General features: G+C 35.1%; 1 pseudogene; it reads left to right on the forward strand.

Annotated features, from left to right (window-relative positions):
• The first annotated feature begins 15,516 nt into the window (after positions 1 to 15,516).
• Positions 15,517 to 74,108, forward strand: LOC100478596 (annotated as a pseudogene).
• The last annotated feature ends 70,071 nt before the right edge of the window (positions 74,109 to 144,179 follow it).

Genomic DNA, 144,179 nt, shown 5'->3' on the forward strand with positions numbered 1-144,179 from the left:
TAGTTTTCTCTCCCCCCACCAAAAAAATCCTCAATAGAGGTCATTAATCTAAAATGGAGGGAAAAATAGGCTGTAACTTCTTTGAATGTATGCCCTAGACAATTCATTCCATTAACAAAAAGGCCATAAAGAGGAAAAGAAAAAAAAAAACTTACACCAAAGAACACTGGTATTCATGTTAATAGTGATCTTATTTTCCATAATATTCTTTTTTTCTAACTATCAAATGAAATTTATTTTAGACAACTGGGGGGGGGAGGAAACTGTACCCCTTTCCACTCTTGTTTCTCTTTTAGAATGAATCTTATAATTCACATAGGTCAACTTCCTAATTTCATAGGCTAGGAAAATGAGGCACACATTTGAAATAATCTTTTATCTACTTGACTTGGTCACCTCTCCTCAAAATAACTGTTGCAAAAAGAAAATTCCTTTGCATATGAAACACACCCATTCTTAATTCCCTAAATTTTATTATTATAGCATATACTGATTTAAGAATCAGGTCACTCTAAAATAGGAAGAAAAAACAGTTTTTTTAACCAACAGGTTCATTTGTGAATATGAAATATTTAAAATCGCTAGCAGCATGGATCAGTGGGTCTCAATTTGCATTCAAGGAGCAGAATCAACAAGACTACGTTGTAAAACAATTTGGAATTCAAACCGAAATCAAGCCATCTTGAGAGTGATATTATGTTTAAGTGATGTCATATTTCTGAAGCATTCCATTTTGTATCTGCAACTCTCCTGATTATTGCACCAGATCTGGCTGAATCTTTACTGAACACAGTCATTTTAAAACTTGAACAATCAAAAAGATTTTGAGTTTCATTTATCTCTCTTCAATAACTCAGTGAGTAAAAATTACAAATTTGTGGACAAGCCTTATTCAGGCCAAAGCTTATGTGTATTTTTCACTGATTTGAACTACAAAAGCCTGAGTACCTGCTACACTAACAACCACTGGTGAGTAATTACCAACAGTGATCAGTCATGACCTGCCCGCACCCTGCCCCGCCCCGACTATAAATGCTGGACTAGAGACTGGCATTAGATTTTTGGGATGATCTATTTAAAAAAAAAAGAGGATTAAACTTTAATAAAAATGTTTGACCCAGTATGATGGTTTTTCAACCAACTGATAGATTCTCTTGGATTAACTGAACTTGAGACATACAGAAGAATTAGCAATCATTAGCAAGGCTTCTCGACCAGCAACAGTGTCTCAAACAAATCCCCCAAAACTTACGAACATAGCCAATAATTTACAAACACCTTTTCTGAATGACACTTACATTATAAATAAGATGATGTGATAAATGCAAATATGGCCATTTTTTCTACCATCTACCAATCAAATTAGCACCACCTTCTCTCTAAAAGGCAAGAAATAAACATAATTAATCTCATTTCCATCTAATGATCACCTGCTCACATGCAATTACAGTGAAAATGCAATTAAATAATTTACTTAGTTCCTTACAAATTACATCTACCAAGAAACTATAACACTGAGAGGACTAAACATTAAGTACAGATATTCAAACTACTATGTCCCAATGAAAAATTCTGAACACAGCAACACACACACACACACACACACACACACACACCTACACCATAATTGGGGGTTACTTGGTGTATAATTTGGGAATTTATTTTTTTAAAGTTTAGTCAGTCTTACTGCACCATGAATTTGATATTCTAATTTATAATGTTACAGAGCATGGGTTTGTAAGCTATGGCTTATGGGATATATCTGGTTCCTGTATGTTTTTATATGACTGGTGGGATTAAAGTATTTTTTTACATTTTTATATGACTACATTTTAAATGATGCTATAAGGACCAACATAATATTTTCAGTGTTGCCCCTTGGCATACAAAGCCTAAAGTATTTATTATCCATCTTTTTACAGAAAATGTTTGTCCTAATATTGAGTATACTGTACCCATTAATAAACTGAAATGATGTTATAATCACTGTCATATTTTGAGCTGACCTCTTCATAGTTCAAAAACCAACTGATCATCACCAAGTTACAGCTTCTCCCTCCCCAGGCAAATTTTTTTTTATAGCTGTGCTCATCTGGTTATATCTTACTTCCTGGCCATCATTCAGAGGGAAGATATGAAGTTGGATAAAAACCTATAAGACTTTATAAAATAGCATCTGTGTATTAATTTAGTCAACCAAATGTATTAGCCACCTCCTCTGTACTTGAATAAATACATTAATTAATGCACTCTAGGTCAACACCCAGTTATTGGCTTGGCCAGGTGTGTGCAGAGCTGGGCACTCATCCAGTGAAAGAATGTTACAAAGACTGTGAGATGAAGTTCCAAGATGAATTAGGGTTCTAAGAAGCTTATGAAGCATGAGGTGGAGATACATGAAAGCAGCTCAAATACAGTGTAGCAACTCAAGAGGAGTATGGCCTGAAAAATAATACTCCAGAACCATAAGCATGTACTTGGAAGTTGAAATATATTTGACATCAACCAAAGAGAGAGGTACAGAGAATGGTAGATTAATACATGGGAATTAGCCACAGCTATGAGACAGCTAAAGAGCTACCAAATCAGTAACAGTATTGGGACAGGTTAAAGAGCTTTGATCTAATTTTGAGAAGGAGGTCATGGTTATCAGTAATGAATAGTTCTGGAGACATCAGTCAATGAAAGGTTTAAAAAAAACCGTCTTCATTAAGAGCAAATTTGTAATCTTAGTGAAAGAAGATAAAGAGAATTGCTTGGAGAAGAAAATAAATTATACTGCATCAAAACAAAAATCGTAGTGGACAAAGTTAAACAGATAAGGAAGACTTTATTCAAGGCTATTGCATTAAGGAAAGAAGGGCCACACTCAGTCCAAGGTCAACTTCCCTGAAATGAAGCACTGAAGAGTTTTAAGAGCTGGGGTAGGGGATCTTAGGCCACCTGTGTTTGCCAAGTGGCTTTGCACAAAGAAAAAAATAAAAGGAAATTTTCTCCTACCTTCAAGTTTTACAACTTGTAGCAAGGACCCTACCAAAGTTAGTTTCCTACTCTTCTGCAGAAATTGATGGACAGGGGCTTTACCATCCTTGATGATTAAATTTCAAAGGGATGGCTCCCAGACAATCCTAGGTTATAAAGTGGGGCTTAAAAAAAAAAGATTTACACCTCAAAGGGAGAGAAAGAATGGACAATTAAAATTTTTCTGCGTAAGTGTTCTAAGAGAAGGGAAGTTAGGGGCCTAGAGTCAGAAAGAAGCCTGTGTGCAGTTTAATCAAGATGAGAGGATCTTTAAGGCTCTCCTGGTCAGCTAATGTGAGGAGTGAATTCAGATGAAAAATCAAAGATAATAAATTACATCTTCAAGAAACTCAGGTGTGAAGAGATGAAGGCTGAGAACTAGAGAGAATGTGGCATTATAGACTATATATTTTTATGATAGAAGAAGAGCATTTTATAATCTAAAAAAAAAGAGGAATAGGATACAGAAATGATGGGGATAACCATGGAAACAGTCTTCTTGCAAGAGTCAGAGTACTAGATTCAGAGTACATTATTAGAGTGGACAACAAGAGATTCTCTTCCACTGGCACCATAAGGACAGAGGAATCAACAAACATTTTTGTAGCACAGCCTACTAGCATAAAAATAAACAAAAGTTCATTGAAATTAATTTCTCCTAGAAAAGAGGCTTGACATCAGTGGGAACCTGCTTTTTTACAGCTTCATACTGAAGTGTTTTAAAGTTTTAATATCATTATCTTGTTAACAACTTACACTCATGATGTTATAATCACTGAAATGATGTTATAATCACTGTCACATTTTGAGCTGACCTCTTCATAGTTCAAAAACCGACTGATCATCTTTACTACATTATTTTGAGACGTTCAAGAAAAAGACCCACAAAGATAACCTTAGAAAATTACATGAACTCTCTTATTGCCCAATAGTGACCCTGCTATTTTTGGAGGAGTGACAAGCCGATAATAATCAATAGCTTGTGTACAGCAAAAGTGGGATTCTAAACTGAAGGTTAAATGCAATCTTCTTTCCAGTCTGCAAGAAAAATGATGCTATAATCTTGAGCTTTTATATGGATGACATAACGCTGGAAAACTTCATATGACCAAATAAAAATACACCTAAATATAAACGGGCTCTGGTAAATAAGCAAACCCCTAAATCATACACAAAATTCTATACACCATCTAGAGTAGTGGCTTTTACATTTTGTGGAGTCATGATACTCTGAGAGGGTTATGAAATCCATGGGCACATAAATTTTCTCTAGTATAGATGGACTTCATTGCCTTGCTCTCAGCTGGAAATGTTATCCTGGGATAAAACAGATAAAAGAGAGAGCACACATCATAACATTTGAGAAGGAATAGAAAAATATTAAAACAGCATATTCCCATAAATCAGAATGGCATTCAGGTAAAAAAAAATATTACTCTGTTCGTTATATTTCAATATCATCTAATTCTTTGGATTTGCTTTGGCAATATATTTCTGTGGAAAAGAGAATACTAAATTTATGCTCTAAGATCTGAAGAAAACTTTTAAAGTATCTTCATATGTGGATCAAATTGTTCTACTTTGACACAAAATGAACCCCAGTGGAAAATATTTGGTACTTCAAATGCTTGTCAGTAAATTAAAAGGTTTACAAACAAAAATTCATTACTAGTGTTAGGAGACATACATATGAAACTCTTTTCCTACAAAAATCACTAGAGAATCATGAACATCATAGCATTAATAAAAGGACATCCTTTAAAGAAATAAGAAAATTATGCTTAGAACTTTACATCTAATGTGAAAACTTAGACTAATTTCAAGTATTGCTTTGATCTTTAAATCAATATAATTAAGAAAAACTGTCATTTGACTTAACAAAAGTTGTTTTACTCTAGATTGTACAGATAAGCGAGGAAAGAAGAAGTACACAGCATTTAGTAGTTTTAAAATAAAATGGAAAGCAGGCTCGGCAATCCTCCAAGAAGACAGAACATTTAAGCCATGTAAGCAAAATGAAATCCAGCTTATTTTAGGAACATTAGCAAGACTTAGGTTATTTCTTATAAATGTCTCTGATAATCACAAGGAAACTTAAGTCATCTTTCCCAAATGGTACAAGATAATCCCTTTTAACCAATACCCTGCTGTTTGGAAACCCCCATTGCAATAACAAATTCCTGTAAAGGTTAAACTTCCTCATTTTCACTTTATAAGCCATCCAGTAACATCATGCCTGAGTTTCATACCAGTTTTGAGTTTGAAGTATCCTGGCTCTTGAATAGATTCTCACTAACTCAATAAAATACTCATATCAAGTAAAGCTCTCTGAATTTTCTTTTTAACAGTAGACAGCTAACAAAAATTCAAGACTCATGTCATTTGTTTTAAAGTTCTCAAGTTGATTCAAGTTTTCAATATGGTATTGGGGAGATGTCTAGAAAATAAGATTTTTCTTTTTTAATGAAGTGATTCAAGGAATATTAAGGCAAGGGGAGTATGGCACACAAAACAAGATGCATGACATCTTAACTTATGCCACATAAAAGGGAGAGTAAATGCTGAGAAGTGTTTCCTTTTATGTAGCAAGGGATAACGAGACTTCAAATCTACCTGTAACTGAAACCAAAGTTTATTGCAAATCAGAAAGTAATTTCAATTCCAGACCAGCTCTCAACCTCAGCAAGTGATGAAATATTGTAATTATTTAATACTCATTTCATTAGACCGCAGTGAATAAGTCTAGTGATTGATCCTCACAAATGAAATCTTTATCTCTAGAGAAGAAAAGAGCTATGGGAACATTGTATGACAATAATTACCACTGTGGTCTCCAGACTAATTATTTCAAACCTAAATAGCAATGTTAATAATCTATCTATTAGCTGCCAACTTATTAATTCACTATAAAAATGTATTTGCTATGGAACATAACCAGTAAATTTAATAGAAATGGATCTCCATTAATTGTTTCACTAAGGTGCACATTACCATCAATTCGCAATCAGCTTTTGTGGACAGCTATAATAATGCTGCCTGCTAGTCCTACTGAAGGATAAGTAGACAAGCAGCAATGCCAGCAATAAAAATCACCCACCATTGATATACTGAGGGGGAAATGACCATTACAGTGCAGCTTTTTGTTGCAATATTGACAATTTTTTGGTTCTTGCTGATGTGAAATGAAAATATACAGCAGCTGTATGCCCCACTAGCTTTAATGTAGTGAAATAAAAGATAGCAATCACACACATGAACGTATGTATAACAGAAAAATATATCTATCTCTATAAATCTGTGTTTTTTATATGTATGAATAAATAGGTATATATAAGGCAATCTCAAAAGTCAGACATATTTATAAGCTATAGATACTCTGAAAGTAAGATCCAAATACTGAAGCAGTATTTTAGGCTACGGGAAAACACTAGCCCTGATGACCAAGTTGTACAGCTGGAATGTGTCCATCCCTTTCTTCTGTCCTCCCCTCTCCCCTTTTTTTCCCTCTCCTTTCCTAACTGCTTTCTTTCAACACTTATCATGCACCATCTTGGTGGATGCACTGTTCAGGATCCTGGGATACATCTCATAAAAGGCACGGGGTGGCTATTGAATTCTACCTTCTAATGACTCCCTTGTAGAGAGGAAAGAGACCCTTGAAAAGTCCAAAATAAAATAAAAAACAATGCCTAAGGTTTAAGAAATATATATGATGCCAGATAAGGATAAGTGTTAGGAGTAAGATAAAGCACAGCAAGAGAACAGAGAGTAAAGTGCATGGGTTAGGAGAGGAAAACTTTAGTTGAATGACAAAGGAAGAGTTGGCCAAAGAGATGGCATTTTAGTAGGGATGTAAATCAAATGAAGAGCAAGTCACGTGATAATCTGGCAGAAAAACATGTCAAGATGAGGACATTCCAACTAAAATCCCTTTCTCAAGTGGGAACAACCTTGTTGTAAACACCTAGACAAAGGCCAGTGTGGCTTACCGGAGTGGTTGATAGCCTCAGGCCAAAAAATGAGTGTGGACAGATGTACACAGGGCTTGGGGGCCATGTACGAAATTTCGATTCTGCCCACTTACTATGGCTATTAGGCAGAGAATCACATGACAGGCAACAGTTGTTGTTATCAAACTGTAAGTTCAGAGACAAGTTTCAAATGGAGATAAAATCCTCATTCCATAAATCACATTTGAATAGAGACTTTAACAAGTATGGTATGCTTAAGTCCTTTTGATTACACATGAACACTATTACTTAACACACATACAGTGCCTTTCGGCCTATAAAATATTTCTATTACATCACCTAATTTCACACTCACAGCCTTTTAAATACACAAAGATATTTTAATCCTCATTTCACATATGAAACAATAAAGGCTTGAAAGTTTAAAACAAATTGACCACAGTCAAAATACTATTAAATTACTATTAAATACTATTAAAAGCAGTCCTGATTTTTCATATCAAAGCATACACAAGTATTTAGAAATGAGTCAACAGTGGTAAAATTTATGTCCACAACAGCCAAACTACGGAAAGAGCAGAGATGTTCATCAACAGATGAATGGATAAAAAAAGAGGTGGTGTGTATGTGTGTGTGTGTGTGTGTGTATAATATTACACAGCCATCAAAAAAAGAAATCTTGCCATTTGCAACAAGGTGGGTGGAAGTAGGGGGTATTATGCTAAGCAAAATAAGCCAATAAGAGGAAGACAATTATCATATGATCTCACTGATATGCAGAATTTACGAAAAAGGCAGAGGATCAGAGGGGAAGAGAGGAAAAATGAAACAAAACGAGGCCAGAGAGGGAGACAAGCCATGAGAGATTCTCAATCTTAGGAAACAAATTGAGGGTTGCTGGAGGGGAGGAGGTTGGAGAGATGGGGTAGCTGGGTGATGGGCACTGGGGAGGGTATATGTTGGGCTGAGCAGTGGGTGCTGTGTAAGACTGATGAATCACAGACCTGTACCCCTGAAACAAACATCATATGTTAATTTAAAAATTAGGGGCACCTGGGTGGCTCAGTCGTTAAGCGTCTGCCTTCAGCTCAGGTCATGATCCCAGCATTCTGGGATCGAGCCCTGCATTGGGCTCCCTGCTCAGCAGGAAGCCTGCTTCTCCCTCTCTCACTCCCCCTGCTTGTGTTCCCTCTCTCGCTGCCTCTCTGTCAAATAAATAAATAAAATCATTTAAAAAATTAATTAAAAAATATGAATAGGACATGGTATATCAAAAATGAGCAAAACAACTTCTTTCAACCCCATCTCAGTTAATATTCTCCATCATTTAACCTGCCTTATTGACTGGGATGCCCACTGGGAAAGCCTTTCTCAGGCAGACCTCTTACCTTTCATCAAAAATCAGAGATTGGGAATATGTGTCAAACTCCCTAGGGGCTTTTCCTCATAGCAGTATCTAACTCCCCTTGGTGAGGCACTAATGTGATTCATTATTGCACTGTTATCTTTTAAAAAGAAAGTAACAATCCCACTCCCTAATTTAGACATATGACAACTGCTAAACTTTAAAAAGAAACTGAGGCTGTTTAATCCCTCCTTGCTTACTTTACTATGACTGGGAGCCAGTGTAAAGATCATTAATATTAGGAAAATCCTATTTTGTGAAAGTATTTTGCAAGCTGCATTTACCTCTCTCTACTTTTACAATACCAGCTCACATGAAGGTTAAAAATATGTCATAGACATATTCTGTTTATTAACTATGAAAGTGCAAAAATTAAAAAGAGGATTCATGCCCAGTCACAACAGTAAGTTAGAATGACCTCGAAGTAATTATATGTGTGTACTATATAGGTACCTTTGGAACAGGTTCAATTCTTGATCTCATCAATAAGTACATTCAGGTTTGTGGGAACAAGTTTTTTGTTCATTTGTTTGTTTGGCTCAATCTCTTACTCTCTCCTTTTTGCATGAGGACACCGGAACTCTCTGTTTATGAGAGGTCTTTCTTTTTCAGTGAAAAGGTTATAATATCCTTTCTCTGGAATATTATGAGAGAGTAGACTTCATCATAAACTGATAGGTGTGCAAGTCTAAAGCACTTATAAAATTTTGTTTTAATGTCTAAAAGATTTTTTAAAAGTTTGAACAAACATCACGTGTTCAACTACTCTTTTTTTTTTAAAGTAGGCTCCAAGCCCAGCGTAGAGCCCAATGCAGGGCTTGAACTCATGGCTCTGAGATCAAGACCTGAGCTGAGATCAAGAGTCATAGGCTTAAAAAACTAAGCTACCCAGGTGTCCCTCTATTTTAGGTATTGGATAATTTTATTAGGTTTCCCCTTAAGCAAAATGAGCCATCAAAAAGGCATGACTATCTTTACAGGTTAGCCAAGGAAAAATACACATGGCATAAAAGCTACACCACCACCCGAAAATCTCCAGACAAAATCCACAGATACTATGTAGAGGTTTCACTGTTCCTGTGGATCACTTTCATTACATTCAAGAGAAAGCTATGGTCCATTGCTTTTGTTTTTATTCCTCTAGAACTCTTAAATTAGGTGCTACGGGTTTTTTCCCCAGCTTTATTAGGTATAATTGACAAATAATTTAGAAGTACAAACATGATGATTTAACATTTGTATACATTTTTAAATGATTACCACAATCAAGCTAATTAACACATCCCTCATCTCACATAGTTACTGTGTGTGTGGTAAGAGTACTCTGCATTTATTCCCTTACCAAACTTCAATTATATAATGCAGTATTAATTATAGTCATCATGCTATACCTAAGATACTCGGAACTAGCTCATCACATAAATGAAAGTTTGTACACTTTGACCAGTATCTCCCCATCTACCCCCCCACCCCAACCCCTGGCAACCTAAATTCTACTTTCTGTTTCTCTGAGTTAGATTTTTTTTTAAATATTTATTTATTTAAGAGAGAGAGAGAGAGAGGGTGAGCAGGGGGAGGGACAGATGGAGAGGGAGACAAGCAGACTCTCCACTGAACGGGCAGCCTGGACTTGGGGCTTGATTCCAGGACCCTGAGATCGTGACCTGAGCCAAACTCAAAAGTCAGACATTTAACTAACTGAACCACCTAGGTGCCCCAAGTTTGACTTTTTTTTTTTTTACATTCCACATAAGTGAGATCATACAGTATTTGTTTTTCTCTATCTGCTTTACTTCACTTAACATAATGGCCTCCAGGTTCATCCATATTGCTGAAAATGGCATGATTTCTTTTTTAAAGACTGAATAATATTAATATATACATTTCATGTATTTCATCCATTCATCCATCAATGAACATTTACATTGTTTTCATATCTTGGGTATTATGAATGATGCTGCAATGAACATGGGAGCACAGATATCTCTTCAGGATAATGATTTCATTTATTTTGGATATATACCCAGAAGTGGGCTTGCTCGATCATATGGTAGTTCCAGGTATAATTTTTGGAGAAAACTCCATTACTCTTTTCCATGACTGCACCAATTTACATTCCCACCAACAGTGCACAATCGTTCCCTTTTCTCCACATCCTTGACAACACTTGTCGTCTCTGGTCTTTTTGATAAATACCAACATAGCAGATGTGAAGTAATCTCACTATAATCTTAATTTGCTTTTATATGATAATTTGTGACAGTTAACACTTTTCATATGCCCATGGGCAGTGTGACTTCTTTGGAAAAATGCCTATTCATGTTCTCTGACTACTTTTTCATTGGATTATTTGTTTTTGCTGCTATTCAGTTACAGGAGTTCCTTATATTTTTTGAATATTAACCACTTCTCAGACACAGGGTTTGCAAATCCTGTCTTCATTCCAGAGGGTGCCTCTTCATTTTGTTCATTGTTGCTTTTCTGTACAGAAGTTTTCAGTTTGATGTACTCCCACTTATTTTCGCTTTTGATGCTTATGTTTTTTGGTGTCCTATCCAAAAAATCATTCCCAAGACAAAAGTCCAGAAGCTTTATTTTTTTTTCCCCTATGAGTTTTATACCTTTAGGTCTTATGTTTAAGTTTTTAATCCAATTCAAGTTCATTTCTGTGAGTGAAGTAAGATGGAGGTCTAATTTCATCCATGTATGAATATCCAATTCTATAAATACCACTTAATCAAGAAACTCTTCTTTCCCCCATTGTGTATTCTTGGTGCACTTATGAAAGATTATTTGAACCATACATGTATGAGTTTATTTCTAAGCTTCCAGTTCTGTTTGGTCTCTATATGTCTGTTTTTCTGCTAGAACCATATTACTTTATTATAATTTTGTAATATAATTTTGAAATCAGTAGCCTGATGCCTCTAGCTTTGTTCTTTCACAAGATTGTTTTGGCTACTCATAGTCTTTTGTGGTTACATACCAATTTTAGGATTGATTTCCTATTTCTGCAAAAAATGCCACTGGAATTTTGATAGTGACTATATTGCTTCTGTAGGTCATTTTGGATACTGTGGACATTTTTATGATATTAATTCTTCTAATCCATGAATGTGAGATAAATTTCCATTTATTTGTGTCTTCTTCAATTTCTTTCATCATTGTATTATAGTTTACAGTGTACAGATATTTTACCTCCTTGTTTAAATTTATTTCTAAGTATTTCATTCTTTTGATGCTATTATAAATGGGATTATTTCTTTTTCAAATAGTCCGCAGTTAGTGTATAGAAATGCAACTGATTTTTGTAGGCTGCAACTTCACCGAATTCATTCATTGGTATGAACAGTTTTTTTCATAGGATCTTAGGGTTTTCTATATATAAGATGTCATCTGGAAACAGAGACAATTTTCCTTCTTCATTTCAGAATTGGATGCTTTTTTTTTTTCCTTTTTGTGGTGTAACTGTTCTGCCTAAGACTTCTGGTATTTCGTTGAATAGAAGTGTTGAGTGTGGGCACCCCTTGTCTTGTTCCTGATCTTAAAGAAAAAGCATGAGTGTGATTATTACCAGTGGTCTTATATCACATATGCTCTTTATTATTTTGAGGTACATTCCTTCTATACCTAATTTGTTGAGAGTTTTATGTTGAATATTGAATTTTGTCAAATGCTTTTCTTGCATCTATTGAAGTGATCATATAATTTCCATCCTTCATTCTCTTAACAGAGTATATCCCTTTCTTGATATATGTATGATGAACCTTGCATTTCAGAAATAAGTACCATTTGATGATGGTGTATTTTCCTTTTAATGTGCCATTTAACTTTGTTAGATTTTTTTTTCCTTAAAATTTTTGCATCTGTGTTTATCCAAGACATTAGCTTGGATTTTTTTTTTTCTTCTTCTTGCAGTGCCCTTACCTGGCTTTGGTATGAGGGTAATCCTGGACTCATAAGATGAATGTGGAGTGTTCCCTCTGGGTTTTTTTGTTTGTTTGTTTTCCTGTGGGTTTTTTTTGTTTGTTTGTTTTTTGTTTTTAAAGAGTCTGAGAAAGATTGGCAATGCTTCTTTAAATGTTTGGTAGAATTTACCTGGTCCTGGACTTGTGTTGGGAGGTTTTTGGTTACTGATTCAATCACCTTACTCTTTATTGGTTTGTTCAGATTTTCTGTTTCTTCATGATTCAGTCTTGGTATGTTTTGGTTTTTTGAAAAAAATTGTGATTTCTTCTTGGTTATACAATTTTTTGGCACATAATCTTTGAAAGTAGTCTCTTAAGATCCTTCGAATTTCTTTAGTATCAGTTGTAACATCTCCTCTTTAATTTATAGTTAAATGTACTTAAGTCTTTTTTCTTAGTCTAGCAAAAGTTTTTAATTTTTAAAAATCATTCAAAAAACCAACTGTTGGTTTTGTTGATATTTTTTCTAACATTTATTTCATTTATCTCTGCAAGAATCTTTCTTATTTCCTTCCTTGTTCTAACTTTGGGCTTAGGTTGTCTTTCTTTTTATAGTTCCTTGAGGTGTAAAGTTAGGTTGAGATTCTTTTTTCTCAATGTGGAAATTTATTACTACAAACCTCCTTCTTAGAACTGCTTTTGTGTGGTATCAGCAAGATGGCTGTATAGAACTTTCAAGCACTCAGTCCCTCCCAGAAATATCATTTGAGTAACTACCCCAAAACAAAAATACCTTCACAGGAGTTAAGGCTTCCAGGCAAGGGTTGACAGTACTTGGGTGAAGAACAGAAATAAAAAAGACACTTTGAAGAGGATAGAAAACATAGTTTCGCATTACCCCGTCACATCTCCCCAAGCCTGGGCAGGCCAGTGTGGAAGGAGGCATTACTTCCCAATGGGGGAGGAAAAATGAAGTGAGCCCCTAAATTCACCACAGACCCCAGCACTGGCCCTCATTTGTACCAGGCTGTCTCCAATGTCCTTGTCTCCTGGCCTACCCCAGTGCTGGTCTAGCCCCCCAAAACCCTGATTACAGAGGCTCTAGCTCTACTCCAGCACCAAACCTACCTCTGTGACCCCAGGCAGACCCCTGGAGACCCAGGCAGCTAGGCGACCCCAACAGCTGACCTCCAAAAACATAGCATCTAGACTGGCTCTCAGGAAACCAGGCTCCTGGCCTGTTCCAGTGACAGACCAGTTCCCATAGACTGAGGCTTCTGGCCTGCCCCAGGACTAGACAAGTCCCTTAAGTCTCTGACTCCAGAAAGGCTCCCACAGACCCAAGCTCCTGTAGCATACCAGCATCAGGCTGGACCCAGAGGGACAATGCCCAGGATGTGAGGACTTAAGCATTTGCTGACCCAGGTACCAGTCCTGTCTGCCCAAGGACTCCCTTAAGTGGCTAGCTTAAAATAGACTGTTATATCTAGAATAGGTATCATATAAGCCTCATGGTAACTACCAGGCAAAAATCTATGATAGATACACAAAATCTAAAGAGGATCAAAGAGTAACCATATGGAGAGTTATCAATTCACCAAAAAAGGCAGCAAGAAAGAAAAAAACAAGGGAACTACAAAACAGCCAAAACTCAACATGAAGGCATTAATAAGTCCTCAGCTATCAATAATGACTTTAAATGTAAATACATTAAATACTCCAATGAAAAGACCCAGCGTGGCTAAATGGATTAAAAAACAAGACTAAACAATATGCTGCCTGCAAGAGACTCACTTTATAGTTAAGGAAACATATACGCTGAAAGTAGAGAGATGGAAAAAGATACTCCACACAAATGGAAACCAGAAGACAGAAGAGGTAACTTTTATTTTTGTATCAGACGAAATAGACTAAGTCAAAAACTGTAAAAAGAGACAAAGAAACTCATTATACAATAACAAAAGGATCAATCCAGGAAAAGAATGTAACAATTGTACATACATATGCACCCACATCAGAGACCTAAATTTATTAAGCAAATACAGATCTGAAAGGAGAAAGAGACAAGAATACAGTAATAGGAGGAGAGTGCAATTCCCACTTACAGCAATGGATAGATAATCCCAACAGAATATCAATATGGAGACACTGAACTTGAACACTTTAGACCAAAGGAACTAACACACACACATATATATAACATTCTATCCAATACCACCAGAATACACATTCTTCTCAAACGCACACAGAACATTATCAAGGATAGATCTATGCTAGATCACAAAGCAAGTCTTAGTAAATTTTAAAAGGTTTAAATTATATCAAGTGTCTTTCTCAACCACAATGATATGAAACAAGAAGCCAATAACAGGAGAAAAACTGTTCTCTGTAGTTAATAGTCTCTTATAGTTTGCCTTCCCCCACCTTCTTTTATCCTTCCACAAGATTTTCTTTAGGCTGTATGTAAAATATTTATGTCACTATTGAGACATTTGGTAAAATAATCATGCTAAATTATTTGTTTCTTTGGAAACTTTTCTAAAAATTTTTGTCAGACAGCATTCAAGAGGGTGACATAAAGACCCATAACTCATTTCTTCCCAGGACATACCAAATCTATACCTACATACAGAGAAATTTCCTCTGAAGAACAACAGTAGCCTGATTAAACAGTTTCTACACAAAAAAGGACAGAGGAACCAAAGAGAGAATAGCAGGTGAGATGGAGACAGGGTAGTAACAGGGACTCCATGCCACAAGCTACAAACAGCAGTAGGGAGGGATATCACTGAGGGACTCAAGTTCAGATTTGCCCACCCTGGGGCATAGAAAACACACACACACACACACACACACACAATGCATGCAGTTTAAAGGTCAAACAGACTATAAGTGAAGGAAATCCATTTACTAAGCCTCGATAATCCAGCAAACAGGATGTAGTAACTTTTGAAACTCTCCCTGGTCAGAGATGCTGGAGAGCACCACTGTGAATGTTCTCTCACCACTGTGATAATGCAAAAGGGTGCTTTAGCCAGCCTGCTACCTCACTGAGCCTGGGGCTCCTTAACCGTACCGATTCCAGCGGTCACAAAATGGCCTTCCACCCTTGCCCATCCAAGCTCCAGATGTCTCACAAAGACAGTATCAGGGCAGTTCACAAGGACACCCCAGTACTGTACCCACCACAGTTCTAGCCATCTCACCAAGAATGTCTGAGCATGAGCCACCCAGGGAGGCCCCAGCCCAAGTCCACCTCAGCTCCAGCCATCCTTCCATGGAGGCCCTGGCACAGAGCACCCCAGAAACCCAGTCCCACATCCATTTCAGTTCCAGTTGTGCTGAAAGTGTACCCTCTGCATGGAGTGCCCCAGGGGCCCTCAGACCACACCTCTTTAGCTCCAGCCATCCCACCAGGGCTGTTGTAGTGTGGAGCACCAAAGAGTGCCTGGGAAGACACATGCTACAGCTCCAACTGTCCAGCCAGGGAGATTCCCATGCTGGCAACCCAGGACCACCCAGAATTTGCCCATCCCAGTTCCAGCAGTCCCACCAGGGTAACGAAAGAGTGCCCCAGAAACCAGCCTATGGCTACTATAGCTTCAGCCAGCCAGCCAAAGTCACTGGGCACATGCAGTATACAGAGGGAACATTCCTGAACAAAGCCATTCTATCAAGCCTGGGGAGGTAGATGTTTTACTGAATTCATAGAAAAAAATACAATCAAATGTAATGAACAGAGTAATAGGCTTCAAACAAAAGAACAAGACAGAACTTCAGAAAAAGAACTAAATGAAATGGAGATAAGCAATTTATGTGACAAAGAGTTCAGAGTAATAGTAAGATGTTCACCAGATTTGAGGGAAGAGTAGATGAATTTGGTTAGAACTTCAGCAAAGATATAGAATACATCTATAAATAAATAATCAAAGTTAAAGAAGACAACAAATGCAATGAAAAATATACAAGAGGGAATCAAAAGCAGATTAGAGGATGCAGAATAATAAGTCAAAAGCTGGAAAACAGGGTAATGGAAAGTACCCAAGCTGAATGGCAAAAAGAGGGGAAAAAATTAGGATAGGTTAAGGGACCTCTGTCACAATTTAAGCATACTAACATTCACATTTCTCTGAAGAAAAAAAATAGAGAGAGGGAACGAAAACTTAAAGAAATAATAGCAAAAACCTCCCTAACCTGAAAGAAGAAATAGACATCCAGGTCCAGGAAGAACAGAAAGCCCCAAACAAAATAAATCCAAGGACACATAATCATTAAAATGACAAAAATTAAAGACAGAATCTGATAATCAGCAAGAGAAAAGCAACTACTTATGCACAATGGAAATTCCTTAAGATGACAAGCTGATTTCTCAGAAGAAATTATGCAGACCAGAAAGGCATGGAATATATTCAAAGTGATGAAAGGAAAACTGTACAACCAGAAATACTCTACCCAGAAACATTATCATTCAGAATTGGAAGCAATGTAAAGAATCTCTCAGACAAAAGTTAAAGGAGTTATCACTGTTAAATTAACCTTACAAGATATGTTAATGGGACTTATTTATGCAGAAAAGTCCATACTAGAAGAAAAGTCCATAACTAGAAGGAAATTATGAAAAAGAAAACATTTCACTGGTAAAGGCAAACATATTACAAAGGCAGTATATCAATTATTATAAAGTTAGCATAAAGGTTAAGACAAAAGTAGTAAGATCAATTATATCTAAAAAATTACTTAAGGTATTCATAAAAAGATATAAAATATGACATCATAAAATACAGAGAACAAATTGATAGTGCCAGAGGGGTGGGGATGGAGAGATGGGCAAAATGGGTGAAGGGGAGTGGGAGATACACAATTCCAGTTATGGAATAAATAAGTCACAAGAATAAAATGCATCACATAGGGAATATAGTCAATGATATTATAATAGCACTGTATGGTGACAGATGGTAACTCTACTTGTCGTGAGCCTAGCATAATGTATAAAGTTGAATCACTATGCTGTATATTGGAAACTAATGCAACATTGTGTGTCAACTACTCTCAAAAAAAAAAATATGACATCATATCTGCAAAATGTGGAGTGGGGAAAAGATACAGTGCTTCCAGAATGTGTTTGAACTTAAATGACCATCTACTTAAGAGAGACTGCTATATAATTAGGATGTTATGTATGAACCTCATGGTAGCCACAAACAAAAACCTATAATAGATACACAAAAAGAGAAAAGAATCCAAGAATACTAAAGAAAATTATTAGTCACAAGAGAAAACAAGAGAAAAAGGAACAGACAACAACAACCAGAAAACAATTAACAAAATGGCAATAAATACATACCTATCAATAATTCCTTTTTGTGTAAATGAACTAATGCTCCAAACAAAAAAATGACACCCACTTTAAGCCTTTAAAAGACTTACTTCAGACCTAAAGACATGTAGACCACATATAAAGAGCTGGAAAAAAAAATTCCCTGAAAATAAAAGAAAAAAATGCTTCAGCACCAATACTTACATTAGACAAAGCAGACTAAGACAAAATAGGTTGTAATAGGGGACAAAGAAGGGCACTACATAATGATAAAGGAATCAATCCAACAAGAAGACAGAACAATTATAAATATCTGTAATATCTATAAACCCAACATGGTTTAAATATATAAAGCAAGTATTAGCAAACAAAGGGAGAAACTGACAATAATACAATAATAGGGGACTTTAACACCCCCACTTGCATCAATGCATAAGTCATCCAGACAGAAACTCAAGAAAACATTGGCTTTGAATGACACATTAGACCAGACTGATTTAACATACTTACAGAACATTCCACCCCCAAAAAAGCAGAATCCCACATTTTTTCTAAGTATACATGGAACATTCTCCAATACAGATTACATGTTGGCCCACGAAAATCAGTCTCAATATATTTAAGATTGAAATCTTATCAAGAATTTTATCCAAACACAGTGGTACAAAATTAGAAATCAATTATAAGGTGAAAAAACCCTAAAAAATACAGACGTTTGAGCACTAAACAGTACACTACTAAAAAAACCAAGGGGTTAAAAAGAAATCAAAAAAGAAAAATTGGAGACAAATGAAAATGGTAGCACAGTTCAAAATCTTTGAAATACAACAAAAGCAGTTCTAAAAGGAAAGTTTATAGTAATATAGGCCTATCTCAAGAAACAAACAAAAAAATCTCAATCAAACCTCATACCTGAAGGAACTAGAAAAAAAGAAAAGAACAAAGTCCAAAGTCAGTGCAAGGATGAAAATAATAAAGATCAGAGCAGAAATAAATGAAATAAAGACAGAAACAAAACTGAAAAGATCAATCTAAAAGATGGTTCCTTGAAAAGAAACAAACTGATAAACCTTTAGCCAGATTCATCATAAAAAGGAGAGGGTTCAGCTACGTAAAATCAGACATGAAAGAAGAGAAGTTACATAGGACATCACAGAACTACAGAGGATTATGAGAAAACTATGAAATAGTGTATGTCAACAAAGCAGGCAAGATAGAAGAAATGGAATAGAAATATACAATATTTAAGACTGAATCAGGAAGAAATAGAAAATGTGAATAGAATGATTACTAATAACAAAATTGTATAGGTAATCAAAAAATTCCCAAATGTAAGTCCAAGACCTGATGGCTTCACAGATTAATTCCACTAAACGTTTAAAGAGTTAATACTTATTATCCTCAGATTATTCCAAAAAAATAGAAAATGAAGTGATGCTACCAAATTCATTCTACAAGGCCAACATTACCCTGATACAAAAACTAGACAAAGACACTATAAAAAGAAGAAAGTTACAGGCCATAATTCCTAATGAACATAGATGCAAAAATCCTCAACAAAATATTAGCAAACTAAACTCAGTAATATATTAAAAGGATAATTCACCATAATCAAGTGGGATTTATTGTAGGGATGCAAGGATGGTTCAATATCCACAAATCAATGTGATAAAGCACATTAACATATTGAAAGATAAAAATCATATAATCATCTTAATAGATATAGAAATTGCATCTGATAAAATTCAATATTTATTCATGATAAAAACTCTCGAGATTTAGAGGGAACATCTCAACATAATAAATGTCATATGTGACAAACCTACAGCTAACATCATACTCAATGGTAAAAAGCTAAAACTTTTCCTCTAAGATCAAGAAAAGACAAAGGTATCTATACTGACCACTTTTATTCAGCACAGTACTACAAGTCCTAGCCATAGCCATCAGACAAGAAAAAGAAATAAAAGACATTCATTTTGGTAAGAAAGAAGTAAAACTGTCACTATTTGCAGAGGGCATGAAAGTATATATAGAAAAACTTAAAGACTTTACCAAAAACATCATTAGCGGTAATAAATGAATTCAGTAAAGTTTCAGGGTATAAGATTAACAGAAATCAGTTGCACTTTCATACACTAACAACAAAGTAGCAAAAAGGGGAATCAGGACAATAAATTCATTTACAATTATTTCAAAAAAAAATACCCAGGAAGAAATTAAAGAAGATGAAGGAACTGTACTCTGAAAACTGTAGGACATTGATGAAAGAAATTGAAGATGCCACAAATAAATGGAAAGATACACCACGCTCACATATTAGAAAAGTTAATATTGTTAAATTTTTAATACCAAGCAAAGTAATCTACAGATTCAAAGCAATCCCTGTCAAAATACCAATGGCAGTTTTCACATAAGTAAAACAATCCTAAAATTTGTTTGAAATCAAATACCCTGAAACAGCTTAAGCAGTCTTGAGGAAAAAAAACTGGAGGTATCACAATCTTAGATTTCAAACTATACTACAAAACTATAGCAATCAGAACAGTATGGCATTTGCAGAAAAATAAATACATAGATAAATGGAACAGAATAGAGCACAGAAATAAATTCATGCTTATAGTCAGTTAATCTATGACAAAGAAGGCAAGAATATGCAATAGAGAAAAGACAGTCTTTTCAACAAATAGTGCTAGGAAAACTGGACAGCTCTATGCAAAAGAGTGAAACTGGATCACATTTTCACACCAGACACAGAATAAATTAAAAATGGGTTAAAGATCTAAATGTTAGACCTGAAACCATAAAATTCCAGAGAGAATACATAGGCAATAATCTCTTGGACATCGGACTTAGCAATATTTTTCTGGATCTGTCTCCTCAGGCAAGAGAAACAAAAGCATAAATAACAACTAAGAGTCATCAAACTAAAAAGCTTTTGCACAGCAAAAGAAGCCACCAACAAAACTAAAAGGTGACCTACTGAATGGGAAAAGATAATTGCACATCATATATTTGATAAAGGCCTTATGTTCAAAATATTTTTAAAAACTCAGTACCAATTCCCCCCCAGATAATCCAATTAAAAATGGAAAGATGACTTGAATAAACATGTTTCCAAAAAAGATATCCAGATGGCTAACACACACAAAAAAGATGCTCAGCATCTCTTATCATCGGGGAAATACAAATCAAAACCACAACGAGATATCGCCTCACACCAGTCAGAATGGTGAGTATCAAAAAGACCAGAAATAACAAATGTTGGCAAGGTTGTGGAAGAAAATAAACTCTTGTCTATTATTGGTGGAAATGCAAATTGGTAGAGTCACTATGGAAAACAGTATGGAAGTTCCTCAAAAAATTAAAAATAGAAATAGACAACCCAGTAATTCCACTTTGGCTATTTACATGAAGAAAATGAAAACACTAATTGTAAAGATACATGCACCCCTATGTTTATTCTAGCATTATTTACAATAGCTAACATATAGAAGTGTCCACTGATAGATAAGTGGATAAAGACAATGTGTACACACATACACAATGGAATATTAGCCACGAAAAAGAATGAAATCTTGCCATGCATGACAACACGGATGTACCTAGAGGGTATTACGCATAGTGAAATTAGACAGTAAAAAACAAGTATTATATGATTTTACTTATATGTATTACCAAAAAAAAAAAAAAGTAAAGAAAAGAAAAGAAAAGAAAGAGCCACAAAGAGACTCATAAAAACAGAAAACTAGCAGGTACCAGAGGGGAGGGATGTGGGAGATGGGTGAAACAGGTGAAGGGACAAGTTACACATTTCCAGCTGTAAAATAAATAAATCGCAGGCATGAAAAGCACACCATAGAGAATAAATTCATTAATATTATAATTACTTTGTACAGTGACATATGGTTACTACACTTATGGTGAGCATTTTGCAATAAAAATAGTGGTTATCACCATATTGTACCCCTGAAACTAATATAGTACTGTATATCATCTATACTTCAAAAAACTGGAAAATAAAAATAAATGTTTGTCATACACACAACACACTTTTAAGGGCAGTAAGAGAAGAATCATTATTTTATATACTGTCACGGGCATGCTTCATAGAAAACAGTACCTATACAAACTCTGTAGTGCACTATTTTGGATCAAAAAAAAAAAAGAAAAAGAAAAATGTTCTAAAGGAGAGATGACTTCAGGCACAGCAAAGAAATGAGGTAGAAGACATTACGAAATTTCCTTTGGGAACTACTGATTCCCTCATGTTCTTCTGAAGTGGCTCATATACAAAGATTTGAGGAGGGCATTGGGCTGAAGCAAAGACTAGTATCAGACCACCAAAGCAGAAATGCCCTGTGAATGCACATGAAATCAGTGGGATGACCCAAAATAATCCTAGAAGAAGATAACATGAACAGATCAAAAAAGGAAAAAACAAAACAAAAAACAGGTATGGAAAAATTAGTTCCAAAAGAACTCCCAGACTAGCTTTTGAGCTCCATACATAGTCAGTTCTGCTATAACACTTGTTTTAGTTAGTCAAATTGTCCAAGACCATAGCACAGCAACAATTTGCATTTGCTTAAATGTGATTCCATCAGCAAGAAACACTGGGCAACAGCAGAAAACTGCACCTAGTTGAACAGAGGTGCATAGGAATACAACACACACCACCACCACCACCTCAGTGTGTATTATGAGCCATGCCCATTCACACATGGTGTTCCAGCTTGCTCTCTTTGTCAGTCAACCTTCCTTCCACCATTTCAAAATAACTCAGAGCTGCGACGTTTCCAGCTCCCATAACACAAGCAAACTTCAGGTCTTTTTAAAAAATGTAAAATGCTACACTGATTGTAGTGTATGTGTCTGTGTGTGTGTGTGTATATATATATACACACACACATATATATGTGTGTGTGTTTAAATATATATGTATATATTTAAACATTTAACATGTGTGAAAGTATGCCTCGGTTTTTTTTTAGGTTCCATTTTTGGCGTGTATGCCACTGACCAAGTCTTTGAGGTTTGTGTTCATATCCCCAGTTTCCCCAAAATCCCTACAGCGCTTGACTACATCATTTTGCCTAGCAGGTGACCATATGACCAGAGCATATGGTCATGTTATATTAGGACTGAACTGAAAAATGGCAAATTCAATGCTACATAAGCCATTCAAGAAAAATTCACTCATCTATACTTATGCAGTACATATTATGTAAGAACATGGTAAGTTAAGCAACCATTTCATCTAGCTAATATAGTCCATATGACCAGCCAATGTGATTTTGATACAAAAATTATCTAGGAGGAAAGCACAGGGTTTTTATTATTTTTACCTAAAGGTGTCTCTTTTGGGTAATGACAAATGTGATTTTTTAAAGCCTATTTTTCAATATACTTTTAAAGTTTTTAAATTGTGTTATATATGGTCAAGTTGAGATTTTTTAAGAACCTCATTTTTAACTTGTATTAAGTTTGTTTTTTGAAAAAGTCAAACTGCAAGCACCTGCCAATAAGGTAATAAAAACACATAATAAAACCACAGATCAAACCAATGACCTGTAAATCTGAATTTCATAATGCTAAACAAAATACCAGCAAATAAAAATTAAATAGAAATTTAATTTCTATTTCATTTATTAAAATTTAAAAGTAAAATAGCTCTTCATCATAGTCATGTCAGATTATTATAGTAATACACTAATATTTTAGCCTTAGGTATCAAGATCATAAGTATAATTATGTGAACAAGAAAATGAAAAGTAAGAGTTTGACTCAAATGCTTTTGATAAAGTCCAATACTATTCCTTATTTAAAAAAAAACTATTAAAGAGAATCATTGTTCAAATCAATCTTACACTTAATTTAAAAATATTAGAAATTCCCTGCTAAAGGTGGGAGCACATTTCACAGTATGAATTAAAAATTCATTCTGCAAGTCCTAAAATACATGAATGATAATGCAAACATAATAATTATTTGTAGAAATTAAGTATATTTCAAAAATATTCAGTTAAAAAGTAAAAGCAGAAAAGAACCAACTAAAAAATATTTATATAATTAGTAAGTTTGCTAAATGCCTGCCTGCTTTCAAGTACCAAAGTAACAGATTATTTAATGGATAAGAAAATCATTAACCACACTATTAACAGTAGTAACCAAAGAAAAGCAAATAATAGCTAGCTTGGAATATGCTTTTAAATAGATAAACCATACATCTTTGTGGAAATGCAAGTAGAAAACCTAATTAAAAAGGGACCAAAAAAATACCCTGTCATTGAATGAGAACAAACTGTAAAAATGTTTATTTTTCTGAAAATAACACTCCGGTAGGGCTGGGGATTTAAAATAAATCCAGTGAAATTATAGAGATGTTCAACCAGAAAAGTTAACATAAATAGCCAAGAATATTCTTTAAGAATTAATGACAAAGGATTTGTATTATCACATTTAAATTTTAAAACTGCAAAATTACAGTAGTGCAGTAGCATGCAAGCATATCAATACAAACAGAAGGCAAGATATAACTTTGAAAGTTTTTAAAAATATAACATGTAATAAACCACCAAGTCAATAAAAAAGTAGGCTGTTTAGTAAACACTGACAGGGAAATAAAAAGTGGTTAGGAAAAGAATCGATTTAGGTATTCAACTCTCACAGCACCCTACAATAAAGTCCAGAAGGATTAAAGTCTAATTTAAATCATAGTTATTAAAAGAATAAAACACTGGGGGGGGAAAAAAGGCTAGAAAGAAGTATCCAAGGAACAGTTATGTGTCTGTTCCTTCAGTAAAAGATAGGTTTTTTTAAGGTACATAAATCACAAAAATTTGCCATATTCAAAAAATTAGCAAAACAGATGACTGAGACATCACTGAGTGATGAAAGGCCATTTAAGCAGATTTTTATAAACAACATTAAGATCACAAAAGATAAATGGATCGGGCATTGACCAGTTTATAAAAAGATAAATATAATGAATACAGAATATACAAAACCTTACTACTAAAGAATGTATACAGAGAGCAAAACAATCAAAACCAGATTTTATTTACTAAATTTGCAAATACTTTTAAATGTTTAATATTGAATACTGGTGATGTTGTAATAAGACATACCCTCTCCTATTCTGCTAAGGGGCACTGCATTATTTTACAACAGCAACCAAAATCAAGTACCACAGCCTGGTGGCTTAAGTTACAGAAATGTATTTTCTCACAGCTTTAGAGACGAGAAATCTGAAATCAAGGTGTGAGTAGGGTTCATTTCTTTTAAGGCCTCTTTCTTTGGCTTATAAAGGCCTTCTTTTTCCTGCACCTTCATATGGTCTTCCCTCTGTGTCTGTGTCCTAATTTCTTTTTCTTATGAAGACACCATATTGGATCAGGACTTCATTTTACTTTACAGTAAAGGCCCTGTCTCCAAATACAGTCACACTATGAGGTACTTGGGGTTAAGACTTCAACACAGGATTTGGGAGCTGGAGGCCCAATTCAGCCCATAAACTTACCAGACTAAACATTATGCTGACCAAGGAAGACTATTCAAGGCTATTACAATGGGGGACAGTGACCAGAGTCCAGCATGAAGTCAACTCCACTGAAACCAAGGACTGAAGAGTTTTAAGACCTGAGGGGGTCCCGGAGAGGTAGGAGGATCTTAGGCCTCCCACGTTTGCTAACTGGCTTTATCAGAAAATATTTACCTTCCCTTATCTTCAAGACAGGAGAGAAGGGCCCCATTTTCCTTGATGATTACATTTCAAAGGTATGGCTCTCAAGTTCTTGAAAAAGACCTCCCTGGGTAATAATAGTGTCAGGAGGACTTTTAAAAAGGTTTACATCTCAAAGGACAGAGAAAGAATGGTTAGTAGTTTTCTAAAGTAAATGCTCGAAGAAAAGGAAATTTAATGGCCTAGAGTGGTGAAGAAGGCCTCTGAAGTTTAATCAACCTGAGGGAAATGTTAGCAATTGATTATGATATTTACGAGAACATATGATCTAACTACTACCAATAAGGTTTGCTAGAAATTTTATCATGTAAAAAATACACACAATTTACTTTTCAAGAAAAAAAATACAAAGTTGTGCAGCATGATCCGATCTGCAAAATATTTTCCGTGTATATATATGTGCACATGCACACACACACAGAATCAGTGATCAGATAGATTTGAAGAAACCTTACTAAAAATATTCACAGTAGGCATCTGCTGGAAAAAATATGGGATTTTTACATTTATTTTTATAAGTTTCTAATTTTAAAATATAACAAATAGGTCAAGAACAAGTAGAAGTAACATGATACATAGATAAATCCAGCTTAATTTAAAGAGCTGCTAGAAGGGCAGACTGACTGACATTACTGAAGAGGAGAATTTGTAACCATAAAATATGCTTCTTTCACATACGGATTATTTTAGGCTGATCATTTTCTTACCTTTTTGTAAGAGAAATTTATAATAAAAACCTCCATTTCTAAAGGTACATCCCTTCTGTACCGGGAAGACAAAGATGACTAAATCTCTACAAACTGACCAATAGAGAGGGTAGTGACTTAAATCTCTGACAATACCTTTGTTGACTACGCTTTGCCTGGTCATCTACCATAACTGGCCCCCAAACCCAACATCATCTTTTGTCTTTAGCTGGACATGGTATTGAAGGTGGTAGTTTGAGCCATGTCAATGGAGTTACTCATTTTCCCAGGGTCTCTCTTATGTATTTGAGAATTATGCATTTTATTAAATTTCTGTTTTTCTCCTCTTAATCTGTCTTTTATTATAGGGGGGGGTCTCAGCCAAGAACCTAGAATAATAGAGGGAAAAATAATTTTCCTTCCCTAATTAGAATTTTATAAGTATTTCTCTGATGGGCCTTTGTAGACTAGATGTCAAAACTGAAAGCAGGTTAATAAAGAGCCAATTACAATTTTTTTAAAGATTTTATTTATTTATTTGACAGAGATAGACAGCCAGCGAAAGAGGGAACACAAGCAGGGGGAGTGGGAGAGGAAGAAGCAGGCTCATAGTGGAGGAGCCTGATGTGGGGCTTGATCCCATAACACCAGGATCATGCCCTGAGCCAAAGGCAGATGCTTAACGACTGTGCCACCCAGGCGCCCCGAGCCAACTACAATTTTATTCTGAGCTTCTAAACCCAAAAAATGAAGGAACGTTGCTAACATTCTAAAATTGAAAGGGAGAATTATTTTTTAAGTCCATTTCCTCTCGGGTCATTTTACTTTCCTTGCTTCATTTCATTCATCTGAAGCATGATAAGGTTTGAGATCTCTGCCCCTCCACACATTTTTTGTCCCTCTCAATTGCCTCACATAGCAGGAAGGGAATGTTTCAGTGGTGTGCTAGAGCTAGCTTGTATCAGCTTTCAAGAGTCAACTGTGCATACCTCTCTCTATATACTACATGTAGTGATGTCAAATTGGTAGTGTGACATGTGCAATGATGGAATTATTTACACTAGGGGCAGTGGCTACAAATCATGAAACTTTTTCTTTTCCCCTTAAGGGCCAGATGTTATACATTTATCAGCACACCCTTGTTTTAGTATGATTATAGATAATAGCAATGCAATGGAAAATGATCAGTAATTAGAAAAAATACATTTGTCTTTTAAATGCTATTAAGACTGAAGAAGCAAGGCAACCGGGACTTGTAGACATAAATTTTAAAAGATAGCTGTATGGAACAGGATTTTCTTGGAGAAACCCAGGGTTGCCATTAAATTAAAGCTTGGTGAGACAGAGGTAGAAAAGAAATAAGAGGAGGAGACCAAGAGGGTCATTTCGAAGTACTTGTGTAAGGAGATTCAGCATTGTTTGGGGGAAAAAAAATGGAGGGCAACAGTAATGAAATGATTGTACAATCCCATAAATCAAGAAAATGGGGAGATCATAGGTCTTCCTCAGAAGACCTCTTATCACTCTCAGAACTGGAACAACCCTAGTGTGGTCTCAAGGAGTCTTATACTTCATAGAGCCTAGCAAGTTACAGTATGTCTAATAGGCACACAATTGATAACTGTAGAACAGAAATGAACAAGACCAAGTTTCTCCTATCTCTATTGTAATATCTGATAAGCCTATACTGACAAAGAGCTACATCGAAAATTGGAAGGAATAAATCCTGCCTAAAAAGAATCCAAACTGGCAAATCAATTTAAACAGCAATAGTTCTAGAGTACAAATCAGTCCACTCACTCCTGTCCCCAGTAAAACTCACTGATGATTTTCCATTGTTGATGAAATGAATTTCAGAATTCTTAGCATAGTTCATTAGGTAATTCATAATCCAATTCTGCCAAATCTCCATGTTTTACAAATGCAGCCTCAAATATCTCTCCTTGACTCCTACATATCCCCCAGTCCTCCCACAACAGGCTATATTCTCTAGCTAGAACATACTAAAAGTTCCCATCCCACAGCCCAAATCATCTTGATTTGTAAATAATAAATCTACATTCTTAAAGAATTAGATCAAAGATAAGACTGTGTTCATTCTATCCAACATCTGCCCCATGCACTGTACATAGATGTGCAGGAAGTATTTTAAATGAGTGGATGAATTATATAAGGATTATTTATAGTCTCCAGGGAAAGAAAAACTAGTGATTACTTACACAGTAAATATAATTTCTATAATACTTATTCTTTACAGGTTATTAAGTTATGTGCCACTAAGCAAATGTCCTAAGAATCTCAGATTGCTGGTGGAGTTTAATTCTAGTTCTTTGCATTTATCTTAAGTACTCTGCCAATTCAAATAAAAATTCCTTTATGCTTTGGTCAGAATGCATTGCTGCCATCTTACAGTAACCTTTTAACCATTCTCTTTTCTTTATTCAAAGAAAATCTGGGCAAAGGATTGTTTTAGTGAAATTTTTACTGAATTAGACCTAATATATACTATTGCTTAGCTCTTTGAGGAAATGTGACTGGGTAAATATGTATACACATGTGGAGAGATGTAGATTCACAATCCAAATGGAAAGCACCATAAAGCAACTAAGAGGGGGAAAAAATTGAGAAAGATAAAAACTTGTGTCATTTTTTTTAGATTAACCCAATCAATTCCCTTCACCATGTGCTCCCCTCCCCCCTACTCCAATCCAAACTACACCATTCTGCCTAGCTTGAACAAGTGATGTTCTCTGCAGAATAAAAATGAAACCTGTGGCTGAATCTATGCCCTTCAATCAAGGCTCATTTTTCTTGAGAATGACTAACATTTAGTTCTCCTTAAATCTGCCTAGCAGGCAGTTCCATCATATAGTTTTTAATAGTGTTAATGTCTATTGCCAGACATCTGTTTGAAACCTATCTTCTTTATTGTGCTTAATCCGTCTAATTACATTATTTTGGTAAACAGAAGAAAGTAATTTAAAATGACGTATATCTGAATCAGTCCCAAACTAATTAGTTTCTTTTCCCTCCCCAAAAGACGTAAAAACAGATGTTTTTGTTACTCTGCCCTGATACTGCATTATCTTTTTATTGTGGAATCAATTTGTTTAATCTTTTCCATTGTCTGCTTTTAACTGATGCTACCGCTTCCAATCTTATACAGAAGTAGTACAACAACATTTACTCTTGAAATTTTTACATTTTAACTACTAATATTAGCTTTCAAATCTGATATCCTTTGACAGGAAAGAAAGAAAGATGCAGAAATGCCTCCCATTGAATCAGCCCAGCATTTGGAGTGGAGGGACTTCACACTAGGCAGTGGAATCCATGAACAAATAACATCTTTGACAAAATTAACCTGTGCCATCAAGTAATTACTCAAAATTCCTTTCCTTTTTTATAAGATGAAGTCATACCAGGTGACATCTCAGTTCTCCAGCATCAAGGATAGAATCCTGGCTTTTACTGTGTGTGTGGGTATGTGTGTTGGGTGGGAGGGAAAGTATTAAAACAAAGTATTAAAAGAAAAGGAACAATTAGAAAAGATGGAGAAAAGCTAAAATGGATCACTGTCATAAAGCCAGGAAAAAAAAAAAGTTAAGTAAAGAAGGTTGTCAATAGTGCAAAGTGGTAATGATAGTAATTCTTCACACTTATATAGTATTTTGTAGTTTCCAATTATTTTCATACATTAAAATTTGTTACCAATGACAATTCCATGATGGAGCCAGGATAAATATTAGTTTTCTTTTTTTATAGATTAAAAAAATCAAGGTTAAAAACATCAATGTTAAAAAAAATCAAGGTTAAGAAAGATAGAGATAAACATAGCATAGGAAAAACTAAATCATAAAATATTTTTGCTCCACAGACATGACTTATTACAAGCATAGTTTATGATCCACATTGCCTGGGTTCAAATCTCAAACCACTGCGTGTTTCTGACCCTTTGACCTTCCTGGGCCTCAGGACACTCATCCATAAAATAAAGATCCTGAAAAAAACTTAACATAAAGACTATTAAGAATTAAAAACTGGATATATGTAGAGCACTGGGACAACTGCTTCATATTCAATAAATGTTAGCTGCTATTATTACAGTCAATAGGTTAACCAGCAGAAGGAAAACACAGCCATAGTATGCCAGCCTCAGTTTACCTTCCTTTTATGGAGCTTTGAAGAATTGAGAAAGCAAAAGGAATGTATCAAGAGAATCTTCAATAAGCAGTGGCCAACCAGCCAACTAAGGAGACAGGATGACAAAGTCGAAGACCCTACTACCTGCCACAAATGCTGAGAGTGGCCTGGGTAGCCGCTTGCAAGGAGGAGATAGCCAGAATTTTTCCATTTACAAGGAATTTATATCACTCTAATAAGGGCTTTTGTTTCAAGACAGTGTTATGGAAAGTCATAACATGTGAATTTAATTCCAGCCTATGAAATTGTACAAGTGTAAACATGTAAGTTAATTACTTTTAATGTTGAAGACAGAATTAACTCACGTAGTAACATCTGGTGGGCCTATTTGCTTTTTCAAATTAGGATAATTAGAACTGACAAACTACCTTCATTCCAATTTCTCTTTCTCATCAGCCCTTAGATTATTTGCCAGTTGCTTTTTGTTGTGGCAGGGGTTTTTTCTTTCATTTTGCTCAGCATCACTCAATTCCTTTTCCATGAGGCTGTAGCAGCTGCCATCATTACCATGCCACCATCCACAATACAAATTTATATTATGTTGAAAGAGTCTTAATAGGAAAGTAGTACATAGAATTTGAATGGTCAGTACTCATCATCATTTTATAGTATTCATGAAACTATACAAGTTGCAAGATAAGTTTCTAAAAGACTTTCCAAAAGGTATGTACTCTAGTCTTCCTAGCTCTTACAACAGGATCTGACCAACAGGAGGCATTCAATCAATACCTGTGGCCTGAAGGACTGAATGAACCAATCAACTATGTGTTATTCTACAGTATTATATATTTGTTAGAACATAATTATTTTGTCTTTTAGAAGTCTTTTTATTGCTATTTTAATTCATGAAACTCTTTGTTACATTAATTCAAGCATACATTTATCTACCTTGGATAGGGTCTCTTTCATCTGTGCATCCAAAAAGTTCTTTCATTGCTGAGAAAAATGCTTGCACATATAAAACTCTATGATCTCATGCTTTATTGCAAGTATAAGGATTATTCATTCTTATAAGTTTACAATTAATTTTTGGGGTATTCTTCATAACCAATATCACATAAAGGGTAGTAGTGTTCACAACAGCTGAGCACCCATTCCAACCCTTTAAAAATTCACTTAATTTCTCTGAGCCTAATCTCATCTATACAATGTCTGTAATTATAAACTCATTTTCCTTAGCTCAGAGAATTGTCCTGAAGACCAAATTATTTCTTAATAAAAAGCCAAATAAAATTAATAAATTTGAAAATACCTTTAAGTGTTTCAGGATTTTATCCTATTTATTAGAGAAAATAGTAAAATATTATAAATATAATACTTTAAAAATATATATTGAGACAAATTTTTTCCTCTAAGTATTGAAATTTTTATGTGGCAAAAATATGATACAATACTTCATTAAAATAAAATTAGAAATGAGAGCATCTGCCTTAAAATCCTATTTTTAAGGTTACCTGAATTTATAAAATATAAACTTAGAAAATCAATAAGACAATATTTCCTTTAATACACAGTCCAATCAATTCATTGTAACAGATATTCTGTAACGCTGCTCATTTTTTCAATCTTTGTCCAAAAGTGAGGTTATATTTTCATTAGAATACTTGTGAATATGTCTGAAATTGCTACATGGAGATTTTAGTACTATTAAATACTAATCTGAGCCCTGTGGCAAATATTAAAGAGAACTTCAATCAAGTTATATTATACCTAAAATGTATTTATCGGATGATGATAACAAAATTTCACAAACTCACTATCAATCACACTTCATGGAACTAAATTTTTTTTCAGATAAATCACCTTTATTTACTTATATTATAATCATATTTTTTATTATGTTAGTCACCATAGTACATCCCTGGTTTTTGATGTAAAGTTTGATGACTCATTAGTTGCATATACCACCCAGTGCACCATGCAATACATGCCCTCCTTACTACCAATCACCAGCCTATCCCATTCCCCCACCCCCCTCCCCTCTGAAGCCCTCAGTTTGTTTCTCAGAGTCCATAGGCTCTCACGCTCGTGAAACTAAATTTTAATACAAAGTTAGATCTTCCTATCTCCTAGTTTCTCTTTAATATTTGTCCATTATATTTATTCTTAGATAATGTAAATTTTGAAAATTTCTGTAAGCATTTAATTCACATTGCATACTAATTCCAAAACGTCTAGCATACAGTAAGATTTTTTAAAAATTAAAATGAATAGAACTAAAAAAGCTTCTAAATTGAGACAACAGTTTCCATGATATCCTAAATATGAGTAAGTGTATTGCAGAGTCTTATTCAAACAGTATAGACCCTCCCAAGTATAAATGCACAAACGACTATAAATGGTACTATTTCAGTGATAATGTTAGTGAGATTATTTAAAGTTAGAATCTACTCAGCCTTAGGTGACCTAACAACTGCAGAGTATAACAAACATCCTCGTTTCCAAGACATTAATGAAGCAATTAGCAAAGAGATGAATGCAAATCGTAAGCAGTTATGGAGAAATGTGAAATTAAAAGTAGGAAAATTAAAGCCACTGAATATATGACTGTTTTCCCTATTGAGTACATTTGAAGATAATCTGGCTCGACCATTAAAAATGAGTGTCTATCAAAACTGTTGTATTTAAGATTCTTTCCCATTTTAAACAGGTGTACCAAATGGTAGAACTCACCATAGACCTTTATCTCCAGTGTACCAATCTTTATACAAAAGCCTCCAACATTTGCAAAGTAGCTTTTATTCTAGGATCCTGAAGGATGTTTCAAGGGAAAAAAAGGTAAGGGAGGGGACTTATTCCTCCTGAGTGTCTTTCAGTCCCATGGAGTAAGTCCAGAGTAACATTAACTATGTATAAGATTAAAAATTAGAGCATACACTCAAAGACAGTCTCAAATCACAAAATGCACTTGGCTTCCCTTGACACCTCACCTATTGTCAAAGAGAAGTTTTACAGAATTTTTTGTTGTTGTTAAGAAGAATAGAGCAGGCCCTAAATGGAGTCACTTGTGTTCAATCCTAAATCAGTAAACCAAGACTTAATACTTAATCTAACTGCAGCCTCAGCCATGAATTGCCGAATAAAGCCAATCTGATCATTAAATGTACTCAGATGAATTTTTGTTATTTAACAGTTGGGTTTATTCTCACTGGCCTATAATGTTAGCTAGGAAAAAAAAATCCTTTCATTCTTGAATGGAATTAAGTCCTACAGTACAAATGCATAATAATTTAAAGCAACTAAATTAAGCAAACTGATTCTATTACAAGAATAGACTCAATGTCTTGATTGTTGAACAATGTCAATGTTTATTCAACATCACTTTTTTTAAATGACTAAAACAAAAAGCAAACTAGCAAGCAAGTAATTTAGAGTCCCAGTTCTGCCAAGTGTTGTGCCACTTTGGGAAAGTCCCTAAATTTTGTGCTTGAATTCCCCAGTCGACAGAATGGGGAAATCAATCATAGAACCTGCCTTATATACTTGTGAGGTTTAAATTAGTTAAAACAAATAAAGAACTTAGAAAAGTATCTGATTCCTGTAAGTACTCAAAACATACTAGCTATTATTATCACAAGTTAAATAATCTAAAAATGTGTAAGGAGAAATAGTTCCCGTTCCCTGCCACATTGAAAACCTTAGCTCTGAGGAAATCACTTTTTATGCGTCATCGTACACCACTATTTATGCTCATACAAATAAATATACACCTAATTTTCCTTTATTAACAAAAAACTGGTCATATTGGATACATTTTACTTGACTTGCCTTTTCACTTAGTAGCATAGCAGATAACACAGCAGATAATTTTTAAAGTATTTATGTTCCTCATTACATTTTTCTTAAACAGAGAAAACAAGGACAAAGGAGCGAAACATGCCCTTGGCTAGTTTAATAAAAAAAGATCCTTAAAAGCAAACTCCAAAGCACAGTGTGAGGTATGTAGAGGTAAATACAACATTTTATGAGAACATAGTCTGGAATGACTATCTCAGGAAGATGGAAAGAAACAGAATTATCTTTATATAATTTCAGCCTTAATTTTTTAGAAAAACAACAACTGCTAAATGTGATCCAGTAAATGAGACATTAAATCTGCTAAGCATTCTAGAGATAATTTAACTCAAAACTGCCATTCATCAAATAATGAAAAAAGATCTGAGGTGGGCTAACTTTCTAGTGCACTATTCCCATTATCATGATCAATGCAACTGAAAATTTGATGACACTGCATTTCAATAAAAAAATAAAAATTTTGCTTCAGTACCTGGTAATGGTAGACTAAGTAATTTAGACAATCTTCCTATTCTGGACAATTATTAATCTGGGAAATACATAAGAATCATCTGCTCAAAGTCAGAGAGATAATAGTGAAAAATTATTAAGCCAAGGTCTGAGAAAGAAGTGAACCCAGTTTCTCTGTGGATTCAGAAGAAGCTGAGCAACTAAGAAGTTTTGATAGTCCTGCTGAGGCTTGGAATAGACATTGGAGTCCAGTGCCCACCTAAGGCTCCCTACTGGAACTCCTTGCTTTGACTGGAACAATAACAAAAAAACAGAGTACAATCCACCTTTGAATCATTTCAATCCCTAAAACTGAAATAATGTGATTTTGAGATTACAAAAATATATACTTAGAAGAATGAAATGTTACTCCTCTTTGAAGAAGGATCATTTTATCTAGGGACTCAAGACATTTGTACAGAAAATTTGGCAAATACAACAAGAAAAAACAAAAACAAAGCAAAAGATAGTCCTATGAAGACATAACATAAACAAAAGAGACCGTAGGCACTCCAAATAATAATGTTATCAGATCTAAGCTTTAAGATAGCTACAATTACCATTTCTATATAATTAAGAAACAATGTTGGGAATTTAGACAGAGAACTATGAAAATATTAACTTAAAAATTGAATAAGAGAGGGGCGACTGGGTGGCACAGCGGTTAAGCATCTGCCTTCGGCTCAGGGCGTGATCCCGGTGTTATGGGATCGAGCCCCACGTCAGGCTCCTCTGCTGTGAGCCTGCTTCTTCCTCTCCCTCTCCCACTGCGTGTGTTCCCTCTCTTGCTGTTTGTCTCTATCTCTGTCGAATAAATAAATAAAATCTTTAAAAAAAATTGAATAAGAGAAAAGCACTTCTGAAATGGCAGAGTGCATGCCTCAAAAAAAAAATCACTTATCCATTGCACCAACAAGTACAGTGACAATGTCAAAATAAAGTTTTTCTGAACTCTGGAATTTAACCAAAGTTTTGGAATAATCTAAAGAATTTTTATTCAAGAAAAGTGGCTGAATCTCATAAAAATCATCAGGTTTTATAGTGATTTAACTTTCCCTTTTGTCCTTGTTTTTTGGAACCCATGAAGAGCCTTGCAACTACAGTAGCTGTGAAAATAAGCAAACAAGTGACCACTGGAATGGCAGAATAGGTTTGGAGCTTTACAAATATCCCATCAGCAGATTATCATTATTTGACCTGCCTGATAGCCACATTCTCAGGGCTTGTCTTTGACCTGATAAAGACTTCACTCTGGGTGAACAGCCCAATCCCTACAGCATTTGTTGAAAACAAACAGGGGCAATTATTTAACATTGCAGCTGACATAGGGGGCAGAGCCCCAACTGGGGCTAAATGAGACTCTGATAAAAAAAAAATTTTTAAGAAAAAACTGGAAAACAACATGCTCATACAGGTCTTTGAAATTCTCTGACATATCCTTGGAAATCCAGAAAACCATACACATATAGAATTCTGGGCATGTCCAAAAAAGACCTGATTAGGTCATAATCTCTCATCTCTGGCTGTCTTTGAGGGTCTATGCAAGCAGGAAGTGAATGTTATGACAGAAATGTAAATTCTCTGATGAAAACCTGAAGAAATGCTCCAATACAAACACAGAACCTCTTGGCCAAATCTGAAAGACTTTGACTCCCTGTATTTAAAAAAAAATCTTTTGCCGGATCATTAGCTGACCATTAAGCTAATGTCACAGACACTTCAGTGGCCAAATATAATGAAGGACACTAACACACTCCTAAGTAATCAATGAGCCAAAAAAATCAAATGGGAAATAATACTTTGAAATGAATGAAAATGAAAACATAACATACCAAATCTTACAGGATGCAGCTAAAGCAGTAGTTAAAGGGAAATGTATAGCTATAAATGCCTATATTAAAAAAGAGGAAACATCTTAAATCGATGTCATAATTTATCCCCTTAGTAAACCAGAAAACAAAGAGAATATTAAACCAATTACAAGCAGAAGAATGGAAACAATCATCAAAGTGGAAATAATTAAAATAGAGAAATTGAAAAACCAACAAAAACAAAAGTTGGTTCTTTGAAAAGATTAACAAATTTCCATTTACCGTAACATCAAAAAGAATAAAAAATGCAGGAATAAACCTCACCCCTCTTCAGAGACACTGTAGCCTATTTTATCAGAACTGTGTAATTCTATTCAAGGAATCTGTCCAACATGAGACACACAAAATGCCTTCTATTATAATAAATGGTACTTATCTACCCAATACTATATTCCTCCACCAGGACACTATTTCTCAAACGGCAATCAGACCTATACCTGCTGACTATACCCTTACTTATCTTGGGTATTTGGAATAATCATTGGAAATTTCCAGATATTACACACTATCATGCCATCAGTAGTCATATTTCCTTCAAAATAATATCTGTAAGTCTCTAAAATAAAATGAACACAAGTATTTAAAAAAAATTAGGAGATAATTGAATGCCTTTTCATGCTTACTCTTCAAACACAATTTTTATATGGAGAATAAAAGAACTAGAGAAGATCATTCAAAACTTCTCTTTAACCTTAGAAAAAAGTAATAGACATCTCTGCTCTGGAACCACCCCCCAAAATTAATCTAAATAAATATACTAGAGTTATCACTGGCAATTGTATAGTACTTAATTTCCTCCTAGTCAATCAAAGGGGAGTTTATACAGCTATAGCTAATACTTTTTGTTACTTCTTTACAAATACTACAGGACAAATAGAACAGTGCAACTAAACAAAACAAAGCTACCTTACTACCTAAAGAGGAACCAAATGGATTCTGGAACGTGTTATCGGTACCCGAGTTTCATAATCTAGCTATTTGACTTCAAAACCTATTTTAAAAAATATTTACTTAGTTATTTATTTACTTATTTATTTTGCTTTTGAGGCAAGCCTGTATTGCTTTAGTTCCTGTTAGGACAGCTTTTGCCACATCTCAAAGATTTTGGACCATCTGTTTTCATTTTTGTCTCCATATTATTTTTTAATTTCCTTTTTGATTTCTTGGCTGACCCATTCATTGTTTAATAGCATGTTATTTAGCCTCCATATATTTGTTTTCTTTCAGATATTTTCTTGTGATTGATTTCACAGATCTTAAATAATTCAAAATTTGTATGGAACCACACTAGACTCTGAATAGCCAAAGCAATTTTGAAAAAAAAGAACAAAGCTAGAGGTATCACAATCCCAGATTTCAAAATATATTACAAAGCTGTAGTTATCACAACAATATAGTACTGGCAGAAAAACAGATGCAAGGATCAATGGAATAGAATAGAGAGCCCAGAAATACACCTAAGCTTTTATGGTCAATTACTCTATTATAAAGGAGTCAAGAATATACAATGGAAAAAGACAATCTCTTCAACTAACAGTTTTGGGAAAACTGGACAGATACATGCAAAATAATGAAACTGAGCCCTTTCTTATATACAAAAATAAACTCAAAATGGATTAAAGACCTAAATGTGTGATGTGAAGCCATAAAAATCTTAGAAGAAAACACAGGCAGTAATTTCTTTGACATCAGCCATAAAAACATTTTTCTAGGGATGTCTTTTCAGGCAGGGGAAACAAAGGCAAAAATAAACTATTAGGAGCATATTAAAATAAAAAGCTTTTACACAGCAAAGGAAACCATCAACAAAACAAAAAGGCAATCTACAGAATGGGAGAAGATATTTGCAAATGACATATCTGGTAAAAGGTTAATATCCAAAATATATAAAGAACTCATAGAACACCAAAAAACCCCCCACAAATAATCTGATTAAAAATGGACAGAGGACCTAAAGAGACAGTTTTACAAAAAAGACATACAGATGAGTAGCAGACACATGAAAAAGATGCTCAACGTCACTAATCATAAGGAAAATGTAAATCAAAACCACAATGAGATATCATTTAAACCTGTTAAAATGGCTAAAATCAAAACCACAAAAAATAACCAGTGTTGGTGAGGATGTAGAAAAAAGTAAACTCTCATGATGTGTGGGTAGGAATGCAAATTGATGGAGCCATGTGGGAAACAGTATGGAGGTTGTTCAAAAAATTAAAAAGAGAATTACCATATGATCCAATAATTCCACTACTGGGTGTTTACCCGAAGTAAATGAAAACGCTAATTTAAAAAGATACATGTAACTCTACTGCAACATTATTTACAATAGCCTGATATGGAAACAACCTGTGTCCATCAACAGATGAATAAATTAAGAAGTGGTATATATATATATATATATATATATATATACACACACACACACACACAATGGACTATTACCCATAAAAAAGAATGAACTTTTGCAATTTGCAACAATAAGGTTGGACCTAGAGGGTATAATGTTAAGTGAAATAAGTGAGACAAAGAAAAATACCATGGGATTTCACTCATATGTGGATTTTAAGAAACAAAGAAAGACAAACAAAAAGACTCTTACACATTGAAAACAAACTGGTGGGTGTTGGGATGGGGGATGCAGGATGGGGGTAGTGAGGAAAATAGAAAGGATTAAGAGTACACTCATCTTGAACACTGAGAAATGTATAGGGCTGTTCATCATTATACTGCACACCTGAAACTATTATAGCACTGTATATTAATTACATTTTAATTTTTGAAAGTCAACAAGGAGAACACAACATAGTAAAGCAGGGGGTGGAGTGCTTTACTCACAAAAGGAAGAGACAAGCAAGATCACCTTCAGTAGTGCGTGCTGGTACCCCCCCCCCAATGCCAGCGGGTCCCTGACAGCAGATGATGCCAGGGCACTAGCCTATTCACACCCATCTTGTGCCACAGAATGAAGGAGCCTGTCTCCTGCAGGAAAAAGATACAGTACCAGAGTTGGCCAGGTGCCACATGACACACACCCCTAGGCAGAACAAAGGAGTAACACTAATTCTGAAACAGAAAAAGATATTCCCACACAAAGCTACAAGCCCAGCACAAGCTGTGAGAGCTCTTTACCTCCTGGAAAGAAAGAGTTTCCAGCCCAAAGCCCACTCTTATGTGGCCAAGTAGAGGCTGGAAGACTGTGTGCGGGAGATGAGAGTGTCAGCTGAAATCTTAAAAAATAGGATAAAATGAGAAAATTTTTTCTAGCATTATAAAGTTACAATTATTCATACAAACAATATTGGGACAGAGATAAACTAACTGACCAATGTGAAATAAAACAGATGTCGGAAAGAGATCCATCCATACAGCTACTTGATTTACAGAACTGCAGAGAAGTCATAATGACAGTTTTCAATAACTGGTGGTGGGTCAATTTAATACACATGCAGAAAAAAAACAGGAAATTTGACTTTATACCATTCACAGAAAAATCTTTTCCATTTGGATTTTAAATCTTAACGTGGAAAGCAAAGCAATTAAGCTTTAAGAACATTTTCATGGTCTCAGGTGTGGGAAAACTTAAATAGGGGAAAACAGAAACACTGACCAAAAAGAAACAATAATCTGAACTACAATGACATTAAAGAAGTCTTTCATCAAAATACATCATTAACAAGTAAAAAGTTAAGAAGACTGGGAAATATACTTGGATATATTTAACACATACAGTTGACCCTTGAACAATCCAGGTATTAGGGGCACGACTTCCACGTACCCAAAAATCCTCATGACTTTCGACACACCAAAAATTTAACTACTGATAATCTACTATTGACTTTAAGCCTTACCGATAAACAGGCCAATTACACTTATTTCATATATGTATTCTATACCATATTCTTCCAATACTGTGAACTAGTGAAAATAAAATGTTAAGAAGATTTTAAGAGAAAATATATTTACAGTACTGTACTGAATTTATTTTTTAAAAATTCAGGTGCAGGTGGACCCATGTATTTCAAACCCATGTTGTTCAAGGGTCAAAAGTAGTAGCAATAAAGTGCCTGATGAGGAAAAGACCCCCAAAGTAGAAAAACAGATGAAATATTTGAAAACCACTTCACAGCAGAGGATATCCAAGTTTTCCACTTTTTAAAAAAAATTTATTTATTTACTTGAGAAAGAGAGAGAGACACACAGAGAAAACGAGTGGTGGGGAGGGGCGGAGGGAGAGGCTAAGTGTTGCATTTGGCTCAGGTCAGGACTCTGGAGTTGGAGATCTAGCCTCCTCAGGGCTCCTTGGTCAGTAGGGAATCTGCTTCTCTCTCCCTGGGTTATGATTTTCAATAAACAGAAGGCTGGTAAACAGGTTTTTTTCATTTCCCTTATCTCTACACAGTATAAAAAGCATGCCCCTCTTAACAGCATGAAAAATATATACATTTATTTTGTTGAAGGAACAAGGGGATTTGATTTTTCTGTCTATTCCTCCCACTGAGATGATTCCAGTTTATTTTACTCTTTATTAACTCCATTTTCCCTCGAACTGAATTTTTTCCTCTTGCATATAAAGTAATAAATACTTATGAGTACTGTTAATGTAAGATTATCAACATGTTTATGTTTGCTTTTAGTTAGAACCAGACCATATTTATTATTTATTTTTATTTTATATTTTAATATATATTTGCTTGTTTTGTATAATTAAAAGCTAATTGCTAGAAACAGTAATTCCAGGTCCTACCTAAATAACTTGACTATTTAATAAAAGCTATGGGAAAAGATCAAAAGTAAAATGTGGTTTGTCCTGGGGCACCTGGGTGGCACAGCGGTTAAGTGTCTGCCTTCGGGTCAGGGCGTGATCCCGGCGTTGTGGGATCCAGCCCCACATCAGGCTCCTCCGCTATGAGCCTGCTTCTTCCTCTCCCACTCCCCCTGCTTGTGTTCCCTCTCTAGCTGGCTGTCTCTATCTCTGTCGAATAAATAAATAAAATCTTTAAAAAAAATGTGGTTTGTCCTGGTTAGACAGATACTCTCAATTTTAATATTCTCTTTTACACCCAACTTTCTAACAGGCTAAGAATTATATAATATTTTGAATAACAGAGACCATCAAAAGTGCCCATTCACAGAATACTTCAGGCTTATACAATGAGTGTATAATGTAACAGTTCTCTCATTTACAGAGTCAATGAATCTGAGCTTCAGAAAGGGAGTAAGCAGGGCAATCAGGAGAATTGTGGCTTTCCAACATTCAGTTCACTGTATTTCCCATTCTGTTCAATGAAACAAAAAGGACCCAGGCACCACTGGAATCTCTTAACCCATCAGTCACCTGTGTGACTCCAGGCCTACACTGCCTAACACAATGGCCACTGAGCACATGAAATTCAGCCACTCTGAAATGAGAGGTGCTGGTAAAGTGCAAAATACACACTGAACTGTGAAGACTGAGAATGGGAAGCAAAAGTAAAAGCTCATTTGTAATTTTAATATTGATTGCATCCTGAAACATTTGGGAGTTATTAGCAAAATGGAATGGTTTATTAAAATTAACTTCACGTGCCTCTTTTTTACTTTTGCTTTAGCTACTAGAAAATTAAAAATTATGTATGTCGCTTGAACATTTGAGACTTGCATTATATTTCAAATTGACAATGCTGCTTTAGAGGGTTCCCATGCACGTTCCTGTTCTTGGCTTACCCTTTCCAAGAGCTACGATAGTCCTGCCTGCAACACTGGCTTCTAAGCACAATTATGGTTCTCCACTTTGCTCCCCTTTCAATATTTCCACCCTATATTTTCCCCAATTGTCCTCTGTTCATGGTGTTGTATCCATAACTAAGTCTGAAACTCCACTAAAACTGGGAATGGGGTTGTGTCTACTCCCCCTTACAGTACTGCAAAATGCAGCATACTCACAGCCTGTGAGGGCATTTCAGATGCCAGCTTGCTCATTATTGCCATCGTTAACTAAACAAATTCTCCGCAGCACCAAGAATTTTACAGTTAAAATAACCAGTTTTGTGCAAGAATGAAGTATCCTCAGATGGTTTTAAAAAGCCACAAGAGTGTTTTTCACCTTATCCAAACTTAGAAATTCACACACTTAAAAGGACACAAAAGCAGCAAATGAAAACTAATTTCCTGGGTCCTTTTAGGAACTGAACATTTTCCTAACTCATTAAAGTCTAGTAAAAATGTACTTTCAGTTTTGTATTTGAAAGCTATCTAAAATGTTTTATTTAGAAACACTAAGTATAAATACTACAGAATTTGTCAGTTGACATGAGAGGTCTTTGGGTTTTCTGGGTTTTTTGTTTTGTTTACTTTCTTTTCTGATTTACAACTGGCTCTTAGGATAACAAGAACCAGGCGTACACAATCACAGGGGAAAACACTACCACCAAAAAAAAAAAAAAGAAAAAGACTTAAAAGACCAGCAGGGTCCTAATAAAATGATTCCGTTCTGTGGCAAAATAAAGTTGTTGTTTTTTTTTAATCCCCATTAGATATAACTAACCCAGGGTCTTTTATGACACCCACTTACAACGGAAGATCACACGTGCAATGCTATTTCTACAATGACAGTGCTCTATCACCCACTCTTTGTGGCCATATGGGGTTATAGCACAAATAAAATGTCTAGTCACTATCTTTTGGACACTGGTAAAAGTAACTGTATATAAATGTATGTATGTATATACATACATTTAATTTTCCCCTTTTGTGTCACATCTCGAATTTTTCACTGGGGTGGTACTGCGCAGAATATACACTTAGTAAATGGTTTGAAGAAAAGAAATAGGTAATCTAAAAATTTTTTAATTTCACTTTATCCAAGGAAACACCTAAAAACAGAATCTTGTGGAAGAAGTTAGCCTATCATATTTTAATGACAACTGCATAATACTTGGGCTATAACTTGCAATTCATTCAAGATTCAGTCACAATTTGGGACGAACGCATATTAATTTATTAATGAGATGACACTGTTTCTCCTGTTTTGATATTCTAGAACTCTCAAAAATATGTAAACCATAATATCACTAATTGTTTTTGAAGAAAAATGAATTTGCATGTGACAGCAAAAGTGTCTTAAGGAAACAGGGTCAACTGATTCCTCAAGGAAGAAAAGATAAAGTGAAGCCCCACAGAAGCTAAGAGACCACAAAGCCAATAAGCAGAAGTTTCACGGTCCCTCATTTCCATGTCTCTTTCAACAACGTGAATGTAAAATAGTAGTAATTTTGAATATGTTTTCTTAAAGATAGTCTTGAAATTATTTTAGCCTCAGGCCCTATGAAATCAAGAACCTAAAACAAAAAAAAAAGAAGAACCACTCCAGATTCTGTTAAATCACTTTTTTTCCCCAAAAAACATAAAGCAATCAAATTCTTATATTTAACTACAGACTAACTTACCAAATTCCTTTCATATCAATGAAAAAGAAAACCATAAAATGCATGATTTGCAACATTTTCATCACCAAAAACCCCGTGGGTTATATTTTCCTTCATAACTTTGCTGTTTAATATACTTTATATAATGCAATTTTACAGAAATAGATGAGATTGGGGTTAAAAAAACTGATTTAAATCATTATTCTGCCTTACACAGCCCTTATAATTTGTGGCAAGTGTTACTTGCTCACTTTTTGTCTATTTTTACATAAATATACAAGATCATTCTAACATCTGTTAACATATAAAGGGAATTTTTGCATTACAAAAATGAGATCATACTATACATAATATTGTAAACATATTTTTTCACTTAGGAAAATACCACATAAACCCCCCCCCAGGCAGAAAATCACATTCACTTTCTGAATAAATGCACAGCAAAAATTTATCATGAATTTGGTCACTATCCCATGATGGGAAAGATGAACAATGTTGCCAGAAACATTTCTACATACAAAGATTTACTGTTTTAGTTGTCACTTGTCTCAAGCATTCAGTATTTTGTGTCCACCTACTTTAACATCTCACATTTGAGGTCTTGGACTACTTCATTCATGCTCATAGAATACTTTCTTATAGCTAGAAGTATTTTTGGACAATTTTTTTTTTTATTTGAGAGGTTATGTTTCTAGAGTTTGGGTTTTTAATTATTCATAGTTATTCACATTGTCAATTTATTGCTTTGACTTTTACTGTGTTTGCATAAATGCCATGCCAATTCTTCTGACCTTAACAGCCATGAAAGACAGCTCTTCCAACACCTTGCACTCTCACCATACTAGAAATTTCCTTTCTACTCCATGTGAAGAATGCTTCCCACTAATATGTGGTTTCAGATCGGGGAACTTGATATATATTTTTTCAGCCCATTTTTCTGTGGTTTGAAACAACGAGTAGTGAGGCTGAGGACAAAGGAGAATCACAAATGCAGTGTCAAATCTTTGTAAGACATTTGAAATCAGTTCTCCATTCAATAGGTTTTATGAAATGTCCTGTCCCAGGACATATTTGAGGGGTTGCCCACGCTCATGGGAGAAACCTCCAAGATTCATACGGTTGATCTCAAGTTCAGAGCGCAGCCTGGGAGACTTCTCTGTTGATTTCTCTAAGCCCATCTGCTTCAAATTCTCCCCAGTGAGGGGCAAGAGGAGGGGTTTTTAAGACAGATGGTTTCGTTACTGCAATATAATTTCCAAAGCTGTTTCTTAACTTTCCTTCATCCTGTAACATATATATTTTTTGGTTCTTTTTTTTAGTTGCAAGAATCAAAACCTATTCCAGCTACTTAGAGGAAAAAGGGAGTTCAGTAAAAGGTTATAGTGACTTTCACAAGATATGAGGTGTAGTGCAACAATGAAGCCCTAAAGAACATAAAGAGTAAGACTAGCTCTGCAGAAGTTTGTGGATCTCCAGTGCTCCTACCATTATTGAGATCTGGCCTAAGGCTTGTCCCTACGTTTCTTGATCCCAAATTTCAAATTCCCAGGAAAGCCTCATGACTGACAAAACTTCAGTTTGGCACCCAGCCTTGAACTCATCAACGTGGCTAGGGAATGGCATCATATCACACTAACATAACAAAGCTACTATATAATTTTGTGGGGCCCAGTACAAAATGGGAATGTGGATTCCTCTGTTCAAAAATTAAGAAAAGAGCCACAGGAGGGTATGAAAACAGAGGTAGAGTCTTATGTAACTGCAAAAATCACATGTCCATAAAGCCAGCCCTGGAAATCATGAATTATGCATACTTACGTGGTAGATAGGGGAGTAGTGGCCAAAAGAAGCTACCGAACAGAGGAGAAAAGGATAAAAGTCCAGGACGCTGCACCTGCCATACCATTATTGGAAAAGAAAGCCAAGGGTACTTCTGATACTTAACCTTTTTGTAGCTTATACTATTCCTGACATTCCAGAGTCCATGCCATCCTCAAATATGTTGTCTGACTTCTCCTTGCACATCATTTTTTCAAGTAGTTGCAGACTAACACATGTATATATAATAAAACAAATTATTTGGAAAAGTAATGAATACCGCAAGCTCCAAATTTCATTAGATTCAAAATACATTTCAATAATATAATAATAAACCTAACAGGATAAGATTTTAAGAAAAAAGGAATTAGTATTTGTTGAAAATATACACATGGGTGATTAATATAGACAATCATCATGACTCTTGCAACTCTTCTTTTTGTTTGGCAATTTTAAATTAAAAAGTGACAAGCAAAATGTAATTCTAGGTACATTCATAGGTACTACATACCTATATCCACGATTTGCACACACACACCATCTACAGAAATATATAATCTTTTTTGCATAACAAATGCCCTTGCGTCTTGTCATTTTTCTAACCTATATTGGATTGATGACAATGCTACTTGTAGGCAATAATGTCTATCTAAAATATTACTACATTTGTTAAATCAAATTCGTAATAGCAATCTCACACAGGTACACTGACAGGAAAGGATGAACAGCTCTTAAAACAATTTCATCAAGCTCAGAATGTTAATTTTACCTTTTTATCCAAAACAGAGTAAGAAACACTATATTTTCAACTAATCTTCTAAATTTTATCAGTAGCCAGTTTCAACAATTTATCCTGTTTACTAAATTTACATCTTTAAATGAGAGCATTCCAAATTTTGTGTGAGTTGCAGTTACAGCTAATCTTGAAATACGACACGTTATACTGTAACTAGAGCACAATGTATTTGTGCCTTCTGCAACCTGGCACTCAAGTCCAGCTACACTCTGAATGGTCTATACCTGGTTCAACCAGGCCAGTCACTAGCAACACATTTGGATAACATGACAATGTCTAATTGCCATAAAAGTTTCTAAACACTCACTCCCAACGTCTGTATTTATCTTACTGTTAATACTAACAGTTTTCTATCAACCACCACTTTAGGAATATTTTCTCAGGGCACCCTTCCTGGTATCCAGCATCTATGCCACAAAATCTTGTACTAAACAGGTGTTCATGTACTAGCTAGTGGCAAACTACGCCAAAAGCAAAGGAGCCGAATAAATGCAGGATGTGGAGCAAAGAATTCCAAAGCAGTACCTAGAGAGAGAGAAAAACCACTGTCAAGACTAGCAATCAAGCTTTTCAAAAAATGACAGATCCTTGGGTAGGAGAGGTAACCTTAATAGTGTTCAGCTTGCTTTTCTAGTTCACTCCAATTCTGTTAGATATTAGACTAATATTAATGTCTGCTATTTTAACATTTGATAATCCTTAACATTTGATAAACCTAGTAGACTACCAAACCACTTTGCACTCAATCCTTCTTTACTTCTTTGCTCTTTGTAGCCAATGCCCAGGTTTCTCCCTAATAACCGTCAGTATTACAGTTCTCTTCTGGTCCTTCTGATTGTCTTAAAGTTATCAAGGTAAAGTAGAATGGAACATGGGAGACACATTTAAAAGAAACAGAGGATTTCTAAACAAAGATATTAAAGGGTTTGTCCACAGAAATGTATTCGTCTACCCTAAGTCCCTCAGGGCAACCTCAGCCCCATACATAGCGCTGAGGCACCTCCGGGATACAAAGAAAAATCCCAGGCTTCAGGGGGTCATTGATAATGCCAGCTGCTCCAGCTTCTGTAGTAATGCAAATTAATATCGCCATTTAATTAGAGTTTAAATTCAAAATGTACTGTAGATATTAAGGTAGAAGGAATACAAGATCTGGAAGTAGGAAGGCAATCTTTGGGGACTAAATTATTAGTTTCCTATTAATTGACATGGTGTTTTACTACCTTCAAAACAGCAACTAATAAAATAAAAACTTGTAATAACAGAGAGCATATTGCAACACTCAAGAAAATCCTTTAAGAGATCTGATACTGAGAATTAATGTGTAATTAATGCATAGTATTGAAATACAAGCTTTAGTATACTGAAAATAATCTGTTCATCAGAACTACTAATGCTCCAATTCTCAAATGTGCCAGAATAGGAAACATAATCCTTTGTGAAGCTAGTTCTCCAAGAGAAGACACTGTCCTCAATTTTTCTCACTTGGGCTGTTGATACCTGTAAATGCTCGGGCATATAATTAATTAGTAGGTCTTGCTATCAGTATCCAGATGAATACCTGGGTTCATTTACATGTTTTTTCTTTCTCTTCTACCCATGCTAGGTTAACCTACTGAGTAATGAGTTATTTTAACTTGCTATTATGTTATGATTAGTATTTTCTATTATAAATTAGAGATATATTTTCCTGGTTTCAAGGAAATACGTGCACATTGTGTGATACTTGGGAAAAAATATAAAAGGAATCTCAAATAATTTAGCTTAGGGACAATGACTCTGCATTTTAGTATACTTTTTTACATAATTTAAATCAATACTGAATTTTGTTTTATCTCCAATTCTAATTTCCACTTCCCCTTTCCAACAAAAGCAGACTATAACATACTTTCTGCACCATACATAATACTACTTATTTTGCTAGATTATATATTCTTTATAAGCAAATTTCCCCCAACAAAACTACAAATCTCCCTTCTCATATTCTTGAAATATAAAAACAAATGTGACCATCTATGTAAGCATATATCTATTTTTACTCATTTGACTTTATTAATTTATTAGAATGTGGTAGGCTCTTTTGAGCTAAAAAATTAGCACTCAAAAACTTTCCCCCCACTAATCTCATTTGCTACTGCTTCTCTTCTGGTTTCTTCAAGAATTCCATGACTCATGTAACTTTTCTTAGATCTCTCATTGTTTTCTTTATGTTGTTTTATTTTTACTTTTGTTATCGGAAAGACTCTGCATTCATAACATTACTCATCCTCAACATTATTGACCAAATTAGAGTAAAACTAATTTGTATTCTAATGTGTTAGCCTTTTCCTATTTATTTGCCAACATGCCTCAGATTATTCATTTCTTTTTAAAAAATTTTTTGATTGTTATTTTGAATTTCAGAAGGAGATACTTGAATGAATCATACTCTACAGTTTATGCCATGCCATGCTATTACTTGATATGAAACCCCTCACATTTTTTCCTCAAACTTCCAGTTTTAGATCTCAATCCCGTCACCATCTACCATAACCACTTTAATGTTTATTATGTATATCTTGATAAATATATGTCTTTGAAAAACATATGTGATTTGATACATATCAGAATTTATTTATTAAAAAAAAAGTATGCCACAATTTCTTACCTATTTTCTTCCCCCCACTCAGAACTGAGTTTCAAAAATCAACTCATAAAACCAGGGTACATCTAGTTCTTTACAACTGCCTCTGCAGTTATTTCTCTCCCTTCTTACATATCCGTCCTTTGGGTGATAGATAGCTATTCTGCCTAACTGTTCCTGATAGCACAAGCAGTGCTATAAATGAATACATTTACACAAGCTCCCTTGTGGGTCTATTAAGCTCTCTGCCCTCTAAACAGAATAACATTGCTGGGTTATAAGATTTTGGCATGCTAAATTTCATGAAATGCTGTCAAATTCCTTTCCAGGGAGCCTATATTAGTTTACATATAACTAAACGTGCATAAAGACTCCCTCCTTCCTAACTAATCTAAGAACTTGATTTTCTAATGTTTAAAAATTTATTCAGCATATAGTATAATATCAGTTGTTTTAAACTGTAATTCTTTCATTAATGATGAGTTTACATTAGTCTATGTTTATATATACGTTTATATATTTTATCACTTTGCTCATTTTTCTCTTGGGTTTCTGCCTTTATCTTTTTGACGCCAATTAGTTCCCTCAGTACCTTTGGACATTTGTATCTTGTCTTTCTCAGCTTCGCCTGCTACAACAAAATACCACAGGCTGGATGGCTTAAACCATAGATGTTTCTTTCTCACAAACAGATTACTTGAATGCTATTAAGCTGATCAAAAACATTTCCAAAATTTCTCCTAATTCCTATAGAAAATAATTTTCAAAAGTATGTTCTTCCTCTAAATGTTCAAACTGACTCAGTCCAAGTTTGTCTATGGTTGATGTTTTCTGTTCATTCTTCATCAAATGAGGATAGCTTTACATAGATGCCCAGTCATTACTAATAAGTAGGGTGTGCGGTCTGACCTTGGTCTTCGTTTTTTTTTTGTTTTGTTTTTTGGGGTTTTTTTTACGTCAAATAACTGTATCCACTTTCCTGGGCCAAATCTCAGTGAACAGAGACCTTGGAAGAAGTCTTTTTTAGCCTCAGATGGGACTGTCATGAGCTTATTCAACTAGCACTTTACTTTTTAACAACATAGGAGATAAATGAAAAACTATAATACTTAATATGAACTGCTACTATTTTACCTCTTTGATCATATTGTATTTATAAATATGGTAGAGCAGTTTAAGTTTCATCCCATTCTCTGCATAATGACGATTGTTTTCTAGAACTTTAATTACAAATGAGTATAAAAGATGATACGGAGACAGGGGCAAAATGAGGACAGTAGCCCTACTGCTGTTTAAAAAAGCAGCACCATAAGGCAACCAAATTGGTAAAGAAGTAAAGCTCATCATTTGCAGATACCATGATACTAAACAGAGAAAATGCTGAGCACTTCACCACGAAACTATTACAAATTTAGTTAAGTTGCAGCATACAAAATTAATATGCAATAATTTGTTATATTTCTATACCCTAACAACAAAGTAGCCAAAATAGAAACTAAGAAAACAATTCCATTTACAATTACACCAAAAAGAATAAAATACCGAAGAATTAACTTAAGAAAATGGAAGACTTGTATGCTGACAACTATAAGACACTAATGAAATAAACTGAAAATGACACAAACAAACGGAAAGATATTCTATACTCATGGATTGGGAGAATATTGTTAAAATGTACATATTACCCAAAACAATCTACAAATTCAATGTAATTCCTATCAAAATACAAATAGCATATTTCGTAGAAGTAGAATAAACCTAAAGTTTGTAAAGAACCACAAAAGACCCTGAATAGACAAAGCAACCTTGAGTTAAATAACAAAGCTACGGGTATCACAATCCCAAATTTCAAGATATACTACAAAACGGTAACAATCAAAACAGTGTAATACTGGGATAAAAACAGACACACAGACACAGAGATCAAGAGAACAAAACAGAGCCCAGAAATAACCCCACGCCCATATGGTCAATTCATCTACAACAAAGGAGTCAAGAAGACACAATGGGGGAAATACAGTCTCTTCGATAAATGGTACTGGGAAAACTGGACAGCCACATGCAAAAGAATGAAAGTGAACCACATTCTTATATCATACACAAAAATAAACTAAAAATGGATAAAAGATCTAAATGTGAGACCTGAAACCATAAAACTCCTAGTAAAATATACAGGCAGCAGTCTGACATTGGCCTTAGCAACATTTTTCTAGATATGTCTTCTCAGGCAAGAGAAACAAAATAAAAAATAAACGATTGCAAATACACCAAAACAAAACAAAACAAAACAAAAACAAAAACTTTTGTGCAGCAAAAGAAACCATAAACAAAATGAAAACACATCCTACTGACTAGGGGAAGATATGATGATGATATCATGATGACGAGGGCATCATGGTGATCATACGCGTCATGACGATGCAAATGATACAACGGATGAGAGTTAATATCCAAAACAAAAAATTCATACAACACCAAAAAAATAATTAAAAAATTATGCCCAGTTAAAAAATGGTCAGAGAGCCTGAAAAGACATGTTTCTAAAGAAAATGTAGAGATGGCCAATGAACACACAAAAACATGCTGCTCTTCCTACATGCAACACCAACACCTAATCATAAGGAAAAAGCAAACAAAACCACAATGAGATATTACCTTAGATCTGTCGGAACGACTAGAATCACAAAAACAGTAACAAGTGCTGGCAAGGATGCAGAGAAAAAGGAACCTCATGCACTATTGGTGGGAATACAAGTTGGTGCAGCCGCTGTAAAAACAGTATCTAGATTCCTCAAAAAATTAAAAATTCAAAATACCATATGGTCCAGTAATTCTACTATTGGGTATTTACCCCCCAAAAAATCCCAAAAACACTAATTTGAAAAGACATACGTACCCCTATGTTTACTGCAGCATTATTTACAATAGCTAAGATATGGAAGCAACCTGAGATTTCATCATTAGATGAATGGATAGAGAAGATGCTCTACACACACACACACACGACATGGAATACCAGTCAGACATAAAACAGAATGAGATCTTACCATTTGCAAAAACATGGATGCATCTAGAAGATATTATGCAAAGTGAAAAAAGTCAGGGAAAGACAAACACCATATAATTTCATTTACATGTGGAATCTAAAAAACAAACAATATAGGCAGAAACAGACCCATGAACAGAGTGAACAAACTGGTGGTTGCCAAATGGAAGGGGAATGGAGAGATGGGCACAATGAGTGCACAGGAGCAAGAGATACAGGCTCCCAGTTATGTAATGAAGACACGAAGATAAAGGTACAGCATAGGGAATGTAGTCAGTGGTACTGTGATAGCGTTGTGTGGTGACAGATGGTGGCTACACTTGTGTTGAGCAGAACATAATGTATACACTTATCAAATCACTCTGGTGTATACCTAAAACTAATGTAACACTGTATGCCAACTACACTTCAATTAAAAAAAAATCACTGAGAAAGTAGACAGATGGTTGTCCATCATTCCCTTCTGTCAAAACTTTCATTTCTGAACTGGGAGTAGGGGATGGAGGAAAGTACATATGATTTTCCTTCACACCAAGACGTATGTTCTATTTCATGCAGCATGGTGTGAGTAGACTTGGCTTATGTTCCAATTTTAGTTAGAATAGCCTTTCAATTAGTGGAAATTTTTCTACACTCTGTTAATAGCTATTTATTTTTCATCCTTTTTCTTTTTCTGTATGTATATTTTTATTTTGAGAGAGAGAGAGCAGGGGGAGCAGCAGCAGAAGAGGGAAAGAGAGAGAGAATCCCAAGCATGTTCCATGCCCAGCACAGAGCCCGATGTGGAGCTCAATCCCATGACCCAGAGATTATCACCTGAGTCAAAATCAGGAGTTGGACACTTAACCAACTGAGCCACCCACGTGCCCCCTCTTTTTCTGTATTTTTATCTTAGGTCTTAAGTGTGAAACTGGAGAAAGCTAAGAAATAACTGATAGTTGTAGCCCCATTTTAATTAATACTTAACAGTTATTATTTTATTTGTTATGGTGCTCTGTGATCAGTGATCTTACATGTTATTACTGTAATTGTTTGGGGGTACCACAAACTGTACCCATATGTAACAATATGCTTAACTGATAACTGTTATGTGTGACCTGCTTGTTCCACCAGCTGACCATTCCCCATATCTCGTCCTCTCCTTGGGCCCCTCTATTCCTTGAGACAACCATATTAAAATGCGGCCAATTAATAACACTACAATGGCATCTAAGTGTTCAAGTAAAAGAGTCATGTGTCTCTCATTTTAAATCAAAGCTAGAAAGGATTAAGCTTAATGAGGAAGGCATGCTGAAAGCTAAGATAGGCCAAAAGCTAGACCTCCTGCACCAGTCCAACTTATGAACACTAAAGTTTTTTTTTTTTAAGATTTTATTTATTTGAGATAGAGTGAGTGAGAGAGCAGAAGTGGGGATGGGGCAAAGGGAGAGGGAGAAGCAGGATCTCGACTGAGCAGGGAGCCTGATGCAGGGCTCGATCCCAGGCCCCTGAGATCATGACCTGAGCCAAAGGAAGATGCTTAACAGACTGAGCCACCCAGGTGCCCCAAAAGAAAAGTTCTTGAAGGAAAAGTGCCACTCCAGTGAACACACTAAGAATAAGAAAACAAAACAGCCTTATTGCTGATATGGAGAAAGTTTCAGTGGTCTGGACAGAAGATCAAACCAGCCACAACAATCTCTTAAGCCAAAGCTTAATCCAGAGCAAAGCCCTAACTCTAATACTGTGAAGGCTGACAGAGGTGAGGAAGCTGAAGGAAGGTTTGAAGCTAGCAGAGGTTGGTTCATGAGGTTTAAGGAAAAAGGCCATCACCATAACATAGAAGTGCAAGGTGAAGCAGCAAGGGCTGATGGAGAAGCTGCAGCAAGTACCTACCAGAAGATGTAGCCAAGATAATAAGCGAAGGTGGCTACACTAAACAACAGCTTTTCCGTGTAGACAAAACAACCTCATATTGGAAGAAGATGCCATTTAGGATTTTCATTGCTGGAAAGCAAAAGTCAATACAAGACTTCAAAGCTTCAAAGGACAGGTTGACTTTCTTTTTAGGGGCTAAGGCAGCTAACTGCGACTTTAAGTTGAAGCCAAGGCTCGCCATTCCAAAAATCTAAGGGCCCATAAGAATTATTCTAGATCTACTCTGCCTGTGTTCTAGAAGCACAACAACAAAGCCTGGATGACAGCACATCTGTTTACAACATGGCTTACTGAGTATTTTAAGTCCAGTGCTGAAAACTACTGCTGAAACAAAAAGATTTCTTTCAAAATATAACCACTCATTGACAATGCACATAGTCACCCAAGAGCTCGGATAGAGATGGACAGTGACAGCAATGTTGTTTTCATGCCCGCTAACACAGTATCTAGTCTGCATCCCATGTCTTGAGGAGTAATTTCAACGTTCAAGTCTTATTATTTAAGAAACACCTCTCATAAGGCTATAGCTGCCACAGACAATCATTCCTCTGATGGATCTGGTCAAGTAAATTGAAAACTTCTGGAAATAATTCACCACTCTAGACATCGTTAAGAACACTTCTGATGCATGGGAAAGTCAAAATATCAACATTTTTTTTAAATATTTTATTTATTTGACAGAGAGAGACAGAGTGAGAGAGGGAACACTAGCAGGGGGAGTGGGAGAGGGAGAAGCAGGCTTCCCGCGGAGCAGGGAGCCCAATGTAGGGCTCGATCCCAGGACCCTGGGATCATGACGTGAGCCGAAGGTAGACGCTTAACAACTGAGCCACCCAGGTGCCCCTCAAAATATCAACATTAACAGGAGTTTGGAAGAGGTGATTCTAATCCTCATGATGACTTTGAGTGGTTTAAGACTTCGGTGGAGGAAATAACCTCAGATGTGGTAGAAATAGCAAGTGAACTAGAAATAGAAGTGAAGCCTGATGATGTGACTAAACTGCTGTAATCTCATGATAAAATGGGAACAGATGAGAAGTTGCTTATTACAGATGAACAAAGAAATTGGGTTCTTTAGATGGAATCTACTTCTGGTGGAGATGCTGTCAGGATGGTTGCAATGACAATAAAGGATTTAGGATATCCCATAAACTTGGTTAATAAAGCAGCAGCAGGTTTGAGAGGACTGACTCCAATTTTGAAAGAAGTTCTACCCTGGGTAAAATGCTATCAAACGTCACTGCCTGCTACAGAAAAACCATGTGTGAAAATGAGAGCCAATTGATAGAGCAAACGTCACTGTTGTCTTTTTTTAAAAAAATTGCCACAGCCACCCCAACCTTTGGCTTCCTCCAGCCTGATTAGTCAGCAAACTTCAACCCTCCACCAGCAAAGGACTAAAATTTGCTGAAAGCTCAGATGATGGTTACATTTTTTAGCAATAAAGTATTTTAAAATTATGGTATGCACATTTTTAGACATAATGATATGGGACTTTTAATGGACAATGGTATAGTGTAAACATAAATTTGATATGCTCTGGGAAACAAAAAATTAATTTGACCCATTTCATTGCATTTTTACTTGATTGTAGTGGTCTGGAACTGAACCCACAATATCTCCCAGGTATGCCTGTATTCCTCAAAGCAATTAGTCTATAGAGCTATACATGTTACAGTCATTTCCAAATTAGGCGAAAACAAAAATTTCTATCTAAAGTATAAGAAATAAGGGAAAGAATTAAAATGAATTCAGAGTACAATTGAAGTTACAGAGCTTGCTTTAACTTCTCAGGCTCTTACAGATAGTGCTGTTTTATTAGACTGAGTTGGTGTGGTTTATAAATGGGGCTATGATTTCTACACCTGTTCTCTTGAAAGCCAGAAAAACCTTATTTTTAATCAAGTATTTATATATTACCTCTTTGAGCAGTTTGGGGTCTAAATGAATGGTTGTCTATTATGATGAAACAAAACTGACTTGCTCTACCAGAAAATGTATAACCGACCAAAGAAAACACTAAAGTACAAAAATTGCACAATGATGGAAAAAAAAAAATGACAGTGGTAAACAAAATATCAACACTAAAAGCTCCCATGCTGTGGTCTCAGAAAAGTTTTATTTCCTAGGAGTTCTTAACTCTGGAGTGAAGATATAATTTTATACGCTTTGGATTATTCGACATGTCCACAAAATCCTTTTGTTGCTAGAAAACACTTCCAAGGCATAGATCACCTGGTCATGGCTCCCACTTTTGTGAAACTCTTTAAATCAACTTACCTTAAAAGGAGATACTTTGAGAAACAAGGCACAAGAGCTATGCAGGAATACCAAAGCTGAGTGCAATCAAAAAATAATCAAGAGTTCTTTATTCAGTCTGAGAAAATTTCTACAGGCACAACCAAAATATGTTACTCCTCTGTCACTGTCAAAGAGTTGGTTTTCCAACTGTCGATGCTTATCATAGCCACGCATGGTTACATAAACTGTAAGGACCAACAACTTTTTTTTTAATCACTATGTAAAATTTCTTCTTTTACACTTAATCTTTTACAAGAGAATGAAGGAATTCAGTTTTTCTGAGTTTCCCAAAAATTCAGCATGTACTACTTTTTTTTCAAGTTGCAACATAGATAATAAATAACATGCGTTTCAGCCTGATTTGCTTCATTGGTAGACCATTAAAAAAAGTAATGAAAATATGTATAGAGCTAATATTAAGGACAAAATGAATGGTATGTCTAATTAAAATAACTTTGGGGGGCGCCTGAGTGGCACAGTGGTTCAGCGTCTGCCTTCGGCTCAGGGCGTGATCCCGGTGTTGTGGGATCAAGCCCCACATCAGGCTCCTCTGCTATGAGCCTGCTTCTTCCTCTCCCACTCCCCCTGCTTGTGCTCCCTCTCTCGCTGGCTGTCTCTCTCTCTGTCAAATAAATAAATAAAATCTTTAAAAAAATCAAATAAAAAAATAAAAAATAAAATAAAATAACTTTGGGTATAATAAATAAGAGAGAGCAAGCAGATGACAGAAGGGAACAGACATTGGTAAAGAAAAAAAACTATCCGCAAAGCATAGTGCAGTGTTTTACTCTAATAATTTTACACTAATAATTCTATAAAGTAATATGTAATTATTCTCATTTTAGAGACAACTATAAAAATATTCAAAGAGGGTAAGGGAGGGGTGCCTGGGTGGCTCAGATGGTTAAGTGTCTGCCTTTGGCACATCAGGCCTCAAGTCCAGCTCCCTGCTCAGCTGGGAGTCTGCTTCTCCCTCTCCCTCTGCCTCTCCCCCTGCTCATGGCTAAATAAAATCATAAAAAAAAATAAAAATCAAAGAGGGTAAGGGAATGGTTTAAGGTCATATGTATTGCCTGGAACTGTCTGCCCTGGAGTCTATACAATTTTCTGTGGAAGACAAATTAATCCTTTATGGCAAGGGAAGCAGCATGCTTATTCAATAAGAGATTAACTACAGAGGGCCTTAAAAATTGAATAAAAATCTGGTATTCATCATAAAAAAATAGAGGTCCAGCAATTTGGAGAAAAGAATATAATGAATCAGTACTTTAAAAAATAAAAATATAGCCAAACACTCAACTGCCATGGTAAAAGAACAAAGGGTAACAAACGAGAAGCTATTTTAGTCATTAGATGGTATACAATAAGAATTAGAATGACAATGAAGGGGAGAATGCCCTTTTTGTAATAAAACAAAGCCTATAAAGATGTGTTCCCTATTTGCTTGCCTAATCATCTCCATTGCCCCAATCATCTTGATAAGAAAAGGGGTGGTGGTCTGCACAGTGCTGGACACTGGAAGAACTGAAGCTGAGTCTTTATCCCCCTTCCCACCGTCGATGCTGGTGGGAGCTGGATAGCTGCCAGTGGAGATGCACAAGCTTCTCTCAGAGTAGCTGGAATATTGCACCCATGGTTACTTTACTTCTACAAACAACAGTCTTAGAGGTGGGAGGGCCTTTAAAACAACCATATACAAATTACCTCTGGGATACATGCTCACTCAGCCTCTTTTTCAGCACTTCCAGCTGTGATTCTCATTATATGGTGGGGTCACTTCCATGGTTACAATAGTCTCTCATAGTTCATGCTCAGATAAATGGCAATGAAAAAAAAGGAAAGGTCATGCCAAGCAAATATACTGTTTGGACCTTGTCTGGATCCAGATTGGAAGAAATCAACTGTAAACAGACATTTCTGAGATGACTGGGGAAAATTATGGATTTAATATTTAAAAATTATTTTATTGTTAATAGTGTGATGGGGCTGTATTTTAAAAATCCCACTGGGATGGATATGTACTAAGGAACCAATATTTATAGGTACAAAAATATAATATCTGAGGTTCTCTTTAAAATACTCACATATGTACAACAAGGTATTGGGAAGAACTATAGACTGCCCTGAACTTTTGATATTTGAAAATACTCAGATGTTTAAAAAAGTGACTTAACAATAGTGTGTATGTGTATAAATACATATTAGTGACACACAGGTGTACACTGATTAATCTCACTTATACAGACAGATCCGAAGTGTTTCAAATTGCGCTGTTTGGATGTGTTTGTCTAAATTTGGAAGGTAGTTCTCCAAAATATTTTCAATGACTATCTGTATGTGCTGGAATTCTAAATGATTTTTAAACTTCATTTCTGACTCTATTTTATCACATTTCAACAATGTGTATGTTTTTATTTTACAATCACAGGATACATAAAAAGAAATGTATTAAAAAATGCATGAAGGGGGCGCCTGGGTGGCACAGCGGTTAAGCGTCTGCCTTCGGCTCAGGGCGTGATCCCGGTGTTATGGGATCGAGCCCCACGTCAGGCTCCTCTGCTATGAGCCTGCTTCTTCCTCTCCCACTCCCCCTGCCTTGTGTTCCCTCTCTCGCTGGCTGTCTCTATCTCTGTCGAATAAATAAATAAAATCTTTAAAAAAAAAAAAATGCATGAAGGAGTCTTTTATTAAACATAGTATTCAAAGTCCTGGTCACAACAATCAGACATGAAATAAAAGGCATCCAGACTGGTAGGGAAGAAGTAAACTGTCACTATTTGCAGATGACATGACATGATATTATAGAAAAATCCTAGAGACTCCACCAAAAAACTACTAAATCTAATAAATTTGAGTAAAGTTCCAGGACACAAAATTAATATACAGAAATATGTTTCATTTCTACACACTAAAAAAGTAGAAAAGTTAAGAAAACAATGTGTTTTACACTGCACGACAAAGAATAAAATACCTAGGAATAAATTTAACCAAGGAAACTCTATGGTCAACTAATCTTTGGCAAAGCAGGAAAGAACATCCAGTGGAAAAAAGTCAGTCTCTTCAACAAATGGTGTTGGGAAAACTGGACAGTCACATGCAGAAGAATGAAATTGGACTGCTTTCTTACAACATACACAAAAATAGATTCAAAATGGGTGAAAGATCTTAATGTGAGACAGGAAACCATCAAAATCCTAGAGGAGAACATAGGCAGCAACCTCTTTGACCTCGACCATGGTAACTTCTTACTAGATGCATCACCACAGGCAATGGAAACAAAAGCAAAAAAGTACCAGGACCACATCAAGATAAAAAAATTTTTGACAGCAAAGGAATCATCAACAAAACCAAAATGCAGCCTATGGAAAGGGAGAAGATATTTGCAAACAACATATCTGATAAAGGGTTAGTATCCAAAATCTACAAAGAACTTACCACACTCAACACCCAAAAAACCAAATAACCCAGTTAAGAAATGTGCAGAAGACATGAATAGACACTTTTCAAAAAAGACATCCAGATGGCTAACAGACACATAAAAGATGCTCAACATCACTCATCAACAGGGAAATACAAATCAAAACCACAAAGAGATACCATCTCACACCTGTCAGGACGGCTAAACTTAACATAAGAAAGCAACAGGTATTGGCAAAAGCAAACTATATAGTCTGAAGAGAAAAGGGAATCCTCTTGCTCTGTTGGTGGGAATACAAACTGATACAGCCACTCTGGAGAACAGTATGGAGGTTCCTCAAAATGTTAAAAATATAACTAAGTGGAACACCTGGGTGGCTTAGATGGTTGAGCCTCCAACTCTTGGTTTCAGCTCAGGTCAAGGTCTCAGGGTCATGGGGTCAGGCCCTGCATTGGGCTCCATGCTCCAAGCTCTGTGCTTAGCAGGGATTCTGCTTCTCTCTCTCTCCCCCTGCTCACATGTGCTCTCTCTAAAATAAATCAATCTTAAAAAACAAACAAACAAAAAACACAAAAAACTACTACCTCAGGATCCAGCAATTGCACTACTAGGTACTTACCCAAAGGATACAAAAATACAAATTTGAGGGGGTACATGCATCCTGATGTTTACAGCAGCATTACCAACAATAGTCAAACAACGCAAAGAGCCCAAATGTTCCACTGACTGATGAATGGACAAAGCAGATGTGAGATATATATATATATCTAGTGGATATATAGATATATATATATAGATATATATTTATAGTGGAAAATTACTCAGCCATCAAAAAGAAAGAAATCTTGCCATTTGTAATGACATGACTGGAGCTAGAGTGTATTACGCTAAGTGAAATAAGTCAGTCAGAGAAAGACAAATACCATATGATCTTACTCATATGTGGAATTTAAGAAAGAAACCAGAAGAATATATGGGAAGGGGGGAAAGACAAAAAGGAGAGAGGGAAATAGGCCATAGAGACTCTTAATGATAGAGAACAAACTGAGGGCTGATGGAGGGAGGGGAGTGGGGGATGGGCTAGATGGGTGATGGGTAATAGGAAGGCACTTGTTATGATGAGCACTGAGTGTTGTATGTAAGTGATAAATCACTGAATTCTACTCCAGAAACCAATATTGCACTGTATGTTAACTACATAAATTTAAATTAAAAAAATTTTAACCAAGGAGATAAAAGGCCATACACTAAAAGCTGTAATATACTGTTGCTGAAGGGGGCTCCTGGGTGGCGCAGTCGTTAAGCATCTGCCTTCGGCTCAGGGCGTGATCCCAGAGTCCTGGGACCAAGCCCCACTTCAAGCTCCCTGCTCAGCAGGACGCCTGCTTCTCCCTCTCCCACTCCCCCTGCTTGTGTTCCCTCTCTCGCTGGCTGTCTCTCTCTCTGTCAAATAAATAAATAAAATCTTTTTTAAAAAAATAATTAAAAAAATAAAATAAACTGAAGACAAAAGCAAATGGAAAGATATTCCATGCTCATGGATTCAAGGAATATCATTAAATGTCCACACTACCCAAAGCAATCTACAGATTGAATGCAATTCCTTTCAAAACATCAATAGTATTTTTCACAAAACTACGATAAATAATCCTAAAAGTTTTATGAAACCACAAAACATCCTGAACAGCCACAGCAATCTTTGAAAAAGAAAAACAAAGATGCAGGTATCACAATTTCAGATTTCAAACTATACTACAAACCTACAGTAATCAAAATAGTACTGTACTAACACAAAAACAAACAGATCACTGGAACAGAACAGAGGCCTAGAAATAAACCTATGCTTATATGGTCAATTAATCTACGACAAAGGAGGCAAGAAGATAAAATGGAAAAAAGTCTCTTCAATAAATAGTGCTGGTGCTTCAATAAATAAACTAGATGGCTACATGCAAAACAATGAAAGTGAACTACTGTCTTACACCATCCACAAAAATAAACTCAATGAATTAAAAGACCTAAATATGAGACCTGAAGCCATACAGTTCCTACAAGAAAACACAAGCATTAATTTCTTATACCTGTACCTTAGCAGCACTGTTGGGGTCTGTCTCCTGGGACAAAGGAAACAAAAGCAAAAAACAAACTACTGGGATTATAGCAAACTAAAAAGTTTTTGCACAGTGAAAGAAACCATCAACAAAACCAAAAGACAATCTACTGAATGGGACAAGATGTTTGCAAATGTTATACCCAATAAAGGGTTAATATCCAAAGTATATAAGAAAGTCCTACAACTCACCATTAAAAAAAATAGTAATAACCTGATTTGAAAATAGACAGAGGACCTGAACAGACATGTTTCCACAGAAAAGAAACAAATGGCCAACAGACACATAAAAAGATGTTCACATCACTAATCATTAGGAAAATGCAAATCAAAACCACAACGAGATATCACCTTAGTCCTGTCAGAATGTCTAGTGTCAGAAAGACAAGAAATAACAAGTGCTGGTGAGGATGTGGAGAAAGGGGAACCCTCAGGCACTGCTGGTGGGAAAGCAAATTGGTGCAGCCACAGTACAAAACAGTATGGAGGTTGTTCAAAACATTAACATCTGAAAAACCGAAAGATCCAGAAATTCCATTGCTGTGTATTTACCCCCCCAAAATAAAAACACTAATCTGAAGAAATATGCAGCCCTGTGTTTACTGCAGCACTTTTTTCAATAGCCAGGATATGAAAGCACCCTAAATGTCCAGTGATAGAGGAATAAAGAACTGGTGTGTGTGTGTGTGTGTGTGTGTGTGTATACATATACATGTGCAATATTACTCATTCATAAAAAAAGAATGAGATTTTTGCCGTTTGCAACATGGAGAGACCTAAAGGGTATTATGCTAAATGAAATAAACCAGAGAAAAAGAAATACCATGTGATTTCACTTACACATGGAATCTAGAAAACAAAATAAAGTCCCATAAATACAGAGAAAAATGCATTAAAAGTTAATTTTTAAGTAATATAATTCTAATTTTGCCATATTTGTCTTGTTGGCTACAGCACATTCATTTTAAAAAAAACTTTAATAATTAACTGCCAATTATTTTTCAATGAGAAAAATTTTTTGGAAAACTCATTTACAACGGAGTTAGGAGGCCAGCGGGGAGAACATTCACCCCCTACCATTCCTAGCCAATTGCAGACCCAAAAGGAAAAGAAGGGCCTTGCATGTGGATACTACTTTACTATTCAAGCTGGAGGAAGAAAGGCTTTCTTGCTCCCCTGGCACCAGCCCAGCCAATGAAAGACAACTCAGCCAATGAAGAGCCATTGTATTTCAAACTCCCGGTTACTTCAGCGGACTTTTTGTGTACAACAGCCTTCCCCACTTCCCCCTTTTCTCTGTGGTCTTGGGTATGGTTTTCCCTTAGCTTACTTATCCCAAATTGAATAAGCAGTCGAGTTTTGTTTTGTCTTTGTTTTTTTACTAGTGAAATAGCCAGTAGTCTTATTTTCAGGTTAACAGAAAAGGCACAGATCCGGAAAGAACTCCCAACTACACCTTTCACACAATCTCATTTGCTACCTGAGTACTGACATTTTCTGGTGATACTTTATTAACGCCTACTGGTATTCAGTTTAGATGCAAAGAGAATGTATGTCATCGCAGTAAACCTAGTTATTTAATCTGTCACAGAAAAATGAGAAATGATACTGTCTTGTATATAAATCAAAAAAAGAACGAAGTTTCCTAAATGATCATTTAGAAGGAATTTCCTTGGAAACATTGTTTGTAGGCATGTTAAAAAAAAAAAAAAAAAAAAAAGCATGGGCTTTTTGGCTTCCAATATTCTTCTGGAGTTCTGCTCTAACTTCACTTACACGATTCTCATTCAGTGTCTGGCCAGAGTGAAGACTTGAATATTTGCAGAGAATTGGTTTTTCTGAAGTGTAAGGCTGAATAACAACGTTTCCCTCTCCCTGATAACAATGTTCTTACAGCCACTCTTCTTGGCTATTTTGTTACTCTTAAGTTTTTTGTCAGTAAAGGAAGAGTAAATGTTTTCCTTTGTTCTCAGTTTTCTTTCAGTAAATTTTACTTTTCTTCTTTTTCTGTTAAAGAAACTGACTTTTTCTTGCCGAAGAGCTATATCCCTGACACCTAGCATGACACTGAGTATATATTAGGGGTTTTATACAGACTGCATGACTAAAGAAATGCACAGTATTACCCTCGTCCACTCACTACATTAAAACAGCAAATGCAGTCCTCAGTTTAAAATATTCAGGAGTCTCTCTGCTAAAATCTTACTCCAGAACCCATTATTATATTCCTAAAGGCATAGAGATTACTTACTTACTAGTTTGCCAGGCAATTTAAGCTACTAATGATCTGAGCCTAACAACATAAACATACTCAGGTCAATCAGTAGTGTAAGACAGGACAATGGGTAATAACTTTGTATGACAAATGAAGCCTACTATCCTCTTTATGGACAAATATGCTACAAATTCATAGTAGGAGAACTGCAAAAATGTGTCTCCCATGAGCTGATGCATTTTTAGTCTCTAGGTTCCCTATATTGTTGAGGGGGCTGACAGGAGGACAGTGAGATGAGGGTGTAATCTTTAGTTCCAGAAAAGTCAAATTACGTGACTACAATGAATCAAGTTGATGAAGCTGAACTCACTGGTCACAAAAGCACCAACTATGAAAACAAACTCACCCAATGCTCTTCATCATTCAAATATTGCTTTTGAGTGTCAAGTACTATTGTGACCTTTATTTTTCTACTTCAAGAGTGCGCCAGCTTATTTTTTTTTTTTGATGACAATGTCATTTAATATTTTATTTCAGTTACCATGTCTATATTTTTTACATAGTAAAGAAAAAGGCATTCTGGGGCAGAACAGATTTGCAAAACTAAATATTTTATTTCAGTAGTGACTCAGGAAAAAGCCATGATACTTATTTCCTTTTTACTTTATTTTTTCCACTTAAAATATTGTGAACCACAGAGCTGCGAGCACTTCTATATTAAAGTAAAGTAAAACATCTGATAATGAACGAAAATGTCAACAAAATGGTAACAAGGCTTCCTCACATTCTTACCATAATCTTTTGTCCCTCAGTGATGAATGCTTATGAACACGTACTGCTTTTAGAGTTGTTCAGACATCACTTAATTATGAGTTATTTGCTTAAGGTATGAATGCTTAAGAAGTCAACTTCCTGAGGACACAAATGAAAAACCTAGAGACATGTAAGGAGCAAAACTCCAGGAAATACTATCAAAGTTTCCACAAATTTTCCACTTTAAAACAACACAATTTTTACTTTATGTTACCCTTGTCACTAACACGTCACAGACTAGAACTCTTCTGGAGACGCTGCAATGAGACAATTACACACCTCAGAGTATGAATTTAGGCTGTAGCAAAAGTAAAACAAATGCAACATAAAGATCCTATTGTACTATACAGTACAGGTCCAAATTTCTACATTAAGGAAAGCTGGTCTTATAATGGATACTTTATAGTCAATTGTGTTATGACTTCTGCCTTGATGTTTTCTTTTGAGAGATTCAAAAGAAGAAAAGTACAGTATCCATTTATTTTATTTTATTGTTTAATTTTTTGAGAGGGAGAAAGAGCATACAAGCTAGGGGGGATGGGCAGAGGGAGAGGGAGAGAGAGAATCTTAAGCAGGCTCCACAGTCAGCACAGAGCCCAACCTGGGGCTTCATCTTACAATCCTTAGATGATGAACTGAACCAAAATCAAGAGTCAGATGCTCAATTGACTAAGCCACCCAGGCGCTTCACAGTATCCTTTCTTTCACAAATACAGTACTCTCACAAGTAAGCATGGCTGACTTTTTGAATTCCCTGAATGCTGTCCACATTTCTGGGAACTGGAACTTGTAGATAAATGATTAACATCAGGTGAAAAATTCTCCTCGATAAACTGTAAAAATAATAATTGATTTTTTCTATCACCAACACAATTCTAATTCCTTACCCAGATTTATAACTAGATATAGCTTAGAATCATTACTCTTCATGAAATTTTCCTAAATAAATGTAGCTGGTTGAAATTTCTTCTTAAAATTATGATTGAACGGTTACTTATTTAAAAACAAAACATTTCTAAGCTTTTCTAAGATGCTTTCTCTGATCTTCCAGATTAATACAATAATTTATTTTGAGGCACACTCAAGAAACACTCAAGTAAATTAAGTTTTTGGGTAGCTTTGGGGGTTTTGGGGGGGTGTTTTTTGTTTTACACAATACAAATAGAAATTAAGCAGTCTGTCTTTCTTTCTTTCTTGCTTAGATTTGGTACAAAATCTTTTCCAGTGTAAAGTACATAGCCAATTCTAACCATGGTTTTAAACGTCATATGTAAATTTCCACTAAAGAAATAACTTTTTTAAATGGAATTTGCAATGGTAACTCCACCACTGACTTTTCATCTAAGTTCTCCTTCACTTTGATTTTTCTTGCTGCATCATTCACACACTTTGCATTAACACATGCTAAAATAAAACAGTAAGCGATCTTCCAATTACTATGCAAGAATAAAATGACTCAAATGTGCTCTAATGGAATATATTATATATTACTTAGTCATTTTAAAAGGCGTCCCCTAATTTAGGTATGTGTCATGATCAGCAAGAAAGAAAACACTTTATTACTTTTAACTTGAGCCAAACGTTCAACCAACACTTGCAAAACAAATAAGCTTCTTACTTCCAACTTGTGATTTTATTTTCTTGACGCCAGTGAGATTTGAGAGTTAGAAAATGAGCAGAAAATATTCAGTCAGGAGCATGTATATCATAAGAAGTTGTCAAACAGTAGTTCATATTTTGGATAAGAGAAAAATAACTCATAATTGATGTCTGAACAACTCTAAAAGCAGTACGAGTTCATAACTTACTCTTTTTAAGAAGATACAACCTATAGAGCGTCTTTCTAAAATCGTGAAAAGGAACAACCCAGAAAGGTTTTTAACTAGACACCAATAAGCATTAAATAAATTAAACTTGTTTCTTGTCCCACCAAACTTCTTAAAAGCTAATAACACAAAACATCAAGAAAATTGTTTCCAGCATCTAAGTTTTACTATATACAATAGTACTAAAATCATGTATTTATAACCTGCCCATAAAACATTTATTTCCTTTCTTGTTTATTTCACCTCTTTTCCTTTTTGCTACAGAAAGATGCCCTCAGGTACTTATTCAAATGAACTAATTTTCAACTGCCATAAGCTAAAATGTGAAAATATTAACATATTTGAAAAACAGCCTTTATTATACATTCTATATAAAAATCATATTCACTATTCCTAAGATATTCACTTATCCTAAGATGGAAATTTTCTATCTATGCAAAACTGGAAGATACATACTGAGAAATGAGAGAAGCATTTGGGCAAATAAGTCTTACAAAGGATATCAAATAAAACTGTGTCAATATAAACTGCACTGAAGTCAGGCTTAGTTCTACAAGAAACCTTTCAAAAGATCTGTGTTTTAATTGTCAAATTTTGCTGACAACTCAAAAGGGAATTCATATTATAAATGTTGTGTTAAAAAACAAAGGATTTAAAGGTTGTAATCGTGCTAATGAACAGTTTAATTTAGAAGAATGATGTGCGTGGGCAGGCAGGAGAGAAGGGAAGGGTAGGGAGGAAGGAGGATGGCTGAGGGTGACTGAGGTCACAGCTTGTCTTCAGTACACACCTCCTACTCAAGGGTAATAAAGGAGAGAAAATGTGTCCTCAGAATTACAGTTTCTCCTCTAGACTTTATTTAATGCTTTATATCTAAATGTTAAAGAGACAAAAAATTAATACAGAGAAATACATGAGAACATTAAAATATATGGGACATACATTTCAATTCAGTTGGTACTCAGAATTTTTAAAAATATGTCAACATGAAAATTGCTGGCAAGGTCATAATTAAACTACTAAATTATCAAATTAAGCTCCTTGTTTCGGTAAGACAGGGTTAGACAAGCAAACAAAAATGAAATTCACACTAGAACAACAAAATGTTTTCAGGGAAAAGTATCTGTGGTTCCTATGATGACTGGCACTGGCTCTAAAATCAATTACTTTAAAAAAAAAATTTAAATTGCATTTTACTATAGTTGAATATGTGAAAAGTTCAAACTACACTTTTTGTTCATAACTTAATTATTAAATTCAACTGCAACTGGATATATTAAGGTCCAATAATCTATACATCAAAAGCTTGTGCAATATATAATTACCATGTTCTATAGCTTATACAATCAGGTCAATACAAAAGAAGTTTAAAAAAAACTTATGTTCAAATTCCTCTTACAATTTAAATACAAACACTATCATCAGTCTAAAATTATCTACCAGGAAAATTTTTTTAATCTAAGTGATGGCTCTAACATTTATCTACATATAATTCTCATTTTAGTTTTTTATTAACTGTATTTCCTAAAATACGAAGGATTTTGGAATGCTTGAAAAATAGGGAAAAATATAGCAGTAGTCCTCATAAACCTTCAAAAATCTAGTCATATTTAATCAATGATTTTCTTATAAGTTTATCCAAGTATAACTATATTCTTTAAGGCCATATTGATTTCAAATCTTCGTTACTTCACTGAGAATTCCAAATTAAGAATGCTAGGACTTAAATCTTTTTCAATATGACAAACTTCCATCTGTATACAATTATCAAAAAAGAAAACAAAACACATACTGCCAAGGAATTTAACCTCAAATTTATTCACAAAGTAATAATTCTGCTTTATTTACCAAAAATGCAGAAAAAGTGACTAGATAGTGTCAGATTTTGAGAATTTAAATTTAAGGAGAATAAATTTGAAAGAAAATAATTATGTCATAGATTCCTCAACTTCTTCACTCCCTTTTTACAGTAATTTATAGGAAATTTAATTACAAAGAACACGGTCTTTGATTAAATTAAGGTATTTACTTCTGTTCCAGATTTGTCACTAACCTTTTGTGTGCTTTTAGGGAAGTCACCACTTTTCTGTGTAATTAGGTAGTAATTAGTATAAATTTATTCTGACCCTCTCAAATGACCTAACAACAGACGGTTAAGGGAAAGTAGTTTAGAAAAATAACAGACATCTCATGTTTTTAGTATATTTTTACCAGTAAATCCAGTAACCAAACAGATAACTGGACAAAACTGGGTTAGCCTACATGGTAATGAAGGTTTATCATATTCTGAGTGTTTGGTATAGGCTAATTCATTCTTTCAGGACACTAGAAATGCTATTTCAAATGATCCCAGAGAACTTCATGTAATTTCAGCTTGATTACAGAATCTACCAACCCACACTAAACAATGTCCAATAAGGCTGTTTCATTCCACATTAACAAAAATCAAGCCAGAAACTTTATTTTCACTTTTAAATAGTAAGGGTTTAGTATTTACTTAGGAAAAAAATGCTTCTTCTAATTGCTAAGTTATACACACACACAAACACACACATACATGTATATACTTGTACAATTTTTACAGCAATGTGGAAACAAACACTAAGCAATACTTATTTATATTTAGCTATTAGATAGTTTAAACTAGATGTTCTATTAACTTTAAAATCTGCCCCCCCCCCTTTTTTGGTAACAGTTAACTAGCAGAAACACAACATCATATTCACTAAAAAATCCCTTTTACCTTGATTTAGGAATGTCAAGATTTTAGTGTGGGTCTCTGAGTGGAGAATATGACATTTGGGAGGGTTCCCTCCCACCAAGAAGAAATGTGAATTATTCTGGATCATAATGATATCATATAGGATTTTGTTTTTTACTCTTTAGGAAAGAACACATAACTAGAAAAAACATAATTAATTAGTGAATTGACATTCTCAAGGGCCTAAAAAGCTAGGCTTATGAAAAACAATGTTGTAAACATCAACAGTAATGGAACTATATTAAAATTTAATGAACTTGAACTGATAGCGGAGGGAAAAAATTATCTAATGCATATTTCTGAAAATTCTTTATCTCCCTTCCATTATTTACTTTGTGCAAATCTATATGACAGATCAAAAGCATCTTTCACAAGTACTTGAAGAGGGGGATGAGAACCTTTATAGTTTTACAGTATGTACAGGAGACCTAAATCTACAGAATCTTAAAATTTACTGGTAAAAATATTAGCAGAGAGGGGCTATCCATAGATATTTCTTCAAGAAAGGCAAATTTACTTTGGTAAACCCACGTTCTCTGTCAAGCACTATATCAGATTCATTCACCCTTAGTAGCTCATTTTCCCTTCTCTATAACCCTGTCAGAAATATTTTTTGGGGACATATTTAAACCTCCAGAAACAGTTTACACCAGCCTTATTTTATCTGTATGGTTAACAAGCTTTCATATCATGATATTTTAAGAAATACAAACAGGTTTGAGAGATTAAGGTGAAAAGCTTTTTGTAGGGAAAAAGCAAAGATTTTAAGTTTTTCCACTCTCTGTAATTTGCTCCCTTAAAAACTTCTTTTTAGGTCTTTTCCTGTCTTAGAGCTCTCCCACTCTCTAGCGGTCCTTCTTTCTTTCCTATTATAAGGCCACCATTTTGAGCTATATTCTGTAATAAATTCCAAACACCAACTAATTTGGGCTCACGGAAAATGATGCATAAAGATGACTGCTAGACCTATTTCTAGCATGGCTATAGCACTCAAGTTTTGTGTTTTGTTTTTTTAAGATTTTTTTTTTTAAATTTATTTTAGAGAGATACAGAGAGAGAGAGGGAGAACAGGAGTGGGGTGAGAGGCAGAGGGAGAAGCAGATTCCCTGCTGAGCAGGAAGTGCAATTTGATCCCAGGACCCTGGGATCATGACCCAAGCCAAAGGCAGATGCTTAACCAACTGAACCATCCAGGCGTTCTAAAAACACTCCCCAGGTTTTTTACAGTGAGCTATACTAAGTGTTAGTATGATGTTCATGGTCTGGTTCAAGATCTCACATTTCCTAAAAACTCCAACAGCCATATGCTGAAAGTTCCCCAAATCTAAAACATAAATAGAGAGGTTACTCTTATATAGTAAATAAAGCTACACCTGTAACAAAATCAACTGGAGAGAGAGATTAAAATATTGACTTGGCTAACCATCAGAATAACTTCATGATTTTTTTTTAAAGGCAAAGGCCTAGAATCTACCCATGCTAATTAAATCACAATCTCTGAGGGAGATGTTTGACTTTTAGTAATTTTTCTAAAATTCTTAAGGCAACTCTGATGTTCAGCCAAGTTTGAGAGCTACCGATACTGAATCAGAAGAGATTACCTACCCTTTAGGAATTTTAGTATTTAAAAACTTACCCTTTAGGACTTTTAATACTTAAAAACTGTATTGAAAATAATCAAGAAAGTATGGAAAGCAAGGGGAAAGATGGTTTAATAAGTGGGAATTTGGAAACTGAGACTGAAAATATAACCAATTTCTTGAGTTTCGAGGTAGTGGTGGTTGGTTAAAAATATAAGAAGAGTTTTTAAAGATAAGAGAGATTTTTAACACACATAAATGCTAATGGGAAAGATCCAAGGAACAGGGAGAGATTGAGGTTATGAAAGACAAATAGGAAAAATCCATTCTTAAGGTCCAAGGCTAAATGAATAGTCGAGATCCACAGGAGAAGAAATGTACACTATAGAAAAGATACCTCCCTTCCTTCCTAGAACAGAAGAAAATAGGAGTCTAAAAGCAAGTGTACAAAACTTAGAAAAAGTGAGGGCAATCCAATAAAATAATTTCTCCTATTCTTCTAAAGTCGGATCTAATACTACCTGTAGGGAAAAAGTAAACCTGCCTTATAAGTAATAAATATTCTCTAGGTATTAACTGACTTAATTCTTAAAACAATTCAATGACATAGGTACTGTCACCCTTAGTTACAGATCAGAAAACAGGCAGACCTCAAAATGTATAAAGTAAAAACAGAACTAAAAGAAGAAACAAACTTATAGTCTCTATGGAAGACTTACACATAGTACTAGCAATTCATGATAATCAGGAGCTGAAAGGATATGGAAAATCATTAAAGATATTGATTACATAAACAGTAGAATGAACATATTTTACATATTAGAATACCACATCCAACAATGAAGATTTACTTTTTTTTTGAAGATTTTATTTATTTACTTGAGACAAAGAGAGAGAGAGAGAGCGTGCACAAGTGAGGTAAGGGGCAGGAGGAGAAGCAGGGAACCCTACTCAATCCCGGGACTCCAGGATCACGACCTGAGCCTAGGGCAGATGTTCAACCAACTGAGCCACCCAGGTGCTCCTGAAGATTTACATTTAAGTGCAAATAAAATATTACTATCATTGGCAATGTCATAATGCAGGCATCAACAAACTTCAAAGAATTTAAATTATTCAGGGTATGTTAACTAACCACAGTGAAAGTTAGGAATTAAAACAGAAAAGGGGAACATGCACATACAGACAAGAAAATTCCTGATTTCCTGGAAATTAAATATTTATCTAAAAGATGCAAGAAACAAAGAAAAATGGAAACATTATAAAATACTTTGAACCCAAATTAAAACATTTCAAAATTTGTGAGGAAAAAAATTTGAGATACTGCTAAAGCAGCATTGAGAAAGAGACTGGTAGCTTTATTTTATTTTTGAGACTTGAGTAAGAATTTGTTGTGCTATTTTGCCACACTTTAATCCTAAAGGCAAATTGTTGTTTAAACAATTTGTTTAAATTAAAAATAAAATAAAATGCATAGTTCATTCATTTCTTCCACCCCAGAACCCTGGCCTGTGCTCTGGCAACCACTAATCTGTTCTACCTATGAGGTTTTTTTTGTTTTTTGGGGTTTTTTTTGTTTGTTTTTTTAAAGACTACATTAAGAGACATCATACAGTATTTGTCTTTCTCTGATTTACTTCATTTAGCATAATGCCCCTGAGGTTCACCCATGTTGACGCACCAAGAAAATAAGAGAGGATTCAATAAATGAAAAGAGAAATGAAATAGGTTTACACTCAATACTACAGAAATACTAAGGACCTTGAGACTACTACAAATAATTCTAAGCCAACAAATTAGACAAGCTAAAAAGAATGGATAAATTCCTAGAGACATACAACCTACCAAGACTGAACCATGATGAAATAGAAAATTTGAACAGACACATTACTAGTAAGGAGACTGAATCAGTAATCAAAAAAAAATCCCAATAAATTAAAGCCCAGGACCAGAAGGCATCACTGGTGAATTTTACCAAACATTTAAAGAATAAATACCAGTCCTTCTCAAACTCTTCCAAAAACCCAGAAGAGGTGGGAACTCATCCAAATTCATTTTATGAGGCCTGCATTAACCCGATACCAACAGTAGACAAGAACAGTAGAAGAAGTGAAAATTACAGGCCAATACTCCTTATAAACATAGATGCAAAAATCCTCAACAAAATATGAGCAAACTGATTTTAACAGTTTATTAAACATATCATGTTTAATAGTAAACATATCATGTTTACCGGATCAGGTAAAATTTATTCCAGAGACGCAAGGATGATTCACCGTTTGCAAATCAGTTAATGTGATACACTGCATTAACAAAATGAAGGACAAAAAACTATAGGACCATCTCTTTTTTTTCCCCAGCTGTGCCAGAAACCCTTAAGAAAAAAAAAAAGAATTCTGCAGAGTTGAAGATCAAGTGTCTGAGAAAGTCTGTCCAACAGGTGCTTCAAAAGGCAAGGAGGAAGCTTATCTATGAAAAAAAGCTAAGCATTACCACAAGGAATATAGGCAGATGTACAGAACTGAGATTTGAACGGCGAGAATGGCAAGAAAAGCTGGCAACTTCTATGTACCTGTGGAACACAAACTGGCATTGGTCATCAGGATCAGAGTTATCAATGGTGTGAGTCCGAAGGTTCGAAAGGTGTTGTAGCTTCTTTGCCTTCACCAGATCTTCAGTGGCACCTTTGTTAAGTTCAACAAGGCTTCAGTTAACATACTAAGGATTGTGGAACCATATATAGCATGGGGTACCTAAACCTGAAATTGGTGAATGAATTGATCTACAAGTGTGGTTGTGGCAAAATCAATAAGAAGCACATTGCCCTGACAGATAACACATTGATTGCTCAATCTCTTGGTAAACACGGCAGCATCTGTATGGAGGATCTGATTCATGAGATCTATACTGTTGGAAAATGTTTCAAAGAAGCCAACAACTTCTTATGGCCTTTCAAATTTTCTACTCCATGAGGGGGAATGAAGAAAAAGACCACCCATTTTGTAGAAGGTGGAGATGCTGGCAATAGGGAAGACAAGACCAATAGGATTATTAGCAGGATGAACTAAGGTATCGACCATGATTATTTCTGTAATCTGGACAGTTAATAAATGACTACTTTCAAACTGAAAAAAAAATTGATATGATCATCTTAATAAAAAAGAATCTGACAAAACTCAACATCCATTTATGATAAAAATCATCAGCCAAATGGGTACAGAGGGTACATATCAACATAATAAAGACCATATATGACAAGCCCACAGCTGACATCATATTCAGCAGTGAAAACCTGAGAAAGCTTTTCCTCTAAGATCAGGAAGACATGTATAACTTTAAATGCCTGTACTGGAAAATAAGAAGCTTGAAAATAAATTATATGTTTTTCTTTCAAGAAGTTGGAAAGAGAAAAGTGAATCAAATCTAAAAATATAAAAGGGAAGAAATAATAAAAAAGAATAAATGAATAAAATATAACACAAAGATTCAAAAGAGGTAAACTTTAAGCTTTTGAAGATATGAATAAAATTGATTAATTCCTAGAAAGACAGAGTAAGGAAAAAAATAGAATAAAACAAACAACAAAATCAGGGATGACAAATGGTAAAATAATAGCATTTATACCATTCCTAGCTACACCAAAAAAGATCATAAGAGATTATAAACAACTTTTTAGCAGTAAATAAGAATATTGAAATGAACTGCAAAAATTCCTCAAAATAAAACTATAGAAAGATAAGAGCACATCAAAAACCTGAATTACTTGGTATCAAGTAAAGAAATTAAATCTGCTACTGAAAACATTCCCACAAAAGTGACCTAGGTCTACATATCTTCATCAGTGAATTCTTTGAAATATTAAAGATATAGAAAATACTAATGTTACACAACACTCTTTCTGATAATAACAAGAGAACATCCCCCAATATATTTTAAGAAGCCAGAGGAATCTTGCTACCAAACATAAGACATAAGAAAAGTAAAATACCAAGGAATCTTGAGAATATAGACAAAAATCCTAAATAAAATATAAAGAAGTCAAATTCAGTGATAAAGAAAAAGAAATGGTACACCATGACACCAGGGACTTATTCCATGAATGAGAGGCTGGTTTAATAATCATATCACTATGAAAGATCATGACAACAGAAAATAAGAAACAAGTATTTTCATAGACACAGTAAAAAAAAATTTCATAAAAGTCACCATCCATTTATGATTTTTAAAAAACCCTCTTGCAAAACTAGAAATAGAAAGGAATTTACTTTACCTTATAAAGAATATCTACAAATTCTAACATGAGTGGCAAAGCAAAATACTGAGGAAGAAGAAATTACACACGGTATGATCCATTTACGTAAACATAAAAGCAGGTAAAAATATGTGGTCTGAAGTCAAGAGATTGATTACACTTCCAAGATGAGGACTTCTGACTTATTGATAATGTTAAGTTTATTGGATAGATGTGTTCTGCTTGCAAAAATTAAGCTGTACATTTCTGATATTCACTTTACTGTATGCATATTATACCTCAATAATCAGAAGATAGGAATGGGACAATGATGTTCATCATCACCACTTCTCTTCAATATTTACCAAAAATTCCAGCCCATGTAATAAGTCAAGAGGAAAAAAATAGCATTAAGGATTGAAAAATAATAAAACTATTATTAATAGATGACATAACTGTGCACTTAGAATACATTAAATAATGTTTAGAAAAAAATTAGTACTAACAAATTAAGAAACTTCACTAGATACAAGACCAATGTACTAAATTGTATTGCTCATAGCAGCAACAGAAATAAAAAATGAGATAATTTATAGCAACATTGGAAGTCAAATATTTAGAAGTAAATCTAACAAAAGATGTGTGAAAATGTCACTAAAATGCATTATTGAGAAGTATTAAAGAAGAGCTAAATAAATGTAGGAATATATTATGTTTTTGGTTATATGACTCAGTAATGTTTGGATAACAATTCTTTCAAAATTTATCTATAGATTTAATGAAACCCTGACTCTATATTGATTTCCAATGATCCTCATCTCTTGATATTAATACCTTTTTTTAATAGCTTCCCACCTTATACCAGGGTTGGTCTGTGTAACCAACAGAATGCTATAGAAATGATTGTATATCACTTCAGAGACTAGTTTATCAAAGATTCTACAGTTTCCATCTTGGTCACTTTCTCCCACCATTCTCTCTCTTGGATCAACTGCTATGAGGAAAGCAATCTACCTACCATGCCTTGAGATCACTCAAGCACCACTGTAGAGAGGCCCAGCTAATAGTGAGGAACTGAGTGAGTCAACAGCGAGTCTTACCAAAGTGGATCATCCAACCTCAGTCAACCTTTCTTATGAATGCAGCCCCAACTGACATCTTGAGTACAACGTCCTGAGAGACACTGTATCAGAACCACCAGATAGCTAAGTGTTGGAGATAATATGTATTGCTTTATGCTGTTTAATTTGGAGGTGATTCATTGTGCAGCACATCAGTGGTATAAATCCCAATCTAAATCTCAGGAATTTTGGTGGAAACAAGATGATCCTAAAATTAATAGAGAAATGTAAAGGGCCAAGAATAGTCAAAGCAATCTTCAAAAGAACAAATCTTGAGTACTAACATTACCAAATATCAAGATTCACTATAAAACTATATTAAGACAATGTGGGATAGGCACAAGGATAGACAGACTTCCCAATGGAAAAAAAATGGGGAGTGTACAAATTTGTCTATACATTCCAGTCACCTAATTTATGACAAAGATAACTCTGCAGTACAATGGGAAAAACTGGTCTGTTCTACAAACGGTATGAGATAAATTGGATGTTCTTATAGTATACATCTACCTGGACCCATCCATCATTTACAAAACACAAATCCAGATTTACTGCCAATCCAAACGCCAAAGTGAATACATATTTTAAAATAAAATATGAAACATCTTTATGAATGTGGGATTGGTAAATATTTTTTAAACAAGGGACAAAAAGGGCTCTTCATTGACTGAAAATTAATTGAACCACATTAAGATCAAATATTTTGTTCATTAAAAGACAACAAGAATAGAAATATAAACTGCGATGATTGATATTTGCATTACACGTACCCAAAGAACTTACATGCATCATATATAAAGAGCTCTTACATATCAACTAAAAACTTGTGCCAAAGACCTGATACCCCACAAAAGAAAGTGTCTTAATGGCCAGAATGCAGGTGAAACAGTGCACAACATATTTTTTTCATAAGGAAATAAAAACCGCAATTCGTTTATCATTAGATCTCTATTACAGAGGCTAAAATAAGGAGGCGCTTGAGTGGCTCAGTCATTAAGCGCCCTTCTTCGGCTTAGGTCATGATCTGATGTCCTGGGATAGAGCCCCATGTTGGGCTCACTGCTCGGCCTGTTCACTGGAAGCCTGCCTCTTCCTCTCCCTCTGCCTCTCTCCCGACTTGTGCACATGCTCTCTCTCTCAAATAAAATCTTTTTAAAAAGGCTAAAATCAATTTTTAAAAAGGTAATACCAAGTATTAAAAAGGATGTGGAATAATGGGAGGTCTCAAAAATTCCTGTTGAGTAAACTGGTGTCACTTTGGAAAATTTGGGCAGCAGCTGCAAAAGCAGAGCATAAGCACACTCTGGGATGCAGTAGTTCTTTAAGTCTATATTCAGTAGAAATGCATGCATGCAATTCCATACAGTAGTGAGAGTTCCTCAACAAACCAGGAAAAAATATGGTGACTCTAACATAACATTGAGCAAAAGAGCTAAACACAAAGACGTGCAGGCAGTGTAAGTCCACTTACATAAAATATGAAAACAGGCTAAACTAATCTATCTTAGAAGACAGAAGAATGGTTACTCTTGCATGATGCGGGCTTCCCAGTTTAAGTTTGAATGAAGGTCATTTTACGAAAGTTAATTGAACTGTTTATGATATATGCAGTTTTCTGTATGTACATTGTACCTCAAGGGCAGTTTGCAAAAGTTAAAAAACTGCATATAATTTCCTTCAGTTCCACTCAAAACCAAAAGAAAAAAATGCACTGGTACTTCTAACTAACTGAAAATATAGACTCATACCTTGTATTATTACCCTAAATGTTTCCACCTTATTTTTAGCCAATTTTATAAAGTTAATATACTTCTTTCTTAATAAAACTAGCTTCTAAACTATACAGAAAATATTCTCAAATTCAAAGAATTTTAAAGTAATCATTTCTTCATTAATTATCCTTTCAGCATCTACAAAAAGGTTAATGATCAGTTTGGAAAAAAGCACAGGTTAGATCTGACAAAAATATAATTAGTGCAACACAAATTATCATGTCTCCTCTTAAAAATTTTCAATAGCTCTTTACTACCTATGGAAAAACCTATTTCAACTTTTTTAAAATAATAGTTCACAAAGTGACCTTCATCTGTGTTTGCAGTATTAATTCCCTCTACTCTTTATTTCATTCATTTGTATGTTAAAAAACTACTGATTGAATGATTATGTTCCAGACACTATTTTAGAAGTTATCTCCACAGAGGTAAACAATGCAGTCAAATCCCTTCATCCAGTGGAATAACAATCTCATAGAAATGATTTATATTAAGGAAAAACTATCCATATGGGTCCACACTCCTCGTCCCCAGACCAAGCACTCACTCACAGCCAGTGGATGAAATTCAGAAAATGCTCTTGTTTCCCACCCACCCCATTATATGCAGCTGAAACGGAGCCAAAGACATAGTAGAAGCTGGATGGGATTCTAATGATTCTGTTGATAGGTACTGAGTCAAAAGCTATGCTAGCTGCCTTTATCCTTACTCTAAACGCACTCCAAGGTATTATGTAAAAAAAAAAAATGTGTACAACCTAATAAATACAAGCAAAAAACTTGAGAAATTAGCAAATGGATTATGGTCTTCATTCACTGAAAATCCACATCAATCTTACTGCAAAGAAAAGTCATCTTGGACCTGAGGTTATCCGATAAGTATCCCTGAAGACTATGCTTCAGGATATATCAACCTATCTTGTACCACATTATTTTGAAGTATGCTATTTACATTTACTGTAGTAGTCATCTTGGGTTGCCATGACAAAATATGGTAGTCTGGGAAGGTTAAACAACAGACATTTATTTTCTCACAGTTCTAGAGACTTGAAGTTCAATATTAGGGTGCAAGTATGGTCAGGTTCTAATGATAGCTCTCTTCCTGACCTGCAAATGGCCACCTTCTCCCTATGCCCTTGCATGAAGGACAAAGATATCCTTCTCTTTCTCTTACAAGGCCACCAGTCCTATAGGTTTAAGATTCCACCATCATGACCTCATTTACTTAACTCCTAAAAACCTTATCTCCAAATACAGTATTAGTAGCATCAGTCACAGTGAGTTAGAACTTTAACATATGAATTTTGGTGGGAACACAGTTTTGTCCCAAAGCAATTATACTTTCTAAGTTTAGAATCTAGAGATAAAGCCATCGTGATAAATGACTGCAGGAGTGTAACTATATTCATATTTTTTATAGACCCAACTGTTCATTAGCTTTGACAACTACTTGGAAATAAAACAGCCTTTAGAAAAAGAACATTAGATAACCTCTGGAAACATGGCCGATTGATCTTGGCTTTAGTTTTGATCAAAACATCGCTCAGCTTGATTAAACTTTAGACAGATTCCTTTGTGATTCTAGCCCTCTAACATCCCTTTTTTCCTTCAGAAAACTAGTTTTCTTACTTTGGAACACTGGAGTAAGTTTTCTTACTTTAGAAAACCTGCTATTGGAAATTCATTCTCTGCCCCTTTGAAATATAAATCTTCCAGCATCTTGCCAGTTTTATAACCCAGGAACGTCTTTCTCAAAGACCTAGGAGCCAAACCCTTTGAAATATAATCATCCAGAAAGACAGTGTTCCAGGTAGTGGGTAGAGCTTAATTTCCATAATCCCCAACTGGCAAACACAGTTAAACTAATCACCTTGACAAACCTCCCTACTAATGCATCCTCCATTCGTTTTTCACTAGCTCACCCCAGAGCTTAAACATTCTCCAGCCTTTTGAGAAGAGTTGAGTTCAGTCTTTCTCTCCAACTGCAATAGTCTTGACCTCTATTTCAATAATCTTGAATAATGTTTTCCTTGCCTGTTCAACTTATCCAGTGCAGTTTCTCTTTGAGAGTTCTAAATAAAGAATAATCTGTAAGATAATAATAATATTCTGTAATAAATATATACACCATACTAAATCCCGTAATTCTTATCTTGCTGAGCAGTAAATTTTATAGCCATTAGAAGTATACAAACCTCTAACTTATTTTTAACTAAGAAGAAAAATGAGGCTAGCACAATGAGAATGGGATAGATGAAAGAAAAGATGCTACTGAGCTGAAGTTTTCTCCTCTGCTGTGAGAAGGAAACTGAGCCAATCAACCAATTATGCTAGAAAGGCTAACTAACTAGGTAACTTTACCCAGGGATCAGAAGAAAGAGCCAGAAGACTATGATAACTGTTTTCTAAGACATGATTCTTTATAGGGTCTATTTATCAAAACCTAACTACACCTATTGTTCTAATTTTAATACTAGATTTTTAAACTGAACTATTTGTAAAAGGAAAATAAGTCCTCTTGTTACATTTTCTATAGAGTATTTATTAATAAAAAAAGACTTCATGCTCTTAATTTTTGTGGTTTTAACCAAAAATTTGTAAGTTCCTTGATCTAGTACTATTATTTGTTCAAAAGAGCTTTGTGGACTGAAAAAAAAAATGACAATTTCTATTATTGTTTTTTTCTCCTGCTCTAAATATTGTCCCAATACCAGAAGTATATATTTACTCATCCAAAAGGGAAAAAATGAAAGTAACAAAACAGAGATAGGCTTAAAATAATAAAATATTACTTTAATCTTATTGTCCCATTATTCACAGCCACATAACAAGAGAGAAACAAGCTTCCAAGTTAAACATAAGAAATACAACAAACCAGTAACTTATGATTCTCTTAAGGGATAGAAATTGCTGGGAAGCTTTTTATATTTCAAAGGAAAACATAAATTTAATATGAGCATGATTTTCTAAATTTTTCCACAAAATATTATTCAGTAAGTAAATTATTCTACACAATCTCACATTTGTCATAAGGTGTGGATATTTCCTTAACCATGTTTAAATGCCATCTCAACAATCTTATTTTCCTAAGTGCCTTTTTTTGGTCAGGTTTCATTTTGGCAGTGAGGTACATCTCCGTTGCTGCTCCATGGAAAACTATATGTTAGCTCGTTCTGTTGATCTAAAAGCATCTTAGGTCAAATGAGTTAATTCATCTGCTGCGCTTTTTTAATTTTTAAATTGTCATTTGGCATAGCTTTCCAATTAAATTATTAAAAATTATAGGCCCCCAAAGTCTCTCAATGTACGTCCCATATAATCAACGCATATTTGAGGAAAACGTTCATTAAGTACAGATTTCTGTATCCTAGAAATTATTTTTAAAGTCCTTCAACTTATTGAAGTTAGGGGCTGACAATATTAAAGATATATACCCTAAAACATTCAAAAATGATTATGACCCTACCTGGAGGAAGGTCTGCTATTGGGACACATCAGTAATCTCGGCACCACATCAGCAGGCAAGGACATGGGAAAGCCACATTTAAGAGGTTAAAAGAAGTCTCTTTATTATTCGTACTTAATGAAGCCATCAGCTATAATCCAGTTGCACACTGCTGCCTTTTTATAAGTTGTCCTCAATTACATAAAGTGGTGTTCCTGAAGTAAAGAGTTTTAAAATGATTCCTTAAAAGGAGACAAAACTGAAGCCAATAGAACTCATTTACTTGGACAGGGATTTTTCAGATTCAGTAAGACTTCAAAGCAGGTTATTTTATACTCTAAGCTGAATTCCATTGGCATATCTTAAAAAGAGACTTAAACAAGCTTTTCCAATTGGTGACATACACAACTACAACAATTCTCTAGTACTATGTGTTCATACATCACAGGACAAGGTTTTGTCTGTATAACTTGAACAATATTATGGAAATGTCTTAGGGTTCACTCTCTTTCACATAAATGTGAAATAGAAAAAAACACCATTAGGCATTGATCTCAGAAATGGGATATGGTCACAACAAGAGAGGCCAGCGCTGTTAAAAATGACCTCTTAGAAGGAACAAGTACAAGTGGTAATTCTGAAGATAATTTACCCATAAAGTTTGTAGCATATCCACTTAGAATAAGCTCGTTAAGTCACAAGGCATTTGAAAATATTGGATAGAAGAGATAAATATTAGTAAGTTGAATATCAAATGAATTTCACAGACATATTCAAACCCCACTCCAGGTCCCGTGAAGCTCAAATTATTCCCCATGCAGGTGAAAATTCACATGAGGCTTATTCTCTAATTCTAGTCACTGACATAGTAGGCAACAGGACAATACCTCCTACCACATCAACTCGATTAGGATCTGTTCTTCCTCTCATCCCAAATGTTCTTTCTTTCCTTGAACATGCCAAGCTATCTACCACAACTTTGGGCGCATGTTAATCCCTCTGCCTGGTGTGGTGGGTTAAATTGCACAGACGTAACTAAGAATTTCAGTGGAGTTCATCCTGGATTCAGGGTTTTCCCACCATGACAGTTTCCTTCCAAGAGAAAGGCAAAGGGAGACTTGTGACACAGAGACACTCAAGAGCAGAAGACAATGTAAAGACAGAGAGAGATGGTCGTAATGGAATTATAATCCAAGGCATATCAGGGATTCCTGGCTGCCACCAGAATCTAGGACAGAGGCATGGATCTGTCATCCCTCAGAGCCTCCAGAAGGAACAACCCTGCTGACACCTGGATTTTTTACTTCTGGCCTCCATAATTGAGAGAAAACACATCTCTGCTGTTTCATGCAACCAAGTCTGTGGTTGTTATGGCAACTTTTAGAAACTAAGACACAGGGACACCTTCTTCTTGGATGGTCTTTGCTTCAGGTCTGCCTCAAGGCCTCCTCCTAAGAGGGGCTTTCCTTGATGATGCCATTAAAATACATCTTTAAATCTACTAATCTCTATCACTGAATCCTATTCATTTTTATAGCACTCACCAAAAGTTATAATTATGTATTTATGTGTTTATTTATTGCCTGACTTCTGCACTAAGCTATAAGCTCCATAAAGGCTCTTTGTTTCTGCAGTAGATTAAACACAGTGTGTCCAGCAAACCGTACATGCTTAGCACACAGTTGGGTTCAAAAGTTAATACATAAATGCCTTATAAATGAGTAATCTACCAATGTAATTGAGCCCTTTAACCAGTTTCTGAAAATAAAATTAAAAAGCATACATAAAACATTCATGAGAACAGAATTTACTAAAGAATAGAAGGTGAGAGAAATGGATTAGATTTCTACTGCACAGTATAAAAATTCCTTCTGGTAATGCCACAACTATTGGTTTCTTTTGGCCTTCCCCATGCAGTGCTCAATCTCACATTTTCTCCCTGACTCATTTTCTTTCTGGCCCCTTCTCCATTATCTCATCTCTCCTCCCTCTTGGAAACAAAAAAGAAACTCCTATCCTATACAGATGGGTTTTATACTCTAAGCTTAACCCTGAACATAAGCTCCCAGTGTGTCACCTCCTAAATCATTTTCCTATGTTTTAAAAACATTTACAGGGTGCTACTTACACAGCAATGACTATTCTGTTAAGGAAAAAAAATGTTCATGACTTAGAAATAAGGCAAAGAGAAAGCAGCAAATCTTTTTAATTTTACATTGGAGCATTGTTTAACAGCCCATCTAAGGACTGTTTCATTACCTGAGACAGCATCTTTGACTTAGTATATATTATTAATTAAAAGCCCAGAGAAGCCAAAGTTACAGGTTAACTTGTAGATTGTTGTCTGATACAAATATAAATGATTCCTGGCTGGTAAAAAAGGTCCCCAAGGTTATACGCCATTGCCCTGTAGAACATTAACTCATTAGGTTCTAACCTAGCCATTCTAGCTCAAAAATCCTTCTCTGACACCAACATAGCTCTCTTTCTATAACCAGGTACGTAGGTATGTGGCATGTGCTCATCCTACAGAACCCTCATATATAGAATATACAGAGCATAGAATATTCTATATATAAGAGTTCTATGATGGACTTCTGAAAATGGGAGTTTAGCAATCCTAAATGTTTCAAAAACATGAACTCACCAATTATTTATCAAGTTTTTTTTAAGGAATAAATTTTTTCCCTTCTAAATGGAGTTGTACTACCAACTTTTAGAATATTAACTTACTAGCACTGCCCTCCCCCCACCCTTAATACATAGCATGAAAGATGCTAGCAGATTAACACAAAAGATAAAATGCTGTACAGGATTCGCCTTTGCTTTCCCTCTGAGTAACAGACCACATTTTTCCCAACATTTTCACCTTTTTTTTTCTGATTAAACTCAAAGTTATTCAAAAAGCAGCCACACAGAAGTTAGAAAACTCTGCTCTCATTGAAACTAATAACATACTTCACAGAGAGATTAGTGTGGCCTGTATTCATCACGACGCTGCTTAACACTTTTACAGCATGCACAACAAAAGCGATCTCTGGGCAACGGGTCTCTGTGGAAATGGCACCAGGTCAGGTACAAAATGCATGGCAGACCATATTCTTTAAATATCCCCCTCCATTCTGAGGAACATCCCTGAAGCATTAAGTCAAAATAATATCAAGTAAAGTCATCATAATTTATGATCATCTGCTTTAATCATCTTGAATATTTACACTAGAATAGTCCTAACTAAAACCTAAGCTCTCAGGTTATATGTATAAGCACACACACACACACTTACACATAAAAACATATATATGTACATGCCTACATTTAAATTACCACAATCATATTGAAGAGGTAACATGTAGTTATATTAACCTACAAAAGACTATCAATTTGACTTTTGTTAGACTTGAAAATTTGACTACAGAAAAGGTACTTTACTAATGTCATTGATTCTTTAAAATTTTTACTGTGAACATCAAAGTGACACACTGAACATCAAAATATCTATGATCCATCACTTATCATTTGTTTTTAAAGGAACATCAAAAAATTTAATCTGATAATGTTAGTATATCAGATAAAAAGCTGACATTATTAACAAGTAAGAATACGTTTATATATGTGTATACACATACTATCTACATCTGCTATGTACAGATTATGAAGGATGAAATTTACAAGTTTTTTATAGGGGTATGTGGGTGGCTCAGTCGGTTGGCCATCTGCCTTCAGCTCAGGTCATGATCTCAGGTCCTTGGATGGAGCCCCACATCGGGCTCCCTGCTCAGCGGGGAGCCTGCTTTTCTCTCTGCTCCTCACCCCACTCGTGCTCTCTCCCTCTCTCTCTCTCTCAAATAAGTAAATAAAATCTATTAAAAATTTTTGTTTATAAAGTATATTTCAGAGTACATTTTTTTTTCCTGTTTCTTGAAACAATGTTTATTTCCCTCTTCCTCTCCATCATTTTCTGCTAATATATTCAATCAAATGTCAGGGCTTGCTCTATGCCATATTTGTTTTGGTGGCATGGCTCAGCAAAAGAGGCTAAGCTCTTCATTGGTCAGAGTGGAGGAAGTCTGTGTTCCATTGTGTGGTTATCTCATGTGTTTTATTATGACTGTGGTTAATCACTGCAATTCCTAATCTTGAGGACTGCTCTAAAGTTGAAGTATTAGGATAATAGGTTAGTGTTAGGATAATGGTTACTAGGGTGATTGATATGAGGTATCTAAGTGGAGATGTCAAGCAATTGAATGCCTAAGTTCCAGGTTTTATTTTCCAGTTTTTAAAAAAATATTTTGAGTTAGAAGATAAATTATCAGATTTAAGCATGTAGGTTGGTATTTACAACCATAGAAGTAGTTAAGAAAAAAGAAGAGAAAGCTCAATGTCCAGAAGATGCTACAATCATAAGAAATATTTAAACAACAAAATTGAATGTTAATCAAGAGGTTATTTAACTCTTAAATTCTGTCTTATAGCAAATGCACCATTCAAATAACAGTCCTATCTAGTGATTCCCACCCCTGCCTACAAGTGGGATCAATGGAGATTAAAAAAAATAATAATAATGCTATTCCTCTGTTTTCTAAAAAGAGGAAAGACTGATGGAGGGAGGCACTTTTCAATTCAATCCACTTTTCAATCCACTTCTGGTTCTTTGACTTCAGATTATTGCAAGGAAAATTAAAGGATCAAAATCATGAGTTATGGGTTTAACAATAACAAAGACAAAACTGCTAACATTTGTTTCTTATTCAAACAAAGATCTTCAAGTGTGAATAGTAAAAATGAACAGTGTTAAGAAAACTGAGTCCCAAGATCATGGCCAGAAATATTACAGAATTAGTAATGACTAGTGATTCTGAATATAGCCTTTAGATGGGTATAGGACAGGGCCCTTAGATACTTTTTAGCTTATACAAGTTATGTAATCTTTCAAAGCTTTTATTTTCTTATTTGTGAAATGCTAGAAATTTTTATTTGATGGGATTAATATAAGGATTAATTAGTTGTGATAATGTCTATAAAATACAGAGATTCATTATAGTCCACAGAATAATTTTCACTTTCTTTAAGCTTTGTTCACAAAAATACCAGGACCAAGAGATGACTCAAGTAACATGACCCAAATCAGGACCATACGTAAGTCCTAATTCTCAGTGATTCTACTAAAATTTCATAATACTCAGCTATTTAGAACAAGACTTTACCTTAATTATCCCTACTATGAAGGAAAAAAGGAGGGTACAAAACTATAATGAACTCGTGGTTACAGAAAATATTTCTTTCACTTAAGGAAAACTGTTTGCTTCAATTTTTATACAAATATATGTCTGTACATGCCACCCTGAAATATCCAGAATTAAGAAACAGAAAAATGGAATTTGAAATTGTAAAATAGTTACATTATTCTGTGTTTCTCCATCCATGAATCTCTTTAAATTGTCTCAGCAATCTTCAGAGACAATCACTATCCTGATACTTCACTTACCTTCGATTTCCTGGCCCCTGAAGTACAAAAGAACTGACTTTTTCAAGATAGATTCTGATTATTTACGTTCCTTTATAGATAAAGCAGGTCAAGATTATCATAACAAGTCTGATACAAAATCTAAAATATATCCACCATCCTTAAGAAATACACTCAACCNTTTAAAAAAAAAAAAAAAAAAAAAAAAAAAGAAATACACTCAACCAAAAATTTCTCAAGGACTCTGAAAATCCCTTATCACACATAACTTCCCAGATAAGATTTCTAGTTGTATCACATAAATCATATTCTCAAAATCAGTGAAGTGACATTTTTATATATTTCATTTTCCAACATGTATTTAAATGATCAAGACATCCAACTAAGATTATGGAATAGGCTGATATATTCAACGTATGAATCCTTTTGCATATTTTTGGGCAAAATACTCTATCATTATGATGGCATGATCTTAGCAATGGAACTGTTGTAGATTTATCAAGAAAATAGATTAAAAAGCAGCTGGAGAAAACTTTAAGGTATTCAAAATCTATACCCTGTTTATCCTAATCCAACAAGTTTCTAGAATTCCTGTTTCTGAAATGTGATCTTGGCTAGTTCAAACAATTATTTGCCATCTTTGATAAAACCCTATGTAAATTGATGACATTACCATCTGGCCTGGTTTCAACAACTCTTACATTACTGGATTTTACCAACAGGATTTCAGAGTGACCAAGTCCACTACACTTCAACAGATCTGATCGGTATGAAAAGGCAACATGCAGCTGAGTTCCATGCTCAGTCACTGTATCAACGTATATACCTCTTATATAGACAGATGGCAGAAATAGGATCCTAAAAGAGAAGCATAAAAACTGTCGTCTCCTGAAAGTACAAAATCACCAATGAATTTCAAAGTCGCTTTTTGTCACTGCTTTTATGGGAGCTACTTGAAAACTATCATTTGCAAAACTTCCACATAACATAACAATTGTAAATGTTCATTGGTAGTACACTGACTCAAACTGAATCAGAAATTCAAATTAAGTCAGATCATCAAAATTGATTCGTATAACAGATTAATTTCAGCATAAGTCAACTGACATTATCCAATTTTAAATTTTGATTTTAGTTTTCTCTAAAAGCTAATATCCTTGAATGCCTCTCATTTGCTGAATATATCTTAGAATAATTAAGAAAAGGGATCCTGGAAAATTTATTCTTCAGATTCCCCTGAAAGAATACAATACAGGAAGAATGTAGAAGAGGGTAGCAGTGATTTCAAGTTTACAACACAAGCCTAGCAAACCAACCAAGTGCTAGCCTACACACTGGATTGTAAGGTGTCTAACCTATTAGAAACATTGCTCTGCTTTGTTCATAATAAAAGAATGACAAATACCAAAGATTTAAAAGATCAATGAAACTCAGTGTTGTTTTTCACCATTGTTTAGAACAATGAAAAATGAAAAAAACCTTAATATCCACCTACCAGAGCATGATTAATCCAGGCAGTGGAAAGCCATGCAACCAGTGAAAATGAAAACGTTGTACTTGAAAGGAACAAAGTAGACTGAAATTCTTAAAATAGCCAACATAATATTGAGTTAAAGAAGACAGAGAACAGGAAATACAGGAGCGCCAGTAGGATCCCATTTAAGTAAAATGTCATCTTTCATAAGAAATCTGGATGGGTATATGCTAAGTTTGTACTAGTGCTCCTCTAGGGAATAATATTTAGGGGGAGATACTTTCACTTTAGAATGTTTACACCTTCACTTGGTTTGATTTGTTACTAGTATGTCATTTTTACATAATAAACATAGACATATTTTAAATTTTTATTTAATTATAATAGATACCCATATTAGTTTCAGGTGTACAACATGACTATACACACACACACATACACATATATACTTGACCCTTGTAAAACACCAGTTGAATTGCACAGATATGTGGATTTTTTTTTATGTATACAGTACTGTATTTTCTCTTCCTTCTGATTCTTTTTTTCTATAGCTTGCTTTATCGTACGAATACACTATATAACACCTATAACAAAAAAAAAGGTTAATGGACACTCTTGATTATTGATAAGGCTTCTAATCAGCAGTAATCTACCAGTAGTTAGGATTGGAGGGGGGGAGTAGTCAAAAGTTGTAGGTGGATTTTCACTGCATAGGGGCAGGGGAGAAGGGTTGGCTCACCTAAGCCCCACATTGTTCAAGGGTCAACTGTGTTGTTAAACGATCACCACAGTAAGTCTGTTTACATCCATCACCATAGAAAGTTCTTTCTTATGATGAGAACTTTTAGGATCTACTCTTAGCAACTTTCAAATATGCAATGCGGTACTGTTAACTATGGTTGCCATGGTATACATCACATCCCCTTAACTTATAACTGGAAGTTTTTACCTTTTCACTATCTTCATGCATTTTGCCCACCTTTCCCAACCAGCGCAGGCAAATACCAGTGTATTCTATTTATCTAGGAGTTTTGATTTTTTTAAGCTTCCGCAAATAAGTGAGATCATATGGTATTTGTCTTTTTCTGATTTATTTCACTTAGCATAATATCCTCAAGGTCCATTGATGTTATCACAAATACCAAGAGCTCATTATTTTTTATACCTGCATAATATTCTATTATACATAGATATCACATTTTCTTCACCCATGCACGCTTTTTCCCTCAGATTTGTTAGAACCCTAATCTGTACAGTGAGTCTCTGAAACTGTTTAATACAAAATTTCCCAAAGTAGATGGATAGGATACTGCAGCTGTGTCTTATAGGGTAGGTAGACTATTTTCCCCCGAATAATCCTTGATTTAAAAAAAATTATTACAGTATGGTTAACAGAGTATTAGTTTCAAGTGTATAATGCAGTGATTCAACAATTCTATGTATTACTCAGTGCTCATCAAGATAAGGATACTTTTAATCCCCTTCATCTATTTCCCCCCTCCCTCTACTTTTTTCCTTATGGTAGCCGCTTCTCTAGAGTTAAAAGTCCGTTTTTTTAAATTTTCCTTTTTTTCCCTTTGTTCATTTGTTTTGTTTCTTAAATTCCACATGAGTGAAAGTACATGTATTTGTCTTTCTCTTACTTATTTCACTTGACATACTCTCTAGCTCCATCCATGTTGTTGTAAATGGCAAGATTTTTTTCTTTCTTATGGCTGAATAATATTCTATTGTATGTATATGTAGGTTTATGTGTACGTTCTTCACTTATCTACTGAAGGACACATGGGCTCCTTCCATAATTTGCTTATTATAAATAATGCAACAAACATATGGGTGCATTTATGCCTTCAAATTAGTGTTTTTGGTAGTGTAATTACTGGGTAAGAGGGTAGTTCTTTTTAATTTTTTGAGGATCCTCCATACTGTTTTTGACAGTGGCTGCACCAGTTTATATTCCCACCCACAGTATAAGAGGGTTACTTTTTCTCCACATCCTTACCAACACTTGTTGCTGTGTTTTGATTTTAGCCATTCTGACAGGTGTGAGGTGGTATCTCACTACAGTTTGGATTTGCATTTCCCTCATGATGAGTGATGTTGAGCATCTTTTCATGCATCTGTTGGCCATCTGGAGGTCTTCTCTGGAAAAATGTTCATGTCTTCTACCCATTTTTAATTGGATTTTGGGGTGTTCAGTTTTAGAAGTTCTTTATATATTTTGAATACTAACCCTTTATCAGATTTATCATTTGCAAATGTCCTCTCTCATTCAGTATGCTTTACAGTTTTGTTCATTGTTTACTATGCAAAAGTTTTTATTTTGATGTAGTCCCAATAGTTTATTTTTGCTTTGGTTTCTCTTGCCTCAGGAGATATATCTAGAAAAATGTTGCCACAGTCTAGGTCAGAGAAATTACTGCCTGTGCTATTTTAGAATTTTCATGGTTTCAGGTCTCACATTTAAAGTCCTTGATACATTTTGACTTTTTGTGTGTGTGTGGTGTAACAAAGTGGTCCAGTTTCATTCTTTTGCATGTTAACTGTAGTTTTCCCAAAACCATTTGCAGAATAGACAGTCTTTTTCCCCTTGCATATTCTTACTTCCTACATTGAAGATTAACTGACCATACAATCATGGGTTTCTAGGCTATGTTGTTCCATTGACCTATGTGTCTATATTTGTGCCAGTACCATACTATTTGATTACTACTTGAAATCTGTAATTATGATACCTTCAGATTTACTTTTTAAGATTTCTATGGCTATTCAGGATCTTTTGTGTTTCCATACAAATTTTAGGATTATTTGTTCTAGTTCTGTGAAAAATGCTGTTGGTCTTTTGATAGGGATTGCATTAAACCTGTAGATTGCTTTTAGTATAGACACTTGAACAATATTTGTTCTTCAAACCCATGAGCATGTAATATCTTTCCATTTCTTTCTGTCATCTTCATTTATTTCATCAGTGTTTTATAGTTTTCTGAGTATAGGTCTTTCAGCTTCTTGGTTAAGTTTATTCCTAGGTATTTTATTATTTTTGGTGCAATTGTAATGAGCTTGCTTTCTTAATTTCTCTTTCTGCTGCTTTATTATTCGTGTATAGAAATGCAACAGATTTTTATACATTGATTTTGTATCCTGCCACCTTATTCATTTATCAGTTCTAACAGTTTTTTTGGTGAAGTCTTTAGGGTTTGATTATAATATCATCCAGAAACAGAAGTTTTACTTCTTATCAATTTCAATACCTTTTATTCATTTTTCTGGTCTAATTGCTATGGCTAAGACTACAAGTGGTGAGAGCGAACATCCTTTTCTTGTTCCTAACCTTAGGGGAAAAGCTCTGGTTTTACCCCACTGAGTATAGAGTTAGCTGTGAGTTTTTCACGTAAGGCTTTTATTATGTTGAGATATGTTCCTACTAAACCTACTCTGTTGAGGATTTTTATCATGAATGGATGTTATACTTTGTCAAATGCTTCTTCTGCATCTATTAAAATGATATGATTTTTATCCTTTGTCTTATTGATGTGATGCATCTATTCATGCATTGATTGACATCTGGGTTGTTTCCCTACCTTGACTATGGTAAATAGTGCTGTTATGAACATGGAGTACATATACCTTTTCGAGTTAATGTTTTTATTTTCTTCATATACCTAGAAAAGAAATTGCTGGATCATGTAACAGTTCTGTTCTCAATTTTTTGAGAACTTTCCATAACATTTTCAATAGTGGCTGCATACATTTACATTCTCACCAACAGTACACAAGTGTTCCCCTTTTTCCACATTCTTGCCAATATCTGTTGCCTACTGTCTTTTTGAGAGTAGCCATTCTAACAGGTATGAAGGGATATCTCATTGACATTTTCATTTTTCATTTCCCTGATGATTAATGAGGAACATCCTTTCATGTACCTATTGGTCATCTGTATGACTTCCCAGGAAAAACGTCTATTCAGATCTTCTACCCATTTGTAATCAGATTTTTGGAGGGTTTTTTTTTTTGCTATTGAGTTGTAGAAGTATTTTATATATTTTGGCTATTAAGCCTTTATCAGATATATGCTTTGCAAATAAATTCTCCCCTTCAGTAGGTAGCCTTTTGATTCTGTTGATGATTTCCTTTGCTGAGCAGAAGGTTTTCAGTTTGATGTAGTCCCACTTGTTTTTGTTGCTTTTGCCTTCAGAGTCAAATCAAAAAATCACTTCCAAGACTTACATCAAAGAGCTTATTGCCTATATTTTTTTCTAGGAATTTTATGGTTTCAGGTCTTATATTCAAGCCTTTAATCCATTTCGAGTTAATTGCTGTGTATTGTTGAAGGCAGTGGTCCAGTTTTCATTCTTTCAAATATACCTGTTTAATTTTCCCAACACCATTTATTAAAGAGATTGTCCTTTCCTCATTATATATTCTTGGCTCCTTTGCTGTAAATTAATCAACTATAAATACATGGGTTTATTTCTGAACTCTCTTCTGTTCCACTGATCTGTGTTTTTTTATTCCATTACTCTACTGTCTGGATTACTATAGCTTTATAATATACTTTGAATCCATGGAGCATGTTGCTTCCAGCTTTGTTCTTCTTTGTTGGGATTGCTTTGGCTATTTGGGATCTTCTGTGGTTCCACACATATTTTAGGATTGTTTATCCTATTTCTGTAAAAAATGCCACTGGAATTTTAATAAGGAATTTTGAATGCATAGATTGCTTTGGGTAGTATGAACACTTAAACAATATTAATTTTTCCAATCCATGAGCAGGAATATCTTTTCATTATTTAAATTTTATTTGAGAGAGAGAGAGAGAGCATGAGCAGGAGGGGCAGAGGGAGCCCCACATGGGGCTTGATCCCAGAACCCCAGGATCATAACCTGAGTCAAAGGCAGATGCTTAACTGACTAAGCCACCCAAGTACCCCTCATTATTTGTGTCTTCAAGTTTTTTCATCATCTTAATAATTTTCAGTGTAGAGTTTCACTTCATTGTTTAAATTTATTCCTATGTATTTTATTCCTCTTGATGAAATAAATGAGATTATTTTCTTAACTTCTCTTTCTGGTAGTTCATTATTAGTGTATAAAAATGAAATAGCTTTCTGTAGGCTGATTTTGTATCCCACAACTTTACTGTATTTATTAGTTCTAAGAGTATTTTTGGTTGGAGTGTAAGGTTTTCTACATATATTATCATGTCATCTAAAAATACTGTGTTACTATTTTCTTTCAAATCTGGATTCATTTCTTTTTCTTGCCTGATTGCTCTGGCTAGGACTTCCAATAGTATGTAGAATAAAAGTGGTAAGAGTGGGCATCCTTGTCCTGTTTTTGATCTTAAAGGAAAAGCTTTCAGTTTCTTACCATTTAGTAGGAGATTAGCTGTGGTCTTGTCAGGCTTGTCATATAAGGCCTTTATTATGTTGAGGTATGCTTCCTCTAAAGTAGAGATATTTTTATAAGTCATTACAGTAATTTTATCTAGCCACTGAGAAATGTTATCAGGATAAGGATGTTGTTATTAGCAAGTAACACAAAAATCTCTGTAACTTTGTGTGTTATGTGGAAGGCAAGGACTGGATATGCACTGATTAGGGCTATACCCTTAACTCATTACTTAGAATAGTGTTACTCTTAAAATTTGTTCATTAAGAACTCTATCATGATGGAGGACAGAAGGAAAGAAAAACAATAGATGGGTCATACTAGGAAGAGAACATGGTTAATTTATCAAGGAAAATGGAGTTGCATACAATTATTAGATAATGGCTAAAATCTTCTGAAGAAATTACTTAAATTGTGCCTAATATTTTAAAAATATTTCTTTATATTGAATTACTTTAAGTAGACATCAGTGTTATCCTGATACAGTTTATACTTGTAAACAAATATAAATTATGTAAAAACTTAAAATGATTAATGTATTTATTAGAATTAGTAAAGTTATCGGAGCTGGGAGATAGCATGACCTCTCTAGTTACGTGTCTTATGATATATTCTTTGAGAATCTGTTCTTAGATATGTCATAATCACTCATGTGCTAACAACCCTAAGGAAATGTGCCTTTTAATATGATTTCTTTGAAACCCAGAAAGCCTCTAAGAAATAATTTTCTAATGGTGAACACATAGGTATGGTGTTAAATAGTGAGACTATGTTTTGGAAGGAGAATCTGTTAAACACTTTCAAAAACCATGACAAAGCCAATTAGCCTCAAGGGTACTTCTAAAGCTAGAAATAATGTCATTATTTATTGGACCTCCTGAAAAAGCAATCCATGCCTATTTTGTGTTGGTGAATTCTGACACTTGAGGCAAGGGATCCAGAAAGACAACTAAAAAGCGAAGTGGACCAGTGAAGCCTTTCCACCTCATTTGTACCTACAGAGAAAATACATACATACAAAGGATAATGAACCGAGGCAAGTAAATATGACCTTTATTATAGTAACTTTCATCTCAGCAGGCTCTCCAGCAAACACAGATCAAGTGCTTTGAGGTATACAGGAGTAAGGAGGAAGTGCAGGATTTTAGGAAAACAACCTATCAGAACAGAATGGGAAATGGCAGCATTCTACTCTTCTTTGTGAATTCTTAAGATTTCTAGTCCTAATACTGTATTCTTTACCTGGTACTGACATTAGAAAAAAGTGAAAGTGGGGACTAGTCTTGCATTAACAGGAAGAAATAAGAAAGGGTATTATAAACTGCAGCATCCACAGGGGTTGGGGGAGAGGGAAGTTTGAAGAGACACTTGGCTGAATCAATTATTTCTAAAGGAACTTTTAAGATACACACAAAATAATCACCAAGAAAAGATTTCCATGCACAAAAATGCTTAGATAAAAACTACAAATTTTAACTGGGGTTATTTATTTCTAACACTTAAGTTACTTTGGTCACCATTTTTCATTGTTATCTTCTAATCATTGTATCATGATAATCACACTCCCCACCATTTTCAATCTCCTAGACCAAATTATTCATAAAAAGATATGAAGAGAAAGGTGTCACACATTTGATTTTCCCAAAAAAAAAAAATCTTTTAAAGAGTCAAGAAACCACAAATCCCTCAGTTACATAAAAATACTATTCAGACTACCTTCACTCTCCAGCAATGCAAAGAACTGGTTAGCATATATGATTAAAATATGGATGTGGAGAACTACAATCATTTGCCATTTATGATTAAAATGTGGATATGGAGAACTACAATCATTTGCCATCATGATGGATTCAAGGCCATGTATTATCTGTCATCGTAACCAAGCAATTACATGAATCAGACATTTCTCTGGAGCTTATTTTAAAAGGTTCTTGATTTCACAAACAATGACGTGTTTATCTTTGTATCCCCAGGGCCTCAGGCACAGTGGCTGGTACATAACATTGTAGGTGATCAATCCGCTACTCAGAAAAAGGACAATGATACTTCATTTGGAACAGTAGATGCAATTCCTGTTATCTCTATGTAATATCATTAGATCATTCTCCTTCCCACTCTAAGACCTTTGGAAAGGAGATAAAAATCAAGCAACAAAATGAAAATACAGCTATATCAGACAATTCTAGAAGAATAGCAGTTAGTAAAGAGAAGGATATTTGGTCATGAAATGTCCAGAAAATAAGCAAAGAAAAAAAAGCCATCAAGAAATATAGAGAAAAATGAAAGGAAAGGGGAATATAGGAATAGTAGGTAGGAGTAAGGAATAGTTCCTGTGTTACAACTGTCAACAGCAGAGATTAGTGAAGGATTAGGGCTAAAATGGAAGCTTCAGCTAACCAGAGAAAGAAGGAGCAAAAACCAGAACACAATGGATCAAAGAGTAAAATGTAAGAGCATTCAGAAGAATTAAAGTCTGATACACATTTACCAAAATACTGCAAATAGCCCAAGGCCGTAAAGGTCTTTTTATTATTATTATTAACAGTTTAGTATGTAAAATTGATTTTTCTTTAAAAAAAAAGGCACATTTATGGTGTAATTCCTAAAAAATGACTAATCATAACTATTTGTGGAAATATTCATTGTTTGAGAATAGCAGCTGTGAGTACTTTTATTTTTTCAATATTTACCAAAAATAACTTCAAAAGACTCAGATGACTGAGAAGACAATCTTCATTATTCTCAAGGAATACGGAGCATAGATGTTCTAAACTGTTTTGTAGATTACCCTGTTACATGTCCTCTCTCCATAAAAACATTTCATTTTAGTTCTAGATTATCTTGAAATTTTGGAAAAAAGAAAATGAACAGTATTTCATTAAGTTTTCTGGAAATATAGTCTATTTGACATAGACTATAATACCTACTCTGATTTGAGTGGGAATAAAGAAAGGAAGGCTGTCTTAAAGGCTTGTTTCCTGGCTTACTAATGTCAGGAAAACACTGGACAAATTATTTTATAGGAACTGATTCGGTGAATTCAATTTTTTCCCCTCCCTATTATTCATGAAGAAGTCTAGAAATTGAAGAAAAGCAAATAGGCATAGCACCTTTCACTGTCTGTTAACATAAGACAATTTTTAACATAGCCCAGGGCAGGGAAAGGCAGATGCTCTTATGTTATAAGGCCAGAGTTATTAGTTATTTGTTTGTTACAAATAAGGTCAAAGTTATGTTAATAGAAGGAATATGAATTTCTTCCACAGACCAGATGGGGACCTTTAGAAATAAATGAGTCATCACAGTGGGAGGCGTGTTTGATTTCAGACATTTGGGTGAAAACAAGCTACAGCCTGGAGTGAAAACCCCTGCTCCACAATATCATCTATTTCCTCTGTCTAAATAAAAAACAAAGTCTTCATTACATACCTGTAACACAGCCCAAAGACACAAATCCTAGCACAAAGTGTTGCCCACTGCAGGGCCAGGAGGAAACCATCAACACGGGAGAAAAGCTTTTAGCAACTGCTGTAAGCTGCAAAATTTGAAAGACATAAGGGATAATTGGCAACAGAGGTGTTGGGAAATCCCACGAATCTGTGTATATGTGTGGTTGGGGTGGGGTAGGGGGCCGTCCAGACCAAAGAGAAAGAGGTTAAAGGGAGAAGACTGAGGGAAAGGGACAGAGAATGGAGAGATTAAAGTTTAATATGTTCAGATGTGGCATGTACCCATCCCACACCTCAAAACCTAATCCAACTAAGCACTCCTGGTGTGTCACGAAGTCAGGTAGGTAAGCACCTTATCTTCCATCTACACAACTAATTACAACTAACCTTGGTCAACTACCTGAAGCCGAGAGTAAATTCCTTATATTTCTCTTAATGTTCTATATATTCATTTTGGAAATAGGAGTTTACAGCAAAATCTGGAGTAGAGAGGTTGTATCCTCTGTGCCATGGTCATCAGTGGACTTTGGCAGTATCCTTGATGTGTCTCACTAGTAATGGGATCTACCCACAAGGCCAAGTTAGGTAGATCAGTCATCCCTTCTTTCCCCCTCTTTCTATAGAGTGGCTCAGGGCAACAGAGGCATGTGGATGGGAGAGTAAAGGAAAGACCACTAGAGGGATTACAGAGAATGTTATTGCTCTTGAAATAGGGCTATCCTCAATATCAGATTCCTCAAATGTAAAACAGTGATCACCAGAAAAATGTCTTCCCTTGCTACAGCCTTTCAAATACCACAATTATAGTTTTGCAAAAAAAAACAAATGATCTACATTAAGAAATGAGTCATACTATACAATCTTAAAGATTCTTTAAGACACCAAAAAAAGATACAAATGTATTTATTAAGAAAAAAAGACAAAATGAAACATGACAAACTGTAATATTCTCTAGGTTTTCAGGAGGTGATAGTTTTTAATAGTACTTTCAAGTTGTTCCTATGTGTTATTAATATTCCATGAGAGATTATACCTGGTCAATGGCTCCAAGGCAAAGACCTTAACATAGTACACACTTTTTAACATCTGATTACTAATATACCCTAGAATGAAGAGTATCAAATAGACAAGAAAGAGATTAGCCAATTAAAAAATGTGAACAAGCCGTTTTATAAAGCTCCCCTCAAGTTGACAGAGATACAAGTGCCTATCAGAGAAGAAATATTTAGAATTTTTGGAAAATTAAATATAAATACAACCTATCAAGTCACTGTCTTTTTCTTATATGGAAGGTATAAAGCATTGACATAGAATATATATACACATATCTATATATGTGTAATACATAAATTCAATTTGGAACCGTATTCTAATGTCTCAGCAGACAAAAATCATTTTAAGTAAAACCTCAGTGTTAAGGTTTCTCCGACCTAATCATGAAATCAAGCATTAGAATAAATGCATGATGTGCCTAGGGTTGTGACAGGACAGAAGCTATTTTTACTGGAGAAAATAGATAAGGGAGAGGCAAACAAAATTCAAAGTTTTTTAGGTTTTTGTTTTCTTTTTAAGGCTTACCACTTTGAAAAAATCTAAAATTAAATGCTTTATCTGTAATTTCTGATGTCAGAGAAGTACAGTTTGAAAATAAATTTGACAAAAAATATTTTTAAATCCAGATTGTGCAAGCAGTACAGTATGATCCATTTCACACTCTCCACTAATGTAAAATAAATTTTTACTATCTCAGAAAATATGATTATTTTCAAGGCTGTCACATATATTAACTTCTGAACTGTGCTATTACTCTTGAGGTGCTAAGGATACCAACAAAAGAACGGCTGAGGAGCAAACCATAGTTCTCTTAACTACAGAGAACAAACCGAGCCTGATGGGTATTAAGGATGGCACGTGTTGTGATGAGCACTGGGTATTGTACATAAGTGACCAATCCCTAAATTCTACTCCTGATGCCAATATTACACTATATGTTCACTAGAATTTAAATAAAAACTTAAAACAAAACAAAAAAAGAACTGAGGAACAGTCATAACCTGATCCCTTCTTAATTTTTCCCATAGCTAAGTTATATTTTTCTGAAGAATCAAATGGCTGATACCATATAATTTCAGCAGAGACAGACTTTGAAAATCTGGGTTCATTCCTTTGACAGAACCCTTATTATTTCCTAATTTTTGTGTCTTTTTCTCTCCCAAAACATTCTAACTAACTTTACATAAATTACAAACCAATCAGGGAGAGCTAGTTCACTCAAAATTTTTTTTAACATTTTCAAACATTACTTCAATTGGTCCACAAACCTAGTGAAATTTAAATATTTCAATATGACCTTCTTGTAACTATTATTACAGTTGGATATTCTACAACTTTCAACAGCATAATTTCTTATCTTTCATTACTAATGGGAAGCTTCTGCAATTTGCCTGGAATTTTCTCATTTTCATTCCTTCCTGGAAAATGCTTGCTAAATTCATTGTTGACAAAAAACAAAATACTGAAAGCAGAGTGTCCCAGGAGTGGCACGTTAATATTCAGCATTTCCGCTGAGATTCACAATTTGTCTCTAGCAACCTTATACAGACACGTTCCCATATTGGGGGATAATGTATATGTGCAATTTAAAAATAAAAAGTAGTTTTTATAAGCAATCACCTATTTCTAACTTGAGAGTATCTTAGCAGTTTTTTGTTGGTGTTTGTTTTTTTGTGGGTTTGTTGTTGTCGTTTTTTTTTTTACTGAGGAGTATGATGGATGTAAAGATTCACATGCTCTGTTGTTGTAGATGTTGTTGAAGGATGTGTTGGTATTAAGATTGAGGAAGCATGAGAGGCTGGAGGTGGGAAATGGCAGACTCTAATAAAATAATCTACTAAATAAGGGCATTTAATTATTTTCTGAAAAAAATAATGGATTGGATAAATGAAGCAAGCTCCAAAACAGTATAAATATTATAGTTTTAAGTAATCAACTCCCACAAGCTTGCACATTACACTATTATTTTTGAGTGTAAGAGGCATTTAGCATTTCTATTTTTTTTTTCCCTTTCCAGGTCAACTTTTTATTGACATATCTTTAAGCTCACTGATTCTTTACATTCTACTGATGAGCCCACTCAAGATAGTCTTCATTTCTGTTAATGTTTTCTGATTTTTAGCACTTCCTTTTGATTCACTTAGAGTTTTCATCTCTGCATAAGTTATCCATCCACTCTTGTATGTTGCCCACTTTTTCCATTAGGACCCTTAGCATATTTATCAGAGTAACTTTAAATTCCCAGTCTGCTAATTCCAAAATCTCAGCCATATCTAAGCCTGGTTCTGATACGTGCTCTGTCCCTTCAGACTGTATTTTCTTTGCTTTGCTTTTTAGCCTGCCTTGTAATTTTCTGTTGAAAGCCAGATATGATTTATTAGGTGAAAGGAATGGAAGTAAATAATCCTTTAATATGAGGTTTTATGCTTATCTGGCTAAGAGGCTGTGTTTGCTCCTTGCTCCACATGTAGTGTCACAGGCAAGTTTCCTCTAGTGTCCCTGGTTTTGCTTCCTTTGTTGTCTCTGGGTTTCCCTAGAGATTCCTTCTTAAATAAGGACTGAGTTATTTGAGCTGTAATTCCCTATTATTTTACAGGAGCCCCACTGATGTGATGGTAGGTATGTGTGTGATGAGGGGCCAGTCTATATTCCGATGATTAGGTTGCAGTCTTTTAATGAGACTATGTCCCTGGACTATGACCTTCACAAGTGCTTCTCAGTTTGGGTTTATGTTTTTCATCCCCCTGAGGTGAGACAGGAAGGCTAGAGGGTAATGAATTTAGTTATTTTCCTTCCTCAAACTAGGTTAGGTTTTGGTAAAATCAAAATCAGACTCTGGTAAATAGTTCCCTTGAGGATAGGCCTTTTGTTAGAGAACAAAAGCTCTATGCTTATTTCAAGATGGTTACTTTTCCCTTCTCTCTGCTCTAAATAGGGAGGAAATTTTACTCCAGTTTATCTCCCTAAGAACATGTTGGGGACCCTGGAGGTAAAACGTAGGAAAGTGTGGGAGCCTTCCCATGGTTGTACATGCAAATGTTTCTCTCTCTCAAGCTAGTTCATGTTCAATATCCAACAATTAGTTAATTATCCAAAGTGTTCTTACCAAGTTGCATGAATGGCTTCACCTCCAGGTAAACTAGGACTCTTTGTGTTTGCCTGTCTCTACAGTTTTGGGGTCAGCAGTTTGCCTTGCAATTTCACTGATCTGATGGATCCATAGGGTTGTTAATTTTTAGTTTGCTCAGCTTTTTTTCCTCATTACAAGAATGGGAGTTAAGACTTCCAAATCTTCACATGTTGGACTTAGCTTTATAAATGCTACTTTAAGGAATTACTCATCCCTGTCCGCTTATAAGTATTTACAATATTCTTTAACCATTAAAAATTTGATTATTCAAAGATTATAAGCCAGTCACCCACTTATCCTACAGTAGGTGTTATGAAAACTCAGACTTTATTTTCCTAACCTGCTGAGAAATAGTTCTGCTGATATTCACAATACATATCCTGACACCTAGTTCAAGCTTTGATCTGAAAAGGCTTATTTGTGGCTTGAGACATGTCTGTTATTCACTAATATGTAAATATTTTGATTGGAAAAAACTTCTGGGAGATCACTGAATATGACTAGCAAGTCTGTTTGTATTATATTTTGCCAAAGGCAGAATACTAATTTTTAATTGAGAGGTTGCCTTCTCCTCTGGAAATCTATGTAAGAAAGAGTAAATTATTAGAAGCCGGAGAGCAAGCCTACTGTTTTGTTTAAATGCCATTCCCTGAAACTATTTTTGACTAATTTAGCAGACTTTGGTGGTAAGTGCCAAAACACTGCATATCAAAGGTTAAATAAATGACCTTAAAACAATTAATGAATGCATAACTAAAAAGTAACTGTTTAAAAAAAAAAAGGAAATGTTTTCATAGTAAAGTCACCCTTGAAAAATGATCCTGTTGAAAAGTGTTAAGATGTAATCATGATTCATGACAGTCAAACTAAAAGATTTTTCTTTTGGCTGCTGTTAAGTTACTTACTATATAGTACATTTGGCACCATTCAAACAGCCAAAACAGATTTTTACTTTTAAAACATTGTTATCAAACAGACTGAGTCACCACAATTTCACATACCCACTTTGAGCCAATACTTTAAATACTTTTTTAAATAAAATGACAGAAGAGAACTATAATTAACTGCATGAAATTTCACTCAGTATTTGTCCACAGTAAAAAGAAAATGCCTTCGTGGAGAAAATCACATAAAGGAAAAAAATATATATAACTAAAACTCTAAGGGAGGTGGGAACTAATGATGTGTGAAAATGTAATAGGCTTCAGTACGCCTACTATGCTGTACTCCATTTGTTAAGGAATGGTAGAAGCGGCAGTTCTCCGGGTAAAGTGAAGAAGGGTTATTAGCAATAATAATGGTTTGCTAGCTGATAAATTTGCAGATTAAGCAACCTCTGCCACGGAAGTTAGTAATATTTCAAAGATATTGCTCAAAGGAGAATGGAATGGGTATTTTACTTTTATATCAAGAAAACCGGACTCTCTACCAAAGTGTGTGGCAGCAGAAGTCTTGCTTCTCTCATTTTTCAATTTAATGGGGGGTAAGACTTCTACCCAGTACTGAAAATTTTATGACATTTCACTCATTCAATCATATAATGTTCTATAGTTATACTCCAATCGTCTGCTATTCTGCTCTTCTTGTTAAAGATCACATCAGAAAAAGCAACAATCTATTTTATATCCAGGCCAGTTTTATAATAAAAATAATGAATAATGTATGTAAGTTTCTCCACGAGGGTTGCATTTTTGCCATTTTTGTAATGAAAATAAATAGCTATTGCTAAATTTTCAGAATGACCACTATGTTTTCTACAATTGAGTTTTCATTAGACAAAATGCCTTTAGGGAAAGGCCTTTGGAAATTTCACTAAGTAACCCTAGGGGGCCAACTGTTCTAATTAGTGGACCTGATGGTTCAAAACATAGACATGGACCAGCCACGTGATAATTTTGTCAATAACACTGGGAATACAAGAAGACCCTCAAGAACACGGCTCCAGAGGTGAGTGCACCGTGCACGAGGTTAGGCTTATCTACACAGCTTTGTGAGTTGTCCATCAGAATGCCTGGTTTCATAATCATTTCTAATGGAAGCCAGAACCAGTCAAATTATATAATTATGATCCTTTTCAATCACAATTACTACTTAGCCTATGGCAGTCACTATCAGTAGTTCCATGAGTGTCAGCAGCAACTCTAGGGACCAGCCAATTTGGCTAAAATAACAAAATTTGCGGTAAAACATTCACATAGATCACACCTAAATGACATGGGAGTGTTATTTTCCAAATCTTATGATGAAAGGCACAAGTAAAACTATCTGGGGGAGAGGAAAGACGACCCTTTGACGATAGCTTGAGTGAGGCTGTGTCCAGAGAGCTAGGAGGGATCTAGCCCAGGGTTTCTGAGTGCCTGAGCCAGAGTCCCTCTACATCAGGGGCAATTTAGGAAGACTAGTGGACAATCTGGAGGCTTTCTCATAAAGGTAATGATCACGATTTAGGACATAACCCTGGCAGAGTAAAGATAATCACACCCAGGTTTGAGGTTGAAGATGACGACGGTGAAAACGGAAACTCCCGGACCACAGAAAACTCCTAGATCACTGGTTCTTAAACTTTGCTGTACACTCAATCCACATAAATGTTCTTTACATAAAACTGCTGGGGAAAATTATTTGAGGAGCAGATATTAAGCAGTTTCCTTCAAGATACAGAGCAAAGGTTCTTTAAGTATATTTTAGAACAGTTTATATCCAAGCCCCATTCCCTTTCATTTCTCTACCTAAAAAGAGTGTCTGGCAGGCATAAGCGTTTCTCTTCCCTTCCCATTTCAGGTCTGGCCTGTAAGAGAACCAACGGTGTTTCTAATTTGCCATGTAAAGGAGACTAGCAGATGGCAGAAGAGCCAATCGGGAGCATCTGCTTTCCATCCCTGAAATATGGCGTTTGCCCTAATTAACAGTCTTTTCCAGTGGTTTTCAAAGCATGGTCCCAAAACAGGAACGTAAAAGATCACCTGAGAATATTTTAGAAATGCAAATTTACCCAGACCTACTGAATCAGTAACTTTGGGGGTGAAGCCTGGCAACCTGTATTTTAATAAACCTTCTAGATGATTGTGATGCATTCCAAAGTTTGAGAAGCAGTGATCTTTACAATAATTATGTGAACTCTTCACTCTTTTTCTTCTGAATTGGTGAACAATCCTATAATAAATACGTAAATTAAAAAAATCAGATTCAAGGTGCCTGGGTGGCTCAGTCAGTTAAACATCTGCTTTCAGCTCAGGTCATGATCTCAGGGTCCTGGGGTCAAGCCCGATGGGCTCATTGTCGGGTTCCCTGCTCAGCAAGGAGTCTGCCTCTCCCTCTCCTCCCTTCTCATGCTCTATCTCTGTTTCTCTCTCAAATAAATAAATAAAATCTTCTAAAAAATATCAGATTCAATTATCTGTGCTCTAAATTTTTATCCAAATACAAACTCTACCCTGTCTTGTCTGCAGATTTTACTCACAGTTTTCTAAGTCACAGAGAACATTTGTTCTGATTCTTACAAGTAATCTTTTAAGGACCTGAACAAATAGCCTACATTCCCAGAGGTTTTCTGAACCAGGGACTGGGTGTAATTTTGCAGGACATCCCCTTTCTGTCTGCTACCTTATAAACCACCTGCAATAGCCATAGGAGAAAAGACTCTTGAATCAGAGAGCCCAGTTGAGTCGCTGGCTCTCCTCATAACTAGAAGCATGATTCATGACAATTTTATGAGCTTCAATTTCACATGAAGTGGGAATAATAAAAAATAAAGTAAAATGGAAATACAAGTAACCTCCCATGGTGGGAACTGAAAGATATGATTTACATGGAGAAAAAGTCCCACCAAAAATGTGCACATTTTATCTAATAATTCTGTTGTCTTAACTTATTCTGTAGTGTGTAGAATAATGTCTGCCCTCCTCCAATGTCTGTGCACATCCTAATCCCCAGACCTGTGAGATATTACCCGACATGGCAAAAGTGGCTTGGCAGATGTGATTAAGGTTAATGACCTTAACGTGGGGAGAGCATCCTAGACTATGCTGTGGGCCCAATTTAATTATATGAATTCTTACAAGCAGAGAATTGTTCCCAGATGCAGTCAGAGGTTAGGAACAGAAGAATGATCAGAGAGCTGGATCTTGCTCGCTTTCAAGATGGAAGAAGGGGGCCATGTGCCAAGGAATGCAGGCAGCTTCCCAAGTTGGAAAGGGCAATGAAATAAGTTTTCCCCTAAAGCCTCCCAAAGGGAATATAGCCTGACTGACACCCTGATTCTAGACCTGTGACATGTTGAATTTTTGACCTCCAAAACCATAAGATAATAAATTTGTGTTATTTTAAGGCACTAAGGCATAGGTAATTTGCTACGGCAGCAATAGGAAACTAATATATAGCCCTATGCTTATTCTCTTTAAGTTATTTTCAGATGTAAAACTGGGGTATGCCACACCCATACACATTACAGAGCCACTGACTTCCAAATGGATCCAGGACCATATCAGTGGTTCAGAGCATCATGATTATAACACATAAACAAGGTAGTTACTAGGGATAAGCAATATGCATCCTCCTTTCACTGAATCAGAGGAAAAACTCGTCTGAAGAAAATAGAAATAAATAACTACTTGGCAATGAAGCTGGACCTCTAAACTTTTTTTTTTTAAGATTTTATTTATTTATTCGACAGAGATAGAGACAGCCAGCTAGAGAGGGAACACAAGCAGGGGTAGAGGGAGAGGAAGAAGCAGGCTCCCAGTGGAGGAGCCTGATGTGGGGCTCGATCCCATAATGCCAGGATCACACCCTGAGCCCAAGGCAGACGCTTAACCACTGCACCACCCAGGCGCCCCTGGACCTCTAAACTTTTAAACTTGCTTTTTGAAAAAGAGGTTCCTTTCTTCCCGCCTCTCTTGCAAGACTTGAAAAATAAAGAGCCTTAGCTGCCCTAGCCACCACAAAACAGGTACACTTACCGTTTAGTTCCCCTTGGAGAAATCAGAAATCACTGGATATAGAAGAACAACGAGTTGTTTTAAAGTGCCTAAATGACTTCTGTTGGCCTAACACTGTAAGCAAAGAGTATAAGAAACAGACGATGTGCTTACTGATCATTAAGCAAAATACACATCCAATTGCCCCACCAGCAGAAATGTTCTAATAGTTTTGAAAGAAAATTGAAATATACTATATCGATACTGTTTTGCCAGGACTGCAAACAACCAAGATCTCACTTTTAGAATTAAGATTGACAATTTTAATATTTTACATACAAACAGGAACATTAACTGGGCAAACCAGGAGCTTATAAAAACCTTCTCTCCACACCATGAGAGTTATTTGCGAGATGCTTGCATATAGCTGCCTTCTCATGGTGTCCTCACATGATGGAGTAGAGGCAACAAGCTCTCATGCCTCTTTTATAAGGGCACTAAATCCTATTCATGAGGGCTCTACCCTTATGATTTATTACTTCCCAAAGGCCCCACCTGCTAATATCACCACAGTGGGGGTTAGAATTACAACATATGAATGAGGGGTATCTGCCTATAAAGTCATCAGTACTAAAGGGAACAATCTAAGGACCAGCCTGGTCCTGCACATATGGTGAACATTGAGTAATACTAACTATTCTCAAAATTATTGAAGAGGATTTTTATGCTAGGCCTGCTGCTACTGTGCCAGAGGTCATGGGGTTGAGAGAAAATCAGAGGGAAAAGGAACCAACTACGTTTTTCTTCTCCTTCCATTTAATTTTTTGTTGCTGTTGTTTTAACTAAGGTAGATTATATGTTGGTTCAGCCCTGGGCTTATGGAAAACATCCAATCAGGGTCCCACTGGACCAAACCGCAAGCAGCAGACTGATTGTCAGCTATGCAACTACAGGAAAAGGAGAACACAAGAGGTGTCCCTGGGTATAACAGGTGAGCTAGATGATGAAATCCGGGGGTCTAAACCCTCATCATCTATTACACCCAGGCTGAGGAAAAACTGGCTCTATGTAATACTGCTAAGCCTCACACAGAAGCAAAATCGGAACTTATTTGAGCATTCCCAGTGAGAGCTGACACTGTTTGGTTGTCTATCCAGTTTATTCCCCTTCCTTGTGCATAGGCCCAGCCCCTAGAGGTCGATGCTCAGTGATATTAGTACCAGGCCATCACCAGCAATATGTGGGTCCCCGAACAAAGGTGCAACAGTCAGAATCTCTTTTCCAGAGCCACATGAACTTTGAGTATGGCTAGACCTGCCACACGCAATTTAGGAAGATAGCCCTATCCTACCAAGCACCCAGAAGAGAAAACATGTCAGCAAAAACAGAGAGCAAAACAGACATGCAGGGTGGAATAAAGATGAAGGATGCCAAGTCCCAATGACTTTTCCTATTTACGTTAACTACCGGAGGCCTGAATGAATTTCTGTCTCTGGATTCTAGGTTGTGCCCCAGTACCCTGATTATTATTTGTCTTTTGGTTTAAGAAATATCTCAGGTTGGTGTCTGTTACTTCAAATCAAAGAATTCAAACAATATAATTGTATAACCTCTGCTACCGAGACAGAAATTTTTGCCTCAGTGATTACCTTCTAGTTCAATTTGAAAATATTACTGGATCTTCCCCTTGAACAGTGAAAGTAATGGGCAGAAAGTATTATAACTCCAACAGCCTAATCCTGTGAAGTCATTAAAGGTTTTCATGTGTGTCAATGCTACTTTACAGAGAGGACAGTATGACATTCTAGCTGACTCCAAATAATAAACCTGAGCCAACCACAAAGCCAATAAAGTATCCTGAGGAATCTTAATACATTACTAACATCATGCAGTATGAAAGTCCAGATTATGGGAACTTCATACACATATATAATTTTGGGGAGATTGTAACGGTTTGCCAAGTAAACAAAGCACTCATCATATGTATTTATATAAAAACTGATACTTTAGTGGTTACTTGTTTCCACAATTGCTGAAAAAAATCGAAAATTAAGGTTAATGCTAGGACATAAATTTTTACTCTACCCTTAGTGACTATGCATTTATTTTTTTAAAAGGCTCTTACCATGGTGGGGGTGGGGAGGAATAAACGTACTCACCATCTAAGACCATCAAAACAAAGCACGGAACATAAAGATTTTCACTTCCAAACAAAATTTCAACCTATTCATGTATTTTGTTTGACAAACTGCCTTTGTTTCCAACCCTTGCTGCTATATTCCTATTGTGTAGCACCATATTCATCAATGGTAGTTTACTCACGAAAACTGGAATTTCTGTTACTATCATCAAACATCTTGAAAGGAAAGTAATTATACTTTTCATATAAAGAACATTTACGGTCAACCTAATTAAAATTACTAATACAAGGAAGAAGAAACCATATTATTTAGCTTTAAGTGACATGAATTCTTCTCTTTTTAGCCAAAGATTTACTTGTTTTGATAACACATAGAGTTATATACTAAAAGGCTAATGTATATTCCCTGGGTCTTTGAAGAGGGTGCTAGGTAGAGGGGTTTCAAACATTTTGAACTGGAAGGCAAACAATGTTTCATGGCCTGTATGTCTAGTATAGTAGGAATTATAACCCAGTCTCCCCTCAGCTGGAAGAGGCAGCCGGCCTAGAGTTGCAGGCGAAGAAAAGGTAAATTACTGCCTGAGTCTTACACGGCCACAAGCTAGAAAACCAGAGGAAATGGAACCTTTTAAGTACAAGGTAGGGAAGAGCACAAGACAAGATTCAGGACCCAAATTTAAGTAAGACTTAGTCAGAAGGTGGGACTTGGCAAGTTCCTCTGGATGTTAAGTAGCAAATGGAATAGCGGAGTCCATGGAGAAGGTTTAAAGGACACAGAAAGCAACCGTGCTTCCTTCTCCTGCCCTGAGTGAAAGGCCCTCGGATTTCCCTAAATCATCTAATGCAGTGTCCTCCAACTAAGTGGTACACTGAATCACCTGAATGGCTTTAAGAAAAAAAAATAATAATGATGATACCTGCTTTCACCTAAGACCAATTTAGTCAAAATCTCTGGGGGCTTGAATACATGGCCAACATTAAGAGCTACCTATAAAATGGAAGGAATTACTCAACTCGAGAAAAAGGTGGTGGTGAAATGTGAATTCTTACAAGGAACTCCCTGAATCCAAACCTTCCCAGGGGACTGCGCACAGAGCGGGCAAGGCCATAGGGCTGGTAAGGTCAGGAGCAGTCACGTGAAGAAAAAACGACCAAGGCACTAAGCCATCTCAAAAGACGTGCTCAGCTTCCTATAGCAGAAAAAAAAATCCATTAACTCAGACATAACCTGATGTCTATAATAAAGTTTATTCGAAAGGATTATTACAAAATAGCTGGAACTTAATACCATAGGTAAGCACCCGTTAAAAGCAAGCAATGGGAGGCGCCCTAAATTGTTTCTAGCTTCAGTCCAAAAGCATAATGGGTAGAAAAATATTCATGTTTCCTTTTGTCTGAAGTTCATTGAAAAAGTCTTCATTTCTAAAATCTCCTTTTGTTCCAAGTGTTCAGAAATTCATATATGCAAAGGCAAAACAAAAAAGCCTTATAAGGAGCTGATCCTTACAGTAGCATTTTTCTGTCCTGAAAAGCAGCATTCTTTTGTGTTTTTCTAGATGTTTTTCTCCTAAAATGTACACCTGACAACCAAAATGAGATGCCATCCTCCTCTGAGAGTGAGAAAAGGGATCCCCAGGCTTCGCCCTGAGGAGATAGGAGCCCTCTTGGAATGTGTCCATCATTAAAACAGTACTTGAGGGAGTTTACCTGTGGACATTTTAATAATTGTTTTAGTCACATTATTTATGTTAACCCTTTCAAAGTCCACCCCAAACCCACTTGCTAACCCTTAACTTATTAAGATATTTGGATTTACACCCAAACTATACTCTGCTAAAATTCATCATATTCCTTAGCATTATGGTAAAATCAATCCCTTTACACCACTGGTGCTGGAGGACAAGATAAACACACCACATGAGTGAAATTTTAGCCTGAGTCAGCATAATTATCATGCTATTAGAGAACGCTGTGTGCTGATTAGCATACAAATCAGCTTCATTGTAAGAACCCAAAACCTATCTCTAAATTTGAGTGCATTTATGCAGTTCCCCACCCATCCCCACTTCCTCTCTGCCCAAGGAAGCTGGGAAACTCAGACCCAAAGGATGATTTTAAGTAATGTTGCAAAAATAATCAGTCTGGATAAGACAAGGTTTACTTTGTACATCAACTATTTTCCTGCTTTAAATACATAACTTAAGGCAAATTCAGGAAAACCAGGGTCAGGGGAAGAAGCAGATAACACACTGGATAACGTGGGGAGGATTCGACATTAAAGTTGGGTCTCGTGTGTGTCCTGCCCAGGCTTAAAGAAGTGAAAGTGATCATGGGATGGTTTGTTGAAATGTTGACAGAAGACAGGAGTTTTGTTTTTTTTTTTTTCCTTTCATTGATACTTTCATTTTTTAATTTTTTATAGTTTATGTTTTGTTTAAATTTTGTTGGTTAACATATAGTGCAATATTGCTTTCTGGAGTAGAATTCAGTGATTCATCACTTAACAACACCCAGTGTTCATCATAACAAGGGCCCTCTTTAATATCCATCACCTATTTAACGCCCCCCCCCCACCTCCTTCCATCAAACTTCAGTTTGCTCTCTGTCATTAAGGGTCACTTATGGCTTGTTTTCCTCTCTCCTTTTCTTCTTTTCCCCCTTCCCATATGTTCATCTGTTTTCTTTCTTTGAAGGTCCCTCATAAAGTTAAGAAGAGAGGGACACTTGGGTGGCTCAGTTGGTTAAGTGTCTGCCTTCAGCTCAGTTCACAATCCCAGGGTCCTGGGATTGATCCACGGGTTGGGGTCCCTGCTCTGCTGGGGAGCCTGTTTCTCCCTTTCCCCCTGCTGCTCCTCCTGCTTGTGTGCTTTTTCTCTGTCAAATAAGTAAAAATCTTAAAAAAAAAAAAAAAGTTAAGAGAACTACCCTAAATACAACAACGGAATTTTTAGTTATTTAACCAAAGGAGTTCCTTCTCTTAAGGGGCTGCTTAAGGATAGGGATTAATTCTTGGAGGTCCCTGAAATTCAGTACTTTTTTTTTTCTCTACATGCATAGGCTGTTTAAGAGGCAAATTTTCCTTCCTCAAACCTCCACCCTTTCTATTCTCAACCTCTCATTTAGCTAATTTCATTTTTATCTACCTGTGATTACTATTTACTTCTTTTACATTATATAGGATTCTAGAAGATAGAAATCACATCTTACCAACTTTCGCATTCCTCATGATGCCTAATACTCTGTTTCTATCTATTCATTATGTGTTTTGTTCTACAAAGGTGGCAAGGGGTCTGATAAGGTATTTGCTCAGGGCATTTCCAAGTGAAGGACAGGAATGGAAGTTCCTATGGCAGCAGGTGTTACCTCCCAAATTCAGCATGTACAAATAAGAACCATGCTTACTATAAAAAATGAACACATTCTGACATACATAAGGTCAAATTGCATATACAAATGGGTAACGAATCTTAGAGTCATTCTTCAAAGGTGCAAATAGTAATTGCTTAAATGGTAAAGGGCCATGACTTGGAGTCACACATTCTGTAATACACTTGAAGTCAAAGAAACAATGTATTTTCAGCCTTGTTCTTTAGCATGCCCTGTTTCATCCCTGAAGATCATTTCTGCTTTACGACCTTTGTTGCATAAAGCTAATAGATCGGGAACTCAATACTTTAAACAGAGACTAGTACTTCCTAAGTTGTCAGTATAGCTAGGCAACATAACTACAATAAAAATGATTCCAATTATCTTGTCTAAATCATTTCTCCTTGGGAAGCCTGGGTGGCTCAGTCAGTTAAGAATCTGCCTTCGGCTCAGGTCATGATCCTGGGGTCCTGAGACTGAGCCCCGCATCGCATTGGGCTTCCTGCTCAGCCTGGACTCTGCTTCTCCCTTTCCCTCCGCCCGTCTCCCTCTGCCCCTCCCTACCGCTCGCTCATGCTCTCTCTCAAATAAATAAAAGCTTCAAAGAAAATAAATGTTTCCTTTTCTGCATGTAGATTCTTGGTGGCTAGCATGTATTTCTATAATCCTTAGCTCAACAATTTATACACTGTTTTGTATCAAGTAGGAACATGTGTGAAGATCAGAATGTAAAGTATGGTTAAAGTAATCAATCCTCAAATACACCAAATCTTTTCATGTGCCTATAAAACATCCTATACATTATAACTAAGTCACTTACTAGTAAAAGGTAAAAACCAAAAATTAATTTTACCACAAATGTACCAAATCCCTTAGAATTTACTCAGCATATGAATATATTCAAAAGCAAAAAACACAAAGTTACAGAACAGCAAGTTTTCATTCATGGGCTCAGGAGAATAATGATCACTATAGTGAAATAAAGAATGCTGATATTAATCCATTCATCAAAAAATAAGCCAAAGTAGGAGTTTAACAAATTATCCATATAGAATAATAGTTATTGTATATGTCACAAGTAAAAGTCATGCTACTATTGACCTCTCAGTCACTGGGAAAGCTCCAACATCAGAAGTCAAACTTTTCTAGTATGTATATATGCTAATAGTTCATGGTCAGCCATCTTCCCAACCTATCCTTCTGCAGAAAGCCTCTGCACATTAACGGATGGTTGTGGTTTGGAGGTTGTAATGAAGAGGAATATTTTTCTTGTTAAACTAATCTACACTAAACATTTATAAAAGGCATCAATACTTAAATGAATGCCCACAGATTATGCTAGTGACTCATATCTGAAATTTTTGGAACCAGATATTTCGGAGTGTAATTTATAGTCTATTTTTCTCAAATCAATCACTTCATTGTTTTGTTAAGTGTTATGTCAAAGCTGTAAGTTACAAGTGCTTCTAAATGATGAAATATCTAAGTTCTTGTGTCTGCCTTTCTCATTTGTTTGCAAAGCTATGTGAAATAGGCTTCTGGGGAAATGGTATATTAATGTGCATTTGTAGTAATTCATAGTGTTGAGTTATGTGAAGTAATAAAATGCCATTTCCTCTAATTTATCAAAGGAAAAGGTTCTCACCACAAACTGAAAAAAAAACGACATTTTTATAAGAAATGTGAACTTACACTGAGACTAACAGTCAAAAGCAAGAAATAACTTACACATTTTCATGCTTTTATATTTGTCATCATTACTCTTACTATCATTCAACCTCACGTGCTTTACCTATTACCATTTATCACAGGACAGGAAAATTAATTGCAATGTTAAAAAATGAAAAAGGCTAAGTTCAGACATGAGACACAGTGAGAACCCTGTCAACACTCGGTTCCAGCTAAAGCATGGGATTTCAGGTACAGACTACATAGTTACTCAACCTTTAGATTACAACCAAATATAGACTTATTTGGACTGGAAAATCTAGACATAACTAATTATTGAACCAAATTATCCATTACATGTTTTCTTTTACATACATTAGTTTATTCATTCCCAGGTTAATATCTATTTACTGCACAATAGAATTATTTTTGAGTATACTAGTCAAATGTCTTGAAATCAGTTATCACACATTCTATAAAGAATAACTAGTCAAATGTTTTGAAATCAGTTATCACACATTCTATAAAGAATAACTAGTCAAATGTCTTGAAATCAGTTATCACACATTCTATAAAGAATAACATACTTAAGTGTGCTTTACATTTTGCACCTTCAATGATGCATTATGCTTTCTGCAGAAAAACTTGTCACAAACCAATGCTCCTGGCCAGCATTGGTTTTGGGAAAACTGTCCAAAATCCAAATTACACCATTTTGAAGGCATTGGAGATTACCAAAGCTGTGGACTTGAGAGACCATCATGGAGAAGGGATCCTAGTGAACACCCCAATTAGGACCCATAAATGTTGATAATCAATTATATAGAACCAAACAAGATTATATGTTAAATGTTTATGTTGGCATTTGCGTATCTGTGTGTACACATGTGTACACACACTTACTTCAGAGTTCAAATAGAAGTACAGCGGTCCTAAAACTAAACTGCAATTCTGAACAATCTTCATCCCTGACTGAATTAATACCATCTGTCCATTCTTTCTGCCTGAAGGAAGCAAAAGCATATTTTCTCTTAAAGAAATAACCAGAGACCCAAATTACCCTTAAAATTTCATATGAAAAGAGAACATGCCATTACAAAATTTTCAGGTATACCAAGAAAAAGAGACTAAATGAGTCAAAGTCAGAAAACAAGATAAGAGAAACAAATCCATGGCAGATACAGGTATCAGAGTTTTCAGGCATGGATATTAAACAGGATGAGTACACAGTCATGTGGTTACATAACAAGGTGAAAAACTTCAGGCAAGATCTGGAAGCAACTTTAAAAATCAAACGGTCAATCTAGAAGTGAAGAGTTTATAATGACTAAAATTTAAGTAACACACCATGTGACTCTAGGCATATAATTATAATGAGTATTATACTAAAGTCTATCCAAATGAGATCAATACCATACTTCCTCTAAAAAAGTTTAATTTAGAAACTATCTTTGGTTTAAAAAAATATCTTTGGCTAAATATTCTTAAAATTACTCTATAAATATATGAAGTTCATTATGCTCAACTATGGAAACTCATTTTTATTCTCAATCTATGAAAGTGTGTGTGTGTGTGTGTGTGTGTGTGTGTACATCAGACCACCTGAAAACTTCACTTTTGTAAGTGTATGAAAAATGATTCAGTGATCATACTGTAGTCAGGTTAGCCAAAGAGAATGCTGAAACATTATACGACCCTCAAGATATTATTTGGTATTTCAGCTTGTGTAGGTTTTGTCTTTTTCATTTGTATCTCTAAGCCTGTTACACTGTTGAAGAAAAGTTAAAGGTAGCCACCTCAATGCTCTTAATTTTTCCTAAATCTTCAAGAAATTATGCATCAAGTAGAAAAAAATTTCTTAATGTTATATTCACCAGTTTTTATACAAGTTTGAAGGTATATAAATATGTGTACACACACACACACACACACGCACCAAGATGTAAAAACTCATTCACTACTGAAAACACTAAGTCAGATACAAACTAAAGATTATGCAAGGGAAGCCTACATATTATTCAATGAATAAGGCCATCATGAATACACTATCATGATTTTATCATTAATCTAGGCAATGTGAGGTTATCTTTGAGCCTATATATGCACAAAGGGAATGATGCTTAATATCTATACTCTTTTAGATTGTATTACATATTTGAATATGCTGTTCTATCTTGTTTTCTATTATTTTATGTTTCTCTTATTTCTCCACTGATAGAATAAAAGTACATCTTATCCTAGGAAACCCCAAACTCAAGTATGTGTTATTATCCAAAAAGCCTTCTCTATGTCAGAAATTTGGAATAAAAAAAATAGGTATTAAATATATCCACTGCTTCCCTTCCTTAGAAATACAGCACAGATTAAGAGGCAGACTGCTGGGGTTCAAGTTCCACGGCACTGTACACCAGCTATATGAGTCTATACAGTGTATTTAATCTCTGTGTACAGTTTCCTCATTAAAAAAAAATCACCTACTTCACAGGATTGCTATAAGGATAGAATGAAATAATATGTATTAAGGGCTTAGAATCAATTCTTGGTTTAGTATATTTATTACTATTAGTAATATTTTATTTACATATTCAAGTCCCTTCGCTCAGTATGTATTTCCTATTTTCCTTCACTCAGCAAAATATTTCTCATTTTTTAAAACCTGACTCAAAAGCCTACCCTAAATCCCTAAAACAATGTCCCTTTTTCAGTGTTCTCCAGAGCATTCTCTTTATGCTGTCATTATCAACCAAATTATACTGAAATTATCCATTTGAATACCTAATATCCCTTTATACCTGCATCCCTCCTCCCCACTATAAGCTCCTTAGGGCTCCATCTTGGTTCCCTAGCACTGACTCTGTGTCAAGGGGCCCCAAGACAACCCTCAGGTTCAGGGGTTCACAGGACAGCTCATAGGATTTAGGATGTAGTTGTCTTCATGGCTATAATCACAACAATACAAAGCAAAATCAGCAAAGGGGAAAGGTATGTAAGGCAAAGACCAAAGGAAATGAGGTATAAAATTCCAAGATTTTCTCTCTGTGGAGTCACACAGGACATACTTTGTGTATTGTTTCATTATTCCTCTAGCATGGAATTGTGGTAACACATGCCAAGTGCTATCTACTAGGGAAGCTCATTAAACATTCAGTGCCCGAGGTTTATACTCAGAATTGATCACACAGGTACTCTGCTTTACCAACAGCCAAATACCAGACTCAAAGAAGAAAAGCAGGTATTCAGCATAAACCACAAGTTTGAACAGTCTTGGCAGAGCGAGCTACCTTCTTCACTCAGCTAAAGTTTTATATCACTGTAGGGAAATGTTTACTATTCAAGTTCCCAGATGGCAGTCAAGGCCCAGCCTTGCACACAGGCCTTTCTCTTCCACACAAAAGCTTAGCACATAAGACATATTCAATAACTATTTGTGTTAACTGGACTAAACGAGCCAAGCTATCCAATGCAACAATGTTAACAATAGTGAGTAAAATAAACCCAACTCTCAAAATTTCATTTAACTTATACTGCAACTACAATATCACATAATTATGTACACATTCATCTAATAAACATTTTTCTGGATACTTACACTGTACTTTGCAATGCATCAGGCATTGAGATACACAGATCAGTAAAATGTGCACTATGTTGTTAAATAGACTTACTCGGGTAGGAAAGCCAGATGGATAAAGCAATACTTAGAACTGGCTCTCCCCAGTGTAAAATATGTAATTATAGCAATATCAATGTTGATTAATAAATTATCATACTTTATTTTCCAGAATTAAATATTTCAGTATTATTAGGAGTTTTATAGTTAAGTGCTTTAATTAACAATATATCATTGTTTCAGAAAGCATCAACACATTTCAACAACTTCACTTACGATTCTGCTTTTGATAGTATATATTGGATAAGATATCCTGAAGAGTCTTACTGCTATAAAACAACTGAATCCAGTATAAAACATGCTTTTACTATTTTGCTGGTCTTCAGAAATTAAAAGAAAAAATTAGAGCTTCTCCACAAAAACAAGCAGACTTAACAAACAAAAATCCCGAAACCGGGGCAGAACACTATGAATTGGAGGCAAATATGAAAGCTGAGTTTGAACAGGGGGTTAATCCCAGCATCAACACTGAAGCAATGTCTTGGGGCCACCACAGAGTAGGAGAGCTGAGTGGGGACAGGTAGAAAGTTAGAAGGGGAAGGTAGAAGGTAGGGTGGGGAAGTCAGGAGAGAGAAGAGCCAAAGATTTCACCAGATTCCCACTGGAGTTTATTTTCAAAACAAATTAAGATCCATTGAACTAGAAGTTTGTAGTCTATCTAAAGACACTATTTTACGAATCTAAGCCTTAGACACTGACGTTTTAAGCACCAGGGAACTGAAGAAATCACTCCAAGTTCCAAAAGAAAAATTCACTACATTTCAAACGTAGATTAGAAGACGATTCAACAGTAGGAACTACAGAGGAAAAACTGTTTTCCAAAGAAATAACCTTATCTGTGTGAATATAGGAAAATATACCTTCTCATCCTCTTCAATTAATTTGCTGAAAGTGCTGAATAATTCTGAGTAATCATATGTGATTTAATAACTGCCATACTCCCACTCTTACCAGGCTTTATATAAATTAAACTCTTTGAGGTTTGTCTTCTTGGAAAATATTAAATATTGAGATAAAGAAAATTAAAACATGAAAAATTATTCTTGATTAGCTGAAGATCTAAAAAATATACAGCTAAATTTTGAATAGCAACTTACAAAAATCTTGACAGAAACTCTCAATATCCATATGAAAGAGAAATGCAATTGTATAATAAATATGAAGATAATGTAGTATTGTGAGAAGCCATGGTCATTTAATCACAAACTAGTGTATCTGCTCTTTAATATTATCTATAAAGATGCCCTTTGTACTCATCTGTTATTAAAAGCACATAATTAAATGGATGTAGTCAGTATAAGGATCTAAATAAAATTCAATCTCCAAAAATATTAACAGCTTGCTTAAATCAATTTTATTCTAAATGATTCATCTCAATTTCTCCATGCATAGCCAATCTGATTTGTCAATCAGCCAGTACAAACCTCCAATTAAATGGATCACAAAACTATCAGGGTATTCAGGGTATCATGAATACTATAAAGATTCTCATACATTATTAAACTTCTGCTTATCTTTTACAAATTAGATTGTATGTGATTCTATAAACATAACTTTTTTAATTATTTAAAAATATTTCTATTCATGCTTGGAGCAAGGGGAAAAACAAAGATATTCAAAGGATACCTTAGATGCTATATTAAGGAATACTGAGGTTCACAGGGCTTAACATGATTTAATGATTAATTCAGGTAAGACTGCCTAAATTCAACCCCAAGGCCTGAGTACTCCGCATATTTTACAAACACTGACAATTTTTAACTAGTATTCTGATTTTGTATCATATTCATGTATCTGTATCTATCTATCCAACCTATATAGACTATATAAATGGATTTATATTGTCTGAATAGGCTAAGTTATGCCGCAGTTACAAATAATCCCTAAATTTCACCGTCTTCAAATAACAATCAATTTCTCACTCATACTAGCTATCTATTCACTTTAGTTGGGGGTTCTGCTCTATTTTGTGGTCTTCCTGGGACTCAGGCTAAGAGAGTCTACAACTCCATGTTACAACAATTTGCCAAAGGCTAAAGAGACAGGGGAGAAAGAGAGAGGTAGGGAACAGAGTACAGAATTCTGTACCACTCATGAACTCAAATTTTTACTTCTGCTCAACATTTCATTGGCCAAAGCAAATAAAAGGACGTATTTAATGTCCTCAGCTTTTGAGAAACGTCAGTCCTATCCTGAACCCAGAAAGTGGTGAGCCAATAACACTTGGTGAACAGCACTAAGAATTACAACAGTCAAATATATGCCAAGCACTGTGGTTGTTCCTGCAAACTTTGATGCTACAAACACAGAAGCAGAGTTTGCTTTCTAAAATCTATTTTAAGAATATATATCACCAATACTATTCTTCAATTTATATTTTTTATTTTGTTCTCCCAAAAGATAGACTGGAAAGTAAGTTGAAAATGCCAGGGGAGGGGCGCCTGGGTGGCACAGCGGTTTAGCGTCTGCCTTCGGCTCGGGGCGTGATCCCGGCGTTATGGGATCGAGCCCCGCATCAGGCTCCTCCGCTAGGAGCCTGCTTCTTCCTCTCCCACTCCCCCTGCTTGTGTTCCCTCTCTTGCTGGCTGTCTCTATCTCTGACGAATTAATAAATAAAATCTTAAAAAAAAAAAAAAAAGAAAATGCCAGGGGAAAAAAGTCTCATACCAAAGACACATGCATTACTTTTTAAAATATTTAACTATAGTTGTTCCTAAATTAACCAGTAAATTTGAAATCAAATTTTTCTTTCAAGTGATAATTATTTTTAGTACATTAATTTATTCATTCAACAACATTGATTAAGTTTCTAGGATTCATGAGTTCATACATAGTTGTAATGGAAACTTTAAAGATACATGTTAATTTCCCTACCACAAGGTACTTATAATTTTATTACACTGTTACTATCTCTTATTGAAACATGTCTTAAATGCCTCTGTATGAAATATTTCACATTGTAACAGTACTACAAGTCTTGTTAGTACTACAGTACTAACAAGTACTACAACAGTTGGGCCATGTATAAAAAGATTTTTTTTTTTTTACAGTGAACTCTGCAGTATTACATCAGCTCATCTAGACACACTATTAAAATCTCATTGTAGCAGAATAAATAGTTTTAAAGAGTCAGATATCCAAAGAATATTTTTAAATGGTGTTAGAAAAGCTATCTACTGAGAAATCATAGGACTCTGTTCTATTCAATATGTTTTACTGAAGATTAAATTCTCTGTATCAAAGCAGTACTCCTCAAATTCATGATGACAAAGAACAAAGTGTAAGGGGAAGCCAGCATCACGTACAATTATTCAGCAATTAGAGAGCTAACACCTGTAATTTATTCCATTTTTAACTCTATCACCTTATCACTATTCCTAACCTGTTTCCTAGAAGAGTTCTGAATTAGCTTTCACTCCAAATGTTTGTTCCCAAGGAAGAAATGTGGTCATCTCAGGCTTCGATTCACACAAGCTATGAAACACTATTTATGGAAAATATTATCAGAGAGAAATGTGCCACCAGCTAATGAAATATAAGCTTCTATGGCTCTTGATACCATGAAACTCTTCCAAAGTCCTGAGAGATCACAGAAATATGTTCACATGGTCCTACAGGTTTGTAAAGTTTTTTGTTATTGCTGTTGTGGGAAGCTGGTTTTTACAAATTAGATATTTTAGCTACTTTCAGTTAAAACCACTGGTTTCTTCACTTTGCTTCTGTTCAGTCTTTCCTACCCATATTTTGGGTGCCACTGGACTGACTACACAGCGTCTTTTGATATTCAGCCAAGGAACAATTGATTTTGGAAACAAGTTTAACAAAATAGATTTATGTGAGTTGTGGTCACATACTGTATGTATGTAATTATTAGCTATGTGGAAATATCAATTATACTCCTAATGACAACTGTGCCGGTGACTTTTTCATAGAAGTAAAGGGCCAAAGAACCTAGTCATGTTTTCAAAGTTCCTTCTAGGGCCTAACACCAGAAGTATGTGGACAGAAGACGAATATGCTCAAATGTAGCCAGGAGCTGGTCACTGGCAAATTACAGCAGCTTCTTTAACTCCTAAGTAATGAAACTTCAAAGAGATCATCTCAACTCCCACAATCCCAAAATCTACATGACATTACTGATAAAATATGAGACTGAATGAAACTTTTCTATTAAAGTAAAATTCCAAAACCATACTAGAGAAAAAAACTTCCCACTACTTTCTTTTTACAGAGAATATGAAATTGTTGTCGTATGAAGAGGTGACCAGAATATGCAGCCAAAATATAGGAAAACATACAGAAATATTTTAGCCAATTAATTAACAGCATTAAGTCATTTTTCAGAATATGGCATTGGCCACAGTATTTGCCAGCTTTTAAAGACATGTAACTTTCGATTTCTTCTCGAAGTAATCATTTCATATGTAAATCTGTATTTGTGATTTTATATTTTTCCTAAAAAAAGCTCCTGAAATTGCTTTAGGTTTTTAGCTTTAGGCCACATAAAATCTAGATCTACCCCTAAATCATGACCCATACCACTATCATCATCATCATCACTATAGTCACAAGGCAGAACTAAGCAAGAATGATAATTTTAAAACTCCAGTCTCAAATTTCCTTCCATCTCTTTTTAAATCATAACTGAGCTGGTAGAATTTCTGTAGGTGTGTATGTGTTTCATAAGGTCTATTTATCCCTCCCTGTTCTGTCCTTCCAAGAGTAGCGAAGGCAGCTACAGCAGCTGGCTTATCATCTCCCTAAATTGCTTGCCATCAATCAGGAAAAACACAGACACTGGCCACAGCACTGAGGACTCTGTTTCCTCATCGGTAAAATTAAAAGGTTGGGCTGGGTAAACTAAGTCTTTCTGGCTTTTCACTTTGTAAGATTATATCATGTCAGATATTAAGGTAGTTTAGTTTAAAAATTCTATTTTTAAGTTTTATGAACACCAGAAATAAATGACCATCCAATAGTTTCTCTATATAAACTATACATACATCCTTGTTTTTTTTTTAGAGAGTGGTCAGATGGGAGAAATTTGAAGGTCAAGGAACAGAATACACAAAAGTTCAAGGTAATAGAGAATATAACTATTCGGGGAACTGGAAGCTGAGTAAAATCGTAACATTCCTTTAGGGTTATTAGGATGTAATCAAAATAAGGCTGGTGTGATTAAGGGGAGCCATTTTCTGGTGGTACAGGTCATTTATACTAAGAATCTGGAAATTTATTTTGAGAGAACACATGTCCAACATATTAGGCAGAAGAGTAATGTGATCAAATTTATGAATATATTAGTTTCCTTCTGCCGCTGTAACAAATTACCACAAATTTAGTAGTTAAAAAACAACACAAATTGTTATGTTACAGATCTGGAGGTAGAGGTCTGATATGGGTTTCACAGGATAAAAACAAGGTGTTGGCAGAACTGCATTCCTTCTGAAGCCTGAAAGGTATAAACCATTCCTTGTATTTTCCACTCTCTAGAGGGAATCTGCATTACCTGGCTCATAGCTACGTCACTCCATCCTCTTTTGTTCTCACATCTTCTGATTCTCCTGGCTTGGTCTTTCCCTCATAAGAACACTTTATTACATCTGACCCACTCAGATTGTCCAAAATAATCTCTCCTTCAATTCTTGAAAAATCCTTAATTACATCTACAAAGTTCCTTCTGCCATGTAAAATGTCATTTCATGGGTTCTGGAGATGAGGACATGAACATCTCTGGAGGCCATTACTACGCCTGCTACATTGAGCTAGATAATCTCTCTACAGTCATTTAAAAACATTTACTTAATAAAGTATATGTAATAAGAAGTGCATGAGTCGCTAGGAATAAAAGGCTGAGCAATATGCATCATCTCTTCTTCAGAGAGGACAGAAGGTGGTAGAAGAAGACAACATCAGTCAAATCATCATGCAAATATGTAATTATGTCATCAAGAAACGGAAGTACAGGAACCTACGGCGGCTTGCAAAAGGGAGACCGGATACAGCCTGACATATCAGAGAAGGCTTCCCTAAAGAATAAAAGGTTAAATAAGAAGTGTATATTTCACTTCTGAAGTCAATTAGATAGTGGAGAAATGCCATTAGTTTTTCCTGAAAAGAGCATAACAGTTGAGAATACAGGCATAACCCAGATTTCACTGAATTGATAAATAAAATGGCAGGTGAAAAAAATTTCAGAAAAGATAGGTTGACAACTCTTCCAAGAAGTCTGGCTATGAGGAAGGGGAGAGACAAAAACTAGAAGGGAATGTGAATTTGAAGGAGAAACAAGGGGAATATAAATGTTAATGAGAAAGTAAAAGTAGGATGGTAGAGATTAAAAACACAGTATTAGGAAGGAGTAACTGACAAAAGACCCCAGAACAACTGGTAGGAAATGGAATCCACAGCCCGGATGGAGAAATAAATATTAGGACAATCACTCTTTTCATTATATCAGGAGGAAAAGATAAAGCATGGTATAAAGTTAAATTTTAGGTGTAGAGTCAAGAATTAGAGTATTTCTGATAGAGTTCATGTCCTACAAAAGTAGAAGGCATAGTCCTACGTGCTTAGCAGCCAAAGTGGTGTTCTGAAGAAGACAGAACAATTGGAGTGATTAAGAATTAATATTTCACCAAGTGGATGAGATGAAGGATGGGACAATGGAGTAGGGTGTATTGGTCACAAAATGGTTATATCATATAAGTGAGATTAAAGAAAGCACCCCAGAGGAGAGAGCTAAATAGAAAAGCCCTATCACTAACTCCTTCAATTTGTTCATTGACAGAGATCTATGAAGAACTACTACATGTCAAAATCTATTCCAGGTATTAAAGAGTAAAGAAGCAAGCAATTTCAATAAGGTTGAAGAATAAGTGAAATGGGACAAATGTAACAAATATGGAAAAATTAGCTGAAGTTATGATCAAAAATAGATTTTAAAGTTACAGATGTTATCATTTGGGAATGGCTAATTTAAGTATCAGAAACAAAAGTGGTTAAAGGAGAAAGACAATGTATTGACTCAAGTAAATTAAAAATCCAAGACATGAGTTAATTCCAGAGGTCCCAAAACTCTAATATGAGGACTTGGTATATCTCCTTTTTTTGTGTATAAATTATTATTTTGTTTCATTCCCAGCTTTAACAGTAAGCTCAAATCTTCTCCTTAAGTAAGCTCAAATTTTTCTCCTTAAGAGAAAAATGGCCACAGAAACCTCAACCTTCTATCCTTTTAATCACATCCAATAAGAAACACCAAAGGTCTTTGCCAATCTTCCACAAATATTCTGTGACTAAAAGTGATTGGACCATCACAGGATAGTCTAAAACAATTACTGTTCTGAGGAGACAGTAATACTTTGTTCCCATAGGCGTTCTCCAGGCAGAGAACCACCAAGACAAACCACCTTGGATCCCCAAGGGAAAAAAATGAATGAAATGAAATATAGAACTGTACTAGAAGAATACAAATTAGAGGGTGGGGAAGAAAACAATGGATGGCCACTAAAGAGATATTTTTCCCAATATTTCTAATATTAACATTTCTTCTTGTATGGCCATGAGAGTCAATGCCTAAGATGGATGAAAAGTGGAAATCATTGGAATTGAGAAATTCAGAGAAGTGCTGGTTCACCAATTGAGATACTTGAGTCACCCAGGATAACAGCAAACTTCAAAAGGAATAGTAGAGTTCTATGTGCCAACTTTTCAAATAAAAGTAAATGAGAAGGCTGTTGGGTAAAATAAATGGTAGAGGTGGCAAAGCTAGATGACTTAAACCTACCATTATTTTTCTGAATGTTATATCCCACACGTTGCCAAACAGCATTTTAATTGGTCTTAAATATTACCCTTGAAATAATGCTTGCTTTCAATTTCTTAACTTATCTAAATATTTTTAAATGTTTTAAGAAATTAAAATAAGAATACACAATGTATTTTAAGATTTATAACAATTTACCTAATTTAGGACATATATTTAATCCTTGTGTTATTTTTAATTGAAGTATAGCTTACATATTAGTTTCAGGCATATAACATAGTGATTCAGAAATCCCATACACAATGCTCAACATTACATGCTAAGTGTACTTAAAAATTTCCACCATAGTTATTACTTTAAAGGGAATGGGAGAAAACTTTCAGTAAGCTTACTTTCAGTTAAGCTGCATTTTTGGTTCCTTTTGCTGCAAAAGCTTTTTAGTTTGATATAGTCCAAATAGATTATTTTTGCTTTGCTTCCCTTGCCGAAGGAGACATATCCAGAAAAATGTTGCTAAAGTTGAGATACAACAGATTATTAGGTTTTCTTCTAGGAGTTCCATGGTGTCAGGTCTCACGTTTAGGTATTTAACCCATGGACTTTTATTTTTATGAATGGTGTAAGGAAGTGGTCCAGATTCATTCTTTTCCAGGTAGCTGTCTAGCATTCTCAGCACCATTTGTTGAAGAGACTGTCTTTTCTTTATTGTATATTATTGCCTCTTTTATAGATTAATCGGCCATATAAGCATGGGTTTATGTCTAAGCTCTCTATTCTGCTCCATTGATCTGTGTGTCTATTTTTGTCTCCATAGATACTGTTTTGATTACTATAATATTGTAACATAATTTGAAATCTGATATTATGATACCTCCAGCTTTGTTCTTCTTTCTCAAGATTACTTTGGCTATTTGGGGTCTTTTGTGGTTCCATACAAAGCTAAGGATTATTCTAGTTTTGTGAAAATATTATTGGTATTTTAATAAAGATCACATTCCATTCATAGACCGCTTTGGGTAGGATGGACATTTTTAAAATATTAGTTCTTCCAATCCACAAGCATGGTATATCATTCATTTATTTGTGTCACCTCCAATTTCTTTCATCAATGTCTTACAGTTTTGAGTATAGGCCTTTCACTGCCTTGGTCAAATTTATTCCTACTGTTTTTGATGCAACTGTAAATATAATTGTTTTCTTTCTACTAGTTCATTATTAGTGTGTAGAAACAACGGATTTCTGCATATTGATTGCATATCCTGTAATTTTACCAAATTCATTTATTAGTCCTAATAAAGTTTTTTGGTGGAGTTTTTAGGATTTTCTATATATAGTATCATTTAGATGTCTTTTCTTTTTCTGGTCTGTTTGCTGTAACTACAACTTCCAGTACTATGTTAAATACAGTCAGAGTGAAGATTCCTGATCTTATAAGAAAGGGTTTCAGTTTTTCAACACTATGATATTAGCTGTGGATCTATCATATATATGGGTTTAATTATGTTGAGCTATCTTCCCTTCATACCCACTTTGTTGAGTTTTTATCATGAGTAAATGCTGAATTTTGTCCAATGCTTTTTCCATGTCTATTGAGATCGTTATGGGATTTTTTTCATTCATTTCGTTAATGTGGTGTACCACACTGATTTGTGGATATTGAATCCTCATTTCAACCCTGCAAGAAAACACCCTAGATCATGATAAATCATCCTTTCAGTGGGTTTTGATTTTGGTTTGCCAATACGTTGTTGAGGATTTCTCTATATTCATTGGCCTGTAATTTTCTTTTTTGTAGTATATCTGCCTGGATTTGGTATCAGGGTAATAAAGGCCTCTTATAATGAATTTGGAAGCATTCCTTCCCTCTTGGAAGAGTTTGAGAGGGATAGGGTTTAACTCTTCTTTACCTGTTTGGTAGAATTCACCTGTAATGTCATCTTGTCCTGGACTCCTATGGTGGGGAGTTTAAATTACTTAATTTCATCACTAGTAATCAGTCTACTCAGATTTTCTGTTTTCTTGATTCAGTCTGGAAATATTGCATGTTTCTAGTAATTTATCCACTTCTAGGTTGTCCAATTTGTTGGCATATAATTTTTTGTAGTATTCTTTTTTTTTTAAAAGATTTTATTTATTTGACGAGAGAGACAGCCAGCGAGAGAGGGAACGCAAGCAGGGGGAGTGGGAGAGGCAGAAGCAGGCTCACAGCAGAGGAGCCCGATGTGGGGCTCGATCCCATAATGCTGGGATCACGCCCTGAGCCGAAGGCAGACACTTAACCGCTGTGCAACCCAGGCGCCCCTGTAGTATTCTCTTGTAGTTCTTTGTATTTCTGTGGTTTTGTTTGTGATTTTTTAATTTCTGATTTTGAGTCCTGTTTTTCATTATGAGTCTGCCTAAAGGCTTTTCAATATTGTTTATCTTTTCAAAGAACCAGCTCTGTGCTTCATTGATTTTTTTTTTTAAGCCTCTTTCATTTATTTCCTCTCTGGTCTGAATTATTTCTTTGTTCTACTAACTTTGGGATTGTTCCTTTTTCTAATTCCTTTAGGTGTAAGCTTAGATGGTTTGAGATTATTCTTATTTCTGGAGGTAGGCTTATATTGAGGCAAACTTCCCTCCTGGAACTGCTTTTGCTGCAACCCAAAGATTTCAAAACCGTTCCATTTCCCTTTTAATTTGTCTTCAGGTTTTTGTTTTTTGTTTTTAATTTTCTCTTTGATTTTTTCATTGACCCATTGGTTGTTTATTAAGTAGAATGTTGTTTAGCCTCTATGTTTTGTGGGGGGTTTTCCCCCTTTTTTCTTGTAACTGACTTCTAGCTTCATAATATTGTGGTTGGAAAACATGATTGGTATGATTTTAATCTTAAGTTTACTAAGATTTGTTTTGTGGCGTAATATGATCCTAGAAAATGTGTTCCATGTGCAATTGAAAGGAATGTGTATTCTGCTATTTTTGGATTGAAAGTTTGGTACATATCTGCTAGGTTCATCTGGCCTAACCTATCATTCAAAGCTACTATATTCTTACTGACTTTCTATCCAGATGATCTATCCACTGATGTAAGTGGGGTATTAAAGTCCCCTCCTTTTACTGTATTACTATTTCTCCCTCTACGTCTACTAATATCTGCTTTATACATTTGGGAGCTCCCATGTTGGTTTCATAAGTATTTACAGGTGTTACATCCTCTTGTTCGATTGACACCTCGCTACAATCTTTGCTTTAAAGTCTACTGTGTCCAATATAAGTAATACCACCCTAGTATATTTTTTTTTTTGCCTGCATTTGCATGAAAGTTTTTTTCTATACCTTCACTTTCAGTCTGTATATGCCTTTAGGCCTGAAGTCTTTTGCAGGCAGCATGTAGATGGGTTTGTGTGTGTGTGTGTGTGTGTGTGTGTGTTTTAATCCAGTCACATCTTCTCATTGGAGCACTTGCTTGTCCCTTCCCTCTGCTCCTTACCCCCCCCATGCTATCTCTAAAATAAATAACTATAGATTTTTTTTAAATTCTTACTTTGTAATTCTTATTGTATGCAATCGACTTTAGTAACATTTGCTTTCCATTTCAACATTCTTAAAATTATTTTATGAAATTTCATTTTACATGGTCTTATATGCATACATATACTAATCAGGAAGCCTAATAGTTAAAAAAAAAAGGAACATTTTTTGCTACAAGATTTTATTTATTTATTTATTTATTTATTTATTTATTTATTTATTTATTTTTAGAGAGAGAATGAGGGCACAAGCAGGGCAGGGGTGGGCAGAGGGAGAGGGAGAACCCCAAGCACACTCCATGCTGATCATGGAGGCCAATGTGGGGCTTGATCCCATGACCTTGAGATCACAACCTGAGCTGAAATCAAGAGTCAGATGCTTGTCCAACTGAGCCACCCAGGTGCCTCCAAGAAATATTTCTTCAAGAATCTAAAGGATTACACATTTTATAATAATAAGATAGGTCTACAATTGACTTTTTGAGAAACAGAAATTATGGGAAATCTAACCCAATTTCAGTTTTCAATATCACTAATGTATGTCTAATCTGGAACAATGTATTTTCAGATTCAGTGCTTTTAGAAGACCTTATTTAAATTTATTTCCTAAAAGATTATACTATTACTGAAAAACTAAGTATCCACTTCAATAGAACATGAAGTGAATCAACAAAAGAAAAAGGTCTCCTTGCTTTAACAACCAACTTAGATCATTCAAGTAGTTTACTAACAAAAAGTTTTAACCACAGATAGTTTTTAGATGGAAGCAAAATATTAAATCATTTTTTGTAATTTTTGGTATTAGAAAGAAAAATCAACTGTATAAATATTCGGGTATAAACAAGAATATAAAACATCCTGAAGCTATTGAAACCAAATCCCAGGCATTACTTTACTGTGGTAATTTAGTGAAACAATCATATCAGAATTGTTATAGATTGATATTAGACCTAAGAAATGTGTGTCTACCTGCTTACCTTGTGAGTAGTTAGGCTGAATGAGCAGTTCTCTCCCTGTGTCCCTCCCCCTTTCAATCTCCCTCCCTCCCCCTAGTGTTGTAGAAAAACAATATGAGAAAAACACCTTTCAATTATTCTCTAATCATGTTTTCACATTTCAAGTTCATTATGTTTGGCAATAATTAAATTTATCTTATGAATCTGAACTCGCTGGGATATGAGCACTTTTTCATTAAGAAACAAAATGTTCCTTAGTAAAAGACAAAATAGTACCTTTTGGGGGGATAAACAAGTAAGGGAAATTGAGTCATGAGAAATAAGTGAATTGATTTTCAAAGACTGATCAAATTTCTCCACTTGTTCAAATAAATTTTCAACGTAGCAATGCATACCAGTAAAAAGCCCCCCTTGTGAGGCACTATTTTACTGTTCTGCATTTTAAGATTACAATGGCCATTAAAAACAACAAAAGCTAGTTTAAACATACAGTATTTCTTTAAAAAAATAAAAAAAATAGGGGCGCCTGGGTGGCTCAGTTGTTAAGCGTCTGCCTTTGGCTCAGGGCATGATCCCGGAGTTCTGCGATCGAGCCCCACATCAGGCTCCTCGGCTATGAGCCTGCTTCTTCCTCTCCTACTCCCCCTGCTTGTGTTCCCTCTCTCGCTAGCTGTCTCTATCTCTGTCGAATAAATAAATAAATAAAATCTTTAAAAAAAATAAAAAAATAATAAATAAATAAATAAATAAACATACAGTATTTCTTAATGTCAAACCTCATAGCTGTAATTTGTTTAACCTCACTTAAAGAAAATGTATTTCAGATATTCTTGGGAACTGGGAAAGCTGTGGAAATTATACTCTAGCATAGTTCACATAAAGAAATTACAGGAGAAAGGTCTTTAAAACACCAAAAAATATGATTACATGGAGTTTGTTTTGTTTTTTGTTTTTTTTTAAACAGAGCATAAATGAATACGTTCATGTTTATTTGTCCTAACCTCCAGTTTTAGATGTTTTTAGGGGAAGTGAGAAAAGATTTTGGTGGAAATGGAGGAAAAGAAAAGGAGGATATCTAAGTCTTAACCCCATGACCTTAGTTTGAAGCGCAGAGATTTCATTCTTATTTAGAAACTTTGCCTTTCAGAGTTAAACATAACAAAGAACGTAAACTGGGTAAGAGGAAATGTTTTGAGGCTACTAATTTCTTCATCAAACCAACACTTATTAAGTGCCTAGTATATGCAAATAAACACTGGCAACACTAGGTCTGCTCTCAAGTAGCTCACTGTCTAAAAGGGGGGTCAAAAAATACCACTAAGTACAATATAGTCAAAATTCAGTACCATGTACATGCAGTGGTTACTAAGGAAGCACAGGACTGAGGAAGGGGAAAGAAAGTACTTAACATAGAATACAAATACACGGAAGAATATTAAAACAGAAAACTGAATTGCAAATACCTCAATATATTTGGAACACAGAATTATAAGTAATTTTAATAGAATATGACTGAAAAGTAGGCAGGGTTTTTAATGCTTTGTATAAAGACAGGTGTTGTAAGTAACGAGATACCACTGAAGGATTTTATTCATATAGTAATAACATTTTAAATTGTTTGTTTTCAAAAAAATATTTTACCGAATTCTAAAAACATTGTTAAAGGCCAAATTACCTTCTTTTTAAAAAAATTCTTAACATCTTTTTAAAAATCCACAATTTTATTTCATTTCTATCCTAAACAGAACATGAGAACTCCTCTTTTTAACATGACTACAATACCAATAGGACTGAAAAGAAATAACAAGAATTCCTTCCTAACCAAAATATCCAGTTGGTGCTACAGAAGAACTTTGCAATAGGACAGTATGAGCCTATTTCCTCTGGTAGAGGTAGGGAAGGGAAAGTTGAAGTGGAGTGGGGACCAGACTAAAAGACAGGATTCTGACAGAAGGCTACTGCAATAATCCCTGACAAGCAGCTATGCCCAGGAAATGCCTGGCTTCTAGTTCAAAGGCTCCCATGTGGGAGTCTACATTTAACTGACTGCATTCATGCACACAAATGTAGTAACTAATTCTTTTATTAAAGATGCTTGATTTTAACAAAATTCTAGTCAGAAAGAAATGATTAGGCTTTCCAGAGGGGGCCCTCCATAACTCAAATATTAGAAAACTCAAATTCCTACCATCTTGGGTCCCCTATATTAAAATATGCAAAATTATAATAGTTAGCCCTTAGTTATAATTGAGTCATCTTTTAAAAGAGTATAATAGCTTTAAGGCCTTGAAACAACAACGACAAATCATTAAAAGCTAATTCCTGACAATTTTAGCTCAGAAGGGAGTTTTTCTAAAATTTGTGGTACAGGGATATGAACAAGGATAAGGAAGTACGTGATGTCAGCTCAAGAATCACAGATGTATAATCATTCTTAGAACTACTCTATACAAACTTGGCTATGTTCCCAACTCTTATCCAACATCATTACTCAACAGTGTTAGGCATTCTGAAGAATAAAATGAAATCTCCTTTTCTGACTGGATTTAACGTCAACTTGGAAATGTGAGAAAATACATTTCCTATGGATTCATAAAAAAACAAGACAAAACTGACCAATCAAGTAGAATTAAGCAGTTATTATATATCCATTACTATGTTAGGGACTTAAGGGAAAGGACACCTGAAGGGCCATAAGAAGCCTTGTATACATCCCCAGGTATCACCCCATCACTTCCATAAATAAAAGCCTTCTAGAATAGGCAACAGGTATAATCCTGGAAATGAACAAACAGGGATAACATATGGCAAGAATGGTTAATGGGCAAAGAAATTACTGTCCCATTCACTCTGAGTTAGTGAAAATGCTTCTGGTGCCTAAAGAAACTGTTTTTGCAACATCTCATTAAATCGGTGCTTCCCAAAGTCAAGTCCATAGATGAGTGATTTATGAACTATTTACCAACCTGCCATGAGTACAAAATTTGTTAGTAAACAGTTGATGTTGCCTCAACAAGCAAGTATATAATGGGCACTGGCAAATGTTTGGGGTTTAAGTTTTTGTGGAAGCAAAATCCAAAATATTCTGGAGTAGTTCCACAGAATAATGAGTTTATACCAGAATGTAAATGACACTGACTGCTTCTGTCATTGAAAAGAAATCTTGCTAGGAAAAAAATAGAAGGGACAAATAAACAGTGTACTTAGTAACTGATAAAACAAAATATGGGAATTATGTAAATCACATAGTATACATCAAATGAGATATTCTCTTTATCATAGGATAACACGGAAGATGATTGTAAACAACTAATATTGCATGTTCAAGCAAGAGGTTTATCATGGAGGAAAGTTCTGCTGCAAATGTTTAAAGTATGACACACTTAGTTTTGCTGAATAGTAATAAATGTTTGATGCCCAAATTGTAAAGATGAAAATCTTACACCTAGACTTGTTAACATATATTTTCAGTACTTTTAATTATATCTATACAATGAAGGAATGAATTATTTTCAATGGTAAATAAGGTCTGAAGGAAAAAAATGTGAGAAGTGTGGAAGGACAGAGTTTCTACTGACTGGAATAACAAGATCCACAGCAACAATCTAACAATTATCAAAAAAAGAAGGTGGTTATTTTGATACTTTCTACCTACAAAAGGTTTTAATAAACACTTTACATTTTGACAAAGAATTATCAATTTTATTTTCCATTCAAAAACCTATATATAGGAAATTCATAGATCTGGAATCAACTTAAATCACAAGACAATTTAAACTGAAATATATTCTTACAGGGTAAGTTTTGGAATGGCTATTGATGAAGGGTTGAACGTGAGTTTTGAAAATTAAAGATCACTTGTTTCATTTTGGATAAAAGTTAAAAAGGGTATTCTGAACTTGCTAAAATTGCTTTAAAATTTCTTCCTCTGTTCCTGTCAACATAGTTAGATACTGGTCTTTTTCTGAAAATCATTAAAATTTGGATACAATATAAAGCATTACCCTTCATATGTGGGAAGTTTGTCAATTCAGTCTAGATTCTTTCATGAGAAGTGCATCCATCACATTAAATGACAGAGACCATAAAATGCACACAGGTGTTGACAATGAGAAATCCTTATTTCCTTCATAACTGTTTTAGTTATGACTGCACAGTTATGCATATAATAGTGATTTTCTATATTAATCCCCAAAGCATCATTTTTATTGTACAACATATATAGATGCATTATTACCTTTTCTCCTGTTATGTTTGCTCTTATATTTACTGAAAATTTTAGGTTTACTGTAGCAAATAATATATTGAATTTGAGATCTTGAGTTTTTTATTTCATACTTCTAGTAATCCATATTTAGTTTATCAACAAAAGTATTGGTCCAGGAGTAGTTGTGGGGAGGAAGGGAAGCAGTTCATCACCTGCAAGTTATGAAGCATCGGTTTACTTAAATCATTCATTACCCCACCCATGTGCATCTCTGCCTTGTGTACCCAAGAATATGTAATGTTGTAAGGAGCCAACATTTTAAAAAAAAATGAGCTGGATGTTATCATTTCCTCATATGATATACCAAAGATTAAGGGATCACATATCTTGCTGTGTTCTTTTTTGAGATATTGATTCTCAAACTGCCTTTTGTTTTTACCTTCCTCTTCCATTCCAAGTAGAGACTGAGGCTCTTAGCATTTACTTACCTCTGATACTTTTGCTGTGAATACAACCAAAGTTATTCTAAGTCAAGGTTCTCCCTTTTTGGTAAAAATTAAACTAAAAAATATTAGCCCAGGTGTCTTCACTCACAGAAAAGAAAGAGGGAGTACCTTAAGTGGAGTAAAAAGAGAAGCCCACTAAGCAATGCAGTTTAGAAGAACAGAATTGAAGGTACAGCCAAAAACAAAAACAAAACCCTGAAAAGCAACGCTCTGACTAGACAAAATTATATTAGCCCATTGCATTATATGGTCTATAATGGTGGAGGGCTGCTGACTGGCAGAGAAATTACTAGATATGCTCAAAGAGGCCAAGACAGGAGTTTGACTTTTTCTTACAGTTGAAAATGGCTGAATATCAACAATTTTGATGAATATGACTCAACCTATTAAAGAATGAATTAATACAGAACAGAGATCTCTTATTTCAAGGTGTACAGTTGGTATCTCAGGATTTACTCATGCTATAATAAAGATGATTTTGGTGCTGTATGGATCTTTCCATTCTGTATTTGACACCGTGTGTGTGAGCACACATGCAAGCGCATCTGGGAGAGCAGAAACGCAGAGAAGACAGACACACACACACACACACACACACACGTACAAACTTGTAGTTTTCAACAAAAACACACACACCAAGATCAAATGGGCAGTGTCCTGGAGAGGGCAGAAGAGGGATGACCTCTTTTTTATTACATGTGCTTACAAAACAATTCAATATTTCTCCAATTTATAATATCCATCCAACTTCACACTCAAAGAATAAGACAGCCAAATCACAGGGCAGCTTTTGGTCCTTGATTCCAATGCCAAATTCTCTAGTATTACACCTATATAATGGAGTTGATTAAATTCTTAATATCCTCACTTTGAAAGATAAAAATTGAAGGAGGTAAGAATATAATATTTAATGAACCTCTTTATGTGCCAGACATCATACAGGACATTTTACATATTTTACTTCACTTAACGAGCAGATGGCTGATAGTTTAGCCACTGGAATAATTTGATAACAGTAAAAATGTAGTAAAGAATTAAGGCTGGAAGTCTCAAATATTAAGTAACATAAAAAGCTATAGGTTTTTCCCTCACCTCTTAAATTAATTCAATTTACGTTGTGGCACATAACTAATATGCATATAATGACTTTGCTTTGGTCAATGTAAAGACTAATTTGCCTGCAAGATTAGTATTGACTCATGTAGAACCATGATCAATATTGGAATTTGAAGATTAGTTATTTTTAAAATGTGTAACATTATTGACCATATAGGTTAAAACTTATGAAATATATGAATATTAAAAATGGATAATTTGAGAAGAAACGATTTGCCATTTTAAAGTTATAGTAATATAGGAAAGATAACTATCAACTCAGTTACTTCAGAGACATTTTTTAAACAACCTCTGGATCTTACTTTGAATTTTATCCTCCAAGCTTTCTGTAGGTGTGGGTATTGGCAGGAGGTCTACAGGGGCCAAACCGGGAGAGAACTAAGGAAACCTGTATCCACCTTCTCCCTCACTGTGACACTCAGTGTGAACACAACCTTCCCATGCTCTGCATCTCTAGATTTTTTTTTAAGATTTTATTTGACAGAGAGACAGCCAGCGAGAGAGGGAACACAAGCAAAGGGAGTGGGAGAGGAAGAAGCAGGCTCCCAGCAGAAGAGCCCGACTTGAGGCTCAATCTGAGAACTCGGGGATCACGCCCTGAGCCAAAAGCAGATGCTTAATGACTGAGCCACCCAGGGACCCCTGCATCTCTAGATTTTTAAGAAGACGAAAGCACTCAAGGGAAAAATGCATCATGTAGATAGGAAAGTAGACAGGATGCCAGAATGTGAGCAGCTCTTCAGAATACTTTGTCCCAAAATCACAGCAGATAATTTAAGTCAGCAAAAGATCAAGACCACCAATTCCCAGTCTATGCACTTCCAGCACCTCCTCAGTGTTAGGGGTCCTAACAGAGGCCCCTCTGTGGAGGGCAAGTCAGGTAACCACAAATACCAGAATGCCACCAGGATGCCCTGTTATTTCTTTTTGGAAGATCTTTTCAGAGTGGGAGATGTATTTACTGAGAACCATTGTTTTTCTCCTAAGGTATAACATTAAACATCCTCAGGGCACCTGGGTGTTCAGTTGGTTAAGTGTATGACTCTTGATTTCAGCTCAGGTCATGATCTCAGGGTCCTAGGATCGAACCCCGTGTTGGCCTCCATGCATGGCAAGGAATCTGCTTGAGGCTTTCTCTCCCTCTCCCTCGGTGCCTACCACCCACCCCTTTCTCTCTCTCATTTGTGTAAAAAAAAAAAAAAAATTAAATATCCACATCAGCAAAGAACATTTGTGAATCTTTTTTCCATACAGTTTCAACTGTGGCCAGTACCTCTTGAAATAAAACATCTTGTCAGTTTAAATTCTAGTGTTCTGTGGTTGTTTAATTTCTCAAGCCAGTATGCTAAGGTTGATGCAAACAGTAATCTCAGGATAGAAGTTCAGTTAATTTATGCTTTTTGTGAAAAATACTGAGAATGGTATAATTCCTGTTACTGCTAGACAAAGATCAGGATTTAGCATTTTTTTTGACTATTTTTATTTTATAAGAACTAAGCCACAGATGTATTTTCTGCCTGCTTTCCATTTCCCAGGCACTAAGAGGCCCTTTATGTATATCAATACACTTAATCCTCATCTATACCCTAATGAGGTACGTGCTATTATCATTTGGTTTTTATACATAAGAAAACAAAGTCACAGACTACCTTAAGAAACCCACCCAATAGAACCCACCAAAAAATAACATGATTCAAACTCCCTCGGTTTGCCTTTATAGTTCTTTGCTCTTAGCAGCTATGTCATACCATGTTTATTGAGTTTTCCTTCTGTTGGCTGGAGTTTGCCTAAATTCTCCCAAGTTGTCACTTGTTAGAAGGCAAACAAGATAAAAATAGATAAAGCCCATGGACTGATTTAAAGATAAAGGAGAAGACTGATGCAATTTTAAGAGATTTTTAAAGTATGTTCTGGCATAAATCAGTAATTTTCCAGCAATGAAATTATCTAGGCCAGCTTCCCAAAATGCCAATTGAGTTTTCAGAACCACACTCTTAATGTCCACAAGGCTAGTAGCAATAGATATTATTAGACACTGCTAATTAAAGAACAGTTACAATGTATTCATTTTTATGTAAATAATTCAACAAAAATTGGCAATTCAGAGTTGTGAACCAGATGAATACAAACTATGCATCTTTGATTAAGATTTGCATAACTGTCTGTTTGTAATGAGTCAATTTTGGAAATGCTTTCGGTAGAAAAGTAACTCATGGAGAAAATAGTGCATAAAACAGAGCAAACATCCACCATGAGGCTCAAGTTGGAGAAAAGTAGGTCATGCTTTCATACTTAGCAATCTAACAGAAACCGTGTAGAAATCTAAAAAGTTGTTTATGTACATAATTTATAAGCTAATTTCTTCTGCTATTTTGTAAGAGCTCTACTGGGGAGTCAAATAGCTCTCAAATTCTTATACATATATTTTTAAAACCCAGGATCAATTCTTCTCATAGCTAAAATATACAAAATTATTCAGCATATACCATTTGCATCTGATTTATATCCTTGTCACAAATATGTGTCTTCTGTTGTTTTAGTATTTTTGTTGGTCTGATAGTTTTATTTACTTGCCACATATTTAATGACTTTTAATTTGGTGGCATCAGATGAAAATAGGAAAGAGGACATTGAGGGGTCTGGGAATGTCACTCCTTGAGGGATATTTTGGCATAAATAAGAAGACAAAGGAATTCTTGATAAACCTGTGAATATTTGAATTAAAAAAATATGTTCTGAGTTGTTTCTGCTACAAGATGTAACTGGGCTTCCAAAGTGAAGTTCTAGACAAGGATTTATTATGAGGACTGAGATCAGTGAAATGACTCCTAAACCCCTCAGTCACACTGGATAAAGGTTAAGAGGACTTTTCAAGAATGGAGGAATGGAAAGCACGATCTCCCGACTCCAAGTCAATAAAGAGGAGCTGGAGGAAGGAAGCTAGATCCATTTGTCACGTGTTTGACCTTAACCTCAAAACTGCAAAGGTAAAGACCTGGCTATCTTTCTGATGGAAAGAACAAAGGATCATCTAGAACTCAGTTTTAGGGAAGAAGAATGTGTCAAGATTTTTCATAGACCAAATGCAAGCCACATAAATGAAGGAGCAGGTATGGACGGAGTCATCTAGGTTCCCTTCCATGAAGACCTATGGAAGAGGTGTAAAGACTTCAGCAACAGAACCATTAAGTGACCAGAGTAAAGATTCATCAAGAGAAGTGGTAAGTAAACTAATCTGGAAAGGCCACATATTTTATGATTCCAACTATATAATATCCTGGAAAAGAAAAAAAAAACCTATGAAAACAGAAAATTATCAGTGGTTGCCCAGGATTAGGGAATAGGCAGGGATGAATAGGAAGTGCACAGAGTTTGAAGTCAGTTAAGCTATTCTGCATCATATGGTAATCGCCAAGATATGACATTATCTATCTGTCAAACCCACTGAACAAACAACAGAGTGAACCCGAATTTAAACTGTGGGATTTAGTTAACAGATCAACATTCATTCAGCAATTGTAACAAATGGGTCAGACTAATGGAAAATGTTAATAATTGGGAAACCTGCACATAGACGGGAGAGAGGAATATATGGGAAGCTCTCTGTACAACTACTCAATCTTCTGAAAACCTAACCCACCCAAATATTAGTCTATTAGTTTCTTTAAAGGTATCTTGAAAAGAACGCAGCTAGAAGTTTAAGAAATCAATCAAAAAAGAGTGGTAGGGGGACGAGGTGGAGGGAAGAAAAAAGGAATGAATAGTGTTTGAAGGTATGATAGGGAGTGAAAATATTTGATACATGGTCTCTGTGCATCCAGAGATGAATGCTTTCAGCAATGGGATCATCCACCTTGCAATTGACCAAGACTTCCGAGACTAGAGGTTAAGAAGCTCCCATGAGTGTCACTCTTGACCTATAGTCAAGACACAACCTGTCTGTAAGGATACTTTCTCTATACCTCTATTGGTAGGGGTCTTCCATTATCCTAATATTCCTTCTCCAAATCCATGAATGTATAAGGTAGGATAGAAAAGCTAAACACTACTGTGTTTAGATTTACTGTGTAAATCTAAGGGAATAAATGATGATCTATAAAATCCATTAGCACTCCAATCTCCCCCTTTAATATTAGTCACTCGCATTCACTGTTCAATTTATTGTTCAGTCCCACAGGGAGTGTCAACTGGAATGCTGACAACACAGTGCAAATAAAATTTAAATCAATTACAAAGTAAAAACAGAAAATGTGGCAAACTACTGAAATTGATGTTAGAAAACACAATTAGAAAGTAATAGACAAACAAGGATGCACTAGAGTTAAATTAAAAACTAAAGAATCACCAACCCAGGTAAGCTTCAGAAAAGAATAACCTGAAAAACCAAGAATAAAGATTTTTAGCAAAATGGGTAGCAAATTTTTTTTTAAAGGAATTCACATACTGACTTTGCTGTAGCACTCAAAGGGAAAGGATGAGGTCACAAGGTCTTATTCTGTTTGGCAAAAACATAGTAAGAACATACCTAAACTACTATAAATAAGAATAAATAAACACCTGCATACTTTTTTTTTTTACAGGTAATGTTGTAGCAAGGTCTGCTCCCCACCCCCAATACCTACTATGACATTTTGATCCTTATCTTTAAAAGATCTCCTTGTACTGGACTTTTCCTGAGACAAGTGGGTTTTGGTAAGATTGCTACAATCACTCTCATACTTGTGAACACTTGCCCTATTCATAAATTTCTAAGAAGGAGGATAGAGAAAAGAACATATCTAGCAACTTGCAATGGTTTTGTCCTCCTTGTCAGTCAATGCTATTCACTCTCAAACAGCTGAGTTGGCTAGTCTAAGCCTACCTATGGTCAATGGGGTTTCTCATCCTACCTCATACTATTTTTGAAATATGAATAGTTTTATACATTGACTAAAATTTGAGACACATCTATGAAGGGTTTGAGAATTTAGTATCCTACAACATGGCAGTAGTGTACCATTATATTTATTTGACAAAACAAGTCATTTCTGTAACTACAATATAGCATTATAACAAAAAAATTTCCTATTGACCCTCACCTTTATTTCTAATGCTCTCTTTGTCACTATTAGTGGCACTAAAATGAATATAGGAGAAGTAGAATATGGCATCCATGCCTGAGGGAGGTGCATTCTGGTTGGAGTTACATTTCCATGATTCACACTTATAAAAAAAAAGTGTTCATCGTCAGTAATCATTTAAATTATTTAATTAGTCACAATTAGTGGAAGGGGTGAGGGCTGCAGAAGAAAAATTTAAAGGACATAAAAAATGTAAAGGACTGAAAAGCCAGAAAAGCACAGAGAATGTTCTAAAAAGAATTAACATAAAAAAATATAAAGCCAACAGTAAATGTTGACAGTTTCTAAGAGCAATAAAGCAAAGGCCTGACACGAATGCTATTTTATTAGGAAGCAACGGATACAAAGAAAGAGGGAGAATATATGGTAAATTGAAAGTTTTCATTACTTCTTTGCTAAACCCTTAGTTCAAAATGATGCTGTTATTTAAAAAAAAGTGTTTTTCAAATTTGTGATGTATGAGAATCTGTTCAAAAGAGTAGTTAATGTCTTTCTATCCTTGAAATAGTTAATTTATTACCGTCTCTTCCATAGTTTCAACAAAAGTTTCAAACTTTTTGAATCTTAACTCTTAAATTATGTAATTTTGTAGAGCATTCTTCTTTGAGAGATAAATACCTTGTATACCATTTTCATATCTATTTAATCTCAGAATTTGAATTTTCAATTTTGCCCCTAAGTCCTCAAGGACAAAAACCTCTATCTCCATGTTCTCTAATCTATACAATTCCCAGCTTACAGATACCCATCTGCCAGAAGAAGATTACTTTTCTCATTCCTACTCTCTGACCTTCCACAGTCCGGTGCCAACACAGAAAAGAAGAAAGCAGACTTTGGGCCTTGTTTATTATGAGAATATTAATTTCTTATTGGTTTTCTCCGTTTCCTACTAGCTCACACCTTTGAAGAAAGAATAAAAAATACACATCTCCTGCCTCAGATTTTATACTTTCTTGGCAGAATGTGGTTTAAAACGCACATACAATAACTTATCTTTTATCTCTATAGATATTCACAGTTATAAGCATCCTTACCTATTGCTGTTTTAGCAAGATGGTGCCTTACAAAAGGTCTCCAAAGCATTTTGTATTCTTAGGAGAGCATAATATTTTATGAAGCCTTTAACATTTATGTTTTATTTAACTTAAAGTTAACTTAAAGGGGTTTCAAGATTATCAATATGTGTCACAGTTAAAAGTACGTTCCATAGATACTGTTTCCAGACAATAATGCCCCTTCTAAGAAATGCTTGATTTTATAATGTACTGTTTGATAAGTTCTTAAGCAACTTAATTTACACCTAAAAGAATGTGATTATTCCGTATAACCATAGATGTCACTACATTTTTCAGAACTCCATACACATACATACACACACACACACACACACACACACACGATATTCCGAAAGTGTTGCATGACTTAGCATGAGCCTCTAACCCTGCAGCTGTCCTCAGTCACGCAGACAAAAGCCTTAATTGCTCATTCAGAATTCTTTATTTCTAGCTCACATCACATTTCCTTTCATTTTATGTGAATCTATTATCTAATGTTCCGAAAAACTCTAATAAAATGTGGACTTGCACATTGGGGAGTAACTATTTTATATTTTGTCATCCTTTTATTGAAAAACAAAACTTTCTGGGTGGGGGTTTGATTTGGGGGCTTATTTGCTGAGATTAACTTTAAAGGCACATGTCTAAAATAACCAGGACCTTTTGGTTTTTTCCACATCAACAGATCCTCTGAAGACTCAACATTTGTAAAAACTGCCACTGCGGACTCACAAATCATTTCTGTCGTTAATAAGAAAGAACTCCTCTTTCTATTCAGATCTTGGCAGGATGAGATACGGTTAAGCATTTCTGGAAGTGTTACTTCCAAGGTTCAGTATCTTGTACCAAAGCGAAATTAAAAACTAAGGAAGTTTCTCATGACTTTTGAGCTGACAAAGAAATAAGAGTGGTCTGCAGGAAAATTCAAAGACAATAAATGACAAAGGCAGATCATTTGACATTAGGGTTTTTACTGCGGTTATCAAAAACTATTTCATGGGTGACAGTCTAATTTTGTACATTGACATTAAGAAAAATTTTGAGGTTACCAAATTAAAATGAAGATAGCTGTTTTGCAAATGTTACTTTCATTGAAAAAGATCTTATTCAAAAATCAAAATGCTGTACTGGTTCACTACTAGAGAGGTTCTTAGAGAATTCTTCATTTGCGGGAAATAATTGTGGTTTTTCTCTTAGCTTCCTTTATTAACAAAGGCCAATATTTGAGACCTTCGGTAAAGGTTAAATGTAGAACTGCTATTCCATTTTTTCCTGTTTACACATTTTTAGCTGTTTTAATTATTTGAACTATGAGAATCATCTGAACTCTATGAGTGTATTTATACGAATCATGAGAAATAACTTTCAAACCATTTTAAAGAGGGAATCCTAGTTAAGTAACTTGTGTAAAATCACACAGGTATTAAGCAACAAAGGGAGAATTTTACACAATCTTCAGTCAATAATCCTAACCACTACACCAGCAGCTGCCCACACTGAATTTTTAGTATCCTTTGGAGAAAAAATTTTTGACTACCACATTCTGGTTCACAGCTTTGTCATCATTAAAGAAATCTTCAAAGAAGTTTGGGAACAAGTGACCTAATATACACAATGATAGACGTGCATGTCCTGTATTGGTCCCTGGTTAAGGCTTGTAAACATTGTGTTTAAGTGCATACTTAGAACAGTCCACATAACTTCATCTAATAAGAAAGCTCACTGAGGTAAAGGGCAAGCCTATAAATGCCACTGATCATCTTCTATCAAAACATTACTTCCCTCTCCCTCATACACATACATACATACACACACACACACACGGTGATAATGACATATACTATTTATATGCCCACATATGCATAATTTTGTCTTAGGTTAGATTCCTTTCTGTAGAATTTACTGAAGAAACTGGGTAAAGCAAGTGGTAAGAATTAAGCACAAGAGAACCAGAAAAGATCTAGGGTCTGAAAGAAGGGGTGGTGGGGGAACCTAGCTGGTAGTTAACATTTGTTGATAACTCCTACGTACTAGGCAATGTTCTAAGTGCTTTATATGTACTAAGTCATTCAATCCTCACAGCAACGCTTTGAAAAATGTGTAAATATTTTGTCACTTTACAAAGTAAGAAACTGAGCCTCAAGGAAGGTATGTCCAAAAATCACATGGCGAAAAAATGGTGAAGCCAAGGTCTGCATACAATCTATCTAGCTCCTGAGTCCACATTTTCCACCATTAATGGGCTAGTGTTTTTGTTTTTAAAGTCAAGAGCGCAACATGCTCCCAACTTGTGACAGTATAATTTCTACTGTGTGACTGAAGACCAACAACTCATTTACACTAGCAAGAACATAGTCATTTGGTGATAAACCAATAATAATTACAAGTTAATGACAATATAACTTCAAAAGAACCAAATATAACTCTGGATTCTTCAACTGTTACTAGAAGATACCCCAGTTAAATCATGCCTTAAATATCATAGGATCTTTTTGCCAAAATGTTTAAAATATTTACACGTATCTCAGATTCCTACACTTAATATTTGACTCTGAACACCTAATTAAGTGCTTAAATCCCACAGTTTCACTCTGGTAAGACTAATGCACAGTA

The sequence above is a fragment of the Ailuropoda melanoleuca genome, chromosome 1 (genome assembly GCF_002007445.2).
Source record: "Ailuropoda melanoleuca isolate Jingjing chromosome 1, ASM200744v2, whole genome shotgun sequence".
In the NCBI taxonomy this organism is placed as follows: domain Eukaryota; kingdom Metazoa; phylum Chordata; class Mammalia; order Carnivora; family Ursidae; genus Ailuropoda; species Ailuropoda melanoleuca.